This window comes from Vombatus ursinus, unplaced genomic scaffold (assembly GCF_900497805.2).
Source record: "Vombatus ursinus unplaced genomic scaffold, bare-nosed wombat genome assembly UNPS02014852.1, whole genome shotgun sequence".
NCBI classification, from domain to species: domain Eukaryota; kingdom Metazoa; phylum Chordata; class Mammalia; order Diprotodontia; family Vombatidae; genus Vombatus; species Vombatus ursinus.
The window spans coordinates 8,448,951-8,593,129 of record NW_020954630.1 but is presented as its reverse complement, the minus strand read 5'-3'; the positions used below and the strand labels follow the sequence as shown (position 1 = coordinate 8,593,129).

At 39.9% G+C, this 144,179-nt stretch overlaps 3 protein-coding genes and 2 pseudogenes across 15 annotated transcripts; 2 read left to right on the top strand and 3 right to left on the bottom strand.

The window, feature by feature from the left end:
- Window positions 1–10,974: 10,974 nt before the first annotated feature.
- MNX1 (motor neuron and pancreas homeobox 1) lies at window positions 10,975–16,368 on the top strand. Of its 2 annotated transcripts, none has more exons than XM_027840910.1 (3): window positions 10,975–11,629; window positions 14,816–14,976; window positions 15,708–16,368. In XM_027840910.1, exons 1-3 carry the CDS (start codon window positions 10,975–10,977, stop codon window positions 16,053–16,055), a joined length of 1,164 nt encoding a protein of 387 aa, XP_027696711.1. In that variant the 3' UTR covers window positions 16,056–16,368. The 2 variants fall into 2 exon arrangements, with proteins under 2 accessions (XP_027696711.1, XP_027696712.1); XM_027840911.1 differs by having other exon boundaries at window positions 10,975–11,643; window positions 14,821–14,976.
- A 33,696-nt stretch (window positions 16,369–50,064) lies between these two features.
- On the bottom strand, window positions 50,065–75,490 carry NOM1 (nucleolar protein with MIF4G domain 1). 2 transcript variants are annotated; one of them, XR_003567212.1, is made up of 11 exons: window positions 74,559–75,490; window positions 72,290–72,411; window positions 70,034–70,229; window positions 64,914–65,237; window positions 64,334–64,444; window positions 59,437–59,601; window positions 58,132–58,253; window positions 54,494–54,626; window positions 53,741–53,872; window positions 52,926–53,139; window positions 50,928–51,014 (listed from the first exon to the last, which is right to left on the bottom strand). XR_003567212.1 is itself a non-coding variant. In XM_027840998.1 (10 exons), exons 1-10 carry the CDS (start codon window positions 75,462–75,464, stop codon window positions 50,370–50,372), a joined length of 2,385 nt encoding a protein of 794 aa, XP_027696799.1. In that variant the 5' UTR covers window positions 75,465–75,490; the 3' UTR covers window positions 50,065–50,369. The 2 variants fall into 2 exon arrangements, 1 of the variants encoding a protein (XP_027696799.1); XM_027840998.1 differs by lacking the exons at window positions 52,926–53,139; window positions 64,334–64,444 and adding an exon at window positions 50,065–50,544 and having other exon boundaries at window positions 50,905–51,014.
- Window positions 75,491–75,519: 29 nt separating this feature from the next.
- On the top strand, window positions 75,520–107,582 carry LOC114027130 (U3 small nucleolar RNA-associated protein 14 homolog A-like). Of its 11 annotated transcripts, none has more exons than XM_027841006.1 (4): window positions 75,672–75,698; window positions 78,319–78,361; window positions 99,729–99,757; window positions 104,946–107,582. In XM_027841006.1, exon 4 carries the CDS (start codon window positions 105,023–105,025, stop codon window positions 107,252–107,254), a length of 2,232 nt encoding a protein of 743 aa, XP_027696807.1. In that variant the 5' UTR covers window positions 75,672–75,698; window positions 78,319–78,361; window positions 99,729–99,757; window positions 104,946–105,022; the 3' UTR covers window positions 107,255–107,582. The 11 variants fall into 11 exon arrangements, with proteins under 11 accessions (XP_027696812.1, XP_027696809.1, XP_027696801.1 ...); XM_027841004.1 differs by lacking the exon at window positions 75,672–75,698 and adding an exon at window positions 75,705–75,845; XM_027841003.1 differs by lacking the exons at window positions 75,672–75,698; window positions 99,729–99,757 and adding exons at window positions 75,705–75,845; window positions 91,666–91,741.
- On the bottom strand, window positions 75,532–87,919 carry LOC114027111 (annotated as a pseudogene).
- A 20,466-nt stretch (window positions 107,583–128,048) lies between the features above and the next one.
- On the bottom strand, window positions 128,049–129,722 carry LOC114027110 (annotated as a pseudogene).
- Window positions 129,723–144,179: the final 14,457 nt, after the last annotated feature.

Below are 144,179 nucleotides of genomic sequence, written 5' to 3'. Positions count from 1 at the left end.
AGTCAATCTGGGAGTGGGTTTCTGACACGGGACCCGTCCTCGGCAGGAGCGGCTCCTTAATGGATCTGATCTGTGACTTGTTGATTTCCCCTGAGCAAATAAGGCTTTGATGCAGTTCCAGGGAGAGTGGTTAGCTGATGAATTGACAAAAACTAATCAGCTTTATTGGGAAACAGGTTAAGGGCACCGGTGTGTCAATAATTCTCAGCCTGACCCCCTCATCCATTAACCGAGGCAGGCTGATTAGAGTAAGAAGACCCTCCTGCTTTCTGCACCGAAATTGCTTTCATAAACTCACCATTATTAGCAGTCGATGTGAGCAGCTAATTTAGAGAAGACATCCCGGGGATGTCACATCTATCATCCGGGTTTATGTATCATTATCTCATTTACAGAATGTCGCAGTGTAATATCTGTGTTTGGCAATAGGCTTGGACCGCCGCCTGGTGCTCTCGCTGCCTTCTTTTGCCCAAGTGCCACTCCAACCTACTTGACCCCCAAAGCAGAAGGGAAGAAATGGGTCGAAGTGTCCGTGGGAAGGGGAAGCTGTGCTGGGTTGGGGGTAGGACGGGGAGATAGAAGGAGGTGTAGGAATCTTAGAAGGGGGAGGAGAGAAGACAACTGCCCTCCTCTCCTGCGAGCGATGCCTCAGGTTCCCTCACCTACAGCCCTCTTACCTGTGAGATTCACCTAAAGCCCTGGAAATGCTGGCAGGCACCATTGTCAGCATTAAGTCAGGTATCTGGGAATCTTCCTCTTCCCTTCTAGACACGGGGTCGATAATGGGGGCATAGAGTTGCTCAGACCGGGAGAGGAGAGAGCAGGAGTGTTGTTTTTTTACCCCTTAACGACTGGGTAGAATTGAGTTCCGGGGTGATGGACACAGGGCGAGGGGCCTGAGTTAAGGCCCAGCTCCTCTGATCCCCCTCGAAATTCACTGACTGCTTTTGTTCAAAGGCTATTATATACCTACTAATTACACGATTTAGGATCAGATGAAGGCTTTTGAATACAGTATCATGTTATCAAAGGATGCTACATCTAGATCCTACTATAAATATATAATTGCTATCTCTGTCCAGTGGGTCCCTTACGTGGACACCTTGAGTTCCGAGTGATATCGTCAAACTAGCAAAACCAAACGGGAGCTGCAGTAAAAGAAAGTCATTCTCAGAGTCCCGTTATGCCCCAAGCCCCCCGAGAGACCCTCTTTCCTCCTTCCCACCCCGTAACATAACCAAGAGTAGGCCTCACCGTCTGTGCATGGGGCCCTGACTCTAGTCTTGACCCCTTTCTTGTGCCAGGGGGTGGGGGGCGGAGCTGGGGGCCGATCGGACACCTGTTCCGAGGGGGTAATTATTTTAATGCAAGAGCCCTAAGAGTCACCCGGGCCTGCCCCCTCCTCCCCTCAGTGACAGACGGCTGAGGCTCCGGCAGAAGCCAGCTCTGAGGCCTTTCAAGGGAATTTCCCAGATGGGCTGAGCCCAGGCCGAGCCGAGTGTCACCAGGGGCGCTTTAACGAGTTCATTAGCCAAATTATCTGAGCCCGCAGGATAGGGAGGGGGAGCCAAGGGGTGGGAGGGGTGAAGACAGGGTGAGCCGCCTGGCGCTCTAGTGATCAGGTGTCTGTCCTTTCGGTGCCTTCGCCATTTGCTTTAGGGTGTCTCCGTACCCACCACCGTGGTGCTGCCATCGTAGGGAAGCCAGCACAAACACAACACAAACTCCAGAAGTAACTGGAGTAGTAGGAATGACTGCGCACCATGGCGGGGGGGCGCCGCTATCAGCCGAGAGATAGATTTATTTTTTTATGTAAATAGTATTTAATTTTTTCCAATTACATGTAAAGATAGTTTTCAACATTCGTTTTTTTTTTTACAAGATTTTAATTTCCAAATTTTTCTCCCTCCCTCCTTCCCCTCCCCAAGACAGCAAGCAATATGATATAGGTTATACATATGCATAGATTTTTTTTAAATCATGGAATAAGAATATTATAATAGGATGAATATTGGCCAGTAGGGCCAATAGGACAGCTATGCCCTCTAACTAGTTAAGAGCAATCACAACGCAGCTATAAAAATGTTTTATGTCTGTATACATATATATATATATATTGAGAGAGAGAGAGAGAGAGAGAGAGAGAGAGAGAGAGCGCACACAGATGATAAGGTTTGAAGCATTTAGATCCTGGGGGCAAAATAATTCAGAACAAATTCCAGTTTAACTCATTTATTCCTTCATAAGTTTATGTGTCTGAGGTAATTTACTTGGGGCTCTCAGAGATACAAACAAAAATATATTTATGATCTATCCCTGAAAAAAGTTTAAAAAATTTTTAAAAAGATCTATCTCTGTCTCCAAGGGGTTTACCACCTAATCAGGAAAGATAATATCTATCAGAATTATCCCACAAAAACCAGATTAGACTTTTATGTTTGGGGTGCCTGGTGTGGGACCTGTTTAATCCTCTCTAAATCTACGTGTGTAGACTTGTACATCTATGTGTACAAATGTAGGTTTGTACCTCCCCATAAATATAGTAAGCATGAACATTTTTGCCTACCCATGAAGAAAAGGCATGGCTAGATGTTGAAGAATAAGCCTACAGAAAGACAAAAACTATTTTGGCAGTTATAACATCATCTTTCCCTGCAAGAGAATGAATTCTCTTGGATAGAATCATTCAGTATTTAAAAGGAAGAAAAAAGGTAAGGTGTTCCCTTATTCTGCACTCCTTTTGGGGTTCTGGGAAATTTCAACTATTGGAGTTGAACCTTAGGATTAAGTGGCACAGAGCTCTCCAACCTCCCAAGCACTAGCGCCTTGGGCCCCTCCTTCTCTCCCTCATCTACCACTTCTGCAGCATCAGCACCTACTAAATAGACCAATTAACTAAGACTTCCTGCCATTATCTAACATGGATTCGAACATTACAGCGCTACTATTCATCCATAATTTTGACTCAGAATGCACTTTAAAGTTCATGAACTGAAGCCTTAAAAGGTGAAAGCTTATGTCCAGGAGCAAGGGGTGTATTTATACCTACAGGTACAGGGATGTGTACTTACCTGTGTATTTTATAGCTATCTTTCCCCATCTATATCTTCTCTGTTACCCTCATCTATAAATACAGATATAATAGAAAATACATCCTTTTGGCAATAGTCATGTACTCAGATTTTTTGACACTTACTAACTCTGTAACCATATAGAAGTCACTGGGCATTCTCCTCCGTAAAGTGGGGAATAATAAAGTCTGTAGGACCTGCCTCACAAGGTGATTGTAAGGTTCAAGTGAGATAATGTATGTAAAGTTGCTTACTGAACTCTAAGAGTAGTATAAATGTCAGGTGTGATGGTGATGATTAAAGATGATAATGGTCTGGGATTTCTGATTGTAAATTGTGTCCTGCCTGCCTGTACCCTAAATTCTTTGCCTGAATCCCAAGTGGCTGGACATACAGGCACAAGCTAGATATAAAATAACAGGGATTCATTGGAAGTCTTCTCTCATTCCTGGGTGTCTTACTTATGTGGCCCTGTAATATGCAGGCTTATTTTAAAGGCACAATTGTACTGGAGGTCATTTTCACATGGAAAACATGAATGTTTCTCTATCTCTAGATGTAGTTAACCTTGTATTTGAAGATGTGTAGCACAACTCCAATGCATTCTAGCTGTATCTAATTTGTGTCATCACATATCAGAATACAATGAAATAGCTGTAATGGAAAACAGGAATATACATAAACATGTCCCATGGGCTGAGATATTACACAGAAATCTGCATCTCTATTCAGGTGCCATTTCCCCATATAAGTGAACTGCTCACATCTGCTGTCCCCTCCTCATTTCCCCTGTGAGGGGAAGCATTTATACAAATCAGGTGGGCTTTACTCTGCATACCTGAAAACAAATCCAGCTACTGTGCTGTGCTCCAGGGGAGGCTGGAAGTTCTGAGGTGTAGGAGACAAAGAACTTGTTCTAGGTTTAAATTCTACCTCTGCCTTTGTCACCTTGGACAAGTCACTTATCTCTCCAGACTTCAGTTTCCTCATCTTTGGGATGGAGGCATTGAATTAGATGGCCTCTTAGGATTCTCTGAGCTCTATGTCTATGTTCCTATGAACTGGTCTAGGATCCTGGGAATGGAAGGAAGTTTCCATTGGGCTGCTAAATACCTAACCAAGAGTGAGGAACCTGCCGCCTCGAGGCCACATGTGGCCAAAGGTTCCCCACCCCTGGTAACTTATTACCCACTCTCTCAATAAACTTCAAGGCAAGTCATCAGAAATTTAGTTTCCTGCCTCCAAGGCCAAGACCAACTTTGGCTTGGTCCAGATGCTGATGTGGACAGGATTATCAAACTTTTTTTTCTTTTTCCCACTTAGAAAAAAAACAATCTGGTGCAGATTCTGGATTCATACTGGGACTTGAAATTTGTTCATATTTACAACTTCGAAAGTTATCTTCCCTCTTAAATTCCAGCAGTCCCTCTAGGAAAAGTCTCGTAGTTCTGGGGATCTGCTGGTTCTTGGTGGAAGCTGGTTCATACCTAGCTTTCAGGTGGGAAGATTGTAAAGTGCACAGGGGTAGGATGGACTCACAAGGTCAAACCACTCAGCCACAGGCCAAGAAATTTTATGTTCAGCTATGCTTTCTGATTCTGTAGCCCAGATGGACCAAATCAGACTTCAAGTAAACAATTCAGGCTGGCCAGGGTACTAGGACCAGAAGCTCTGGTTTTATTTCAAAGTGACTTTTCCTCCACCTGAGAGCAAATGAAATTTCTGAAGGAAAGGGGAGAAAAAACATAGAAGGAAATGTGTCAGGGTCAGGTCCCCTTTACCCACTACTTAGTCCTCTTGTCTTAACTCAGAAAAATCCAGATAGAGATATTCACCCACTGGAGTTCTATTGCCCCATTTTGGCTATAGGGCTGTAGTCTCTGAGTTTCTTTTCCTGGAACCAACAGAACTTTCCACTCTGACCCACCTGTATTAAGGCATCTTTCAAAGAGCTACTGAGAGCATAGAACACTGGACTTGGAGTTAGGAAGAGCCGAGTTCCAATCCTGCTTCACATGCTTATTAGCTCTGTGACCTTTTCCGAGTCACTTAACTTCTCTCAGTTTCAGTTTCCTGATCTGTAAAATGGGGATAATAATGACACCTAATTCACAGGGTTGTTGTGAGGATCAAATAATATAACATTTTGCTCTTTTCAAACTTTAAGACACTGGATACATGCTACCTATTCAAAGATATGAATAAATGTGGCTGGAACTTCCTTTTTTTCCCCTCTGGGTCTTCTGGTCTACCCTTTTCCATTTCTTTTCTTCTTATAAGGAGTCAAATCACCACATCTGATGCTCAATGTAGGACCTGGATGGAATTGAAAAAGGGAAAGAACTAGTGTCTGGGTATAACACTGTCAGAAGTATTTGCTTTCTAATAATATTAGCTAGCATTTATACAACACTTCAAAGTTTGCAAGGCATTTTACAAATTTTATCTCACATTATCCTCACAATAGGTGGGGGAAGAGAATAAGCATTTTTATAGTGCCTACTTTGTGCCAGGCACTATGCTAAGAGATTTACAAATAATATCTCATTTGATTCTCCCAACACCTATGGGAGGTAGGTTCTATTATTATCCTCATTTTACAGATGAGGAAACTGAGGCAGAAATCGATTAAGTGACTGACCCAGGGTCACATGGCTAAAAAGTATCTGAGGTTGGATTTGAATTCAGGTCTTCTTGACTGCAGGTCCAGTGTGCTAAATGTTTGGATGCATAGCTACCTTTCTGTTGTCTAATAAACTCTGAAGAGTATTTCATATTGACTGGAGGTTGCATTTCCCTTTTTGGTCCTGCCTGGGAACCAAGATTATGGAAAGGACTAATACTTGGTGTCCTCAGCCTGAGTTTGTTTCCTTGATGTGAGATTTGATCTTTTCTGACAATCCTACCTGAGTATTTACCTGGGGGAGAAGGCCTTCTCCACCTCCAGCTTTGGAAAGGTTTAAATGTACAAAGAGCTTTCTCCCCCTCCAATCTCCAGGTTTACACAATCAGACATGCACATGAAGATGTGTACCTCCTACACTACTACATACTATATAGAATAACCCTACAGTATGTAAATTCTATCATGCAACCCCTCACTCTTCTTATTCACATAAAATCACAGAATTATATTTAGAACTGAGAGGGGGAATATTTTAGAGAGAGATCATCTAATCCAATGCCACAAGTTTACAGTTGAAGAAAATGAGGCCTGGAGCAATGAAATGACTTATCCAATGTCCCACAGCTCTAGTCCAGTGACATAGATGGAAATGGAACCCAAGTCTTCTGGCTACAGGTTTAGTGCTCTGTCCACAATACCACTGCCTCACATGTGCAAAGGAGCAGGTCTAGATTTGTACGCACATCCATACAACTAGATATACCTACACTTGGGATCCCACACACATCTGAAGACACTAATACTCATATCCGCTGCTGTCTAGTTGTAATGCTGAGCCAGTTAAAGCTGGAATAAGACAATTGGGAAAACACAGAACTTTTAGGACATCTTGATGCAAGTCATGCCTGTGGCCATTTTGTTGAGGAGAAAACAGAATGTTTCCCAGAGATGACTCAAATGGGACTCTCCTTCTCAGCCAATACAGCTCTCCCAACTCCCATGTACCCTGAAAAGTATGGACAATTGAACTCACAACTGGCCAAATCTCTGTTTCACAACTCAAAAAAATCAACCTGTGGCCAAGACACAGTGGAAGCAGGAAGAAACACAGTTTCTAGTTACTTCATTGATCTCCTGCCCAGAAAAGTACCTGGTGATTACAGGCCTTCCCTGAACATAATCTCATTGCAAAGTGGGCAATAAAAAGAAGAAATAAAGCTAGAAGCATAACTATAACTATATAAAAGAGTAAGGCAATAGGGGGAAAAATCAGCTTCACAGATATAAAACGGAGGATGGCTAGTTAGATGGCGAACAGTTCATCTGAAAAAGAGCTGGGGACTTCAGGGGACCACAGGTTCAACATGAATCAACAATGTGGATATGGCAGGCAAAAGAGCTGATCTTGTGCTGCATTAAAAGAAACATAGCTGCTAGGAATAAGGAGGTGAAAGGCTTAACAATTAGAATGATGCAAAAATGGCATGGTCTTGTAAGAGGATAGTGAGTGATTCTTCACTCCCTAGAGGTCTTCAAGAAAAGACTGGACAGCTCCTTTTTGGATATGTCTCTCCTGGATTCTTATTCTGTCTTGAGTTGGGCTTTATGGCATCTGAGTGCCCCTCCAACCCTGAGATTCTGTGTGATCTCAGGGCTCATCTGAGCTCAGAATATTAGACCTAGAAAGAGATCATCCAATCAGAAGGCTCTCAAAGTGTGGTTTGAGGACCTGGAGGAGTCCCTGAGACTCTTTCAGGGGGCCTGAGAAGTCAAAAAGATTTTCATAATAAATACTAAGATATCATTTACCCATTAAAGTACTCCTCCCTTTTCCAACTATGTATCTGCTTGAAGCCAGATTTTTCTTCCTCTACTTTAACCAAAATGACACATTGCAACTGGTTGAATGTGGAAGCAGATATGAGAATTCAGCTGGTTTCCATTAAGTCAAATATTAAAAAGCATTTGCAAAAATTTGTGAAACAATGTCACTCTTCTCCCTTGATTTTTTAGTTTTATAACATGTTTATTTTTCATAGTTATGTTATATATATTAACATGTAATGGGTTTGTTATTGTTATTTTAAAATATAAGTTTTAATTTCTAATATGGTAAATATTGAGAGATATAGCCTACATAAACAAAAGCTCTTTCATCTCCTCAGTCTTCAAGAGTAAAAGGAGTCCTTAGACCATTTTATAGATGAGGAAAGTGAGGCCCAGATAGTTGAAGTGTTGAGCCCAATTCCATACAGGGAGTTAAGGGTCAAAGCCTAAACTTATTCAAGGGCTTCTCTAAGGGACAGAATGCAGAGATAGAGAATCTAGGTTCAGCCACATAATATACATACATATATGTATATTAACATAAGTTTTCTCATCTTTAAAATGGGAGGGATAATACTTGTACTGCCTACCAAGTGCTATTGTAGGGATCAAATGAGATCATATATGTGAGTGCTATATAAGTGTTAAACAGGAGATTAACAAACTATTAGAATTAGGATTCAGGCCTTTAAATCCAGGATTCTTCTCACTACACCAAGCTACCTAGCCTTCTCTTCCTCCGGGTGGGATGGTACTTTGATCATGATCCCTGGAGAAATTTAAACACTATGCAAAATCTAGGTCATCTTGTTATTTAGATGATCACAACCCCACCCTCCTCAAAAAAACAAAACAAAACAAAACAAAACAAAACAAAACCCACAGTATTTTGCCCTAAGAAATAATTTGTCTGATATTAAGAGAAATCTATCTCACATAGGGACAGAGAAACGCTCTAATCAAATGTGATCCAGGTGAAGTCTTCTGAAGAGAGACGGTGCAGTCCCTATCTTCACTTAAAAACAAACAGCTGTCATGCTGTGATATACCTATAGATCCTCTTCTGTTCATTAAAAAATTTCCTCCCCACCCATTTTCCCCTCAACATTCCCTTTCCTTCCCCCACCCACTCCATGCTTCTACATGCCCTCCTTGCACCTACACAGGAAACTGTGACTTTGTAAAACCTGGACCTCTTTCTCTCAGTTCTCTGTGTGTGCCTGTTTGGGTAAGATAAGTGAATCTAATAACACTCTTGACTACGCCTTATTTTTGGTGGCAGACTTGACTCTTTGACCTACAGGTGTTGATTCTTTCGTGCTCCTTAAAAAGTGCTTGGAAGTGCATTTACTGTAAATATTTGAAGTGCCGAGGCATGGTTGAAAACTGGAATCTAACCCAATTACTTGTACAGTTCTAACCCAAACCCTGCAGGCAGCCGAGGCAGAAAGGGAACTTTTTTCTCGAGCACCAAATATGGGGGGTGGGGAGGTGAGGAGAGACGTGGGAAGAGCCCCTAACAGTGATAGGTTAGCTTATTCTAGAGCGAAGTCTCCCAAGCCACTCACCTCACCCTTCTCACCTTCTAGAGCTTCTAGAGAATGGCTCTTTTAACATCAGCATCCACTATCCCTGCAACTCCCAAACCCGCCCTTGCAGAACTATAGGTATATGATTAGATGTGGGAACCTTCTCCCTTAACCCCTCCTCCCCCAACATCTTTCATGCAAAGAGGAAGAGTTCGGGCTCCATAGAAAACAGAATTCTGTCTTCCCATCTGTTTCTACGTATTCTGCACTGGGGAAGTGAAAAACCACAGGGCAGTGTTGTTGAAAGCCTTTCAATTGAGGTTAGCTTTTCCAGGCACCGCAAAAATGGGGATCGGCGGGTGGCGAAGTCGCTTGTGAAAAAATGGGGGGGGGAACGCCGCATCACGAAACTACTGGGGTGAAGGAAGTAAGATGCTAAAGATAAAATAATTCTTATTATTTATAAAACTCCCAAGAGGAAATTATTTAATCCGCAAAGGGGCTGGATCCATGAACGAAGAAGACATTCTGCTCCCACCCCTTGCCCCTAAAATTAATTAACAGGGCTTTATGCTTTAGCAATATAATTTCTTAACAGAACGGTGTGATTTCGAGTTTGAAGAAAAATTGCATGCCCTAGTCTTTGACTAGGAACAAGGGCGAAGGTGGGGGTGGGTGAGAAGAGGGGCCGAGAGAGAAAACACCGAACTAACCTACCTTATGGCCACCAAAAAGAGGTCCAGTTTTTCTGTCTCTTTAAGGAAACACCTTATCTGGGTGGCCACTGTGTGTGTGTTCACATAGTACATGCGTTGGGTGTATATACGCATAATAATAATTTTCAATCTGCTCACTGTTTAAACCAACCTCCTGCAGGACCCTAATATTAAAAAGACCCGACTAACTTGGGGCACCCTGCTGGGTTTGATGCTCCGAGATTTGATTACTAAACTTTTGGCTCACCACACCTTCAGAGAACTCAGGTCCGAATCTCGACTCTGCTACTTATTAGCTGTGTGACCTTGGACAAGTGACTTCATCTCTCTGGGCCTCAGTTTCCTCGGGTGAAAAATGAAGGATTTGGACTTTATGATTTCCAAAGTCCTTCCAACTTCAGATCTATGAACGGAGTCCAAACATGCACAACCGTCACTTCCAAAACCTTCTCACCGCAAAGGCTGGAGTGGAAACCAGTCGGCTGCATTCGGAAGCTTTTCTGCTCATTTTCTTTTCTTTCTGTTATTAACTCTCTCCCTCTACCCCCTTCCCAGCATTCGATTAAGGAAATCTCTTAGGACGGATCAGAGAGAGCCTTTCCCTTTAACCTGGCCGGGGGGTGGGGCAGAGAGTGAGTCGGAGGAAAGGGCCAAAGGAGAGGGAGGAGATGAGGGTGGGACCTGGCCACTAGAGACATTGACAGGTGTTTTGCCTGGCCAATCCCGGGGGCAGGACCACAGCACCACCACCCCCAAGGGTTTCGTCTCTTCCTGGGCTGCCAATGAGCGACCGAGCTGAGCCTACAAGTGGGAAGAGTTGGGAGCCTGGGTTCTTACTATCGCGGGAGCGACATTTTGCGGTGGTTACTTGAGGGGGTTGATCGAAAAGACTCTTGGCTCTCTCGGACGGACCAGGTGCAGAAGAATTTGTGTCCTCGGGGGTTGGGCAAGTTGTGTGTCTGGGCGTGCAGCGTCCTGGAGTGGGAGGGAGGCAGGGGTGTCCTGGACGATGGTCACTTCGGTCTGATTTTCCAATAGTTTATTTTCTTATTAGAAAAATCGAGAGATTTTCACTATCACCGTAAGAATAAGGTTATCCCAGCGCCGTCACCACCACTTAAAAAAAAAAAAGAGGCAAAACAAAACAAAGAAAAAAACCCAAACGCTTCGAAAGATTGCAAAACATATATATCCAAAAAGAACTGATGGAAAAATCCAAAAATTTCCGGATCGATGCTCTTCTAGCAGTCGACCCACCGAAAGCTGCCTCGGCGCAGACTTCTCCTCTGGCTCTGGTCACGTCTCTTTCCGCCTCGGCGGCCACATCTGGCAACAGCAGCAGCAGCGGGGGGAGCAGCAGCGGCGGCGGCAGCAGTAGCAGCAGCAGCAGCTGCAGCCCCCCTTCCTCGGAGCACCACACTGGCGGCTCGGACTGCCTGAGGACGGAGAGCCCGTCCCCGCCTCGGATCCTCGCAGCCCACTGCGGGCTGGTGCCCAAGCCAGGTTTCCTGAGCAGCGGCAGCGGCGCCGCTGGCCATCACCACCACCACCCTGGTGCGGCCGCTGCAGCGGCTGCAGCGGCCGCAGCCGGAGGGATGGCCCTAGGGTTGCACCCAGCGCAGGGTGGAGCGGGGATCCCCACCCAAGCGGCTCTGTACGGTCATCCCATGTACAGCTACTCGGCGGCAGCGCTGGCCGGCCAGCACCCGGCTCTGTCTTATTCCTACTCCCAGGTGCAAGGGGCCCACCCCACCCACCCTGCAGACCCCATCAAACTCAGCGCCGGCACCTTCCAGCTCGACCAATGGCTCAGGGCGTCCACCGCGGGCATGATCTTGCCCAAAATGCCCGATTTTAACTGTGAGTATCCGAGAGTGAACGGTACAATGGCACAGGCCGGGTAGGGAGGGGGAGGACTAGAGATGGGAAGCAGGTGGGGAAAAAAAAAAACAAAACAGAGCTTGGGGGTGAGGGGAGAAATTGAGGTTTGACTATGAGCGTATTTACCCTTTACGCGATTCCAGAGAGACAGAGAATGAAAGAATCTGGGGTTCGTGGGGCCTATGATAATTCGTACCCAGGTTATAGATACTCAGTGAGTATTCAAAACCAAATTATTAAAATGGCAACCTTTTCTTTTTCTTGTCCTCTTTCTTGTTGGTTGGTTGGTTTTTTTCCGTGGAAAGTGAAAAAAGGAGGTGAGACTCAAGTCTGTAATGATTAACTATGAGGAGTAGGGAAGCAACCCGAAACACGTTAAGAATCATATCCCGCTGTGTGGACTGGTATCCATTAATAAGAATGTTTCCTTGGGGAAGTGGGCCCCTATGGTGCAAACGGGCTTTTATGGAGGAAGCCCCTCAGCCGTGGGATCTCAGGCCCTGAAGGACCAACAGGGCCTACACGTTTTCCAGGTACTGCAGGGACTCTTAGCTTTGAATTAATTCTGCAGATGCCAGTCTAGTTCTTAGGTGTTTTGGAGGGGAGGGAGATGGTTGAAGGCGAGAGTTACTTTTGTCTGACTGGACCGGAAATAATTTCTCGAGTGGAGACCATACTTTCCCTGCCTCACCGAGATCCGATACGAAAACAATTCGAGCAGCCTATACCAGCTTCGAGTGAGAACCCCAGGGTGTGAGCGAACTGACCAGAGTTAGATATTGAGAGACTTGGGCAATAGTGAAGGTCCCAGTCCTAGACACCAACCTGCTCGAACCTCGAGCCGCCAGGCGCCGGCGTCTCCCCCTTCTAGGCCGAGAAGCTGGGCTGGATAGATTCTTAAATCACCCTGCAGATCCCTAGGCCAGATGCTAGTTTTCTGGTGGAGATGGCAAAGCCTTCAATCCACTAGGGTGTAGGTTTACTTAGCCCCCTGCCAGAAGGATAGGAAGGTGTATACGTATTTACTTTTTTTTTTCCTGCGGTCGTACGCCTAAACAAAAAGGACCCATTGTTTTCGTCTGTATGGGTTTGTTTAGGCTAGGGAGATGCAGACCTGAGGAAAAGAGAAAAAAAAAAAAAAACCTAGAAAAGAAAAACGTGCCAGAATTCTGCCTCCTTTTCAGGGAAGCTTGATTGTAACTGAACTGAGAAGGGTAGTGATAATGGAGACTGGGGGAAAAATCACAGGACAGTGAGAAAATCCCAACTGGGTTACTATTTGTCCACCGGACACTAGTCCCTTTTCCCCTTGGCCCTTTTAACAGGTTAGCTCCAAATGAGGTAATAAAACCGCTTTCTCTCTCCTACCACTTTTTCCTGCATAATTCGAAGATTTTTGTTCTTTTGAGGTGGCGGCGGCTGTTTTTTGTTTGCAAAAGCAAAAGAAGAGACAGTGCATTCCAAGAAATGGAAGAGAAAAGTCAGTTATGTTGGGGGCAGCAACCTTCAGATATCTCTGAGTTTTGCCCAAATTCTTGGCACAAAACCTTTTTTATTTGTACATCATTAAAAAAAAAAAAACAACAAACCCACCATGTTGCCCTTTTCCCTACATACGTTTCCCATTTATACCTGCGTTTTCCTACATTGGAGATACTTAATTATTGTGGTTGGGGTGATGGTGGTCGTGGTGAGGATTGATATCTTTCTTACAGAACCACTAAGGTCAGAAACTTTCGACCCTGAGGAAGCCCTGGAATTTTCATTAAAATCTATATAATGAGAGGTAAATCTACTAACCAGGTAGTTTCTCCCCAAATTGGTTAGGGTACAACTATCTCCCCCAAACCTGTCTGGAGTTTTTTTCTTTCCAGAGTGGATTCTCCAACACTCCTTCGCTTCCTGCATCCTTGATCCCTAATGATCTAAATTAAATCTAAAAACAAAAGCGCCCTCCCACTTTATGGTCAGAAAACACAATTCAGATACAATCATGAAAGCTAGTAAAGGGATTGAAACTGATTCCAAAAGACATCTCCCTCTTCGGCTGTTGGAAACTTGTTTCGTTTACCCTAAGTAGCTTTTCTCATCCCCCCCACTCCATTGCAATTTCTCAAGTGGTCCCCTCGGAGCCTCCGTTTTAATTAAAGTTCTAATGTATTGTCAAGTTGGGAATTCGGAGCCTTGTGTAACTAAAGCGGGGGGCGTGGACCTTTTTTAAATAAAGCAAATTGTCACTCCCAAGGGAGACTGAGCTCATCCCACCCCGATCCCCAGTCCTTTTTCTTTTCTTTCCTTTCTTTTCCCCCCTTTCTTTTATTGTCTACCACTTGTCGGGCTCCTGGGAAATCAAGGGGAGTCTCATTTTGAGGTCATAAAATTCCCTGTGATGTAACCGTGCGAAATTATGTAAATAAAACCGCTGTTTCAAATAGCCAGTTAAGCCCTGCCAGCACAGACAGGTTGGGTCTTTAATTTGCGTAATGAGAGCTCAACAGAAAAGGCCTTTCTTTGCACCTCCTCCCTTCCCGGGCCCATACACCCCTTTAATACTCAGAGCGGGAAGTGGATTTTATTTTCGCTGGGGAAAAGACCACGAATGTAACCTGGTAGTATAGAGCCCAGGGGTAGATTTGGGAAGGAGGCAGAGTTGTGTCCCCCAACTGGCTGAATTTTCCACCTTCTGGGTTTTTGCCCAATGGAGTAAGAAAGGATGTATATATGTGTGAGTAGACGAGAGGGAAAATCAGGGAGGGACTTGTTTCTGTATCTCCCTTCTGGCCCTTCTCGGGGTATTCTTCTCCCAAAGCCACCTGCAAGATGTCAGAACTCTAGGCACAGAGAAATATGACTAAAGATTTGGCACAATTAAAAAAAACAATCCTGGTTCCACTTTTTTTTTTTAAGTCTCGGCCTTAAATCCCGATGGCTTCGAGCTGCTAGCAGGAAATAACTTCAGGTCCTTGGAGAATAGGTAAAGAGTGAGAGCAAGGAGTGGAAATTGAGAAGAGGGTCTAGGCAGCTTTGTGGTCTGAAGCCTCCATTGGAAGGCACTGGACTTATCTGAATATTTATTGCGGGGAAAGGAAGGAATCTAGAAGACCCCTTATCAATTCCCTCTTTTATTGATTCTCCCCCTGCCTCTCTATACCTTGTTCTTTATAGCCCAGGCCCAGTCCAACCTTCTGGGGAAATGCCGGCGGCCCCGAACTGCCTTCACCAGCCAGCAGCTGCTGGAACTGGAACACCAATTCAAGCTCAACAAATACCTCTCCCGTCCCAAGCGCTTCGAGGTGGCCACGTCGCTGATGCTCACCGAGACCCAGGTAGCCACTTGGGATTTTCTCTCTTCGATGACCCTCATTCTACCTCACCGCGGAGGTCCCTGGGTCCCCTCCCCCCCTCCCACTGCAGACCATCCTCCACTGCAGGGATCCCTAGCATGTTGAAAAGCCCTTGCTTTTGCTTTCTCAGAGAGAAGGCGCTTCCTTTCCGGCTGTCGCCTTGAACTACAGGTATACTCATCTCAGCACATCTGGCTCCGTTACTCTCCCACTCCCTTGTGTGTAGGTCCCTTCCTCCTAAACTACTTAGTTATCTGGCCTCTCTCTAGTTGTGCTGCTCTGGAATTTGCTTTCTCCTTTGGGGACAGGTGGGAGTGAAGAAAAGAAAGAAGCTCTCCAAGACTTGAGATGTTCTAACACAACGGCTGATGATGGGGAGGTGGGGAGGAAAGTAATGAAGGGAAAGGGAAAGCTTGAGGGCCAAAGTCGTCACAATGCAGGTGGCAGGTGGAAGGAAGGTAGTTAGTTTGTCCAGGGTCAAGTTTTCAGTGAAACGGGGTGGGGGGGTGGGGTGAAAGAAAGAGAGTACCTGGATCTGGTTCTAGCTATTAGCAAGGGAGCCCTGAGAATGCACATTCGCTGTTGGTAAGAAAGTTAAAGCTACAGCTGCAAACCCTCAATTGCCTGGGAAGGAAGCTTTCCAAGAAAGGAAGGGGTAGGAAGAGCCCAAAGTGGCCCTGCTAACCTCGCGACCTTCTGTTTCCATGCTTCAGGTGAAAATCTGGTTCCAGAACCGGAGGATGAAATGGAAACGGAGCAAAAAAGCTAAGGAACAGGCGGCACAGGAGGCAGAGAAGCAGAAGGGAGGGGCGGGGAAAGGTGGAGGAGGGGAGGAAAAGGGAGAGGAGGACCTGCTGCTTCCTTCAGACAAGAGCAGCAGCCGCCGCCTGCGGGACTTGAGGGACAGTGACCCAGAGGAGGAAGAGGACGAGGAGGAGGAGGAGGAAGGGCATTTCTCCTACAAGAACAATAACGCTGCCCACTCCTCCGATTGCTCCTCTGAGGATGACTCTCCGCACACAAGACCCTCGGGACCCGGGCATCAGCCTCCGTCCCAATGAAGAGCCCATGAAGCCTGCTGCGGTGGGGAGGCAGGAGATGGGGTGTGACCTCACCCTCCCAACTCCCCTGTCCAACAGAGCGTCCTCCACGTTCAGTTGGACCTGGTCACATCCAGGACTTGGGAAGCCGACACAGATCCTCGAATTCAGCAACCTGCAACCCCGATTTCTCTGACCAGGAGAAGACAGTGGAGTGTGTGTGTTTGTGGGGGAGGGGGGAGATCATTCTTTCCTGGACTGCCTCATCCCTTCTCCCCAGTTCTCATCTCTGTTTTCTATCTCCTTGCCTCCCCCGAGGTTTCCCAGGGGATTGCAGCCCAGAGTTGGCTTGCAGGGGGATTGGTAAATCCAGCTGCTGTCATTGATGAATGGATGAAAATCTGGGGACTCCACCCCATTATGCCCCCCCAGGACCTAAAATCCTGGGAATTTTGGTCGTTTTTGGCTACAGAGCTTCGGCTGCTGTTGAACGAAAGGAGGAAATCCAGGGGAATGTTCAAACTTGAATCTTTTTTTCTTTGGTTTATATTTAATTTTGTTGTGGTGGTTCAGTAAGTGGGGGGTGGGAGTGAGATGTTGTAAGGGATCCCCTAATACATGGGAGACCTTCCCATCTCCCCACCAAGTAGAGAAAACTTGCCACACAGTGTTAAGTGACATTTAAAACTTGAACCGCAGAACGCTGTTCTTTTGCTGAGTATTGAAAAAATGTTCTGTGCTTATTATGTGTCATGAAAAAAAACTTTATGTCATGAACGTTCAAACTGCTGGAAATCTCAAGACTGTACTGTCTTTATTTTTGTATATTGTATTTATAAAAAAAGATACCTCTACTTATGCATGCTAAATTATTATTTAGCTTCTCCCATCATCCGTGATGGAATGTAAAATAAATTGGTTTTATACTAGATTTGAGTGTAAACCTGTATTAAAAAAAAAAAAGAATGTGATCCAATTCAGTTTAACAAACACTTATTAAGCACTTCTTATCTTCCCAGCCCAGTGTTAGACGATAGGCCAGGGGCTCAGCTTTTTTGTGTCATGGATCCCTCTGGCCATCCGTTGTGCCATAGGACCCCCTCTCAGAATAACATTTTAAATAAAATCATAAAATTTAATAAATAATCAATAGTTTAATAAATACAATTTAAATTTTACAAAATGAGCATTAAAATACATATTATTACAAAGGAAACCAAATATTCAGGAAGTCATCAAGATATTTTTTAAAAACTCTGTGACCCAGGTTACAAACCTTCCCTAGAGAAAAAAAGATAAAACCACAACAAAAGTTTTGCTATTTTATCTGGGCTTGAAATGAACATAAGAAGAAGGGTCACAACTTTGGCCTCTATTGTGTTCTTTTGTGTATTGAACTGGTGAGTGAGGGTGAGAAAAGGGTGGGTGAAATCAGAATTGCAAACTAAGACGAGTGCTTAGCGATACATCCCAGAGCTAAATTCTGCATCAGAGGAAATCCTTCGGCACTGGCTTAGGTACCCACCTACCTTGGTTACCTTTCCTAAAGGGAAGTGAGCAATTTAGTGCTGTGCAGCTAGATGATACTTAACTGATCTGGAGAAGCCAGCATGGACCAGAATGACCATCCCCTCCTCACACTTTAGTAATCTTTATCTTTTTTTAAATTATATTTATGTGAGTGTTTCTCTAGTCCTCTGAGTTTTTCAAAATTATTTTAAAGTCACTTAAAATAGATGTTGGTGTTATTTTAGATGGATTTTTTTATCCCTTTCCTGTTTTTCTGAATTCAATTATCCTCTATTAAGTTTTTAATGTTTAAAAGATTCTTCCTACCCCTTTGCACCTTTTCCTCTCTTCCCTTTGCCTAGCTGGTAATAGCTCACTCTCAGATCTGTGCAAATTTGCAGGCGAACAAATGTGAGGAGAGCCAGTCAAACTGCAGAAACGTTTCACACTGGAACTGCAATGGCTTTGGATTAATAAACCTCTGCAATGTGTCTCATCAATCACACAGGGGCTGCAGAAGGGCGGTTGGCCATGTGCTATGCACATGGAGGACAGAGACCCTGGATCAAAAAGCCTGTGGTTGCTGCTGCAGCGGTTCCCCATCCAACCTACTGCCACAAACCAGTGCCAGACTGGGATCCCCACCTAGTGCTGGGAGTAGGACCAGAGCACTGAACTGAGACGGGTGAAAGGGGTCCTTCCAGCTTTCTCCACTCTACATGGGAGAAAGAGGCCTAATGGAAAGATCTCAGAACTCTTGAGTCAGATCTGCTGTTTACTGGCCCTGGGTCCCTGGACAAGTCTCTGACCCAATCTGGGGCTCTGTTTCCTCAGCTGGTTGTTTTTTTAAATAAGTGGATTGGACCTTAGGTGAACTTTTGAGTTCTCTTCCAGCTTTAACATTCTGTGGTTCTGCTCTTTTTTTGGCAGTATGAAAATGTCTGCCTCTTCAACAATCTCTAGGAGAAGGGAGAGGAGAAAATAGAGGTGCCTTTTCTTCTTTTTTCTTTATAAGCACTTGGGTGTCCACCAGCTGCCACCGCCCTGCCTCCTCCCAGTTGATAAATGAGTTCAGAAGGGTCTGGTATTTCATCTGGGTGATTACAGCCTAGGCCAGCCCAACGGCTCGTCTACCTATAGGGTTGGGGCGAGATTAATATCCTCTGTGGCAGCTCATTATCACCCCGAGCTCCTTCCAGAAAACCAATCGCAACCAAATCTAGGGAGGATAGAGGAGGGGAGAGGTTTGGGGAGAGAGATGGGAGAAAAGGTGGGGGAAGAAAGAACTATTACATTGGCCTCAGGGTCCAAAGGTGATTTGAGGTAATAAGGGCTCCAGCAGGTGATTTGAGGTAATAAGGGCTCCAGCAGTTGCACTGATCTCAAGCTGGCAGCTAGCTACAAGGCTGCTGGAGGACTTACTCAGCGCAGCAATTCCTAGGAGAGAAAGAAGTGCCACAACAAACGCTCAGAGAGAGGACTTCCTAAGTTTTTAGCTGGAGTTCCCCAGTCACCTCCACTCACTCCCCGGGAAAAAAATAAACAAACAAACAAACCCACAGCCCAACGATATACTGTTCGTGTGTGCACTCAAACCCACATATAATTTTAAATTTTCTAGTACTGGATGAAGGTAAGCCTGAAGGAAAATCACATCTGGAGGCTGACTATTTTTCACCCAGGCCTATCCCGTCAGGGCTTCTCCCCCTGTGGAAGTGGTCACATGGCAAGTGGCCAGGCCTCGGGAGGAGAGCAATAGGGTGGGGCGAGAGGTCAGGATCAGGAAAAGAAACTATTAATTATATCCTGCCTGGGGCCTGGACGACCTTTCAGTTCTGGTCTTCTTTGAGATCCACTCCCCCGCTGAAGCCACGACCTCCCCCCCCCATTTGCTATCCCCCTTGCACCTCAATCTCCTAGCCAAACACGACCATAGCGACATATTGCGATATCATCCTTAGGGATTTTCTAGCGGCCCTTAGTGTTACCAATTTCTCTTGAGGTGAAAGGCGGCAAGCCGACATTTCTTTTTCAAGAGAGTCACCTCTAGACTCAGGTCCCAGATCCGATTCTCAGACCGCAAACCCCAAACTGAACGCCCAAACCAGTGATTAGGGACGAGCACTGGGGCTGAGAGTTCTCGGGTTTGGGCTGTCTTGGGAAAGGCGTGGGGCTAGGCCGGGCAGCTCCAGTATCTCCAGCCAGCTGCTTAATCGCAGCGGAATTTATCTCGCTAATAAATTTAATGATCAATTCGTTCTTGTCACTGCAGCTCTTCCCCAAATCAATTATAGCAAATTTAAATATAATCACTGGCTCATCCTCACCCACTCGGGGCCACAACGAACAATTCATTCCGGCTAATGAATGACTGCGTGTCCCTGCTCTCCTCTGCCTCCCTCGCCGCCCTCCCCGGCTTCGTGCCCAGTAGAGGCTGCCTCGGCTGCAGCTCCCGGGAGTATGGAACCGAGCTGAGCGACGCCAGCATGTGGGAACAGAGAAAAACAGTGTGGCCCCCCACCAACCCATAGGGAAGCACAGCTTTTTCCTACCCAAGGGCCTGATTCCCAATACACCAAAGGCCGACTCTCCTAGGCAAAGCCCCGACCCCCCCCCCATTAATGTAATTTTTAGGATAATTGAGTTTCTATCTTCCTCCCCCAAAGACAGATATTACAAAACCTATGTAGGCCATTCCTTTTCTCCCACCACAATAAAGATATTGTTGACCTGGTCTAAGCCTTAGACCTTAGACTCTAAGGAAAGGGAGACCTTAAGGTGAGTTCTGAGCGAAAACATGCAACAATCTGCAAGCTTTCTCGAAGTCCGGCAATCCAAGGAACCCGAGTCGAATTGCTCCCCATCTTTCTTTTGTTTGTTTGTTTGTTTTTAACATCTGCATCAGTTACTTGATGGAGAAGGGATGTGGATTCTATTTGTCATTTCCTTGTCAAAAAGGTGACGTCGCGAGGCTGTCATCCTAGTAGCCTGGGATCAGATCAAATCCAATAGACAATGATTCAGTCCCCGCCTACTCCGGTTCTCCCGGACGTTTCTAAGAACTGAGATCTTTGGTGTTGTCTATCTGTTCTTTTCAGGAATGAACATTTCTCTACTGCCCTTCTTGGAAAGCTAGTCTCTCTCTCTCTCTCTCTCTCTCTCTCTCTCTCTCTCTCTCTCTCTCTCTCTCTCTCTCTCTCTCTCTCTCTCTCTCCCTCTCTCCCTCTGTCCTCCCTCTCTCCTCCATGGTGCATCTTCCACGTATGCGCTGAAACAAAGTCTTTAATGTCAAGTAGAGACCAACCTATGCTCTCCTTTAGAATGCAAACATTACTTTTTTTTTTTTAAACAAAGACTTGGATATTCGTAGCTTGTGGAACCGTGTCCCAGGTCGGAAAAAAGGAGAATTATTGCTTATAATAGAGAAAACACACATAGCTCTTCTGGTTGCTTCAGGTGTCGCTAATCCAAAATGTAAACTGTGAAGTTTAAAAATGTTTACAAGAAGAGAACTTACATATTACTTCAGTCTTGGCCCTTCCCTGCACCCTGTACCAGGGAATATCCCAACTTGAAGCCATCGGTTTAAATTTCTTATTTGAAGACAAGCAAGATTCTGATAAGAACGAGAAGGGTGGGTCAGTACTTAACCTTTTGTGGGGTGGGGAAGTGAAGAAGGGTCGGTGAAAAGCCAAATAAATCGCATTTCGCGCGTGGCAGAGCTTTATCTCGACTTCAAGGAAGGGTCTCTTTGGACTCCAATAGAGGGATCCTCTTCACTTCCTCCTTTTCCGAGGTGCCTAGAAAACATCTGACGGGACAGGGCCAGATTGGCGAACAAAATCTGGAGGTTCGAATCCTAGTCGGAGACTGGAATCAGTAGACCGGGAAGAAATCAGGACCCCAGCAAGGCTGAGGAAAGGAAATAAACAAGGTTCTCAGCAGAGTATTTATTACTGAGTTCTTCCAAGCGGACAGCTCACTGGAATTGAAGATCTGTAATTTCAGGATTATGATATTCATTTGTAGAGGGAAAAGAATGTGTGTATGTATGTGTGTGTGTGTGTGTGTGTGTTCTATCAACGACCAGGGGGAAATCACCTAGCAAGACATAGGCTCTCTACTCCTGGGTTCTGTATCAAAGTCCTACTAGTGTATCGTGTCTCCCTCAATAAAACTAATCTCTTTAAAGGTGTAACCTCTAACAAGAATGCTGTAGTGTTCCAGACTACAAGGGCAAATATGTTTTTCAGATTCCGTTTTTATGGTCGGATTAAAGTTTATTTTCCATAATAGGGCACCTAATAAAACTCATAAAGCTCTGTCAGTTCTCCAGCTGGTGGCCTCATTTAACACTTTCACTTCATAAATCATTTTACAACTTGCCAGGTGTTTCCAAAACTGGAAGCAACCAAAAAAAAAAAAACCATCAAAAACCCACCCCCACAAAACCTTAAACCTATTGAAAATCTGTCTATAGCTCCTCAAAACTAACAAGAGACAACACCTCTGGTGTCCTACCCCCTTTGGGGTTGGGTGTCGCGGAAGAAGGGTGGAGCCCTAATGTGGGGGTGATATTGGGAACGACACCTTGCTAGGCGAGATAACTGCTCTCAGAGTCCAATCCTCCCTCCTGGCGGCTGTGTAATAAAAGGCTTTGAGGTGATTACTGAGGAATCCATTACCGAAAGGAGAAGTAATCGGTTCCCCCTGGCCTAAAAAACCTGTCAGGTCCCTCCTCATGAGAGGAAAAGCGAATGGGGGAGGGTGAAAAGTGGCCGGAAAATTAGCCCAGATTTCTCCTCTTTATCTCTCCTGGCGCGAGAAGGCGGAACTGGAGAGGGGCAGGTCCACACAGTCAGAAGGCCCCGGGGTTGGGACTGGTCTACAGCTGGATCTCCAAAAGGGAGAAGTTGGGGAGAGAAGGAAGGACGGCTTGGCTGGAGAGGAAGGGACCTTGGGGAGGCTGGGGATGGGGATGTCCTCTCTCCTCCTGTTCCTTGGCAGTTATCTGCCTAGCTCCAGCCTGCACCCTTTCCTTCTTGGCCTCAGGCTTCAGCTCTCTACGCTTCCCCGCCCCCATCCCCACCCACATCCCCATCCCCATCGCGACCTTAGCTAGGTCCCTCATTCTGCAGCCTCCAGCACCTGGTTACTCCCCTCTTTCCCTGACTAAAATGGATACAAGGTGCGAGACAATGCCTCTGTCCTTCTGAGCAAATGTCCCGTCCTGAGGCCGGGGGAGGACAAAGGGTGCCCTCTCCTAGGTTGCTTCAGCTGGGGATTGGGGGAGGGCGAGGAAAGGGATAACTGGAGAGGCGTAGGAGGGGGCGCTGGGAACCGGGGGACAGAATTTATGTGTATGCTGGGGGGAGGGAGGGCGGCAAAGGTGGCAATAACTGAGGCCGCTGCCGGTTTACCCAGCTGGGAGCTGGAACAAAGGCTTCTAGGAGGCTTATCTCTCCCGAAGCCGGCCCGGAACAGAGGAGGGGTGGCCAAACCCCGGGCCTCTGGAACGAATCTATGTCAATGGGGGCGATCCACCTGGGCCGCTGGGGTCAGACGGAGGGCGCGCCCGGAGCACCGCAGGGACCCAGAGGTCACTCCCTGTAGGACGGTGAGTGGGGAGCATGCTGCAGCCACTGTTTGAGAGACAGGACCGTAGCTAGGTCTTCCTCCAGGGAAGTGAAGTGAGGTGAAGAATGAGGGACAAATAGCCTGGGAGAATAGGTCATAGTTACCCTTGCGTCTGAAAAAGTTAAATAGTGGAGATTATAATTATGTATTATTCAGTATTACTGTATGCGACACACTCTCTCTACTAGACCATAAACTCCAAGAAGGCAGGGCCCTTGAAAATCTTAACTTTCGATTTTGCCCAGACCCTAGCATCCTAGTGTGTGTGTATGTGTGTGTTTTAATTTGTTTTTGTTTTGTTTTGTTTTGTCCAGACTAGTGATTTCATAAATATTTGTCCAGACTGGTGATTTCATAAGTGTAGGAATTCTCTCCACTGCTGGAAATCTTCAGACTTCAGCAATTTATAATCTTAGAGAATTTCCTAGGCCACTGTTTTAAGTGGTTAAGCGACTTGACCACAGTAATTCAGCTAGGGTGAATCAAAAGGACTTGAACGCTTTCTGACTATAAGAGGAGCCGTCTGGTTCTCAAAAAGGTGGTCCAAGGATCCCTAAGGGGTCCACAGACTCTTCCAAGGGATCTGTGAGATAACTTTTCATAATAATAAAAAGATGTTTTAATTTGTAAACCTGTAAATATGGATGCATATAACCCACATAAACAAAAGCTCTTGGGGAGGGGAGGTTCTGAATAATTCTTAAGAGTGCAAAGGGCGTCCTGAGTCCCAAACGTTTGAGAACCACAGAACAAGCTTTCTTCATCATTAGACCCTTAATAAGTGTTTCTGATGAGTCCAAAATAGGTAGGAAGTTGTCTTACTTTTGTGCCTCTCCTGCCCTCCCTCGTTCCTTGAATTATTTTTTTTAATTTAATTTTTAATTAAATTTTAAAATTTAAGATCCTCATTCTTCCCTTTCCCAATTTCTCTGAGCTCCTCAAAATTCAATGTGTTTCCAGTCAAAGATGTTCTTTTTCCCTTGGCCCTGGGAGGGCACAGTGATTTTTCTCAGCAGCCCCAATTGTCAAGGTTCAGGATCTAGAGGTAGGCTTACTTATTTGAGGACACTTGGAGGCAGTTAGGCCTAGAGTCTGGTAGACTCCAGTTCAAATCCAATATCAGGGGGCAGTTAGGTGGTGCAGTGAATAGAGCACTGGCCCTGAAGTCAGGAGGGCCTGAGTTCAAATTCGGCCTCAGACCAAACACTTGACACTTACTAGCTGTGCGACCCTGGGCAAGTCACTTAACCCCAATTGCCTTAAAAACAAGTCCAACATCAGACATTTACTAGCTGTGTGACATTGGGCAAGTCATTTCATGTCTGTTTGCCTTAGTTTCCTCATCTGTAAAATAATAAAATAATACAAAATATAAAATGACAGCACCTACCTCCCAGGGTTGTTGTGAGAATCAAATGAGATAATATTTGTAGTGTGTGTACACACACACATACACTAGCTATTATCATTATTAGCTCATGCCCAACTAGATTTCCTAAGTTATCAAACATTTATTAAATGTTTACTATGTGCCAAGGTTACATAGAAAAGCAGAAACAGTTCCTTCCCTAAAGGAGCTCACAGTCTAACGATGAAGACAACATGAAATTAACTGGGCACATTCAAAACATGAGTAAAGTGGCAGGTGACCTCAGTGGGGAAGCCACTAGTACCTCTGCCTTTCTCTAATTGGAAAAGACATCTGAAACATGGCAATGAACCAACTTGGAGAGGAGGACAGATATCAAAGGCTTGGTGTGAAGGAGGAAATGTTTGTAGAAGGAATATGGGGTGGGGGTGGGGTGGGGACTGAACTCTGGTTTCATTACTCTAGGGAACTGAAGATGAGGAGACTTCCCCAGGTGCAGGTGGACATCTTCTCTGAAACATCAATTAGAATGACGATAATAAGCTGTAAATTAAGAAGATCAGTCAGACATAGATTTTGCGCTTTGTGATGGAAGAACTTGACTAGAGGTATAAAACATTTCCCCTAGAATAAGTGTAAACTGTTTTTCTGTCTTTTTTTTTTTTTTCAGGTAGGGCATCTGCTATAATTGTGTATTTGAGCAGTAGTTTCTTCTTTCTTCATTTGCTCCTCTACAAACTGTGGGAATTCAGTCCAAAGATCTGCTCTGTGTGAAAGTGTGGACTGTCCCTGAGTCTCTTTGTTGTTTTATACCTTGAACCTCCTAAAATTCCTCCAAGTGTAGGGTACAAACCATGAAATTCTTGTGGCTCTAGTACTTTCTAACTGAAAGGACCATTGATTGATTATTTCTGGTGATTTACATTTTCTATAGATAAACTTGCAAATTTATTATAAACCGAAGGCAAATTACATCTCCCCCAAAACACACACACACACACACACACACACACACACACACAACTGAATATAAATGATCTTTTATTGTAATCATACTCTCCACTGGATTGGCTAAGGACAGTTAATACTAGGTTGTAGCAATGAGCAGGACTCTTGGGGGGGAACATACCAAGGTCATACTAAAGAGTTGAGTGGGGGTGGTCTTTGAGGTATATTTAAAGATTTATTCTGAGCATTCCATATTCAATTAAAAACGTTTTTTAAATGACCTTAACCCTTTGGGTGGAGCTAATTTCCAGGGTAGGGAAACCATATGCTTTCCCTCCACTAGATACAGATTTTATGAACAACTTAAGAAAGTTTCAAAAATACTCCATGTTAAGTATGTCATATTAAACTTCTCTGCAAAGAAAACCAGCTAAAATTAACTGTTTAAAAACAGTACCAGACCTTTCACCTTTTTTCACAGAGGTAGAAGACTATGGGTATGTAACATTAAATGTGCTGTCAGATTCAGTTGATTTATTGCTTAGTTTGGCTGAATTACTAAAAAAATTTCTTTTTTATTCTATGTGACAAAGGCATGGATGGGGATGATACATGTTATATTCAGAAAGAAAGGTGATATAAAAACAAAAGACAGATATAAAAATATATTTGGAGTCAGAAGATCTGGTTCAAATACTAGCTCTGCTACTCGTTATCAATGAGAAGAGAGGCAAATCACTTCTGCTTTCTGGGCCTCAGTTAAGTCTGTAATATGAAAGAGTTCAGTTTTCAAAGGCCCTTCTCAATAAGTCACTTTGGTAGGAATTTTGCAGAATGATAGAAATGATGTTTTTATTGTTGGGTTGTGTTTGACTCTTCATGACTCTGTGGACCATAGTGTACACGGGGTTTTCTTGGAAAAAATACTGGAATTGTTTGTCATTTCTTTCTCCAGCTCATTTTACAGATGAAGAAACTGAGGCAAACAGGGTTAAGTGACTTGCCTAGGGTTACACAGCGACTAAGTGTCTGAGGCTGAATTTGAACTCAAGTCTTCCTGACTCCAGGCCCAGCATTCTATCCACTGCAACACCTATATGCCTCAGTTTCCTCCTCTGTAAAATGGGCTGGAGAAGGAAATAGCAAACTACTCCAGTATCTTTGCCAAGAAAAACCCCAACTGGGGTCCCAAAGAGTCGGACACAATGAATGAACTCAACTGAACTGAGTACTGCTTAGAGTGTACTTTACGTGCCCCTCTAGAGAATTTGTTAACAGAACAGAACAGAAGCCAGGTGGGAGCAGTGTACACAGTTCCACCAAGGCCCATCTTAAAGGATCTGAGATTTGTAACTGGCAGGAACCTCAAAGGTAATTTAGTCCTTATTTTACAGATGAAGAAACTAAGGCTAGGAGAGGTTAACTGATTTGCTCAGGAGTCGGGTAATGGGAAGTGGAGCTGGGATTTGAACCCAATTACTCAGACTACAAATCCAATACACTCCCCACCATAAGCTTACAAACATTTCAAATGCATTCATACTTGCCCAAAGCCTTTTTTTTTTTTTGCCCCAGATATTTGCCCTCCCTGGAATGTTCCCTTCATCTCTCTCCTCCCCAACCTTATTCTTATTTTTTTTCCTTCTTATTTTCTAGATTCTATTCACCTTTCAAGGCCCAGCTAGAATCCCACCTCCTCCAGGAAGCCCTCCCCCATAACTCTAGTACAAGTAAAGTTGTATTTATTGCCTCTGCTACACATTTTGGCTCTTGTTCCATTCTCTTTTGTTCCTCTCTAATTGCTTCATGCGCATAATAGACTTCAAGGATCTTCAAGGTGCCTAGGCACATGTCAGGCATTCAACAAATGCTTGTTGAACTGAATCGAAATCAGTTTGCTTCTGCTAAATAAAAAGTCTCAAATCCTGCAGGATGGATGGAAGACACTAGCTGATCCTGAGGGACTATGCTATGAGCAAAGATGCTACTGGGGAAGAAAGAGCAGCTGGTACAAGGGGGAAGGAAGATCTAATCAACTCTTTTTCCATTCAATCTCTTGGTAAGATTCCATTTGAAAGTAAAAATGATATGGCCCTGCCCTTCCTGTGTCCCCAGGAAAATCGAATTATATTCTCTGCACTCCATCAGACACGGTATAATTTCAGCAGGCTGGGATCAAATACTTTATTTGCCCCACCCCAGTGGACTGACCTTTACGCTAATGAAAAAGGCAAGGTATGGAGAAATTGCAGGCACAGTCAGAGGACTGGGGTTTGATTCCATGCTCTTTTTTGTAATGTCTGTGTAACCCTGGACAAGTAATTTCAGTCCTTTGAATGTAAGGGGGATAATCTGTAAAATGGGGATAATATTTATACTGTTTTCTTCACAGAGTAGTATGATTTGCTAATCATTTTGCAAAACCTAAAGCAATACAAAAATCACCTATAATTATACTTAAATAAAAAATTTATTCATAATTAATCATAGTTAACATGTCTAGCATCAAGGTGAGGCCTAGGCAAAACTGTGAAGGAAAAAAAAAGTTTAATTCTTATCCATTACTTTTTTCAGTCTCCTTTTTCTCCCGAGTGTTGGCATCCTCTCCCTCCAACACACTGACTAGCTACCTGGTATTTTCATGCTGTTCCTGGCTACTTCCCTTCCCATCCCACCCTTCCAACTTTATTTAGACTTATTGTCCAGAGCTGTGACAGGGACACTGCCCCCCCTCCCTGCCCTGCCCTCCATCAAACTTGCTCTTAGCTCAAACACTGGAAAATATCCAATAAATTATTTCCTGATGAGGAACTAAAACATTCAACTCTGTCTAGGGGTACTTCTGTTTTTATAAGGGGTAGTCCCTTGATTCAGAGGAATGAAGCTCTAAAGGTAAAATTTCAGACATTGGTAATAGGTTGAGGAGGGGTGATGGGGAGGATACCTTCTAAGCACTTTCCAAATTTCACCATGAAGGAGGGCTGGTTAAAGGGATGGCTCTTCTTGTCCAGCAGTGTAATTTTCTTCTTGTTAAAAAAATTTAAATTTGTTTTTTCAATGAACAAAAATCTCTTTTCTCTTCCTTCCACCTCATCCTTCCCATCTTCCAAAAAGGAAAAACAAAAGCTTTACAATAAATACCAATAGTCAAACAAAACAACACAAAAAAGATCTCAATCTGTATCAGTAGAGTACATTTCCCAAAATCCTTAATCTTCATATTTATGTAATGTTCATCACAATGTAGTAACATATGGATTGTTGTTGGTATTTTTTCTCACCAAAGGAAAGGTCAAGATGTTCCTTTAGCCCTAAACTCCCAGGGTCTATTTAGGACCTTTTGCCACATTGGGGATCTTAGGGTGTTTTCTAACTCAATGTTGTTGGGAGCTGGGAGTCCTTAGTACTTGTATATGACCAGAGCACTAAACTTGGAGACAGAAAATTTAAGTTGGATTCTTAGCCCTGCCACTTAACTACCTCTATGGCTTTTGGTGAGACACTTCATCTCTCTGGACCTCAGTTTCCTCATATGTAAAATGAGTGTATTGGAATCATTGACCTCAAAGGACCTCTAAGGTCCTTTCTATTTCTACAGGTCTAGGAGGTTAGATGAACTCTTAATTTCCTTTCATTGTTAATATTCTTGGATTCTGGTGTTTTTGTTTTGTTTTGTTTTTTCAAATTGGGACAATATGGGTGATATACTTGGGGTTAATTCCAGTTTATTCCAGTTTGGTGTGTGATTTGGGTTCCAAACTCAAAGCAACAATTTGAGAATTTTAACCCTCATTAAGGCAGTTTAGGGGCTTTAGAGATAGGTAACACCTTCCCTACTCTGGAAATTTGATCAGGTGTGAGGATGCTAAATTATACTGAGGCTCATCAGAAAGGTGCATTCCACACGTGTGGAATCCAGTCTGATGGAGGCCATTAATCAGATATCTTAGTCACTTTGCTATGCATGTTGTAAACTTCTCAACAGGGTACATTGCAGGCATTGTAGTTAATCGGTTTCCTTTGAAGGATCCTATATTAAGTAAACTCTATTTAAGCTGGTGTTCTTTTTCATAAAATCCCATGCCTATTGAGAGACTGAAAATTACAGGGAACAGGAGACATGCTTTATGTGGAAAAATGACTAAGTAATATTCACAATTATTATAAAATCATAGGAGTTGAAGGAACCTCATAAGGTCAATACATCAGTTTTCCTGCCTTAAGAAAGAACACCACCTAAACTCTCCTGAGAATGTTTCTAATGCCTTTCTTTAAAAACCTCCAAAGGATATTTTATAAAAGGACCAGTGTCCCATTATAAGTTAATATAAATCCTATGAAAAGTCACAGAAATGAGTTTTTTGATCCATTGCATTTTGTTTACCAAACCACTGTGGATTGAGAAGGCTAAGATAGGCTGAGGAGGAGGGAGAAAATAATGGTAGTATATGTGGGAACGGATGTAAAGGGAAACGGCTTCTGTGGCTAAAGATTTTAAATATTTCCCCTTAAAAAAAGTTTCTGTCAAATTTAAAGTGAGAGATCTGGGCTATTTTTGTTCGTGGCTTTCAGAAATCTTTCTCTAATTAGTTTTAAAAAGAGTTTATTGGGGCATCTAGGTGACGCAATGGATAGAGCACTGGCCCTGGAGTCAGGAGGACCTGAGTTCAAATCTGGCCTCAGACACAAATACTTACTTGCTGTGTGACCCTGGGCAAGTCACTTAACCCCACTGCTTAACTAAATTTTAAAAAAAAGTGTATTGATAACTTTTTTTAAACAAGAGGCAAACTTAATAAGATTATTAAAATCTATTTTGTAAGTTCTTACAAAGGATTAGTCCAGGGGTGGGGAACCTGCCACTTTGAGGCCACATGTGGCCCTCTAGGTCCTCAAGTGCAGTCCTTTGACTGAATCCAAACTTCACAGAACACACAGAACAAATCTGGACTCAGTCAAAGGGCCACACTTGAGGACCTAGAGGGCCACATGTGGCCTCAAGGTGGCAGGTTCCCCACCCCTGGACTAGTATTTTAATACATAAGAATATAATGGCCAAAGTAAGCATTTCTCATTGACATAAATGAAATTATTTTTAATTTCTTAAGCAAGTCACTTTAACCTTTATTGATGACTTTTGCTCCCTGATTAGTTTTAAAAGAAAATTATAACCTGTAGTCACCTCCTATGCCTTAACATTGGCAATTTTCGAAAGTCTGAATGTCATTCAGACCTTAATAAATAAAGGAAAAGAGATTTACTAAGCTTTTCCAAACAAATATGAAGGGAACTGTTCACTAGTCAGAATCTGCAGTGAACACACAGCTTCCTGGAGCCTCTCTCAAAAAACTGAAAAAAAAAAAAAATACCATTTCTTGTCAGTCAATATCACTTTCTCCCTCACGCCTTAGCCCACTATCCGTTGGTATTTACTTCATGAAAGCTAAAGTCACATCCCAGGGCCCACACTGACTAAGCTGAAACAGAAAGGCTTTAGAGGTCTTTTCAATTCTATCTTCATAAAACAAAATAATTCTCTTTTAATGACTGTCCTTGTTTTCTTTCCCAGTTCTATTTAACCAGATAAAACGTCTGGGGCCTTTTCAACTGGGTTAAACCACTGTGACCTTCATAATCAGGGAACAGAAATAAATTATATTTTCTCATAAATGTTAATATATCTCCATTACCCAGCTGCTTCCTAATCACTGATGGTAGTGATAATATTTAGCCTTTATCAGGCCTCTCATTCAGGGATAACAAAGTACTTCATTATTTGTAGTAAGCAGTTAAGGAGCCTTTTAGATTTGCAAGGTGTTTCACACACAAGTATTATATGACTGTGAGTGTTATTAGGCACTGGAAAGAATTTCCAAAGGAGGCTGGCACAGGGCTTCGTCGTAGAGTGAGGGGAAAAAAAAAACAAACCCTTCAACTGTCTCTGAGTCTGATGATCTTAGTTCTAAACCTTTTTCTCCCATTTACCTACCTGTGTGACTGTGGGTTTATTGGGGATAGAAGGGGGAGAGGGGAGGAGGGGTAAGTCTTAAGGAGATGAAATAATGAAAAATGACATATGGTGAAATAATGATGATTCCATCACTCACAATTTCCTGATATCATACCAATAAAGAAATTATGAGTTCCAGAGAAGGCTAGACTCATTTAAAAAATCAACTGTAGAAAGATAGCCCTCTACCCTGTGCAGGGCTGATGAACTCTTAACACAACACAGACCAGTGACGAGGAGGCAGAGATGCTTAAAACTATAAAAATACATATTCATACACATATGCAGAAACCTTCCATTAATGCTGTTTGTTTTGGGACTTGCAATTTTTTTTTTCTGGAGGCAATCAGGGTTAAGTGACAGCTAGCTGTCCCTAACTCTCAATTTTCTCAAAGAATATTAATAATAACAGCTAGCATTTACACAGCCCCTACTACAAGCCAGGCACTGCTAAGTGCTTTACAAATATCTCATTGGATTCTCTCAACAACCTCCTGAGAGGTAGGTGCTATTATTATCCCTACTTTACATTTGAGGAAACTGAGACAAACAGAAGTTGTGCCCAAGGTCATATCTATTAAGTGTCTGAAGCTGGATGTCAATTCAGGTCTTCCTGACTCCAAGCACTCTAGCCACTGTGATACCTACCTGCCTCACCTCTGTGCTGAGTAGTGCTAAATAACATTTAAAAAAAAAACCCAGGGGCATCTAGGTGGTGCAATGGATAGAGCACTGGCCCTGGAGTCAGGAAGACCTGAGTTCAAACAGGGCCTCAGACACATAACACTTACTGGCTGTGCGACTCTGGGCAAGTCACTTAACTCCAATTGCCTCATCAAAAAACAAAAACCAAACAAACAAAAAATAAACCCAGACTGGGACAAAACAAGGCAATCAGGGATATATCTGTTCCTTTCTACTCCCATTATAACTATCCATCTTTTATATTCAAGCTGAGGAAGCACAGAGGCCTGAGAAGCCTGGCAGAAATTTGGGTTTGCTGAGACTCAGGGTTAACATATTGCCAAAGGTATTTGCAATTTGATTTATCTGTCTACATAGTCCACAAAGTTGAAAACCAGACTCTGGGCCTTGGTCATTTTGATTTAGAAAACAGAAAGCGGCTCTGAAAATCTGATTGTCCATTTGAGCAAAAAAAGAAAAAAAAAACAACCGAAAACAATGTCCCCTCTCCCAAAAAAACCCCAACACAGAGTGGGGTTAATTTTTTCAGTCATGTCCAACCTTTTGTGACCCCATTTGAGGTTTTCTTGGCAAAGATACTGTAGTTGTTTGCCATTTCCTTCTCCAGCTCTTTTTTGCAGATGAGAAAATGGAGGCAAATAGTAAAGTGACTCACCCAGGGTCACACTGCTAAGTATATGTCTGAGACCAGATTGGAACTCACAAAGATAAGTCTTCCTGACTCCAGTTTTGGTGCTCGATCTACTGCACCACTGAGCTGCTGGTTAATAATTACTGTGTGGATTTTATTAGCTAGCTTGAGTTCAGACTGAAATATATTTTCTTTTCTGTTCAAATATGGTCCTAGTGGGGATAGTGCTGGAATGAAATTGGGAAGACCTGAATTCATATCCTGCTTCAGACACTTACTTAGTTGTACCCTCTTGTCAGCCATCTGTAAAATGGGGATAATAATAGTGTCTACTTCGTAGGATTGTTGTGAGGATCAAATGAGGTAATACACGTACAGAGTTTTTCAAACTTTAAAGTGCGTTATAAATGCTAATGTTATTACATAAAGGTATAGACCAAATAAATTTCAAATGATAATATTATTTTAGTTAACTAAATGGTAACCATTTTCTGCTCTTATTCCTTCACTAAAGTCCTCTTTTATATATTTCCTCATTATATAATATTTTATATAACATTATTATATAATATTTCATTAATAATACTAACATAATATATTTTATTGTGGCAGGTGACCCTGGGTTCGCTACCATAACTCCAATAAAGCACATTCTTTGGATAAATCCTTCTAAGACTTCTGGCAAAGGGCTCAGGCACTAACTTTATATCTATATCTGAGAACCAATCTAGAGAGAGGCTCATCACTAGATTAGGCTCAGTATGATGAATTTTTCCAACGTAGCAACTCTCAAACACTCTATCTGTTGTAGAGGGGTCAGCTATCTGAATAAGTAGAGGGAATATCTTTCTTACCCATCCCTTTCCTTCTCTGCTCAAAACAATATGGCCTTGGGGCTCCTACTTCAGAGCTGGAAGGGATCCTAGTTCATCCCCACGATTTGGTAGATGAAAAAACTGAGGCTTAGGAAACTGAAATGACTTTGGACCTTGTCCAAGGTCACACATGGCAGTGAGTGAGTGCAGAGCTAGGGTTGACCAATTGGAGTTTGTCCCTATGACTTCAGTTTGTTGAGGGCCATGGTGCTTTCTTCTCTCTCTCTACATAGATTAAGTACTCAACAATACTTGTTAAGTACCAAGGCTCTATCTATGGGGCACAATTTCTGCTGTTAATGATGCCATTTGGCAGAGCCAAACTCCTAAATATACACCTATTTTTTGGAGATCAGAGGTTTGAAAATATGCAAGGTAACAAATGGAGTAGTTGGCATTAAAAAAAAAATTGAGACATTTAAGACTAGACAGGACAAGATATGGAACAACTTGCCTGCATTATTGGGAGAGCTTTTAGTCTTGCAGGATAGAATACCCTCATTGAAATACATTTGACTTGTGTATTCTGAATTTATCCTTCATTGGAATAAATATTCACAATGACAGGGAAAACTATCCTGGAGCATTTGTCAGAGGTTAAATATCACAAAAGGCGGGATAAGGTGGAGAAAGTAATTAGTAAGATTCTCCAGAATGACACTTCAATGAGATGTATTGAGATTTTTCTGCTAATCTAGTGACAAGTTTTTTTTTTTGAAAGCCTACTGTATTCCCAACACCCTATAGGGGAAAGGATCCAAAAAAATAATCACAATAAATAGAAAAGAAAATAGATTAATGGGAAAAACTAACAGGAGTCAGGGAAGACTTGGTAGAGCTACACCTTGAAAGAGGGCTAGGATTTGGCTCCTTCCTTCCTTCCCTTCTTTCTTCATAGCACTTCTAGTGTCATTGAAAACAGGATGAAATGAGCCATAGAACAGTGTTGCCAAAATCAAACAGGATCAGATCCCTGCAGTCTGCTTTTTGACTTAGAAAACCAAAAATTAACATTATCTGTGTTGCATTGTATTATTTATTTTGTTAAATATTTCCCAATTACATTTTATTTTGGTTCAGGTAGCATTTGGGAGACACCAGTGTAAAACATAAATGGGGCATCTTCTTTGGCTTTTCCTCTCTTCTAGGCAAAGCTTGGTATTTTAGTTAGTTGTTTTTTCAGTCGTGTCCAACTCTTCATGACCCTATTTGGGTTCTTCTTGGCAAAGATACTGGACTGGTTTGCCATTTCCTTCTCTAGCTCATTTTACAGATGAGGAAACTGAGGCAAACAGGGTTAAATGACTTGCTCAGGGTCACACAGCTAGTGAGTGTATGAGGCTGGATTTGAACTCAGGAAGCTAAGTCTTTCTGACACCATGCCTGGCACTTTACCCACTGCACCACCAAGTAGCCCAAACTTGGTACTACAGGGCAAAAATCTAATCCTGCTTTTATTTTTTACCTCTCTACCATGTGAAGGGAAGGGACTAACTAACTCCAATATCTTATTTGTTCCCGCCCACCCAGGTGAGGTCACTGGTGCCTATCTTTGGAGAAGGGATCTAACTGGCATTTACAAGGGGAGTTCAGGGGGCTGCTGCCACAGTGAACTATCTATCACCTATCATAGCCCAGAGCAGAAGGTTTAGTAAAGGATGAGAGGGAGATTGAGAGTTCCCCAGAACAGAAATTTTTTTAACTTTTAAATTTTTATTCCATATTGAGAAGGTGGGAGAGCTGTGACTAAATAGCCCGAGGAGGACAGGCAGTGTTGGGGCATGCTTGGCTCAAAGCAGCTCCAGTCTGGCAGCCTCTGCCTGTCTGGGATATGTATGAGAAATTGTTTGTCAAAGTGAACATAGCAACCAGTGTTCCAAAAAGCACTCCTACATCTTTAGAACATTTAAAACTGACCCTATTTTTATTTTTTCAGGAGCAGTTACGTGCTGCAGTGGATAGAGCGCCGGCCCGAGAATCAGGAGTACCTGAGTTCAAATCTGGCCTCAGACTTACTAGCTGTGTGAAGTGAGCCTGCGCAAATCACTTAATACAGTTTGCCTCAGTTTCCTCATCAGTAAAATGAGCTGGAGAAGAAGTGACGAACCACTCCAGTATCTTTGCCAAGAAAACCCTAAATGAGGTCAGGAAGTGTCAGACAGGACTGAAAAATGACTGAACAACAACAACAAAAATTTTTCCCCTCATCTACCAGTTTGTCATGTAGACATCACCAATTACACTGGGGCCAACACGAATGGCCTCAACCTCTTGGAATAGTCAAGTTTTGTCTTGTCTCAATTCCTGCCTCAGCAAATGTGGCATATGATTTAAATCTTTAAAACAAAGAAAGAGAAAGTAAGCCAGGGTGAAGAGTAACCCTGGTTCAAATTCTGGTTTTGCTTATTACTATCAGTTTTTCATCTATAAAATGAGGGAGCTAGATTATCAATTAATCAATAAGCATTTATTGAATATGTACTACTATGTACCAGGCACCGTGCTAGGTGCTAGGGAATGAAATATATGAAATGAAAAAAAAATCCCTACCCTCAAGGAACTTGCATTCTAATGGGGAAGAGAAACAAACATAAAAGTATGCATGTAATAAATATCAAGACAATAAATACAAAGTATTGAAATACCTCTTGGATTACTGCTTTGTCATGGCAGAGGGGATTGCATAGCTCAATGAAAACAGGCAGGGTTACCCAAGATGGCCAGGTCATAGTGGAGGGTTCTGACAAAAGCTACTCCCCTGATGAAGGAATTGCCAAACCATTCTAGTATCTTTGCCAAGAACACCCCACAAACAGAGGTCCATGCTGTTCATGAAAAGTCGGACACAACAGCACAACAATAGAAATACAAGGAAATTTGGAAGGCAAGGGACTAGCAGCTGGCAGGATTAGAGAAAAGGTTTCATAGAGAAGACGGTGCTATGTCTTATAGGAAGAGATTCTATGAGAAAGAAGCGAGAAGCAAGCATATGTAAGGCATGGGAGATATGCAGGCCAAAGGAATAGAGATGAAATGTCATATGTGCAGCACAGAGAGGCCAGGCTGACTGATATGAGGAATGAAGAGGGGTAGAAATGTTCAGTAAGGCTGGAAAGATAGGTTGGGGCCATGTTGTGAAGGGCTTTAAAAACTAAGCAGCTTATATTTTATTCTAGAAATAAAAGGGAGCTCAGATTCTTTAAGATCCTAGCCAAGGGTTTAGATTCTTAAAATCTGGCTCCCTTGCATTAGCAATACAAATCCTTAAAAATCTGGCCAATATGACAAATTCTTTAAATCTCACCCATCCCCAATCGATGTTCTAATAAACCTTGTCTTTGGATGAAAGAAAGAAAATGAAGGACAGACAACAGTGTGTACATCTGGGAATCATGTCGAGATTGACAATTGGAGCAAGTGAGATGGTATAGAGCAAACAGAAAAGAAGTCCCATGACAGAACCCTGGGGAATACCTGCAATTAGTGGGAACAGGATGGATGAAGTACCAACAAAAGAAACTGAGAAGGAAGCATTGGATAGATAGGAAGAGAACCAAGAGAAATCAGTGTCATGAAAACCCAGAGAGGAAAATTGTATCCAGGTGGAGAAGCTGCACACTTTTGAATTGAACTCCATCATGGCCCCGGGAAACCTTACCATCAAGAAACTCCTCGTCCTTCAAGTCTGCATCAGTTTTGATATTCATAACTCATCAGCACCCTCTTCTCCTCTGATTGGAGGACTGGAGGGTGGAGCAAAGAAATTCTCCCAAAGCCTCTAGTTAAAGAGGGCTTCCAGGCTAACCATCTCTTTATTTTCCACCTGCTGCACACCTTTGGATTGAACTCCTATCACACACTTGAGACAACCCACCAAAGGAAACTGAAAAGGGGATGATTTTATCATACCCTTAATCCAGTACCTTTTCTCTTTTCAGCTTCTTTTGCTGAGCTGTGTTCTCCCATTGCATTTTAAGCTCCTGGAAGGTGGGGACCATTTTTCTTTTTGTATTTATATCCCCAGGTTATTTGTATTTCCCAGTGCCTAGCACAGTACCTGGCACATATGATGTGCTTAATAAATGTTTATTAACAGAAAAAAAATAATGAGTCACTGGAGTTGACAGAGCAGAGAAGTGACTCGGCCAGATATATGTTTAAGGAAAATCACTCTGGCAGGAGTATGTGCAATGGCCTGGAGTGGTGTAAGTCTTAAGGATGTCAGGCAGCTGGTGAATGATGATCACTGCCTGAACTACGGTGGTAGCTGTGTGAATAGACAGAAAGGATAGGATGTTGTGGAATTAGAAACAGCAAGATTTTACAGCTGATTAGAAGTCATCAAGGATAATGTCAAGATTATGGTCCTAGGAGATTGAAAGGATGTTAGTGCCTTTCACAGAAATAGGCAAGTTTGTAAGAGAAAAGTTTTTTTATGGGGTAGAAAGATAAGGAGTTCAGTTTTGGAAATGTTGAATTTGAGATATTTCCAGGATTTGAAATTTGAAATGTTCACTAGGTAATTGGTAATGCAAGACTAAATCCCAGGGAAAGATTGGGACTAGATATCTAGGTTTGGAAGTCACCTACATAGAAATGGTAGTTAAACCCAAGGGAGCTGATGAGGCTACTGAGAATATAGAGAGAAAAGGGCTTAAGAAAGAACCTTGGGGGAGTGGCATCCAGAATTAAGTGCTGATAAGGATGATGAGCTAGCAAATGAGGTATACAAAGAACATTTAGGTAGAAGAACCAGGAGAGAATAGTATCACAAAACCCAGAGAGGAAAGAGTATCTAGGAGAGGCAGCAGTTCAAATATGGCAGACAGGTATGAGGACTGAGAACAGATCACCAGATTTGGCATGCACAAAGGAGCACAGTTTAGCGTAGGCTGTGCCACTGGGCCCAGGAAACCTGGAGCAGTCCGCAGGGGACTGAATCATGGGGAGCTGTGGCGGTTTCCAGACTTTTCAACCCACAAACACCAAAGACAACTTAGAAGGTCAGTGGGAAAGGTCTGTCGGACTTGGGTGAGAGAGGAGTGCAGTCTGGCCCTAGCGAAGCCCTGGGGCGGCGGCCACAATGGCAGTGTCTGTTTCTGGAGCTCTCAGCCCACAGATGGTGGGGGAAAACAAGCGGCTGATCAGAGGGGGATTGCAGGAATCTCTACTGGCACCCGTGCTTTAATCTGGGTCCCAGTCCTGAGTGGAAGTCCTGGGGTGAGGAGGAGCATTGGCATAGCAGAACTTGGGGCAGCAGTGGAGAGAGAACCCTCCTCTCATTTCCAGAGCAGAAAAGAGTACTTGTGGCCACTCATGGACCAGAGGACAGGCCAGGAGAGGAGTAAATACCTCTTCTTTGTTCATGCCACCTTGGAAGAACTGAAAACTTATAGGTCCCTAGAATTATCTCTGAAAACAGCCACACAAAACCCCTGAAGCTTGGGACAGTCCACCCTCCACACTGGAAGCAGAGCCTACCTTAACAAAGAGTTAAACAGTCAAGTGACTGGCTGGGAAGATGAGCAAACTAAGGAAAAAAGCTCAGACTATAGAATCTTACTTTGGTGACAAGGAAGATCAAGGCATACAACCAGAAGAAGACAATAAAGTCAGGGCTCCTGCATCCAAAGCCTCCAAGAGAAATATGAATTGGTCTCAGGCCATGGAGGAGCTCAAAAAGGATTTTGAAAACCAAGTAAGAGAAGTAGAGGAAAAATTAGGAAGAGAAATGAGAGTGATGCAACAAAATCATGAAAAATGAGTCAACAGCTTGCTAAAGGAGACCCAAAAAATGCTGAAGAAAATAACACCCTAAAAAATAGATTAGACCAAGTGGCAAAAGAGGTCCAAAATCCCAATGAGGAGAAGAATGCCTTAAAAAGCAGAATTGGCCAAATGGAAAAGGAAGTCCAAAAGCTCACTGAGGAAAATAATTCCTTAAAAATTAAAATGGAGCAAATGGAAACTAATGACTCCATGAGAAATCAAGAAATTATAAAACAAAACCAAAAGAATGAAAAAACAGAAGACAATGTGAAACATCTCACTGGAAAAACAACTGACCTGGAAAATATATCCAGGGGAGATAACTTAAAAATTATTGGACTACCTGAAAGTCATGATCAAAAATAGAGCTTAGACATCATCTTTCAAAAAATTATCAAGGAAAACTTCCCTGATATTCTAGATCCAGAGGGTAAAATAGAAATTGAAAGAATCCATTAATCACCTACTGAAAGAGATCCCAAAAGGAAAACTCCCAGGAATATTATAGCCAAATTGCAGAGTTCCCAGGTTAAGGAGAAAATATTGCAAGCAGCCAGAAAGAAACAATTCAACTATTGTGGAAACACAATCAGGATAACACAAGATTTAGCAGCTTCTACATTAAGGGGTTGGAGGGCTTGGAATATGATATTCAGGAGATCAAAGGAGCTAGGATTAAAACCAAGAATCACCTACCCATCAAAACTGAGTGTAATCAATGATGGGAAAAAATTGATATTAATGACATAGAGGAATTTAATGCATTCTTGAGAAGCTGGAGCTTCTCACTGACTTTCAAATACAAGACTCAAGAGAAGCAGGAAAAGGTAAACAGGAAAGAGAAATCATAAGGGACTTATTAAAGTTGAACTGTTTACATTCCTACATGGAAAGATGATATTTGTAACTCATAAGACCTTTCTCATTATTAGGGTAGTTGGAGGGAATATACATAGACAGAGGACAGAGGGCGAGTTGAATATAGGATGGTATCTAAAAAAAGAAAATTAAGGAATGAGAGAGGAATGTACTGGGAGAAGGAGAAAGGGAGAGGTAGAATGGGGTAAATTATCTCACATAAAAGAGGCAAGAAAAAGCTTTTACAGTGGAGGGGAAGAGGGGGAAGGTGAGAAGGAATGAATGAATTTTACTCTCATCAGATTTGGCTTAAGGAGGAAATAACATACACACACAATTGGGTATGGAAATCTATTTTACCCTACAGGAAAGTAGGGGGGAAGGGGATAAGAGAGGGAGGGGTAATAGAAGGGAGGGCAGATTGAGGGAGGTGGTAATCAGAAGTAAACATTTTTGGGGGGAACAGGGACAAAGGAGAGAATAGAATAAATCGGGGCTGGGATAGGATGGAGGGAAATATAGTTAGTCTCTAAGAACATGACTATTACGGAAGTGTTTTGTATGACTGCACATGTATAGCCTATGTCAAACTGCTTGCCTTCTCAATGAGGGTGGGTGGAGAGGGAGGAGGGGAAAGAATTTGGAACTCAGAGTTTTAGAAACGATTGTTAGAAATTGTTTTTACATACAACTGGGAAATAAGATACACAGGCAAAGGGGTATAGAAATCTATCATACCCTACAGGAAAATAGAAGAAGGGGTAAGAGAAGAATAGGGGGTAATAGAAGGGACAGCAGATTGGGTGAAGTGGGAATCAGAATGAAGGTCATCATGGGGTGGGGAGGAGGGGAGGGATGGAACTCAAAATCTTGTGGAATGTTGAAAACTAAAAAATAAATGAATTTAAAAATATAAAAAAAAGAAAAAGAAGGGTTGAGGTCAGAAGTCAGATTGCAAAGGGCTGAAGAGTGAGCAGTGGAGACAGCGAGTGGAGATAGTTTTCTTTTGGTTATCCACAAAAAAAGGAGAGGTATAGAACAATAGCTGGCAGGAATATTAGGGACTAGAGAAGTGGTTTGTTTTTTCAAGTTTGTAAGAAAGGAGTAGGGAAGGAACTGGTAAATAGGGAGAATTGGAAAATTCTAGAGAAAGAGGGGACAATTGAGATTGCAATCTCCTGGAGAAGATGGGAGATAGGCTCAAGTACACAGGGAGAAGGATTTCCCTTGGCAAGGAGAAGGGTTGCCCCTTTAATCAGAGATTGGGGGGAAGGAGCAAAGAGCTGGGGATGATGTCAAGGTGTCTGAGAAAAAGAAAAAGGAAGAAGAGGTAGCTCAAGTAAAAGAGCCTCAAATTTCTCCAAGTAGGAAGAGGCAAGGTCCTCAGTTTAGGGAGGAGAGAAGAAGAGAGGCAGAAGTGCGGGAGCCTTGAGGAGGGAAGTGGGGTAGGACGGTTTCTGTGGCTGATGAGACCGGGAGTCAATGAGGGAGGATTAAAAGGACTGGCTTGCTGCCGTGAGTACCTAGCTGAAGTGAGCCAACATGGTTTTATGAGGACCCTATCAACACAGCCGTCACTTCCTCCATCTCCAAGAAGGAAGTGGATGGGGGGAACATTCTAGTGATAGTAGCCAATAAACAGCACAAGCAGGTGAGGGATAGTGCAGAGTCAAAATGGTTTATAATAGGAAAGAGGAATATAATAGAAACAGGAGGCAGATTGGAAAGAGAAATGTAAAGAAAGATTGATGGTCTGAGAAAACTACCAAGGGACGGAAGTATTAGAGAATTCACTAAAGGTAAAGAAGAGTAAGTTTGGGAGGGCTGAGGCATAGGGAGATGTGGCATTCCACATGGTTGGTTATGGTCAGATAGAAGAGCATCAGAGTTTCTAATTAAAGGAGTGGAACACTGACAGGTAATGGTGAGATTCAATGTAGGAACATCTTTATGTGTGACTTACACGGAGTATGGGTCAAGGAGGCTGAGGGAATGTTAGGGAGTTTGAGGACCATCATCTGAGCCTGAGCAGAGATTGTGGAACTGAATTGATTTTCACCCCCACCACCTCTACTGAGAACGTACAAGGACTTCTTGATGAACACACTAATTCAATCTTCAATCTCTTGGGCCTCTCTGCAGCAGCAGACAACGCTGACATTCCTTCCTCTCGATTCCCTTTCCTGCCTCAGCACTAGTGGCATCCCACCTCTCATTTTTCCTCCTGTCTTTTCTGATTCTCTATGTGCTCTCCCTCGGTCATCTCTCACTCCATTTTAATGATCAATTCTATAGGATGATCTAGCTAGCTAATCTGTATCTTTTCCCCATTTTAACCTCATTCCTGAACTTCTGAACTTTCAAACTACTTATGACTCCACCTGGGTAGATCTTTCCACCAGGAATACCAAACCTCTGGACTGGACTTCCAGAGGACATGCTCCTCCCAACACTGGGGCATTAATCCACTTAACACTGGGATTCTGCCAAGTAGTTGAGCTGTCCTGATTGGAGGTTGAGTGAGATGTCGCTGTCCCTCAACCATGCATCTCATCCCATTTAGCTCTCCACTAAGACACCAGGGCCTAAGCAGTGAGGATATCTTACCATGTGCACTGTTGATGCCTAAACACAACCTTCCCTCCCCCTTCCTTTTCATTTCTTACTCTGGGGAAAAAGTCCCACATAAATACCACCACTCAGTGTTATTAGAAAGGGTTTGATAACGTCCTCTCCTACGGCTCCACTCACAATCCCTTTGTCTACATCACAACTCCTTTCCTTGCCTACCATTCCCTTTATGTACTGTATGCCTCTAAAAGAATGTTAGCCTTTTGAGGGCAGGGGCTGTCTCACTTTTATATCTCAGTACCTACTCCAGTGCCTGGCACATAGTGGTCACTTTAAATAAAGACTTAATTAATTGAAATCTGCTCCTTTTCATTTCCTAGTTTCTGTTAATGGTACCACTATTCATAGGCTCAGGTTCTCAGTCATTTTCGATTCGACCACTTCCCATAATCAATTAGCTGAAGTTCTTTTCCATTATTATTGCCAACATGCTAGTTCAAACTATCACCTAAACTATTCCAAGAACCTCCTGATGTTTCCCTGATTCCAATCTCTTCTCTCTACTTTATCCAGCATTGCCAGGTTAATCTCCATAAAGCATGCTTCCCTATTCAAAAATCTTTAATGGTGCCTCATTGCCTACCAAATAAAGTCATAGATTTCATTGTTTCAAGAGTTAGAGATTATACAGTCCAACTCCTTCATTTCCCAGATGGATTTAAAACCAGATTTTCTGTTTTCATACTTGCCACTCTATCTACCATCACATCTTCTTAGCTTGGCATTTAAAGTCCTCTACAATCTGACTCCAAATTACCTTTCCAGTCCTGTACCCCAAAACTTTCCTACCATATGATATAGATAAAGTAGAATAAGCAGTTTTCTGAAGATATACCATTATTTTCCTTCTCTGTACCATTGCTCGTGTGATTAGTTCTTTTACCTGGAATTTCTTCTCCATCTCTCCCACTTTCAAGTCTTTCCTGATTCCCCAAAAATGATCTTTTCCTTCTGTGAACTCGAGTACTTTTCCTTCTCTTATGTTATTTATTAAATTCTGCTTTGTATTATTATAGTTTTATGCATATCTTATCTCCCCAATTAGATGATAAACTTCTTGAGGAAGAATTCTTTCTTATTTATTGTATCCCCCAACTGCCTAGCACAGTACATAGCAGGTATTCAATAAATGACTGTTAAATGCTTTAAATGAAATAAAAAAGGTATTTATTTATTTATTAATCCTCTACTATGTGATAAACCACTGGCTTAGGAGCTAAAAGGGCATGTGAAAAAACATAAATTAAGGTCTTTTCCCTCAAGTCATAAAGACTGACTTTTAATCCCTCCAAAAGGTGCCTAGTAAAAACAGTCTTGTGCAGAATAGCCAATACCTTACATTTTGTAAAGCACAATATGGTTTTCAAAGTGCTTTCTCAAACATTGGCTCGTTTACTCCAACAACCTTGGGAGGCAGAGAAACATGGCAGGCATATCTACAATGGCGTCTGAATGCCAGCCTCCTGGGGTGAGTCACTATGTTTGCTTTGATTGGCATCACCTGAAACACCATGCCTCAAACTGTTACTCTTAATGTAATTAAAACCATAAAAAAAGCATGAAGCTATTTCCACAGGTAATAAACAATATTCCTCTAAGGCGGTGGTAAAGGATATATTATTTTGTTTACTGTTGGATGTGGAAGATGGCATTTTTTAAGTGTGTTAAATCTTTCTAATTCACACCAGATGGAGCCAAACCCATTTCAACACACCCCAGAAAGCCAATAATGGTTATTACTGCAAAACACTGTATGATTTAAAACAACTGCTAGCTCTTTGATGACTAAGATACTCTTTTTCTTTAATAAAAGATATTGGCTAATTGGTAAACTGAATCCATTTTTCTGAGTCTTTGCCATTCAAACTATCATGGGTTAGCGGATAAAGAGTTGGCCTTGGAGCCAGGAATACCTGGGCTCAAGTTCAGCCTTTGACACATACTGGATGTGTGATCTTGGGAAAGTAAGTCCCTTACCTTCTTAGTGCAGTAGGCAAGTTTCTTTTTTTTTAAACTTTTCTTCCTTAAAAATTTTTTTTTGAAATTTATGGAATAAAACAAGCATTTCCATAACACAGTACAACAAAAAGATGACTGCCCATGAAACTGCAAATCTACTATAGACAACTTGCTATTCCTTTCAAATATATAACAAAATTATCATGTAAATTTTTTCCTTCCCTTCCCCCCCTCAAGATGACTACCATTAGACCCAAATTGGCATACACACACACACACACACACACACACACACACACACACACATCCTGTAGGCAATTCTATAAGACTATAAACTGCAGACCTTCATTGAAAGTTTCCTCTTTCTTGAATTTCTTCTAACAATGAAATGTGGACATTTTCAGTCCCAATCCACTAGTTGTTTATTATGGAACCATTGACCACTTACATTTGAAACAAATAAAGCATTTAACTAGTTTAAAAAAAAAAAGTTCTACTAACATTTAAGTGCTAGGCCTAGAGTCAAGAAGACCTGAGTTTAAGACACTTACTAGTTGTGTGACCCTGGGCAATTCACTTAATCCCTTTTGCCTCAGTCTCCTCATCTGAAAAATGAGCTGGAGAAGGAAATGGCAAACCATTACAGTTATCTCTGCCAAGAAAACCCTAAAATGGGTCAACGGAAAAATGACTTAACAATAACATTAAGATAATGAGCCTGACTGTAATTCTGGCTTAACTATCTAATCGTAGTTTCAGGTTAAGATCTAAGATAAGTTAGGCAGTTATAAAGGGATCTACCTGCTTTCATTATTTCTAGACAGAAAATGTGAAGGACCTGTGATTTCAACAGTGTAGGGAACTCTCTTTACCACTTAGGAAGATGCTTAGGGGTTGTGACTTGCCTACAGTCAGTGTTGTAGGGCATAATTTGAACCAGGCTTTCCTGACAAGCCCAGCACTACACCCTGGGCTTTAGTTAGATTTTTTCTTTAACAGGCCCTTTTCTGGTCAAAGGATATGAACAGTTTTCAGAAGAAATCAAAGCTATCAGTAGTCACATAAGAAATGCTCTAAATCAGTATTGATTAGAGAAATGCAAATAAAAATAACTCTACCAGATTGGCTAACATGACGGAAAAGAAAAATGATAAATGCTGGAGGAGATGTGGAAAAATAGGTACAATATTGCATTGCTGGTGGAGTTGTGAACTGGTCCAACTAGTCTGGAGAATGGTTTGGAACTATACCCAAAGGGCTATAAAACTGCGCCCACCCTTTGACCCAACAACACCACTACAAGATCTGCATTCCAAAGAGATAGAAGGACCTGTATGTACAAAAAGCATTTACATCTGCTTTTTTCTTTTTTTAAGCAGTTCTTTTTGTTATGGCAAAGAACTGGTAGAAGTTGGCTGTCCATCAAGCGGGGAATGGATGAACAAGTTGTATATGATTGTGATGAAATCCTATTGTGCCTTAAGAAATGCAGGATGGTTTCAGAAAAACCTGTAAGGTCTTATATGAACTCATGCAAAATAAAGTGAGCACAATCAGATCATTGTAGACAGTAACAGCAAATATTGTATGATGATACAACTGTGAAGAACTGAGCTAATCTGATCAATACAATGATCCAATGATTCCAAAGAACTCAACGATGAAAAATGTCATCCACCTCCAGAGAGAATTGATCAATCACTTTGTTTCCTGCTTTTTATTTTTTGCAACATGGCTAATACTGGAAATGTTTTACATGACTTCACCATGTATAATTGAAATTATATTGTTTGTTTTCTTAGTGGGTGGGGAAGGGGTAGGAGGGAGGGAGAGAATTTGGAACTCAAAATTTTAAAAAAAGCAATGTTAAATAGAAAGGGTTTTTTTTTTTTTTTTTCCCAAAAGGCCCTTTACCTGTGGTCTGTCTCTTTGGCCTTTACTCACAACTCTGGCCCTTGGTATTGAGGGATCCTAGTTGAAACTAGGATCTATTAATCAACAAGCATTTATTAAGAGACTATTATGTTAGGCACTAGGGATACAAAGAATGAGGTCTCTTTTAACTTGGTCAACAACCCGGCTCTCACCATTTTGCTTTTAATGCTAGAGCTCCTGCTTTCCTGGCATTGCTCAGTGTCACTTCCATGCCGTTATTAGGCAGGACAGCGTCTTCTGTGAAAGCTGATATTTCTTTATTTCTGAGAAATAAAGAAAAATTGAAGTTGCGTGATCACCCTCATTTTCCTTTCCACTCCCCGAAAATATGAGACTACTACAATAAAAGCTTTATCCCAAGAGGACAAAACATCAGCCAACTAACATTTCTTTTTTTTTTTTGGAATGAGTCACCTTTGATGCTTGGTGTGATGTACAGGGGGGGTCTGACACTCCAGTGGCTCACTATTACCTCCAGAATCAAATATAAAATCTGCCCACTTTTAAAGCCTGTTGTGTTGGACAAGGGATACAAAGGAAGGCAAAAACAAAACAAAACACAAAAAAACAAAAAACAGGCAAATATGAGGAATTCAGAGAAATGTGGGAAGGTTTCTATGAACTGCCTTGACCGAAAGGAAGGACCAGGCACTTGCCAACTGCTCTGCCCATCCTTTACCCTCCACAATGGCCACTAATCCAGAGTCAAAGACCCTACTACCCTCCCTCACCCCATTATCTTTTCTACCTTGGAATGTGCCTTGGGGCACAGCTAATGCAGTCACTTTACCCCACTATAACTAGCCAGGCCTCAGGTCTTCAGACTCCTCCCTGGACCATCAGAGGCAGGACTAAGGACCTGAAATCTGTCTTGCTATCCCAAGCTCTCTACTGCCCCTTCCATTCCTTGTTCAGGGACTGATAATCAAATTGACCTTATTGCTACCGTGAAGAGGCCCCACTCAGAATCCCTAGCTTCTTTCCCTGGCCACTATCATTCCCTCCTTTCTTTTATTCATCAGTCCAACACCTCCTGTGTCTCAATCCCACTCTACTCTACCCTTCCACTGTAGGTCTGGAACCTATTCTATCATTCACAAACTATCAGACCTATGCCTTCCTGCTCATATATACTTCGTGTTTCAATCTCTATGTAAGTGTTTCCTTTCAAAAGAGCATAAACTCCTTGAGGGAAGTTTCCTGTTCGTCTCTTGACACCCGGCATAATTCCTGGCATGTAGGGGCAGCTTAATTCACATTTATTGAACTGAGGTCAAAACAAGCAAAACCAAGAAACAACAAATAAAATGAGAAAATCACTAAAAGGAAGTTGAACTGAGAAATGGAAAATACAAGTCCTAGAGAGGATAATGAAATACTGTCCTTCCTCATGTTGGGCTCCATGGACAAACTGTCAGTCTCTGAACCTGATGTTTTTACTTAATTGTTTTTATCACAAATGAGGGCTTGGTCTGAAGAGATTGGTGGAAAATGACTGATGTAAAGATAAAAGGTCTTTTTTAATGTCAGAAAAGCCAAACATCTTTACCTTTTTAATTGGCTTGAAAACTCACCCCCCTCCTTTTAGTATTTCTTAATTAAAGTGAAATTGAGTAAAGATGACCAGATATCCACCTAACCTTGTTTACTAACAAAATATTCCTTGAAGAAAAAAGTACAAAAATATGAACTAAATATATAGATTTTCCTTATTTTCAAAATAGAAGACATATACATCAAACAAAATATGCCCTTTTAAGTCAGTCTTTTGAGCAATCTTCTGTTACTTAGTATACCATGTAAACATGAGCTTAATGTAGGTATCCTCTCACTTAGTAAAAAATCTATTCTTAAGGAATTTCAGGACAAATTAAAACTTCATTCTAAAGAACAGTGCAATGCCTTTTCAAATGTGTAATGGAAGTCAACATGAAAATGGGATTCATTAAGTGAAATTTAACAGTATTTTTGTGGAACTCATCTATTCTGTTAAGTGCGGGAAACTCATACATATTACATGATGATGAAATTGGACAGTATTATTCCAGTCATGTGCTGGTTTATTTCTGCTTCTGACAGCTGTGACTGTGATTCATTTCTTTCAGTCTGTGTTTTACCACTAAAACCACCTAGGAGCTTGGCTAGAGAAGCTTGTAATAAAAGCCTACTTGTGACTGGTGGGATTTCACTTAATTCACTTCTTTCTAACACCTGCAGCCTCCACTCTTTGTTGTCTAAACCCAGAGCCTGATAGAGGGGCATACATAGGGTTTTAATTTGGCACAGAGTGGAGTGCTTTCTGAGGCTGCCACTGAAGAGAGACAATCAGCATGTAATGGGCACTGGAGAGGTCTTGTGTTGCTTATGTAATCTGGGATCTGACAGTTTTACATACTCCAATTTGAACAATCCCCCCCCCCCCCAAAAAAAGAAATAAAGGTGATAAAAACTGACTTTGTATCCTGAATATAAAATGTTTCTTCTAGTTTAGAAAAATAGAAGCTAGAGATGTCTAAAAATAGCTGGAGTGGGTAACATATCTCATGTCAAAGCTTATTAATAAAACTGACATTTAACATCAGCTATTTATTATGCTGGATGCTTGCGTTACCCAATTTATTTACTACAAAATAAAATTCATTATAAAATGGATCTTTTTTGGATTTTACTCAAAGGATTGTTTACCAAAAGAGACTCATCATAAAGTGATTTTACAGTAAAATTTGGATTCAGTCAAAAGGCCACACTTAAGGATTTAGAAGGTCATATGGGGCCTTAAGGCCAAAGGTTCCCCACTCCTGATCTAGTTGGTCAAGTCAGAAAAGTTCTAAGGCTACTAATACAACTGCAGCTGTTCTGAGTCCTTTGTGTATATTCTTTTATTAACTAGAAAACATTTGGAAGCCAACAACATATATACTTATTCCCCCCCAGTGGAAGTAGTTTGATCTTGTTGCCTTTTCCAAGGTTAAGGTTTACTACTCAATTAAGAATTTGAGCTTTTTACATCTTTTTCATTTCCTCTTTTGGAGACTTTATCCTCATATCCTGGGAGGGCAAAGGGTTATTTAGACAAACGCAGTAAATTCAGAAAAAGAAATAAAAGAAAAAAAAAACCTATACATGGACTATCTAATAGTATGCTTTAAAAAAAAATACAATAGAAATTACATTTAAATAATTTTATTGTGGGAATTCTTTTTTATAAAAAACATTCAGTCACTAATGACATTGAATTTTTTTCATGATTATTGCACCATCTAGTGGTCTACTCTTAATTTCTATCAAGGTCTCATTACATTCAGCGATAGAAAACCATTTTCAATATAAAAATTGTATAAATTATACCCAATATACTTTATACACATACAACAAAGACACATAAAAACAAATAGATTCTTGTAAAGTCTTATTCTCATGTCTAGAAATATTGGCTCTGTCAGCCTAGAAATTTTCTGGTTTTACCAACTCAGTCCAATCATGACCCTTTCCCACAACACTACATTTTTAAGGATGATTTTCCTTGCAAAGATTTTGTTGCAAGATCGGCTCTTTCTTTAAGTGCATTGGCTTCTTCAGCACTCTGGAGGGCCTGTGCATTCCTCAGTAAGAAATGGCTAATAAAAAGCTTCAAACCTTCCCGCAACATTCCCAGCTTTGGGTTGTCAGACACTCTGGGGAAAAAAGTGTAAAAATATGAGAATCAACAAAACTAGTTTCTTTTATATATCTCCTTATACCAAAAATATGTATAAAATGAAAAAAATCAAGGATTAAATATGGCAACAAAATCATTTTCTAATAATAATACTAAATTTAGAACAACTTATGTACTGACAGTATTAGGTTGTTTTGTTTTCCACATCAAACACTTTGTGGCAAAATAATTATAATACCTATTTAAAATGAAACTTCAAAAATTCCCTCCATAAAATTTGCCATTATAGATGGAATCAATTGAATGGAAGAAAAACCAAGGAACATTGCACTCTTCAAGTCATATTCTCTCCACATGTCATAATCTTATTACATACCTGCCAAAAATTGTGGCAAGTTCTTCAACTTCTGTTTCCATTAATAGCATATGTAATATTTTCCGTAAAAAGTGGACTCTGGGTTTGTTCAGTTCACTGAATTCAATTACCTAAGATAATATTAATTCATAATAATTAAAAAGAACTTTAAATACAATTACATTTTTTCCTAGTGACTTCCAGATATATGCCATTGGAAAAAGAAAAATAATGCTATTCTGAAAGAGGTTCTTATTTTGTTTTATAAAATTATGAAGCAGACAACAATACATTACTTTACCGACACATTTCTAATGAACCACTACTTCTAGTCATGAAATGAGAGGCCAAATCTCCACGTGCTTCTTTACCAAAGAAGAGGGCCAAGTGCATTACTGTATCACTATAGACTAGATGCTTGCACGCATTACCTTTGTTTCAATTTCCCTCTCCATTATAAAATTTAATGTAGGGGCAGCTAGGATAGAGCACTGCACCTGGAGTCAGGAGGACCTGAGTTCAAATTCAGCCTCAGACACCTGACACTTACTAGCTGTGTGACCCTGGGCAAATCACTTAACCCCACTGCCTAGCAAAAAAGACAAAATAAAAAAAAAAAAGAAGAAGAAGAAGAAATGGGCTTTGTTCTTGGGGCAACTAGGTGGCGCAGTGGATAGAGCAGTGGCCCTGGAGTCAGGAGGACCTGAGTTCAAACCTGGCCTCAGACCAAATACTTGACACTTACTAGCTGTGTGAGCCTGGGCAAGTCACTTAACCCCAACTGCCTTAAAAAGAAAGAAAAATTTAATGTGTAAACTTACAGAAAATTATAAATTATGAATTACAAAAATATGTATAATTAGCAAATCAGCAAGTTTATGGGGACACTAGAGATAACTGTACAGAAAAGCAAACTGAGGCCAGAGAGACTAAATAACTTGCCCGAAGTCACATAAGTGTGACAAATCCAAGAAGCAGGATTTAGAAACAACTCCAAAATACTCTCCAGTAGTAGTAGTAGTAGTAGTAGTAGTAGTTGTAGGTACTACTACTACTACTACAACATCTTACTGTATCCACCACAAGTCCCATAAAATTCTTAATACGTTATGCCAATATCTTAAAGTCAGAAAAATTAACAAACTAAACAACACAGCTGAGGTACGTATCTGAATGTCAAAATTTAATGTCCAAACTGAAATAAATAACTTTAAGGGCCCACACGTAGAGTAGAAATAGGAGTTAAAGTTTCCTTGAGCAGACATAATACTTTAAGGAAAAACTGTAGCCTCGAAGCGCACACAGACTATGCACTTCATTGATATTTGATCACATTCTTTTGGTACAGAGATTGACAATCTAAGTCAGAGTGATTCTGGATTCTAGTTGAACTAACAGCACAAAAAAGTGTGGAAACACCCACGCTGTTAGGTCAGGAGCTGCAGGCCTGTATTTCACAGCAGCCAGGAAAGGGATAAGTCCTGAGCACACGCTGGCTGCCCATGATGTGTCTGCTTCTGTGATGTGTCTGTACGAGACAAAAAGCTAGGAGGACGGCTCAGTTCCCCTCTTTGTGGTGGCTCTGCCTCTGGAGTCAGCTCTCCCTCATGGGTTTTCTCTTTCACAGATCCCTCAGCCTACAGACGCTCTCTAAAAAGTTAAGTATTTCCACCTTTACAAGGCTCCACAATCCTTCTTGCCCTGAAAAATAACAAGACTCTAGGATGGTTGTAGATTAGGTTCAGCCTTTTCACTTGGTGGATGAAGAACAGAAGTCACTTAAGTAACTCATTATTAGCAGAGATGCCAAGGAAGGGAATGCTTCTCAGACACTCTGGGTAGACTGTCAAGCCCATTAGATACCCAGCAGCTCAGGGTATCTGTTGGAAAACTTCAACTGGCTTCAAGGGATAAGATTATGTCCTATTCTCAGTCAGGTACCCCGAAACACAAAACTGACTTGGTGTCCTTCCAAGACTGCCCTCCTCTCCCCAGGAGGAAGCATGACCGACATGGGGACAGAGCTGTGCTCCAAATCCTACCTTGGCACTTCCTGTGTCTGTGACCTGGGGAGGGAGCCACCCAACCTCACACTCCTGGAGGCAACTCCCAAGAAGCTGCCAACCTTCACTGAAAGAGGGAGCTTCCTCCCTTGGAGTCACCTAGATCAGCAATGTCCCAGGGCCAGTTCTCTATGCCTCTCTCAACAGCCCAGATTTCCCAATTCTCCAGCTTAGTCTCAGGAAGTCAGTGCCACTGAAAAGAAGCTAAAGGTTATTTCTAGCAATGAAGACAGATAATCCAGATGATAAGCAAGCCATAACCTCTCTCCCATTTCAGTCAATTATTATCTACTTAGATTCAGAAAAGTCCCAGTCTGAATGCTGTGGGTGGTTTGTTATTGGGATTCACACAAAAATGGGAGAGAGAAAAGTAGTCATCTCTGATGATGAACATCAGGGACTCTGATCCACTATCTCATTTCCAGACCAAATGACAGAATTCCCTAGACATTAACCTACCTCTATAAATGTGGGCACACCCACACTTCTAAGTTTCCTTATTTTCTCTGAACATTGGCATATGTGTATTTCCAAGAATTAAAAGTACAACTTGCACGTTAACACTAAATTCAGTAATATAAACACTCACCTAGGCTAGTAATATACCTCTGAACATGCTTATTGAGTGTACTGGTGCAGGGAATAAATAAACTGACTACAGGTTCATTGGACACACATATGATGTTTGATTATTATAAAGAGCTATAACAAAACAGCAGAAGTCATTTAAAAAGATTTATGTTTAACCAAGAGTATTTTAAAGGCTAATATTAATTCATTCATTAATTACAAACCTTAAAGATAGAAAGTGGAAGTGACTTTTTCTTCAGCAAGTGGGCCACCAACTGCACAAAATTAGAAAATGTAGTAGCTGACAAATTTTCTAAATCCCGAAATTTGTCCCATATGCTGAACTGGAATGTCATCTACTCCAAAAGAAAAAAAAATAAAATCACAATGCAACAAATACACAGGTAGAAGTGGGATGTAACATCATAATACAATGCCATTCTATTCCTTTCTCATTAAAAGAATGCTATCATAAAACATAATTTATGATTAAATATAATATTTGTTGATACTTCAATGAATAGAGATATGAAAAGCATGACCCTTATTAAAACATTGTTACTATAAAATGAAATCTTTTGGTTAATAGCAAGTTAAAATGTATTTAATCTTATTAAATATATAAAGGCTTCTGAAAGCAAATATACCAGTTTCTTAGTAGCTAAGGATTCTTATAATGATTTCTTTCAAAACCTAGTTTCCTAATTTAAAGTGGACAATAATACACTGAACTGAAATATGTAAAGTACTGCTTAAAGAAACTCTTTAGCAGAAGACATAGAACTAGGTGACGAGAACTCAAGTTGTAAATCTGGCTCTGAAACTCACCTCATCTGTGATATAAATTATGTCACATCTGGAGCTGGGGGGTGTGGTGCAGAGGAGGAAGAAAGAATTGTTGAGGGAAAGGAGAACAAAAATACATCTGGCCAATGAGTAAACTTCAGTACTTATCTATTATAAAACATTCAACTTACCTGAAATCTCCTTTCATATTCACAAAATTTGCTAGCCAAATATGCATAAAAAGGATTATATGTTTTCTCTTGTAGGCAGCAATCTATGAGGACATGAACTATCTCTCTTTCTTGCTGATCCTTGAGTCCAAGTCTGCAAGTAAGAAACAGCAATAAATCAGAAATCATTTAACTTCCAAAATTTTAACTCTTTTAAGACAGGAACTACATAAGTAAAAGAGAACGAAATCTCTTTGAAATAAATTTTGAAAGACAGAATCTGAAGAAAAAAAATCTCTTAGTAGAGGGCAACATTAGAAGAGAAAGAACACTGGATTGGGAGTCACAGATTGTAGCCCTGCATCTGTTGCTATCTATCTGTATGACCACAGACAAAATCTTTTATTTTTCTCAGCCTCAGCTGAGCTTAGAGCAGATATTTAAGGTCTCTCCTAGCTCTAAAATAAGGCCAGATCAATGCTGATATAAAATCATATGTGAGCTTAAGAGTTAGATCTATTTTAAGGCAATCGTTTGGCCATCTAATACTTTTCACCTCAAGAGGTGAAAATTGAGGTAGGGTTTCCAGAAATCTGGAAGCCATGGGGAAGAAACTTTTTTCTTGTTTCTTCTTAGCTAAAAAAAAAAAAACATTAAAGTTTTTCTACCCAACCACTTATAACTAATATTTTTTTTCCTTTTTCTATCTCTACTTGAATATTACAACTAGATCATTTGACATCAATACAAATTGCTGATAAATTAACACTAATTATTTTGTGTCAATAGTTTAATTTTTAATATGTTAGACAACCAAAGCCAGTGGTGCAAAAGCCCAGCAGGAAAGTAATTTTTCTAATATTTAAATGAAACCAGAAGACATAAGGAAGTTGTGGCTAATGGAAAGATTAATCGTGGAGGTATTCTACTTGGAGAGGCAAATAAGGAATTGGAAGAATTGGTTTCATATGCTCAGAGGCAATAAGAAACATCATTTTATGGGACACTTGGTTATCTTGTCTTGTCGTATTTATGAACTTGGGATCATTACAGATATACAGTTGGAAGGGACCCCAGATGCCATCAAGTCCAAGGGAAGTTCAAGGTCACCCAGGTATTAAGCATCAGAGGTGAGATTTGAATCCAGATCTTCTGACTCCAGAACCAGTACTTATTCCACCATGATGCCTCCTACAAGCATAAAGATCACCATGAAAATAACTTCTGTTTATATGCTAACATCAATGGACTGAGGATAAAGATAAACCCTATGAAGAATCTGACAAGATTTTGTAAACCAAGCCAACACATACCTCGATACCTGGTAATTTCAATGCAAAGGGGGTATAGAATAAGACAGAAAGAAATATGGGAGAAAAAGTAATTCGGAATTAAGAAACTTTAAAAGAGGCTCAAGTATTATAGACTAATCAGAAGCTTCATGCTTGTATAGCATGTAATACTTCAGAAGAGAATAGGAAGGCACTAGAAATGGCAAGCACTAAACATCTCAAGAAAATGAAATAAACTATGGTTCAATAGATGGAAAATGTATTGTCATTAGTGTTGGAGTAGTTTTAAAATCAGCTGTCTACATGCAGTGAAACCATCCATTAGTTAAAGCAAAAGTAAAAATGAACACCAAACCAGAAGAGAGGATAATGAGCAGATATTGTCATCAATTACAACAGCTTTAGCCTGAATTATTCAAACCTTGAAAAACAAGAAACAGAAAAAAGAAAGGATACTTTTTACACCATTTCTAACAGAAGTTTAACTGATGTAAAGAAGTTACCACAAGGAATAGGAAAGAGTTCAGAAATAGCTTCCACAAACAAAACACCTAATCTCTCTTTGCCAAGACAAGAGAAAGACAAGGCAGCCAAGGGCAGCACTAGCTTAAGGGTACAGAACCACTGTTAAAATGTGGAAGGTTAGAAAGTTTTGCCTCAGGAAACAGGTAAAGAGAGTGGAGATGAAAGCAAGTCTTTGGATAGTTTGGCTTTGTGCTGACTGCATTAAGCACTAGAATATTACAGGGCCACTTAAGAGCCTGGCTTAACAATGCACAAAGGAAAAAAACCAGAGAAACATCTCCTGCCAGATCATGATGTACAGCTGGCAAGGCAGTCAGTCCACTGAATTATTAGTCTGCCAGTACATATATTGTGGACAGAAGTGGACAATAAGCTAAAAACTGTGCAGCCTCCACAATCATAACAAGCTGCTTCCACATAGATGCGCGCGTGCGCACACACACACACACAAGCACAAACATATACTTCAAACATGAATACTGTCTTGGTAATGCTATGTGGCTGAGAGGCAGCTCACTATATTAGATAAAGAGCTGTTTGGTCTAAGACCTGGGCTCCAATTCCGCCTTGGACATTTGCTAGCCATGTGACTCAAACAGACACATTGGTCATGTGGCAGAGCAAGAGGTGACCAACCAGTAAATGGCTTGTGTGCAGCACTGGTGTGCTTCTGATGCACAGGGAAATTGAGGAAGGCCTGTGGCCTACTAGTAGAACCCTTGTAGTGAATATATGGGACAATATAAGCAAGACAGGATGGGCGTGCAAGAATGGGTTATAAGCTGCATTGTTTGATGACATCCCAGATCCATCTGAGTGAGAGCTGTGTGACCATGGGTATACCACTTGACCTTTCTAAGCCTCCGTAAAATAAGGATAGAACCCATGGCATCTACCTCACAGCATTCTTGGAAGGCTCAATGAGACAACGTACATAAAATGTTTTGCCAACTTTCAAGGGCTATGTACTAGTCATTATCGTGATGGCTCTAAATCAGGCAACATCCTCCGATTTACCAGTACTGTACTGGTACCCTAGAAATGTTAGAAGACCTAAGAGGGTGGCACATTTGATGATAATGATGATACTGATAATAGGTAGCATTTCGATATCACTCTAAGGTTTGCAAAGTGTTTTGCAATTATTATCTCATTTGAACTTCACAACAGTCCTGGGAGGTAGGTACTATAATTCTTATTCTCATTTTACAGTTGAAGAAATTGAAGCAAACCGATGTAAAGCGAATGCTTTCTGTTTTACATAACAGAAAGCACCACAGTTGGTGAAGTAAATGTTCTAAGTCGAAATAAAAAACTTAAACAGCAGACTCCTCATTAACTTAAAAGTTTTCTTCTGTACTTCACTGGGAGAAGAAAGACAATTGCTAGAAAGTAAACTGAACCGAGGTATTTAGTTTTTATAAAAAGCAACATTTCCAAAGTAATGGGTCTGTTCAACTCATTAAACCATCTAGATCAAAGTACTACATAATATAATTCATGTTCACAATAAATGTAAGGTTTTTACTACAAGCTCATCCTTAATAAAAAATTCAAATATGTTTGGTATATACAGTACCTCTTAAGGCAGTAAAGAGGACTAACACACTTCAAAAAATATTTGTTCTTTTTCCTCATATTCTCCTCAATTAAAAAAAAGGAAAAGAAAACCCACATAATAAATATTATGGTCAAGTAAAGCAAATATCCTCAGCCAATGAACTTAAGAAATGTTTTCAGTTTGAAGATCAGAAAGGACCAATAATTCTTTGATTTAGCTCTAGTCAGAGACAAAAATAGTCAAATTACAAAAGAAACTTGAAAATTCCTATATGTACTTACTTCAGAAGCTTTTCAAAAGCATCCAAAAAGTCTTCACTAATCATCAATGTACAGAAAATATTTCTTCTGATATCAGTGTTCATTCTCTGCTTTCGGGCAAGCTCTAGTATCTTTGAACTAACCTTGAAAGAATCAAATATAAGCCATGGCTAATAAGCACATTATGGAAGCTTCTAAAATTTAAGTCTCTAGCAAAAAACTTCTGTAATTTTTTTTTTTTTTGCATCCTGACCCCAAAATAAAGTATAAGGAGAAATTAGGTGCTAAGTAATAAAATCAAAAGCTACTAGTGAAAGCCTATAGCATTAAAAACAAATCAAACACCACCCCTGTCCTGTACAAAGTTTAAAAGTTACAAATTGTGGGTTACATAGACATAACTAATGCAGCTAGAAAAAAAAATGTGGTACTAGCAGGTACTCAAAACTTTGCTGAACTGAATTGCTTGGACATAAATGATTTAGTCTTATAAATGAAACCTTTCAATGAGGAAAGAGACAATCATTTAAACTGCTGGTGCCTTACAAATGAGAGGGAAAGACAGAAACAGGAAAAGACTTAGAGAAAGCAGTAGGAATAGATGGGTAACATGCTTAACTGAGAAAAGCTTACATGCTAACAGTACAGTTTATGTGACTCATGAAAATAATGAACTAAAATAAAGATTTTAAAAATGTTTGCATTAATAAAAGACCTTTCAAGACTCAAAACTGCTTGCTCTAATCAGTATTGCATTTCTCTCTCTGTCACCTACTCTAACTTCTTTAACTATAATCATTAAGGTCCCTTCCAACAGTAAAGTTCTAGTACAATGAAAGCTTGCATATTTATAGGAAGCATATTTCATAACAAAAAGAAAAATTGATCAAACTGTGTGGCTTCTACTTTGGAATGAGAAAATTAGAGATTATTCTTTTAGTTTTCAAAGATGTGTGTGTTGGGGCAGCTAGGTGGCACAGTGGATAGAGCACCGGCCCTGAAGTCAGGAGGACCTGAGTTCAAAGCCGGCCTCAGACCAAACACTTGACACTTACTAGCTGCGTGACCCTGGGCAAGTCACTTAACCCCAATTGCCTAAAAACAAAAACAAAAAACAAACAACAAAAAAACCCCAACATAGATATGTGTGTGTATTTGCATAAACTTATTAATTCAAGAATTATTAAGGGCCTACTATGTGCAAGAGATAAAAGCTATACATGTCAGTCATTCTTCTAAAAAGCTTACATTTTAGAGGAAATATAAACAGAATAGCATAATAAGAATGAAATTCAAATAAAAACCCTTATTATTAGTTCAGTTTACCGTTCCTTTAAGTTGTTTCTGCTGGCTATGACTGTTGCTGTCGATCATTGGGGCTCCACTCCATGATGATCCCACAATCCACCACCTGCCAATCTGCTCTGCATTCAAAAGGCTTTCCCAGGAGACTCGAAGTTGAGTTTCTTTACCAGAACCACTGTTTCGAATCTATTTTAAAAATGAAACAATTTTCATTGTAGATTTTTTAAGTTGGTTTATACTTTATACTAACATATTCTTACAGCTAGTTCACGGACATTTAAAAATGACAGCTTTTGGGGAACCAATTAACTACATTTAAAACATCAAAATAATAATTTAATCATGGCAGTGAACATAATGTATGTGTAGAGACTATATTCTAACCCTACACATTTTATCCTACTTGGAATATCTACTTTAATTTCATGGCTTTAGTCTATTTTGCTAGAACTTTTCAGTACTGAGTTTACTTATATATTTTTCATTTAATTCTCATAGAATTCAAGAACATACTGTTAACTAAAACACAGAAGTTAATCTTATGAAGGAACCTACCCTCCCCACTAGTAATCAGATTTCTATTTCCAACTTCTCTAGTTATTGCCAGAGTTCATATTCCATAACCGTGTTTCTTCTTCCCTTTAAGGGGTTAAACCTCTCTGAGGTCTCCCTATCACCACAAGGGGAAATCTCAAATCCACATGAATGTGAATGTGGTTGTGTATATTCACTCAGGGTTGATTTATAGCACGGGTTCTAAAACAGTTTTTGTGTTATGTACAATTTTGGCAGCCTACTGAAGCTTATGGAACCCTTCTCAGAATACTGTTTTTGAATACATTTTAAAAAAACCCCACATAAGATTACAAAGGAAACCAATTATACTAAAATACAGTTATCAAAATATTAAAATAACAAGTTCATAAACACCAGGGTAAGAAAAGTCAGTGTTAAATTTCAGTACAGACATTCTCTGCCTTTCCAGTCTCTGCTTTTGAAAACTTTTTCTGCATTCAGGGGATCATACTAAGTAAGGCTTCGAAGTTTGGCCTCAAGGTCCCCTTTGGAGCTACTATTAAGAGGAGTCAAATTCCCAGATCACTGGAAGATCAGCATGGTATAGTGGTAAGGGTATTAGCCTTAGAGCCAAAGAATCTGGGTTCAAATCTGGGCTTTGTTACTTACTGCTTGTGTGACCTTGAAAAAGTCACTTTTATTTTTTTTGGGCTTCAGTTTCCTTATTTGTAAAAGGAAAAGTTTGGACTCTATGACCTCTCAGGTCCTTTTCAGGCCTTTTTCTGTAATCCTATTACTGTCTAGTGTTCATGCTCTAGAGAAAATTAGTTATAGTAAATCATTTGAGGATACTGGTTATTAGCAAAACAGTACAGTTTGCACCCCCCACCCCCAATTCTGTCTATAATTTGTAATTTGATGCAGAGATGGAATAGAAATGGAAACTGTTTATCTTACACAAAGGGATGTTGGATTCATTTTTCTATGGAAAGGCAAATATTAAGAAAGCAGAACAATTATCCAACTCTTGCAAAGCTTATCATTAGCTATTTTGAGACTATGCCTCCATAGATGGTAAGGGAACAAAAGTGAAATATTTTCTTTTAACCCGTAACAGTCTTATTCAAAGATGACCTTACTTAAAACCAAAAAATAAATTGCCTGAAAATCAGAATAAGTAAGACCCAAAATTATGAATGTACCAATTTGTCTACAGATATTAAACATATCATAGAAGGTAGTTTTCTCCAGTAGTATGCCTGATTATGTCAGCTTATTCTTTGTGTTTAAAAAAGCTTAACTAGTGTATGATAACGCATGGTAACATCCCTACCTCTATAATCCATTGAAAGTGATATTCCTGAACACTTTGAGACAGAACAAGCAAATGTACACTTCCCCAAGAAGACAACAGGTCCTCAGAAGGGATGAGATGCTAGTTGTTTTAAGACAGAGATAAAACACTGATTGTTGGGTTCTTGGTTGTTAGGTGAAAAGATATGAGGGAGAAGGGGTTCAAATATTGCTACTGTCAACAAGTGAATAACTGGGTATGAGTTTACCCTGACTGGTGGCTAGGTTGCCTAATTAATCAGTACACAAACAACACATTTGATATACCAAGTACAGATCACATATATTCAATAAAGGCTCATTATATAAAAAAAATGTCAAAACAAGAGCTTCTATTAAGATTTAAGTTTTAGAGGCTTTCTTGCCTAAATATACATATGTATGCTCCTTTAATTAGACCTGAGAGCTATATTAACAATAGTAGGAACTATTTTATAATAGTCAATTTATATCGTTCAGTGTTGTCTGATGTCCTGAATAATGGACTATTAACCAAGAATCTATGAACTTATTTTGTGAACAATTTGATAACTATTTCAATATAGTTGGTTTCCTTTATATAATCCTACGTAATTTATTTTATGCATTTAAAGACATTATTTGGAGAAGAGATTCCCCAGGCTTTACCAGACTGCCAAGGGGGGATATATCACAAAAAAAGGTTAAGAACCCATACTGTAAATAACGTACAGAGTTCTGAAATGATTAAAAACTATGTAATCCTAGGATGACATCAATTCTTGGTGAATTTAATATTTTGGAGGTGTTTGGTTAGAGTTTGACTACCCTATGTTTGACTCAACTGTTAGTCCACTGGTATTTGTGTTAACTGTGTATTAGTAATATTATAGCAGTAAAAATACATAATATTTGAAGGATCTGTAGGGAATTTTCTTGTAATAGTTCTCTCTTATCAACGAACATTACAGCTTGTCAATAACTTAGCAGATTAAGACCTAGTGAGGTGCCTGAGGCACAGAAATATTAAGTAATCTGCTATGGTCACAAAGCTAGTAAGTGTCAATGGCAGGATTGGAAGCTTCTTGATTTGAAGTCTTCTTTACTTAAAGTCTAGAGCTCTCATGCCTATGCCATACTTTTCCTATAAATAGTTTTTCTTAATGTGCAAAAAGGCTTCTGTCATTATTAAGGGTACAAGAAACAGTATGGCATGGTGGAGAACTAGCCTCTTGAGTTAGGAAGACACACTGAAACTCTGCCTCTGACACCGACCCTGATTAAGTCACTCAACCTTTTAGTACCCCCAGGGAATACTTCAAGACTGTAAGATTTGTTCTGGTAGAAAAAACTGCCTCTCTTGGAGTTCCCTGTACCAATTAAATCATAGGTTTGGTTAAAAATATGCATCCTTAAATTATGGAAAACTCTTTAACGAGCTAGTTTCTTCTTTTGAAGTGAAATGAAAAACTCCTGTAATATATATTACATATATTATGCATGCCTAAGAAATGTAGTGCTTTCAGACATCAATTAAATTATTTAGTAAAAGTCTTTTTAGACTTAAAAGCAGAATAAAATCTAGAAGGAGGGAAGCATAATTTAAGAGTTTTCTGGTCTTTCATCAGATTAAAAATGCCATCATTCCAAAAATTAGTAAAATTATAGTCTCTGCTAAATAGAGAACAAAAATAGAAAAAGCAAGGATATAGATAATAAGTTTAGAGTTTTGTTTTTGCTTAATATCTGTCACCACCATTCCAAAGGACTTTGACAATAATACCAGCAGACGATTCATGAGGCTCACACACATTTCAGAATAAGGAAAAACGTGAAAAAGACAAAAGAAGTTGTCAATGCAGCTCTAAGAGCTGTCATTATCTTGTATTTCACAAATTGTACAGTAGAGCTCAGGGATAAAATTTTCCAAGTCTTTTTGTTTTCCTTTTGCTGTTCTCCCCAACGTATGAAAACAGTCTCAAAACGGGGAGTTGACTTGTCTGTTGCCCAATTACCTTCCTAATTAAAAAATAAGGTTGTAAAAAGGAAGTTTTCTAACAAGCAGTAATATTATATATCTGTTAACCCCTATAATCTCAATAATCACATTAAAGGTGGCCAATAAAAACAAGCAGCACCATTTTCTTGAAGTTTAATTAGACTTTACTTAAAAAAATTACAAATAACCAAACTTGCCAAAGAGAGGTATTAGGGAATAATGATTTATACCACAAAAGAACCTTTTATAATGAGAATTCCTCTACTGCAATTAAAATGTACTTATAAATATGTATTAATATTGAATTACTTATAAAATTCAATTAAAATCAGAAATGTCATTTAAGTGATATTAACCTAAATGATTACAAGGGATTAGCTTGTTTAAAGTGGTAGACCAAAACTGGCTCTTCTCACTTAGACCACACTGTAAAATGACAGACAAGGTCTGCCATTAGTCTCCAATATCAGTCAACTCAAGATTTTCTTAATATATGATTTTTAGATTGATTATTGCTGTAAACAATATCAAAACAGATTAAATAGATGATTAGACTAGTCACTATGACGAGAGATCTGCAGTAGTCATAATTATGATTTCAACAATTCTTACTTGTACCCTGTGAAATTTGGGTCAGATTTTGATCTTTACTAAAATTATTACTTTCCTATACCCTGACTTCTGAGACTATAATCAAGGGTATATATTAGCCAACATACTTCAATATTTTAAACATATCTAAATTTCCTCACTGAGAATTACCTTGTCCAATGCAGAAAACTTCTGCAACTTAACAGACTTGTCTTTTACTTTCACTAAAACAACAACAACAACAACAAAATACATCACAGGGAACCATCTAATCTGGTGGAAATTATTCCTCACATTAAAGAGGCTGGCTCTCAGACCACAGACACACCCATAACTGGAGCCTTTCTGGTTTAATAGGACCCACAATGGAATAGCCTCAAAGACATGAGGTCACCTCCATGCCTAAATGAGGCATCAAGAGTAGGACTTTAGTATGGAGTTAACTGGCAAAGTAATCTAAAATGTAAATTAACATTAAACTACTTTTTTTTTTTTTTTTACCAATGTTCTCTGCAGTTTTCTTAGTTTCTCTACAGGTTCAGGGTCATAGCCTGGAATTTTGCGCATGTCATTATTCTTTAGTGCCAACATAGTCTCAAGCATGAATCGAATCTTTAAAAAAGAGAGAGAGAAACACTTAAAACTATAGTGAATAGTGCATTACTTAAATGGGTAGAAAACATATCCCTGTATATATGTATAGTGATTCATTATATTAATTCTTTTCTTTAGGGTAGGATATAAGGAATTTGCATTAACATAACCATTTATAATTGTTCTGAACTAGACTTCAAAATTCAAGTCAACATCATTAAATGTAGTAACATTTATGTAAACAAAGAAGGCAGTTGATCATGTTCCTTTATAGTCAGATTTAAAACTTCAGATTCACATTTATCTGCAGTCTGACAATTTTAAGGAGTTGGATCGTCCACATGTTAAAACTAATTTATAAAATTAGCTGAAGTAAAGAGCTAGGCATGAATTATCTATAGAAAATTAAATCTAATAGTTTACCAAGTTGTTTTTTGCTAATTCTCATCAAGTGTATTTCTTATGCTGTTCAATTATGCAATCATACCCTAGTTTGATCTTGGAACTTCTTGCCTACTCCACCGGCTTTAGTCTGGGCTTCAGTGATCAGGTCCTTCAGGGACAAAGCATCATCTTTTCTCAAGGAAAAACCTACATTTTTCAGCATTAGGAGAATCAATTCAATGTCCTTTTCTGTGAAAGTTCCAATAAGTCTTTTTAGAATGTCAAAGATGAGTAGAGATTGTACCACATGGAAGTTATATAGATGGGCAATTATGGCAAAAAGGTTGTCACACTCTTTTCCCTCACTACCAGTTTTATGTATTTCATCAAATTTCTTCACCACAGCTTCCAAAAAGTGAGCACCAACCTGAAAATAGATAGTTAAGAAGAAAAAAGTACATTAAAAAAAAAAGTAAAATTTTCTTTGGTTCCCCTTTTGTTAACCAAATTTAAAATACTTCTCATGAACACATACAAAATATACAGCATAAAAGGTGAGCTTCAATAGAGCACCTTAATCTCTAGTGTTAAGTACATCTGTACAATGCCCTGTATAACAGATATTTAATAACAAAAAATAATTTTCAGCATCTGAAACAGTAAAAATATATGCAGAATATTTCTCTGAGATTCAGTTTTCTTTTAAAAGATTGTACCACTTCCTAAAAACTAGTACTAAGAAAAAAAGGAAAAAATGGCTAAGGACATTGAGGCCATTTGATGTGAACTCAATCTTTTAGCAAACACAACATATAAAAGGAAAAGCAGAATTATGCAGACACAAAGAAACATTCATATGTGTACTTTCTGGTTTTGAATGGATTTAAATACAAAACAAAATTTTAAAGTTTAATTTTAAGCCTGCATTTTAAAATTATGCACTAGAAATAAAACCTGACAAGGAAATTTAATATAGTCTAACATTACAAATACAAATATATGAATTACAGCAACATTGCTACATGAATAATAAGAAGAATTAAAAGTTTATTCAACATCACACATTATTTAATATGGGAAATTTAAGAAAGTTTACATCCATCCGGAATTTAATTTTGATTCAGAAAAGACCAATAAAAAATATTTCATCAAACGACACCACGGTCTTTAATATATTTTTGTACAGGTTCCTGTGAGGATGTTTCTGCCATTATAGAATTAAAAGAAAGTTTAATGGAACTAGCATCCTGAAATAGCTCATTATACCTTGGCAAGAGCTTCAGTGGATATCATTAGCCAAGCTGCAGTAATGACTTCCCCTTTGGAACAAGTAATTTCAACTGTCTTTCATGCTATTAGCTAAGGTACAGACGATAAGTATGACTAATAATCTCATGTTTGCAGATAAAGTAAATCCTTGACATGCTGTGAATGGTCATTGTCCACTGTTATCATAACTCACTGAAATGCTAAGCTATCAGTGCTAAAACCTGATAGTAACTTTGCTCAAAAGTGTAACAATATGATTTAGGAAGACCTAAGCAAGTCCAGAAATGGCCATATAATGGCACTGTATGACTGCAATCAAAAGTTACTAAGAATGGCATTCAGGTGTTTCATTACATTTCATAATGGACAGGAAGAACTGGCTTACAACATTAAAGTACTGAAGAAAAGAGTACACCTCCTGGAAATAAAAGATAATGTAAAACATAGAATTAATTACCAACCATTTATGTGCAGATTATTCACAACAGAAATTACTTATACACTTTGACTTGTTTTTCTCTCTCTTATTCACTCACTAACCATTTGTTTAAGCATTTAACACACAGGAAATACTGTGTTAGGTGCTGAGGAGAAACAAAGATAACAAAACATGGCTCCAACTTCATGGTGTTCAGACTACAACAGAGGAGATATGAAACATCCACAGTATGAAATATTATATAATAAAAATACAACTACTGTGTAGAAGAGAATATGAGATTGGTACAAACTGCTACAGGAAGTCAAAGGAAAAATATTTCTGAGGAGGGAGCTCACAGAGAGCTTCGTGTAAAAGACAAAATTTCAGGAGCATTTTGAAGAATGAGTAGGATTTCAAACAGGTGGCAAAGGAGTGAAAGACATTCTAGTTGTACCAACTATTCTTAATATATACTACCTTAATGTAAACTAAGTCTGGCTGGCTAATTGATAAAATGATAATCAGTAGGGGTACACACCAGTGGGGGCTTTTGAGCTATTGTACTAGAAAGCCATTTCCCAAACTTTCAGAGTTTTACCCTAGAACCTAGTAGTTAGCTACTTCTTGAGTAGTTAGGTTAGAAGACTGAGCCAAGAGCAATGTGGAACAGCAAGTAGTACAATTTGGCCAGAGCAAAGAGTATGTGGCAGGGAGAATAACAAAATAAGGCTTGACTCCTTATTGCCTATAAAATAAGCCATCTCCCATGCTTGGAATGCATCCCATCTTCATCTCTACCTTGGTCCTTAAACACTCAGTTTAGATGCCACCTACTCCATGCAGCATTCCTAGATTCCCCCAGGTGTTAATACTGTCACACTAATATTTTATATTATATTTACTTTTTGTACATGCTGTATTCCCTCTAATAGAATCTCAGCTCCCTGAAGACAGAATTGCTTTGTTTTTAATCTTTGCATCTTTAGTGCACAGTGTCAATAATTGTCTGTGGAGCTGAACTGAAAGCACTGGGTGCTTACAGATTGTATAGAACCTTGAATGCCAACCTAGAGGTTAAGATTTTATTTAGTAAGTAATAGAAAACCACTAAAAAGTACTGAGTAGATGAGGAACATTAGATGTATGCATAAGGAAGATTAATATCTATTTGCCTGGGGGTAAAGGAAGGATTAGAGAGGCGCAAGCATGAAGGTGGAAAAGCTGGTTATCAAGGAGGCTTCTTAAATATAGTCTAGGTGGGAAGCACTGATGACTTGTAGTACAGAGTAGGAAAGAAATGAAGATAAAGATGCGAGATGGTATGAAAGAACACAGCAACTCATTGGACTTAATAAGAAAGAGAAGAAGCAAAGATAACATTAAGGTTTTGAGAATGGGTGACTAGGTAAATGGTAACAGCAAAATTATACAGATGCCTACAAGAACACTTAAAACAAATCGACTAAAACACTAAAGTAATATGAACCTAAACAGAATGGACAAAATACAGGAAAGTCAAGGCAATTACAAGTTAAGGAGTCAGTAGGAAGGGAAGCTGTTAGGAGAGTGACTGAAAACTCTGTCCTTTGCCACTGTGCTAAAAATTGTTATCAATACGTATCAAATTTAGAGATGACACAAAGCTATGAGGGATGCCACACACTTGATGGGAAAATCTAGAATCCAAAAAGGTCATGATGAGCTGTAGAAATGGGCTAAACTCAAGAAGATCTTACTTGTATTGGGGATCTGCTGATCTGACTTAATGTCCTATTTCCTTCCAATACGCTGTCAATTCCTTGAGGATTTTCATTCTTGCTTTGTATTCCAAATGCTCAGTACAGAGTCTGCCACAAAGCAAACACTTAATAAAAGCCTGTTTAAGATTAAACATAATAGGGATAGCTATGTCTTATACTTGGGTTAAAAAAAAAATCAACTGTCCAAATACAGGAGGGGAAGAGACAGTTGTTGAGGAAAGGAAAAAAAAAAGCAAACCACTGTACCTTTGGGTTTAGGTTAATTAAAATATTAAATGAGTGTAAAAATGCCTGTCAGAAAAACTGAAGTGATTTTTATGCTGTATTAACAGAAACACAGTATCTAGAATGAAGGAAGTGATATTCCCATTATAAGGTCCTAGTCAGAGCATGTCTAGAATTCAGTTTGGGGTTACACATTTAGGAAGGACCTTAATAAGCTTGAGGATAATTCTAGTAAGAATCACTATGATGGTTGAGGGAACTTGAAACCATACCATATGAAATTCAAATGAAGGAATGGAAGATGTCTAACTTGTATAAAAGCAGCCTTATCAAGGGATAACTGTCTTCAGACATCTGAAGGGTTGTTCTATGGAAGAGGGATTGGACTTGTTCTAGCTGAACTCAGAGGGCTGAACTAAGACCAAAGTATGGAAGTTACAGGTAGGCAGATTTCAGTTTGACATAAACAAAAATTTCCCGTTCAGTTGTTTTTCAGTCATGTCCGACTCTTCATAAACCCATTTGGGGTTTTCTTGGCAAAGATACTGGAGAGGTTTGCCACAATTAGGACTGTCCAAAAGTAGAACAGCAATCTCAGAATATTAAGAGAAATGTCCAAGCAAAAGCTAGATGACCACTCTGTTTAGAAAAGGTTCTCATTTCAGTTAAGGATTTGGATTAGACAAGCTTTGAGGTCTCTTTCAACTAAGGAAATCTATGAAATCTCAGAGTAATATATGAAGAACAACTAGAAAAGATAGAATGGAAAACTGGGAACAGTTGATCAATAAGCATTATTTGAGCAATTGATTTGAACATCTACTTTTGGACTGTTTTTGTTGTGATCGAGTCATTTGTCATATCTGACTCTTTGTGACCCCCATTGGGGTTTTCTTGGCAAAGATACTGGAGTGCTTTGCCATTTCTTTCTCCAGCTCGTTTTACAGATGAATAAACTGAGGCAAACAGGATTAAGTGACTTGCCCAGCATCACACAGGTAGTAAGCATTGGAGGCTGTATTTGAACTCAGGCCTTCCTGATTCTAGGCCTGGCACTCTTATCCACTACATCACCCAGCTGTCCTGTTTTTGGACTATAGGAGACAATTATCAAATATGGTTCCTCCTTCAAATACTTTACAGGTTAGTTACAAAGATAAGCTCAAATAAGACTCTACACCTGAATCCACCCTTGACACATACTGGGTCCTCTGGCAAGTCATTTAAACCTCCAGAGGCCTGGGAAATTCTTGAAGCCTTTAACACTTTGTTGTAGAGAAATTATCAATTTGCACTGATAAAGGAAGGCTCCTTACCAGGAGCTCCCTATACCTAAATTGACTGGCCTAATACAAAACAAAAGGATCAACTGTGAAGTATATAAGGCAGAATAAGGTGCTAAATTGGGTATTATGAATTTTAAGTACTAGAATTAAAATAATAATGAAATTTAAAATATTCTCAAGAAAGAATATAAACAATGGGCTGATATAACTTTAATGCAGTGAAGACATATGAAGAAAACTGAGAAAAGGAAAAACTTCTTACCTCAATTCCTACGGTGTGGTGAAGAATGCTAACCAAAAGGACATGTTCCATCATCAGTCTGGCAGGCAACACAGCTTCAGTTACACAAGCATTCATAAGAACATCTGTCAAAGTATCATTCATATCCTTTCTACTGTTTGCCATGTATAGCTCTTCCAGTTGTCCACTTATAGAAGCCATGTTAGGTTCACTCAACCTATAATAAAAATTGTGTTTCTTTTCAAAAATTTATTTCATGTTAACTTATAAAATTTTAGATCCTCTCAAGACTATTAATCTTAATTTTTGTACTTAAGAGCTTCAAATTTTATTTTCTATTTGAAAAGTTCTTGGATGCAAGTTAAAAAACTCAACAAAACAAAATACCATATCCTTTTAATTCTAAGTATTTTTTCCATTTAGAACACTTTTATCTTACTCTGAAAAGGGTTACTACAAACAGATACTAAACATTTAATTAAACTAACTTTTATTTTTATTTAAGAAATATTTATTAAACTCTTACTCACTGGAAGGTACTGAGGATAGAGAAATAAAATTCCCTCCCTCAAGAAACTTGTATTCTACTGGGAGAATTTTTAAGGTATTGAATATATTATTCAAAGATAATAAATATATTATTCAAAATAGTGTACTCTTTACAGTACATGTTACAGATATCATTACAGAAAGAATGCTACACTGAGGCGAGCATAACGGAATCATTCACAGTCACTTTCCCATTCATCCTTCTGCTGAACATAACGCCTTGAGATTCTCCTCTTGGAATAACAAAGGTCTATATATAGTCCTCTTTTAAAATTCTGTCTTGAGTGCTGCAAAGGAGAATCCTAGGATAGTGTACACTTAATTTTGTCTTTCAGCCTTTTACCTTTGGGATGCAGAGAGACCTCCATTAAGTCCAGAGTTAACTTTTTTTAGTGTCATGGATCTCTCTGACAGCCTGAAGAACCCTATGGACCTTTTCTCAGAATGTTTTTAAATGAATAAATAAAATATATATGATTACAAAAGGATCCAATCATACTGAAATACAGTTATCAATTTTTTTTTTTAAAACAAGGTCACGGACACCAGGTTAACAATCCTTGCTCTAGAACTTTAACTGAGGAGAGAGATTAAGCTGATTTATTTTTAAAAAACAGGAGGCCAACAAGGACCTTGTGCCAAGATTTTATTGATCACACTGAGCTCTAGAATAGTAATATATAGAAGAAAACCTTATAGTTTTTAAGTTACCCACAAAAACCCCCCATAAACAATGTTCCAACTATTTCTCCCCAACCAGTGTGCTACCCTGTCAGTAAGATATACAATAGTCTTTTCTTAACATGTAACCATATAGAGCAGAATTGCTTCTTTTTCATTGACCTATGGATAGCCTGGATTCCAGAGACACCATATCTTTTTTGCCCAGGTCTCCTCATATAAATTATATTTCTTAAAATCTTTGTGGGTTAGGGAGTCTAAAGTAGAAATCGACCTAATTAATATTATTCCATTCTTGTTCTTTCAATGATGTCATCAATAACAACAAAGGAAAACAAGAGGAGTTACAAACATCTTAGGATGCATGTACACGACATGTAAAAACAACCTAAAACCAGAAAAGAATAGCAAAAGCTATGGTGGAGAGTTGAGGAAGAGTGATGTTCCCAGGCAGAGGTGAGAATGCTGGTGCTCTCTGAATCTGACTCAAAGCTACTATTTTAGAGGGTATACTTAGTTCCTCTACTTCTTCACAGAAAGGAGACTTTGTAGAGTGGAAAGACATGGATTTATTCTTGCCTCTGACCCTAGCTTTGAGATCATAGACAATTCCCTGAACTTCTCAGGAAACTCTTTAACAACGCTTACTTAATAAGAGATGATTTAAAACCACACATTTTCTGACTTCCTCCTAGAAGGGGGCAAGGCCAATTTCTATCTATCCTTCCCAAAGTAGGTAGAGGGTGATTCGTAATATGTGATCTACTCTAGGCTTTTTTTAGCTAGGACAGAGGGAGAGAGTACAGAAGGGGGCCTTAGAGAGGAGGAGGATTCATAGGATGAACAAAACTTGAAAACTCATGGTTTGGAATGTGCTGCTTTCCCTGTAGAAAAAGTAGAAAGTATTCAATAATAATCTAATCGTTTTTCCTGCCTGCTGTTTAAAATTTAATTCACTTAAAAATAATGTTCTATATCTCCATGGAGAATGATCAATTTGGCTAATTTCAAGACACAATAGAGTCCTCAAGAATTGAGATATATTACCTGTTAATTAGACCTTTCACATTTTTCTTTAACCTTTCTAGTTCTTCCTTCTTTTTGGCATCCACTGTTTCCTCAGATCTTCTCACATGAGGTGGGATATACTTTGCACTTTTACAAAGAACCTAATTAAAAGGATAGAAATAAATTAGTGAGATAAATTTTCTATTAGAAAAAAATCCAAAATTCATTTGCAAATTGCCTTTTTGTCATAATCCCATTAAAGTATTAAAAAGCTAAAAATTAATGGGGAAGGTAATAAGGATTCACGTTTATGTAATGCCTTAAGTTTTATAGAGGGCATCCCCCACAAAAACTCTGTGAGGTAGGCAGTACAAGTACTATTGTTTCCATTTTACTAAGGAAATTGAAGCTTAGAGAGATGAAATGATTTCTTCAGGGTCACAGAGTTAAAATGTCAAAGCTGAGATTCAAACCAAATTTTGACCTTTCCTCACTGCAAGTTCTGATCTATCTACAACACAGAGGCATAACAGCAAATATTCACGTAGGGCATTAAAGTTTATGAATCATTTTCCTATAAACTAAATATTGATAATTATTAGTGACAATTAACAAAACATAAAGAATTTATAGAGTGGAGATCTAGTTCTCGACAGTGGCCTGTTTCATACCAACGCACATGTTAATATCCTCTATTGTACCAGTTTGTGCTCACTGAGTTTATCTGAGTATCACAGCACACATGAATACAATGTTAAACCAGATTAAAAGGTACATAGGAGAGATTCTTCCATATTAAGAACACGTTAAATTTACTGCATGCATAGCACTGTTCTTGAGAGCACCTTCAATTCATAAACATAGTTCTAGAGCAAAAATAGCATGAAATAATTCAATATTTGTCCAAAACACCATGACACAGGAAACAAAAATCTGTCTCTTGCACAATAAATTCCCAGATTGATAAATTAGGTCAATTCCTTGTAGAAATACAACCTGGCAACTACTTCCAGTAGGTGCACAGGCCCCACCCCATCTGAAGTCCCACTTACCAAAAATCCAGAAGACAAAATTGTCCTTGGTACTATCTAATGGTTCAACATCAGAAAATGGTATTATTTTGTTAATAAAAATGACACTCATGAAGATGCACCTACCTTGCTGCTCTACATGACTTATAGCAGAAACCTCCTATATTGGTGCATCTAGGTGGCTCAGTGTATAGGGCACCGGGGCTGGAGTTAGGAAGACCCCAGTTCAAATCCAGCTTCAGACACTTAGTAGATATATGCCTCTGGGCAAGTTACTGTCTCAGTTTCCTCATCTGTAAAATGAGGACAACAATAGCACCTACCTCCCAGGTTGTTGAATGAGGGTCAAATGAAATTGAAACATGGCACACAGTTAAGTGTTATATAATTTTTATGATGATGATTTGATCTTTGCATCTATCAGAATGTGAGCTTCTTGAAAGTAAAGACTGCCTTACTTTCCACTTCCCCAGGAAGGGGCACAGTGCTTTTCACATTTAATAGATTTTTTTTTCATTAATCATCATAGATAAAAAGTGTACTTTCTAGGAGGACCCGCACCTGTAGAAAACATGATCCTCGACTCCTCGGGTCTGCAAGGTAGGTAGGTAGGATCAAATAGATACATCTCCAGCTCCTTTCAAAGCACTGCTCAACTGTGAACTCCTCCCCCCTAGTTTTCAGTCCTCTCTTGACGTTAAATTATACCTACTTACTTGGTTGGACACAAGTTGTACCACCTAGACCCACTGGAAAGTAAGCTTCCAGGGGCACCTAGGTGGCGCAGTGGGTAGAGCTCCCGTCTTGGGGTCAGGAGGACCTGAGTTCAAATCCCAACTCAGACACTTAACACTAACTAGCTGCGTGACTCTGGGAAAGTCACTTAACCCCAATTGCCTCACCAAAACAAAACAAACAAACGAACAAAAAAAAAAAAGTAAGCTTCCAGTTGGCTGGGAATGTTTGGGTTTCATCCTGGCTTCATCCACGGGGATTTTCCATTCACTTTTAGTTCTTTAATAGTTTAATGGGAATATGACAAAAGGCAAGGTACAAATTAATTTGGAATTTTTTTCTCGTAGAAAATTTATCTCACTTATTTCTACCCTTTTAATTAAGGTCTATATAAATAGCCAATACATAGAGACCCTTAAAAAATGCTAGTTGGATTGAATACCTTAAAAGACAGACCACCACCCAAAAGGGTGCTTTAAGACCAAAAAAAAAAAAAAAGGCAAAGTTTTCACGGACAAGAAGGTGATGTTTTTGCACTTTACCTCCTTGGTGGTGCTCTCATCCTCAGAAGAGGCATCTTCGCTATCCTCATCTGCAAAACGCACCCTCTTCCTGCCCTTTCTCTTTTCCTTCTCGGCCTCTACCTGCGTGTCTGCGCTGTCTTGTTCCTCCTCGTCTTCCTCGTCCTCTTCTCCTTCTTGGAGACCCTCTTCCATTATTGCCTCCTCCTCCCCGTCCTCGTCGTCCTCGTCACTGTCTGCTCCCGAGTCGCCCTCGTCACCGTTCCCGTCCAGGCCGCCCCCTCGGGGCGCCGGCGCCCCCTCCCCGTCCTCGGCGTCCTCCTCCCCGTACAAGGCGGAACCGCCGCCGGCCTCCAGCGCCCCGAGGATGTAGTCCAGGCCGTCGCGGACAAAGCTGGACGGCAAAGCCGCGGTGGCGCAGCCGCCGTCGCCCTTCTTCTTCTGGCGGCGCTTGCTCAGCCCCAGGCGGCGCTCCAACTTGCGGATCTCGCGGTCCTCTTCCTCGTTGGCCGCCAGAAGCGCCCGTTTCCGAGCCGCTACGGCGGCGGCACCGGGTCCCCGGGCCTGGGCCTGAGGGGGCCCGCGGAGGGGCCTGTTCTCGGCCGGCGGCTGCTGCGGCCTCTGCTGCTGCTGCTTTGGCTTCTGCGGCTTTCCGGGGGCCGAGGCCGGAGCCGAAGTCGGAGCCGCCTGCTTCTGGTTCTCCCCGGCGGCTCCCGGGCCCCCGCCCTGCCCCCCGGTCCGCTGCAGCCGGCGGGCTTTCCTCAGGTGCCTCTTCTCCTTCCTCAGCTCCTGGCGGCGCTTCTTCCCGCCGGGACGCGGGGCCGCCCGTGGTCTGCTGCCGTGGCCCGTACCCTCCGCGCCGCCGGGGGTCTTGTCTCCTGCGGCCGCGTGTACGAACTCCTGCACCGCCAGCCGCAGCCGCTTCATCGCGCCGCCGTGGCGGCCCGGGCCGGCCTTGCGCTTCATGGCTGCTTCCCTTCGGGGCAACCGGCCGCTACCACATGTAGGTGGGCGCCGCCATCTTCCTGGGGTCGCTAGGCTCCCGTCGGGCGGAAGAAGAGCGGCAGGCAGCCGTCCATCCGGCTTGGGAGGTCGGGAGGGCGTGCGTCACGGCGCCACTTCCTGGCGGGAGGGCGAGTGGCCAGAAGGGAAGAAGCTGAGGTGAGCCCCTGCAAGGGTTGGATGGTGAGGCTGGAGCCCGCCCAGCTTCACTGATAGAGGCGTCTCCTGGGCACTCCGGGCCCAGCCCATGGTGAAGTGCGATGTGGGGGACCGGCAATAGGGGAAGCCACTGACCATCTGGACACAGTAATTATCGCGGGGCGGGGAGAAGGAAAGCTAGGGACGCCGATTATCAGTTACTGGGCTTGTGGAAGGAGCTGCGGCCTCCGCGCCTCGAGAGGGAGTGGGCCCTGCCCTCCAGGGGCGTATAGTCTGCTGGCCTAGGGGGGATACACCCTTTACCTGCGCCTACTGCAATTTATTATTGAGGAAGAAGGGAAGAAAAGAAAGAAGGAGGGGAGGGAGGAAAGGAGGAAAAGAAGAAAAAAGAGAGAGGAAGGAACAGAGGGAAGGAAGGGAGAGAAGAAAAGAAGGGAAGAAAGGGAGAGAAGAGAAAAGGAAAAGGAAGGGAAGAAGGAAGGAAGGAGAAGAGAGAAGGAAGGAAGGGAGAAAAACAAGAAGGAAGGGAGGGAGAGAGGAAGGAGAGAAGGAAAAGGAAGAAGGGAGGGAAAGAAAGAAGGAAGGAAACTACCATTTATGAAATGACTACGGTGTACCAGCCATTATGCTGAGCCCTTTACAAATACTATCTCGTGTAATTCTTAAAATAACTATGATGATGATGCTATCATTATCCCCATTTTGCAGGTAAGGAAACTGAGGCAGGGTGAAGTGTCTTGTCCAGCTAGTAAGTGTCTGCATGTGGTTCTGAACTCAAGTCTTCCTCTTAAAGCAGGGGTTCTTCACCTTTTTGGTGTGTGTCATAGACCTCTTTGACATTCTGGTGAAGCCTGTAGCCTGTTTCAGAGTAATGTTTTTAAGAACATAAAATGCATAGGATTAAAAAGAAAACAACAATATAACAAACCAATTATATTGAAATAGTTATCAAAATATTGTAAAACCAAGACATTTACAGATGCCAGGTTAAGAACCCCTGTCTTAGGGAGCTCTTTAGAACACCCAGGAATTAAATGAATGGCAAGGATTACATAAACAGTATTGAACCCCAGTACTCTTGGCTCCAAGAAAGATTGCAGACCTCCCCTTCCTGCTTCACCCTACGTAAATTAATGTCATCAAATGATCACTTGTATGCTAACAGCTAATAGCAGGTAACAGAGAGCATTTATTAAGGACCTGCTATGTGCATGGCACTATGCTAAGTGATGGGACAAGACAGTCTCTGACCTAAAGGAGCTTACATTCTAATAGGTAAAGACAGATAATGAGGAGGTAGTAAAAGATGGAGACGGGGAATGGCTATGCAGGATGAGGTGGCCAGGCCAAAACTCAGCTTGCATAACCCAGGGTTTCAGTCAGTGGATAGAACACCAGACTAGGAGGCAGGAAGACCTGAGTTAAATCCTTCCCCTGGCCTGTAGCTCTATAACCCTGGGCAAATCACTTAATCTCTCTCGCCTTCAGTTTTCCCATCTATAAAATGGGAATAATAATAGCTCCTACCTCAGCAGTTGTTCTTAGGATCAAATGAGATTACTAAGTGCTTTGCAAGCTTTAGCTTGCTACTTAAATGCTAGATTATCATTAAATTTATTTATTCAGTGCCATAACAAATAAAATTCCAAAGGCTTGCCTATACCTCTGGAAGAGTAATAACAAAATTCTTCTGGGTGAACAAAAGGTCCAAAATCTCAAGGAAAATAATTTCTTAAAAAGTGGGAAAGAAGGGGACCTAGCAATAGCAGACTATCACTATAGTATACTATACTAATATACTACGAAATATATAGTAGAGTATAGTATACTACATAGTAGTAATCATCAAACCTATTTGGTACTGGCCAAAAAAATAGAGAAACCAGTCATTGGAAGAGAGTAGGTACACAACATGCAAGTGAGCATAGTTGTATAGTATTTCTGATAAACCTAAAGATCCTGCCTACTTGGGTAAAGGTTTACTATTAAAAAAAACAAACTTCTAGGAAAACTGGAAAGTAATATGGAAGAAATTAAGTTTAGACTAATATCTCACAGCTTGTATCACAATAAACTTCACATGGATACATGATCTAAATATAAAAGGTTTCATCACAATTGAATTAGAGGAACAGGGAGGGAGACACTTCACAACCATGGATAGGAGAATACTTGAGGGACAGGATCACAGAAGGTGAAATAGACAAGTTTGATTGAATGAAATTGAAATACTTCTGCAAAAAAAAAAATAACGTGCTCAGAAATTAATTGGGAAAAATCTTTGCAACCAGTTCTTCTCATAAAGGTTTGATATCCAACTATATGGAAAACTGACTCAAATATATAATTCAATAATAAGGGCCATTCCCCAACAAATAAATGGTCAAAGGCTAGGAACAGTTCTCAAGGGAAGAAATCCAAGTTATCAACTAACACAGCCGCATGAAAATAAATTCTCCAAATCACTATTAATAAGAGAAATACAAATTAAAACAGCTCTGAGATTTTACCTCACATCCCCCAAATTGGCAAAGACAACAAAAAGAAAAGTGATAGTCGTTGGCAGTCAGGTGCACATAGCTAGCTAGTGCCTTAACCAGTAGTTTTTTTTCTCCACTAGGTTCTGTGTAATCAGAGAAGCCCTTTGAAGACAAAAAGACCAGGTAAATGCATTATCAGAAGTCTCAATGCTGATCTGGCAGTAAATCAATTCAGTGAACATTTATTAAGCACCCACTGTGTGCCAGGCACTGGCAGCTAGGTGGGGCAGTGAATAGAGCTCTGGACTTGGAGTCAAGAAGACTGGAGTTAGAGCCATGTGACCCTAGATGTGTCACTTAACCCTTGTTTGCTTCTGTTTTTTCATCTGTAAAATGGGGATACTAATAGCACCTACCTTCCAGAGTTGTTGTGAAGCACTTAGAACAGTCTCTAGCACATAGTAAGCTCTGTGTGTTAGTTATTGTTATTATTATTATTATTATTATGCTAAATACTGAGGATATAAATAAGAAAAAGAAATTCCCTGCTCTCATGAGCTTACATTCTAATGCGGGAAGACAGCACATAAAAGGAAGCCATTTTTGCAGTTGAAATGAAGGTAAACTGAAACAACAAAGTTGAGTATGTTTGATTTATTGGTAAGGCTAGCCATTATCAATAAAAGGGGTCTTTAGCTCCTCAACAAGCCAAAAGACCCCCAGGTGGGGTTTACAAGGCTTCTTATAGTTGAGGGAAAGTGGATAGAAATAGAGCAGCACAGGGCAGCTAGGTGGCACAGTGGATAGAGCTCCTGCCTTGAAGTTAGGAGGACCTGAGTTCAAATTTGACCTTAGACACGACACTTAATAGTTATATGACCCTGCGTAAGTCACTTAACCCCAAATGCCTCACCAAAAAGCAAAAAAGAAAAAGAATAGCGCTTGGACAGGACAGTAGGTAGGATTAAGTCATCTGGTTTCTGTTGGTGGAAGGGAAGAGATTTTTTTTTTTTCTTTATCATTAGGGAAAGCTGATAGGTTGTGTCCACTTGCATACATGCAAGGACAGATAGCGGTACAGAGAAACCACATCTCTGACTACTGAATTTACGGATTTAGGGACTTCTGAACTTAACTCAGAGACAAAAGTGACTTGAACAGTTATATAAAATGTCAGTGGTTGGTATGAAATAGAACCAATTACAAATGGAATCAATTTGATTTTCTCAGTTCCTCCTTTGATCCATGGAAGACACAGCTGTAATCTAATTCTATAAGATTTTTAATGTGGTCGTTATCAGCAGTGCCATAAGCTTTTCTGGGGCTAGTCTAGAGCAGGCTTTAACATGTTAACTAAGGCAAGGTCTAAAAAGAGTAAGACAACAGAGGGCAATAAAGGCCCATTTATCAAGGGTAGCTAACAGGCCAATTCCTTGTGACCAAGTGAACCAAGAAGAAGGATTCTCCTCGGGGTCACCTAGTGATGGTAGTTGTGTTTCTGCTATAACTCATTGGATCTTATGTAGGCTTGTCATAATTTCTCCTGACCAGTTAATGTAAGAACTGTAAGATCAATGAGTTATAGCACAAGCCCTTCCCTGTGTTGCTTTAAGAATATCTAAAATGATGTGATTTTGCAAAAACCATTTGAGTTATAGAGCCTGCCTCAATTTAGGGGGAGGAGATGGATTCTCCTGTGGCCCACGCCAGTGTCTCAATTTCCAGTGAGAGATTCAGGCTTGGAGGACTCACAAAGGACTAATTTCAGAGGAGAGATTTGCGTGTCACCAAGGTAACTGGGAAAACTCAGCAAACAAACCCCAAAAAGCCACAGTAATACAATGATGATCGTTAGTATTAACTAACATCATGTCTCCTTGTATCCTAGTAACCCACTCTTAATGTCCGTTTAATCAGCTCATTTTATCTTGGATCCCAGATGTCTCATGTAGTTGTCTGATGTCTGCAAACATCTCTTGGTCATTCTGGAATAGGCTTCATTCTCAGGGCAGGTCTGAAGGAGGCTCCTCTTAAATGGGTTTGCTTCTTTGGGTTCCAAGTTACTTTCAAAAGAATCCTAGGTAATTTTACTAAAATCTGCCAGTAACAAGACTCAGTACAGGCATACCTTGTTTTATTGTGCTGTGCTTTATTGCATTTCACAGGTATTGCATTTTAAAATATATTTTTACATTATAATGTTCTATTTTTTTCCCAATTACATGTAAAAATACATTTTAACATTTGTTTTTAAAATTTTGAGTTCCAAATTCTCTCCCTTCCTCTCTCTCCTTTCCACTCCCTAAGAAGGCAAGCAATTGATAATAGGTTATACATGTGCAGTCATGCAAAACAATTCCATATTAGTCATGTTATAAAAGAAAAGACAGACCAAAAAAGAGTCAAGGAAAATAAAGTAAAAAAAGTATTCTTTGATCTGCAGTTCTTACTCTGGAGAGCGATAGCATTTTTTATCATAAGTTCTTTGGAATCGTCTTGGATCATTATATGCTGAGAATAGCTAAGTCGTTCACAGTTGATCATCAAACAGTATTGCTGTTACTGTGTACAATGTTTTCCTGGTTCTGCTCACTTCACTTTGCATCAGTTCATGTAAGTTTTTCCAGGTTTTCCTGCTTGTCATTTCTTATGACACAATTATATTCCATTACAATCATATACCACAACTTGTTCAACCATTCCACAATTGATGGTTATCCCCTCAATTTCCAGATTTTTTATCACCACAAAAAGAGCTGCTATAAATGTTTTTGTACATGTAGGTCCTTTTTCTTTTTCTTTGATCTCTTTGGGATACAGACCTACTAGTGGTATTGCTGGGTCAGACAAGAGGCGTGGTTTTATAGCCCTTTGGGCATAGTTCCAAATTATTCTTCAGAATGGTTGAATCAATTAATAATTCCGCCAACAGTGCTTTAGTATCTCAATTTTCCCACATCCACACCAACATTTGTCATTTTCCTTTTTCTGTCATATTAGCCAATGTGATAGGTGTAAGGTGGTATTTCAGAGTAGTCTTAATTTGCGTTTCTCTGTAATCAACAATAATTCAGGGTATTTTTTTTCATATGATTATAGATAGCTTTGATTGCTTCATCTGAAAACTGCCTGTTCATATCCTTTGATCATTTATCAGTTGGGAAATGGCTTTTATTTTTATAAATTTGACTCAGTTCTCTATATATTTGAGAAATGAGGCCTTTATAAAAAAAATTGCTGTGTGTAAAAATTTTTTCACAGTTATGATTTCTATGTATTTCCCTTCATCCTATTTCCCCCCATTTATCCTACTTTGTAATTGTTTTAGAGCATCATGAATTGTGCTAATATAAGATGGCAAACTTTATATATGTTGTGTATGTTCTGACTGTTACACCCACCAGCCATTTCCCCCATCTCTCTCCCTCTCCTGAGGCCTTGCTATTCCCTGAGACACAACAATATTGAAGATATTAAATAAACTTAGTTGATAAGGCAGCAGCAGGTTTTGAGAGGGCAGACTCCAATTTTGAAAGAAGTTTTACTCTGGGTAAAATGCTATCAAATGGCATTTTATGTTACAGGGAAATCTTTCATGAAAGGAAGAGTAAGTCAATGTGGCAGACTTCATTATTGTCTTATTTTAAGAAATTGCTGTAACTACCTCACCCTTTACTAACCACCTGATCAGTCAGCAGCCATCAATTGAGATAAGACCCTCCACAAGCAAAAAGATTGCAACTTGCTGAAGGTTCAGATAAGGGTTAGCATTTTTTTTTTGGCAATAAAGTATTTTTAATTAAGGTATATACATTTTTTTTAGACATAATGCTATTGCATACTTAATAGACTACAGTGTCATGTAAACATAACTTTTATATGCACTAGGAAACCACAAAATTCATGTGACTTACTTTATTGCACTCATCTGGAACTGAACCCACAATATCTCCACAATATTGCCTGTACAATTTAGTACAAACTCCTAAATTTGCTTTTCTAATAACTAGCTCATGTGGTGAAAACCAGCTTAAGCCTTATAGTTCTAATCCTATTAACAGTAGGACTATAAGAGGGACATCAAATTAAGAACCCACAATTAACCTGAAACTTAAAGAGTTTCAGTTGTTACATACCACTTGCCATTTCTATCCTTACATCAACCCTTTACCTGATATGGAAATTGCTATTAACAGGCTGAAGAAAGAATTTTAAAAAGAATTTATGGAGGCCTGACTTGTAAAATGGGCCTTCCTGTCTCTCAAAATTATCAAGCAGATACTTCAAATGGAAAAATAATTTTACCTTAATAATTATCAATGCAATTTTACATGTAAAGTCTTTACATTCAATTTTTGAAATTTATTATCCCATTAGAACCGTTTGGAAGCCAATTATATACATTTTAATATTCTAGTTCTTAGAGAAAACAGTCTGATCCTGTTGTTTTCTCAAAGTTTACTACTCTAATTGAAAAAAAAAAACCTTTTACATCTTTGTCTTACTAGGAAATTTTTACCCCTTTATAATTCTTCCCTTCGGAGGATGTTATTCCCATGTCATAACTACTAGTAAGGGGGTGGCAAACACAGGAACTCACTTACTTAGTTGCTTAGGGTATAAAATTGCTTAGCAATTAATATTGAGAACAGTGAGATCTTTCATACTTACATCCTATTATAGTAGTGCAGAGGTGCTGGAGTATTGCAGCAACAAGATTCATTATATTTAAAAAATTTACCTCCCATACTTAGAGAAATTTGCTATGAAAGGAAGAAGTAGGGACGTGGTTGTAACAGACTGGACCTGCAGGCTTAAGCCTAAGGGCACAGAATGAGTCAACATAGGTAAAATGGGATAAAGCATCTTTAGTTCTGTTTGATTTCAGGTAGGAGTGGTAGTTACTATTGCAGGCCTATACAACTTGTGGCCTATGGGTTGCTTGCAGCCCATCACAGGATTTCATTTACATACAAAAGATGTTTTCGTAAGTGGCCCATGGGCCACAAGTTGTGCAGGCCTGTACTATTGAACAGTCAGTCACACAATAAAGTTCCACTTTGTTCACAGGTGTCATAGCCAGGCTCAGGATTAACTAAGTAGGAACCAATCCTATTCAAAAAGGAAATAGCACCATGGGGAAACTGAGCCCAGAGGATCCTGCCTTCAGCTATGCCAAGGTTGTCTCCTCAACTTTTCCCAGACATAGACATCCACCTGTAGCATTTTCTGGATCATATTCCTTTTGAGCAGCTTGTGGCATTTCCCTAAAATGGTAGATTTCTGACTTAAGGATCATTCAGACATTTATACCTGAATTCAAAACTCAGAATATTATCAAATTACAGTCACAAGAGATTTTTATCTCAAGTAGCAAGTTTCACTAATAGTTTAGGGCTAGACCTAGTTATCATTTCTCTCATCTAATTGCAATAACAGCAATAAAAAAGTTTACCAGGCCTTTTTTAAAAAAATCACTTTTCTTTTTCTTCTCCAATGTAAACTCAATTTAAAAGTCAATATAAAAATTGTATAAAAATCAATCATTTTCTTCCCAGAGTTGCTGATGGTCTCTTAGTTGCCAAATCCAATGACCTTTTCTCAGTTCTCATTCTCCTTGTCCTCTCTGCACTATTAATCACTCTCTCCTCCTTGATCTTCTCTTCTCTCTAGGTTTTTGGGGCACCACTCTCTCCTGGTTCCTCCTATCTGACCACTCCTCTATCTCCTTTGATGGATCCACTGCTCCAGATCACTCCCTCTTATTAGGTGTCCTAGGGGTTCAGTCTTGGGTCCTCTTCTCTTCTCACTCTATACTACTTTACTTGGTGAGCTCATCAGCTCCCATGGATTTAAGTGCCATCTTTATATAGCTGATTCTCAAACCATCCTTTCCTGCACCAATCTCTTTGCTGATCTCTACTCTCTCATCTCCAATTGCCTTTCAGATATCAGGAACGGGATGTCTAATAAACATCTTAAACTCAACATGACCAAAACCAAACTCCCATTCTAATTTTCCTATTATTGTAGAGGGTAACACCATCCTCCCAGTCTCTCAGGCTCACAACCGAGGTGGCCTCCTCAACTCCTCACTATCTATTGTTCAACCTCCTTATTCAGTCTGTTGCCTACGCCTCCTTTGGAACATCTCTCAAATACACCTCTTCTTCGCTGACCTTGCTACCACTCTGGTGTAGGCCCTCATCACCTCAGATCTAGATTATTCTGGATTATTTCAATAGCCTGCTAGTGGGTCTGCCTGTCTCACTTTCTCCCAACTTCAATCCACCCTCCATTCAGCCACTAAAGTGATTTTTCTAAAGTGTAAGTCTGATCATGTCACCACTCTATTCAATAAACTTTAGTGGCTCCCTATCACCTCTAGCATCAAATAATTTGGCATGAAATGCCTTTCGTAATCTAGCCCCATCCTACCTTCCCTGTCCTCTTAATACCTTATTCCTCAATTTGTACTCTTCAATTCAGTGACACTGGCCTCCTGGCCACAAACAAGACACTTTCTTTCTTGGCTCTGAGCATTCTCTCTGGGTATTTCCCATGTCTGAAATGTCCTCCTTCCTCATCTCCACCTGCTGACTTCTTTTAAATCCCAACTAAAATCCTATCTTCTACAGAAGCCTTTCACAACCCTTATAATGCCTTCCCACTTTGAATTATTTCCTATTTTTCTTGCATATAGCTTATTTGTATATATTTGTGTATTTGTTGCCTCTACCATTAGCTCCTTAAGGGCAGGGACTGTCTTTTGACTCTTTTCTTATCCCTAGTGCCTGGTATATAGTAGGTGACTAACTACTCATTAAAAAAAATTAATAGGGTTGGAGAGATGAGACCTCATCCCTCATCAAGTGGGAAAATGTGGGAGGAGGCAAAAAGTAAGTACCATTGGCTGAAGCTTCCTTGGAGTTGAGAACCTCAGACCATTCAGCAAAGCCTTTCTATTCATCCCAGGCTCCACAACGAGGAATCTCAACTTTGAGCAATCATCAAATAAGAGCAGATATGTAGAGTGCTTCCCAAGCCTAGAGGTACTAATTAAATGTCTGTTATTGCTATTGCACCGTGGAAGCAAATTCATATATACTGTGGGCCATAGGCCTTTAAAACTATTTTTGAAAACCGAAGGGAGCTGATTCCAGAGAGCTATGTACCCATTCTTCTTAGTCTAGACATTTAGAATTCTTCCTCTCTTATTGCTGAGGTTTTTTCTCTTTTTAAGTCTTATAATCTCCATTAAATCTTATAATAAATTAAATCTTATAATCTCCATTAAATCAGATGGAAAGATCCAATAGATTGTATCATGACATCTTCCCCATTTAAATTCCTTGAGGGTTTGAACCTTACATAATACTAAATATAATAATATAATACTATTGTAATATAATAAAATTATTGTTGTAATATAATAATAAAATACACAAAACCTTCCATCATCTTACTCTCTCTTCCAGTAAACTTGTATATCCAAACACACCTGAAAACCAGAAAAAAGGGAGGAAAACTCCTTTGAAGAAATGCTAATCAAAGCAACTCTCAGATTCCATCTCACACCCATTGGAAAAGATGACAAAAGATGAAAATACCTGATGCTGGGAAGGCTGTGAGAAGATGGTACACTAATGCACCATTAGTAGACCAGCAAAATGGTCTAATCCTTCAGCAAAACAACTCAGACTTACAGTAGTCACTAAATGATACATTCTCTTTAACTTAGCAATATCACTAGGAAATCAAAATGCCAGGGAAAGGTCCCCTAATTCCATAAATATTTATACTGCTCCCTTTTGTAGTAGCAAAGAACTGGAAGAAGAGTGAATGCCCAGTAACTATTAAGTGGCAGAGCAAATTGTGGTATATGAATATAATGGAATATTACTGCACCATAAGAAAAGACAAATATAAAGTATTCAGAGAAACTTGGAAAGACATAAATTGGTGCTGAGTGAAGTTAAGAAGAATGGGGGGAACAACATACACACTGACAACAATAGTGTGATGGGAAAAAAATGGAAAAAAACCTTGGGAATTCTAATCAATGCAGTGACCAATTTTGACTTGAGAGAGCTGAAAGTAAAGCAGCTCAATCTAACAGCTCTACAGGCCAAGGATTCTTTACCTGTTTTGAGTCATGAACCTCTTTAGCCATCAGGTGAAGCCTAGGGAGGCCTTCTCCAAATAATATTTTTAAATATATAAAATTCAATACATAGAATTACAAAGGAAACCAATTCTGTTGAAACACGATGATCAAAATGTTTTTTAAAAGTTCAAGGACTCCAGGTTAGAACCCTTGCAATCTAAACAGAGAGTGACAATATATGGGTTTGGAATGAAGTGTGCATTTTCAGACGTGGCCGACATTGTGATTTGTTTTATTTAACTGAACTTAGGTGACATGAGATGGTGAGGAGGAATGATTTTTTAAAAAGGATCAGCAAAACATTTTAAAAAATAATTCAGAATAGCAATTAGCTGCAGTGTCCTACCATAGTACCTCCAACAATTATCATTTTCTTTTCTTTTTCTTTTTTTTAATCATCTTTGGTTTTTTGAGGATACTTTCCATATTTTATTTACATTTTAATACTAACTTGAATTTCAGAGTAACATCCACACATCAATTTCTTTGTTTTTTCATTAAACTTAAAATTCTTAGATTATCAGAACAAAGACTGTGAATAAATATTTACTATGTCTGTTACATGTACCACAAAAGGAGCTGCCTTAAAGTAGAAATCCATTCCACCCCATTCACTCCATTTTTATAAATATAAGTATAGAAACAATCTCAAACATGCTTTTTTTTGTTACTACTAGTAATGCCCACATCTTCAAAAATTGAACAAAATTAGCAACATTATTTATTATACCTGCTATTTTAAACAATTTAAATCAAAGCTCTTCCACTAAGCAAGATGGATAAAGCAAGCCATTTATAATTTTTCATCTTGAGAAATTAGATTTCTGAAGCATACTACTTCACAGCAATCTGACATTTCTTGTCATGCTTTCATCTTATAAAACCTGAATTCCATTTGGAGTACTCTGAGTTTATGCTTAAATGATAGTGCCTTGATAAGAGGGAAAAATGTGTTTCATTTTTCTTCCCATTGGGCATGAAAACATAATGGGTATACCTATATTAAACATATTCTTACAAATGTCCAAGTCAGATATACCAGCTAAGATTCTTAATGTGTAGGCTTTGCATTATGAGAATTAGTCGTTAAGACATTAACATGAGTAGAAGGTTGTTGGTTCCAATAAGGTTGAGATTGTTAAAATTACTTGCTATGTGTTTGGCCTTCTGAAGGATGTAGCAACTTCATATTGTCTTTGGACATCATTAGACTGCATTAATTCTTGAAGTCTAACTTAAGTAGTATAAGAATTTTTCCATTTTGCCATCACTGATTTTCTCTGTGCATCCCTCATTCCATTGGAATTATTTGTCCCATTCATATTATTTTTTGTTGTAAGTCTAGCTATTGTAGGTGCTTAGGAGGGACACATTCTACTTACAGATTGTATATTCTATTTTCATAATTTATCCTTGGTGGTCCAATAATCATGCCTCTCTCTCTACTGAGTATTATGTCTTCATCATCTTCAAGTTCCCAGTCCAGCCTTACCTTGACCTACTTCTTTATGGCCTTCAGGTTCTTCTAATAAGTGAAAATTACATGGAACTTAAACTCCCTCAGAGATTGCCATTTTCTGTAGTCCTGAACTTTCCTTTTTGTCATCTCTACCAATCTTTGGGAAATGAGGTGAAATGTGAGCATTGTTTTAATTTGCATTTGTTCTATTTTTAGTGAGTTGGAGCATTTTTTCATATGGCTCTTGGTGACTGTTTTCCTTTGAGAACTGCGTGTTCTTATTCTTTGACCATGTTTCTATTGGGACATGTCTCTTGTTCTTATATATTTGAGTCAGTTCCCTATATGACTTGTATATCAGACCTTTCTCCAAGAAACTTGCTGCAAAGATTTTCCCCAATTAATTTTTAATTGTAATTATAATTAATTTATAAATTATGATTTGTAATATTATTATACTGGCATTACCTAACCATGAGCAATTAATATTAGGTCTATATTTCTATAAGGAGTGTTTTATAGTTATGGTCCTATGGTCCTATAGTTCTATGTGAATCTTGGTAGGTAGATTCCCAGATATTTTACACATTCTGTAGCTATTTCAGATGGAATTTTGACTTTGACATTTAGTTGGAGGTTTTTGATTTGCTATTTTTCAAGATTTTTTTTATTTGCGTGCCTAATTTATTGATCTGTTCTTTACTTTTTTTTTTGTTGATGAAATCAGTTAAAGATGCTAACTTTACCCTAAGTATTTGCTTTGTCTGTATCTTAGTAGTCTTGGTATGTTGTCTCATTGTTGTCAGTATCTTTGAAGAAATTCCATTGTTTCTGTGATTTGTCCTTTGAATGAGTTTAGAATTAAATTATTTAGTTTCCATTTAAATTTCAATTCTTTCTTCAGAGGACCTTTAATATTATAATTTTCATTGTCAATAAAGGATATGTTTAATATTTCTACTTTTCTGCATTTGTTTATGAAGCTTTTATGTCCTAGCAGATGTTCAATTTTTGTAAAGATGTCATGCGCAGATGAGTAATATGCATTCTACTTTCTGTTCCTATTTGTTGTTCTTTAGATATATTGTCTATCTAACTTTTCCATAATTCCATTAATTTCTTTAACTTATTTCTTGCTTACCTTTTTATTAGTTGTAAAGTTATGAAAGTTGTACATTGGAGTCCCCAACTATTTCACTTCTCTGTAATTTGATGAACTTTTTCCTTTACGTAATGAGATGCTATGCCACATGGTATGTATGTATTAAAGACTGATATTAATTAATTGTCTATGGTACCCATAATCATAATCTTATTTCCCTGTTAATCTCTCTTAATCAAATATATTTCTTGTAAAAACATATTGTTGGATTCTGCTTTCTAATTCAGTCTGCTATCCTTTTCTGTTTTTTGAGTGATTTCGTACCATTCACGTTCAGTTATGATTCTTAATTGTATATATCCCTTTATCATATCCCCTTATACTTTTTCCTTTCTTTGTTTTCTTCCTATCTCATTACAAAGAGGAAGAAAGAGGTAGAAGAGAAGCAGTCTGCCTCTTCTCCAAAACACCTCTTTCCTTCCCCTTGCCCAGATCTGGATCATAGGTCCTTACCTCTCTTTCTTTCCTTTGCACTTCCTTTTCATGATTCATTCTTTGAAGATGAAGTTTGTTTTGCTTTAGACTATTCCTTCTATAAGTCTGTCTTTTTATTTATTTATTTATTTAGGCAATTAGGGTTAAGTGACTTGCCCAGGGTCACACAGCTAGTAAGTGTTATGTATCTGAGGCTGGATTTGAACTCAGGTCCTCCTGACTTCAGGGCTGGTGTTCTATCCACTGCACCACCTAGCTGCCCCTTGCCATCCTTCTTAACTCCTTTTTTCCTGATTTCATGGATGTTTCCTTGTTGAGTTTAATGTATTTTTATACCAAACATCGTGTGTGTGTGTGTGTGTGTGTGTGTGTGTGTGTGTGTGTGTGTGTGTGTAAAACCTTCCTTTGTCCAGTTCAGATAAGAGTGGGCTTTACTCGATGCTTGCTTCCCCCTACTTTTTCCACCTGGGTAGACCCGTCTTCTTGTATGCCTTCATCATGAGGGTTGTAAATTCCACTACCTTCTTCTTCCTTAGTGTATTTCCCCCCTCCTCTTATGACCATCAAAACTGAACAAAACCACCTCAGACTCTCTGTCTTATTTAATTCCTTCTATCACCCTTGAAGACATTAGAATTCTGAAGGGACCCTCCTTTCTTCTTCCCCAGTAGAATACAAGCATTTTGTCATCAGCTTGTGGTGCAGTGGATAGAGTGCTGGATCTGAAGTCAAGAAGAACTGAGTTCAAATTCAACCTCAAACATTTATTAGCTGTGTGACCCTGGCCAAGTCACTTAATCACAGTTTGCCTCAGTTTCCTCAACTGTAAAGTAACAGAACCTACCTCCTATTGCTGTTGTGAAGATCAAATGAGGAAGTATTTGTAAACTGCTTAGCATAGTGACAGTCCATAGCAGGTGCTGTGTAAATGCTTATTCCCTTCCCTTCCCTCATATAAATCCTTCTAGTTGCTCTCATTTGTTTACTTTTCCCAGTTTCTCTTGACTTTTTACTTCAAAGTTTCTGCTCAGTTGTGGATTTTTCATCAGGACTGCTTGAAAGCATTCTATTCCATCAGAGGTCTTTTTTTTTTCCCCTGTAGGATTATATTCAGTCTTGCGAAGTGAGTTATTCTTGATTTCAAGCCATTATCTTTTTGCCTTTTGGAATAGCAGCTTTTAAGATCTCTTCTTTATAGTAGTAGATGCCCAGTCTTCAGTGGACCTTACTGTATGTAGTTCCTTGGAATTTGAACTCTTTCTTTTTGGCTGCCTACGATATTTTTTCTTTGACCTGGAAGCCCAGTATTTTGGTTCTGACATTCCTTAGAGTTCTTATTTTAGGGTTTCTTTCAGGAAATGTCTAGTTAGATTTTCTTTTTGCTTTCTGGTTTTGATTGATGTGGGAAGTGTTTAGTTTTGATTTTTTAAATTAAATATTCAGGTGGGTTTTTTTGCTTTGTTTTGTTCTTATTAATGGTTTTCAGGAAGTCTGATTGATGATTCTTAAATTATATATCCTCAATTTGTTTTCCAGGTTAACAGATATTGATATTAGATGGAATGAGGTTTGGAATGAGGTTCTCTTCACAGAAGTAGGTTAGCAGTAAGTAGCAGTGTGTTACTCAATTCTTACATCAGAAAAACATTTTCATGAATAGTGTATATAATAAAACCTTGGCCTGTCAGAACTTGCTGAGAAGGGTCTTAGCTCCTCTGCTTAATAGAAGTAGAAGGGTCTTAGTTCTGCTGCTTAATAGAAGTTGAATGGAGGGACTACTCATCATTTCACACCATCCATCATTTGGGAAAAGACACGTCTCTTGACCACAGATCTATGTTTACAACCCTTGTACGAGAGAGAAAGGGAAATATGATAACTAATTGCACATTGTGATAGTCAGCATTTTCTTTCTAAAAGCCAATTAATTGTATTTCATACCAACAAGCACCCTAACTTGTACATAATTTTTTTTTTAAAAACAGCAGTTAACATTTGGGTTTCCTTAAGCCTCCAACTGAGGCTATGATCTTTAAATTAGATTTGTCTGTGTCATTGATCCCATCATTATTAATGTCATGGCTGCCTTTATGGGTTATCCATCTCAGTCAGTATTACCAAAGTCCAAGCAAAGTCTTTGTCCCCTGGCTCAGATCCCACTTCTTTCAGCTCTTGTCCAGTTGAGTATGGTGGAGTTATATCTGGTTTTGGCTGAAACTCAGATGTATCATTAATTTTCACTAAATATTTCATGTTCCATCTAGACACTTTTCCATTTGCATGATGACACTCTCTGATCTAGATGCCAGGGGTTACAGGATTCTGATGTTCTTGTTTCAGGTACAGTTCACCTTTTTAATCTAAATCATGCCTTTTTCTTAGTCATACAAGAAGTCTCACTGATTTGACTTTGCATTTCTTGGGTTGCATTTTTAACTGTCTGTCTTAATGCCATGTATGATTGTGGGCCTGCTTTTTATTCATGCCGGGCTGTTTATTCATATGTATGTATTTCTATCTATGCAGTTTATTTCCCATGAGCAGTTTTTCTGACGTACATTCTATTCATCCTAATATGTACTATAAGCTAATTTAGCATGCTCTAGAATCAAAGGATTATAATATTTTAGAGCTGAAAGGGATCTTGGAGATTATCTACTCCAGTTGTAGAGAATGAGACTTAGAGAGGTCAAGTGACTTACTAGTTACTGCTAGTTAGATAGGTAGTTGGTGCAGATGCTCTAAGTCAACAACCCCAACACTTATATTTTTGCCTACCTTATCTGGACAGGAGCTAGAAAAAAACACATGAGTTCAGGGCAATCTTTTGTTTTTTTTTAATAATATTTAATTTTTTCCCCAGTTACATATAAAGATAATTTTTAACATTCATTTTTTAAAAATTTGAGGTCCAAATTCTTTCTTCCTCCTTCCTTATTCCTGCGAACACCCCAATAAGCAGTTTGATATAGGTTATACATGTGCAGTCATGCAAAACATTTTCCCATATTAGTCATGTTGTGAAAGAAGACACAAACCAAAAAAAAAAAAAACAAAACCCACCATGAAAAAAATAAAGTGAGAAATAGTATGCTTCAATTTGCATTCAGACTCCATCAGTTCTTTCTCTGGATATGGAGAGCATTTTTCATCATGAGTCCTTTGAAATTTTCTTAGATCATTGTATTTCTGAGAATATCACAATTGATCATTGCACAGTTTTGCTGCTGTGTGTAGTGTTTTCCTGATTCTGCTCACTTTGCATTAGTTCGTATAAGTCTTTCCAGGTTTTTTCTGAAATCAGCCTGCTCATCATTTCTTATACCCCAATAATATTCCATTAAAATCATATTCCACAGCTTGTTCTGCCATTCCCCAATTGATGAGCATCCCTTCTATTTCTAATTCTTTGCCACTACAAAAAGAGCTGTGATAAATATTTTTGTACATGTTGTTCCTTTTCCTTTTTGTTTTTTATCTCTTTAGGATACAGACTTAGTAGTGGTATTACTCGATCAAAGGGTATATACAGTTTGTTCTTTGGGCATAGTTCCAAATTGCACCAATGCATTAGCGTTTCAATTTTCCTATATCCCCTTCAATATTTATCATTTTTCTTTTCTGTCATATTAGCCAATCTGATAGGTATGAGGTAGTACCCCAGAGTTGTTTTAATTTGCATTTCTCTAATCAGTAATGTTTTAGAGCAGTTTTTCATATGACTATAGATAGCTTTGATTACTTTGTCTGAAAACGGCCTGTTCATATCCTTTGACCATTTATCAGTTGGGGAATGACTTGTATTCTTAGAAATTAGCCCCACTTCTCTATATATTAGAGAAATGAGGCCTTCATCAGAGATACTTGCTGTAAAAATTGTCTCCCAGCTTTTCATTCAGGGCATTATTGAGCACAATTTATGCTAGAGGAACTGAGGGTCCATCAGATTACTTATTACTTCATAGATGTTTGCTATTCACAACCTGTGATATACTTTGTGAATCATATAGATTGTGTATATGCTACATTTTGCTACTTATTACAAGCATTTGTCTCCTCTGGACTGCCTATTAATGGCAGGTGAAATACTGTGGCCCTTTTCTATCTGTGGGAGATCCCATGCTTTTGAGTTACATACATTGTTTAATGATTCACATAGATATAGTTTAAATGTTTAGGGGGAATTTTAGCAAGCCCTTATTTTATATGTATACAGAAGAGGAATTTTGCTTAATATTTGAAAATTAAGATCTATTTGTGGTATAATGGATAGAGTGCTGGGTTTGATGCCAGGAAGACCTGAGTTCAGATTTTACCTTTGACACTTAATAGCTGTGTGATTCTGGGTAAGTCAATGAATCTCTATGTCTCTGGCAGTTCTTTAAGATTTGTTTATTAATTCATAGACAGTTGTGATTTGCCTCATAATTGAGATCTTCTGAGGAAGAGACGGAGTTCCCTAGACAGATGAAAACACATTTGCATAAGTAAATAGCATTTGTTAATAAATGAAGTACATGGTTCTAGTGAATGAGACTTCCAGAACATCCTCAAGAATAATGGAAAGTAATTAAAGAGACAAAGAAACGGATACATAAAAAACAACCTCTGAGTACTTACCACCTGACCAGTCACTTTATTAGTTGTTCAGCCTTTGACTTTGACGCTGGAAAAACGTAGTCAGAATAATTTTCTTGTTGGCATTAGAGTAAATCTTCAGCAATAATCAAGTGTTGCCTAAATACTAGCTTTTAAATTAGTTCTGTTTTAAATAGCCTTGGTTTAAAAATACGCAACAATAAATCAGGAGAGCATCATTAATCAATGTCTTGCATTATGGAACTTTGCATTTCCTTTGTGTAATTTATACAATTAATCTATCTGTTGCCAAGGAAAGTAATTCTTCCTGTTTGGTGAGATTCTGCATGGAGATGAAAGTTGCCCTCACCTTGGGAACACTTACTGGTATTGGGTCTGATCCTGCTGTCCATTTGCCTTCTTATGGACTGCAGAAGCTGGCCCATTACTTTGTCATTTATAGTGCAATTTGCATTAGTGCTCAAGTGGTAAGAATTTAACAAGGTGAATTTACTTTGCTTTCTGTCCTCTCTTCATTTGACTGATAATAATTGCTGGATTATGCCATGCCTAAGTTACTCCCTTACTTATAAATGCAGGGATATAACTTAACTTTCCTGATGGTTTTACCCTGACAATTCAAGAATGAGGATCTTTATAGTATGCATTTGGGATGACTGGAAAAAAACACACCTTGGTTAAAATGGGATAGGGTCAGAGATCACTATCAAGATCGGAATTCTGGAAAATAAGCCAAGTCAGAAGTCATAGGATTTGGAGCTAGAAGGGACTTTGCATTTTTGAATTTAAATATCTATTTCAGTAATTCATTTAAGGCACAATTCCATCATTTACGTGTATCAGATCTCTTTATGCTAGCTTGTCCTAGTGCCTAGCAGAGTGTATGACACATAGTAGGTACTTCATAAATACTTGTTTGGATTGAATGTAAATTACAGGCTTAAAAATTATGAAGTCAGTTGTGTAATAATTTTAATTACCTTAAAATAATCCAGTGTAAAACAACCTTATTTTTCAGGAAATAGTGGCAAAAAAAAAAAAAGATAAAGGATCTGGAACCACTGAGACCAAAAGACTAAGATAGGACATGTAAGAGATTATTAGTCTAAGCATGGTAGCCAATTGTTCTCTATCTCTGCTAGGTAAATAGCAAGAGGAAATAGACTTACATGGCAATGAGAGGGATTTAGGGAAGACTTAAGAAAAAATTCCTGATAGTAAGGGTTGTAATGTAGTACTAAAGGAGAGTTGGGAATCTTCTTTTATGTGAGAATCTAAAGATAGCATAGAGTCTCCTCCATGTGGGATGTATTTGGAGTAGTGCTGTGGAAAGCAAGGGGGTTGAATAAGTGTGTTTTCTTACAACTCTGTTCTAGTTGTAGGATTCCTTGATTCTAATAGGATTGTGAAACTTGCTTTGATTCAGAAGAATAAACCAGATAACCACTTCAGGTTAGCCAGTTAACTAACGAATATTTATTTATTAGTTAGCCCTTCATTTGGTACTGTTTGAGAGGCAGCATAGTTTATTGGACAGAATGTTTGACTTGGAGTAAGGAAGACCTGAGTCCAAATCCCTCTTCTGACCCTCAGTTTGTGACCCAGACAAATGACCACCTCTGATGGTCAAGTTGTCTTAATTATAAAAGGGAAATAGTGATGTCCTCAGAACCTGCCTCGCAAGATTCTTGTAAGCTTCAGATGAGATAGTTCTATATAAGGTATATAAATGTTGATTGTTATTTATTGGGCATAGTAAAGGGAGTGCCTGCCTTTGCAGAGTTTATTATCTAGTTAATATGATTAACTGTAGACTCTACAATTTCATGATTTCCTACTACTTGCCTAGGATGCCGAAGTTTATAAAAAAAAAAGAAAAAGAAAACAGTAACACTTAACCAGAAAATCTAGGTTTTGTAACTTACAAGTCTCTCTATACTTGCTACCCAGCCTACCAGAATTGGCACTTAACAGCTTTATTCCAAAGGAAAATGTTTAAGATTAATAAGAATTCTGTGCCAGGTGTTACCAAGTACCACTACCTCCACATAACACACTGCCAGTATATTGAAGCTAGAGAATGCCACCAGAAAGCCCTCTCCACTTCCACTAATGAAGAGATGGAATGTGTCAAGGACACATCTGTTGGGAGGTGTTCTCATGCCATTTACTACAAAACCTTCTTAGGCCATAGGTTAATATATTAATGAGGACTGTGATTGTTCTCTTATATTAAGTAATGCCTATGAGTGATTGGCTGAGAAATATCTCTGCCTTATTTTCTTCCATAGAGTTAAGATTGATGAGAATGGATTACTTTGCCAAGAGGACTCCAAAATATTACAAGCTCTTATTCGTCTGCAACTTGGATGAGTGCACATCCATTTCTGTGCTTCTGTAGAGAACCTCTTAAAATGATTCTGAGCTAAAAAACACATTAAATCATCAATTTAATTACATTGAAACTGCACACTAGGCTTCTGTCACTAAGCTAGTTTAGTTTAATCTTGGCATCTCAGTCTTATCCATTATTTTACTTATACACAGGCTGTTTTAGTCAGTTGGATATAATCTGCAATATTTAAGGCATATGTATATTTTTCTGTAGAGCCCCTAAGACCATGACCAAATAGAAAGAATTATGATGATGCCTCAGTTAATGTACATTTCACCATTACGTACAAATGTAATTTTTTCATATTGAATGATTTGATTTCACTTCCTTGGTACATTTAGGTCCTTTCACTGTAACTGAAGTGTTTGAATGAGACCATTATTTTGGATTTTATTATGAATAATCTTAAATCCCTTTGTTTAGATTTTTCTATGCTGCATACAGGCCTCTGAAACAAATCATTTGGAAAAAAGGCAGAGATGCCCCTGGGAGTATGGCACAAGCCTTAAAGGAATAAACATGGGATTCCCAGTGCTAACCCAGGATACATTCACTGGTGTCAACTCAGGGAAGATGATTGATCGAGGTGTATGGTAGGTAGGCAAGAGAGCATATCAAAAAAAGCAGAAGTCAGATCATTCATTTGCTTTGAGTTGTTAAATTTATTCCTCCTCCTCCTTCTCCTCTCTTCACACTAAACAAAAAATTATTCCTGATATAAAGATGAAACACTATGGCAACTTGCCTTGGATAATACTGCTATAAAAAAAATTCATAAATTTAGAATTGTATAGATACAGGACCCTGGGAATAACTCCTAGCTCTTCCCATTTATCCTTTCATTCATTCCATAAATATTTACTGAGTACTCCCTATATCTAGAACACTACATGACAGGAGACAAAGAGGAAGCAGCACATCGTATGAACATAACCACCAGGCTTGGGAGTTGTTCTGAGGTTCCTTTCAGCTCTAAAGTCTGTGATCCTATGATCCCTAAGACTTGAGTTCAAATGCTGTTTCTGATATATGTCTGTGTATACAACTGGGAGTCAATCTCTTAACTTCTCAGTTCCTTAGGGTAGTTTCTTCATCTATAAAATGGGGGTAGCATTGTTTGTATTACTTATTTTATGGGGCCATTGTGAGGAAAGCCCAATGTGGTTTGATAGCAAGAGTGCTACACTCAGAGTTAGGGGATCTAGGTTCAAATCCAGGTCTGTTGTTTCTTAGCTCTGTGATTAGCAAGTCTGGGCCACTCTGAGCCTCAGTTTCCTTTTCTGCAAAATGAGGACACATTACAGGGTCGTTGTAAGGAAAGCCTGTTTTTAAGCCTTAACATATCAATATCTGTTAGTAGTGTAACAATGAATGCTTCAGAAATAAGAGCTATTATGCAAAGATGAATAATATAATCCTTGCTGTCCAGGAGCTTACGCAGGGCAAGACAAGCACAGTCAACTCTACTACAGTTTATAATGTGAGAAACATCATGAGAGAAGCATGAACAATGTTCTGCGAGACTCTCCAGAGCCTTGCTCTATCCTCTAACTTCCCAGGCTTGTTTACATTGTTCCTCTCATGCACTCTACATTCTAGCCAAACCGGACTAATAGCTATTCCTTATATTCAACCTTCCATCTCATGCCCCTGTGTCAGTCAGTCAGTAAGCATTTATTAAACACCTGCTGTGTGCCAGGCACTGTGCTAAGCATTGGGGATACAAAGAAAGGCAAAAGACAGTTCCTGCCCTCAAAGGACTCATAGTCTTGTGACAGACGAAAGAGGAAGGGAAAGCAAGGGGTGGGAGGAAGGCACTGGCCCAGGGACACGATGGAGAAGTCCAGAGGAGGGCAGTCTGGTGGGATGTGCTCTGTGTAAAGAAGGCCATCCACTCCTGTGATTGGAATGCACATGTTCCTCACTTCCTCCTTGCAGAATCTTTATCTTCATTGAAAAAGTGAAGCTCTTGTGCCGCTTCCTCCATGAAGTCTTCCATGATTCCCCTCAGGTTAGTTCTTCTTTCCTGCTTAGATTACATTGTATTGTATTTATTTATCATTTGTGTTTTAGATCCCTCCAATAGAATATTGGTTTCTTGAGGGCAGGCACTGTTTGAGGTTGATATATATGCTTCTTTAGTGTTTCACATAGTGCCTTCCACTTGGTAGGAACTTAATAAATGCTTGTTGAACTGAATTAAATTCATATCTGCCAGAGCTTGGTCATCACAACTTCCAAAATGCTAATACTGCCATGTAACAGTGATCTCCCATTCCATCCTGGAGATCCCCACACTGCATTTGAATTTAGTGTTTCTGGGACATATATTCAGCTCAAGCTCCCACATGGTACAGACTATACTCACAGACCAGACAAATCACCAGAAATTAAATAAGAAAGCTTTCAATTGAACCCATTTGTTGTTCATTCTCTCAGTCATGCCCAACTCTTCATGATCCCATGGACCATAGCATGCCAGGCCCTTCTATCTTCCACTGTCCTCTGAAGTCCGTCCAAGCTCTTGTTCATGCTTCCATGACATTATCCATTTCATCCTCTGACCTCTCCTTTTCCTTTTGCCTTCAGTAATTCCTAGCATCAGGGTCTTTTCCTTTAAGTCCTGTCTTCTCATTTATGTGGCCAAGTATTTAAGCTTCAGCTTCAGTATTTGTCCTTCCAATGCGTAGTGTGAATTAATTTGAGTATTGACTGATTTGATCTCCTTGCTGTCCAAGAGACTATCAAAAATCTTTTTCAGCACCGTGGTTCAAAAGCATCAATTCTGTGATACTTAGCTTTCTTTATAGTCCAACTCTCACATAAATTACTACTGGAAAAACTGTAGCATTGACTATATGGACCTTCGTCTGCAAGGTGATGTCTCTGCTTTTTAGTATGCTATTCACATTTGCCATAGCTTTCTTTCCAAGGAGTGTCTTTTAATTTCATGGCTTCAGTCACCATCTTCAGTGATCTTTGAGCCCAAGGATATAAAATCTGACCTTGTTTTCATTTCTTCTCCCTCTGTTTGCCAGGAAGTGATGGGACCTGTTGCCATTTCTTTCACCCTCATCAAGAGGTTTCTTAATTCGTCTTCACTTTCTGCTATCAGAGTGGTATCATCTGCATATCTGAGATTGTTGATATTTCTCCTAGCAACTTTAATTCTGCTTTTGATTCATCCAACCTGGCATTTCACATGGCATATTGTGCATTTAAGTTAAATAAATAAGATGACAATACATAGCCTTGTCATATGCCTTTCCCAATCTTAAACCAATCAGTTGTTCCATGTTTAGTTCTAATTGTTGCTTCTTGATCTGCATACAGGTTCCTCAGGAGACAAGCAAGATGATCCGGTACTCCCATCTCTTTGAAGACTTGCTACATTTTGTTGTGATCTGCATGGTCAAAGGCTTTAGTGCAGTCAATGAAGCAGAAGTCGATATTTTTCTGGAACTCCTTTGTTTTCTCCATAATCCAGTAAATTTTTGCAATTTGGTCAATAGTTCTTCTGCCTCTTCAAAAACCAGACTGCTCTTCTGGTAATTCTCAGTTCATATGTTACTGAAGCCTAGCTTGCAGAATCTCAAGTACAACTTTTTTGGTGTATGAAATGAGTGCAATTGCTTAGTAAATTTGAGCATTCTTTGACCTTGTCCTTCTTTAGGATTAGGATGCGAACTAATCTTTTCCAATCCATCGGCCACTGTTGAGTTTTCCAAATTTGCTGGCATATGGAGTACATCACTTTAAAAGCATCATCTTTTAGGATTTTAAATAGCTCAGCTGGATTTCTATCTCTTCCACTAGCCTTATTGTTAGCAGTGCTTCCAAATGCCCACTTGACTTCATTCCCCAGGATGAATGGCTCAAGATCAGTAACCATATCATTGGAGTTCTTGGTGATGTTAAGATTTTTCTTGTATAGTTCTTATGTATATTCTTGCCAACTTTTCTTAATTTCTTCCACTTCTCTTAAGTCCTTACCATTTTAGTCTTTTATCATTCCCATTTTTGTGTGAAATTTTCCCTTGATATCTCTAATTTTCTTGAAGAGGTATCTTGTCTTTCCCATTCTATTGTTTTCTTCTATTTCTTTGCATTGCTCATTTAAGAAAACTTTCTTATCTCTTCTTGCTGTTCTCTGGAATTCTGCATTTAGTTTCCCATTCTACTTCACCTTTTGCTTTCCTTCTTTCCTCAGCTATTTGTAAAACAGCCTCATCAGACAACCATTTTATTTTCATGATTCTTTTTTTCCTTTGGGATGTTTTTTGTTGCTGCCTCCTGTACAATATTGTGAACCTCTGTCCATAGTTCTTCAGGCTATCTATCTACCAGCCACAGTCAGATCCAGGTCTTGTTTTAACTGACTGTATAGAGCTTCTCCATTTTTGACTGAAAAGTATATAATCAATTTGATTTCGATGTTGACCATCTGGTGATGTCCATGTGTAGAGTCATCTTTGGGTTGTTAAAAAAGAGTTTGTTATGACCAGTGAGCTATTTTGACAAAAATCTATTAGTCTCTGCTTTGCTTCATTTTGTACTCCAATGCCAAATTTGCTTGTTATTCTAACCTACTTTAGCATTCCAATCCCCTTATGATAAGTGTGATGTCTTTTTTTGATGTTATTTATAGAAGATGTTGTAGGTCTTCATAGAACTGATCAACTTTGGCCTCTTCAGCATCAGTGGTTGAAGCATAGACTTGTATTACTGTGATGTTGAATGGTTTGCCTTGGATTGAAACATGTAATTCTGCCATTTTTTTGAGATTACATCCTAGTATTGCTTTTCACACCCTTTTATTAACTATGAGGGCTACTCTATTTCTTTTAAGGGATTCTTGCCCACAGTAGGATATGTAGTGATCACCTGAATTAAATCTGCCCATTTCCATCCATTTAAGTTCACTGACACCCAAAATGTTGATGTTTAATCTTTCCATCTCCTGTTTGACCACATTCAGCTTACCTTAGGTCATAGATGTCACATTCTAGGTTCCTGTGCAGCATCGGACTTTCCTTTCATCACCAGACACGTCTGCAGCTGAGCTTCCTTTCAGCTTTGGCCCAGCCATTTCATCAGTTCTGGGGCTACTTGTAATTGTTCTCCACTCTTCCTCTGTAGTGTGTTTGACATCTTCTGACCTGAGGGACTCATCTTCGGGTGTCATCTCTTTTATCATTTTAATACTGTATATAACTTTTTTTGGCAAAGATACTGGAGTAATTTGACATTTCCTTCTCCAATGGATCACCTTTTATCAAAACTCTCCGCTATGACCTGTCCGTCTTAGGTAAGCCTTTGTGACATAGTTCATGGTTTCATTTAGCTACACAACCTTCTCTGCCACAACAAGGCAGAGATCCAGGAAAGGCCTGACATGTAGTAGGTGCTTAATAAATGTTTATTGATTAGTTGATTCTAGGCCATGTCAAACCTTAGCAAAAAGGGACTTATACTCAATTTGACATATCCTAGCAACTATCTCCCATAATCTAATTATAATTTATTATGCCATCTTTGCATATCATCTTTTTGATAGATTTTTTTAAGAAAAACACATACTAGATAAACAACATACATTATGACTAAAATCCATATTTCAGTAGGAAAGCAGATGCCAAGAGGGTTGTTCCAACAGCATCACAAGACAGCCCTTCTCTCTAATATCTTGAAGTATAAATTTCCCTTTGGGGATTTGTGCTCTTTTCCCCAATGTCATGAGAGTCTAGGGGGGGTTTATGAGGGGTTAAGAAAGACTTGATTATTTGAGTTTTCCTGTCAGTAATATTTTGTTAATATGGTTCAAGTCCCCTCCTGGATCATTGCCTTGTTGTGGCAGAGGGGCTTGTATAGCTTAATGAAACTATGAGCTATGCCATGCAGGATTACCCAAGATGGACACGTCGTAGAGGAGAGTTCTGACAAAAGGTGATCCACTGAAGAAGGAAGTGGCAAACCACTCTCATATCCTTGCTAAGAAGACCCCATGGACAGTATTAAAATGATAAAAGATATGATACCAAAAGATGAGCCTTTCAGGTAGGAGGATGTCCCACACACTAATGGGCAAGAGTAGAGGGCAACTTCAGGTAGCTCCAGAAGGAATGAAGGAGCTGGACTAAAGCCAAAAGGAAGCTCAGTTGCAGATGGGTCTGGTGATGACAGGAAAGTATGATGCTGTAATGATCAGTATTGCATAGGAACCTGGAATGTAAGATCTATGAACAAAAGTAAGCTGGACGTGGTCAGACAAGAGATGGACAGATTGAATGTCAACATGTTGAGTGTCAGTGAACTTAAATGGAAAGGAATGGGCAGATTAATTCAGGTGATTTTTACATATAGTACTGTGGGCAAGAATCCCTTTGAAGAAATAGAGTAGCCCTCACAGTCAATAAAAGGGTGAGAAAAGCAGTAATGAAATATAACCTCAAAAATGACATTTGTCATTGCTCAGATCATATGGAACAGATTTTAAGAAGACGTTTAAGGCTTAGAATACAGCTTAGAGTTTATGGAGGAATAAAAGGTGCCCATATTGATAAGAAAATAAGCATAAAATACATGGATGTTGTTTGGCCTTCATGGAGTGTTCTGATTGTATTTTCAAGTAGGCATCCTACATGTCAGGGGCTCTGCAGAGTGAGCATTTCAAAGATACTTAACAGTTAAGCAGAAACTTAGCATTGGAATCAACTGGGTGATACATTGGGAAGTACTACTTCTTTTGAAATCCATCTTGTGTGACCTTCCTTCTCCTCCATCCCATCTGTCCTTACTCTTTTCATTTCTCTTCTCCACTTGACTTTATACCTCCTTCTTTAGTTTAAGGCTTAAAAAGTTTTCTGTCCTTAGGAGTCAAGCCACCCCCTTCTTCTTTTTCCTTTGGGCCATGCTTTTTTCCACACACCCTTCTTCCACTAATTTTCTTGCTGATTAGTGCAGTCTCTAGGGGTCCCTATCTGTGTCCTCCTATGATACTTACTTGAGATAAATTCTAAGAACAGTCTTTCTTAGGACAGTGATTTATTTTTATTTTAGAAGTATCATTTGGTAATATAGACATTCATGACAGTATCCAAGGTGCCACTGGTAAAACAGCATGTAAAATTGACATGCTTCTCAGGATAATGTGGATGAAATCACTTCTGCCAAAAGTATAATTCTTCCCACTGTACTCACTAAATAAGCAACGATTTGATAGTCTGTGAGCGCATGTGGGGAGGTGGGAGACGAATTCATTCAGACAACTGACTAAAAGTTCTGTATCTTTTTGCCAATGGTTGACCTGAGTTATATATCACAAAGTGAGTATTTTCCTATTTGCCTGATACCATCTTCTCTGGCTAATGCTAGAATGGCATTCGCTTACCAGCAAGACATTGCATAGGCTCCTTGGGAAATGGTAATGTGTCTGTGATCCATCAGTGTCTAGGCTCTCTGTGTCATTATAAAAGTGTGAAGAAGTTATGTGCCAGTTGAGCTAGTCCAAGACAAAATTTAATGTACTGAGAGAAATTAATATTATACTATTTTATTAATAACTAATTATTAAGGATGACCCATCCTTTTCCCCTTCTAACTCCTGTTAAGGTCAGTCAGTCTCTGAAGGACATGGCTGATTGATGAGATTCCTTCTATCCCTCAGGGAATATGTTTGTCAGCTTTTTGAGGGACCCCACCCAACTAGGAGACCTAATTTCTGTTTAGAGCACAAACAGAATCCACTCTAGGCAAGACCTTGCCCTGGGGAAAGGAACCCCTGCCCTTGATCTCCTCCCTTAGAGTTTAGAGTGACCCAACTCATGAAGGAGAAAACCAGCTAGAGAGATCCAGACGGAGATGGCTTCCTCTTGCTCAGATATCTTGAGGCTGCTGAGTCTTACGATCAAGCCATGTTCTCAGTAGGAGGAATAGAAGATTTTAGCCCACCTCCTCATTAAATGTCCACCAATCTGGGTTGATTTTCACTTGTCAGGGGAGTTCCCTTTCAGAAGAGATTTAAGGCATTTCAGGGTCTCCCTTGGTATCTTTGGTTACTGAGAGAAACCACTCACCATCAATTTATTGATTGTCAGCTAGTGTAATTAATAAATTGATAATTAATTACCCAGAAACTCTGTCTTTCAGGTTTTTCATTTGACTCAGCACTAAACTAGAGGTGTCAAATACATAGCCCACAGGCTGCTTACAGCCCACAATACTCCTGAGTGCAGCCCAAACCAGATTAAAATGTACTTTGGAAATATTTAACAAAATAAATAAAAATGCAGTAAAAACAGTCAATTTGTAGCCCACAGGATCCTTGTATGTGATTTTAGTGGCTCCTGTTTCTATTTGATACCATTGGACTAAACTATCCAGCTTTCCTGCAGTTCTTCCATTTGAAACTTTGCTAGCCAAGTACCTCCCTGCTCTCTGCCACTTTGTTTAAAAAAAAAAAAATTATAAGGGTTCGCATTGGGGCTACATGCTGTTTTTTCCTTCAGAATACTTATATAACATTAATTGTTTCATTTTTGTTCTCTGTAGGGCTCAGAGGAAACGTGGTATTGTGAAAAGAGCACTGGACAGTGGCCTGCATAAGGAATGACCAGCTGCCTACCAACATGAACAGGATATTGGCTGTGCAGAGCAGCCTTCTGGCATTGAGCCAAGGGGAAGAAGTAGTGGATTTTCTGAACAGCTATCCTGTAAGTGCCAGTGAGGATGAGGAAGACAGTGATGGAGAGAGAAAACATCTACAGCTCCTAGAGGCAATCAGTGGCTTGGATGGAAAGAGCAGGCAGAGATGGGCTGAGCGATCTGAGGCCAGTCTGCAGGTGTCCGAGTTCAGTGTCAGCACTGAAGGTATGGAGGAAAAACTCGCCCTTTCAGAACTGCTTAAACATACCAAGCCTTCTTCCTCATTGGCCAAAGTGAAAAGACAGCTGAAGAAAGTCAAAAGTAAGAAGCCTGTGGAGTTACCTCTCAGCAAAGAGGACACTGAGCAGATCTGTAGGGAAGCTGCATGCAGTAAAACCTCCCAAGCCTTGGCCAAGTGGGATGCAGTGGTTCTGAAGAACAGGAGAGCAGAACAGCTAGTTTTTCCCCTGGAAGAGAAACAAATACAAGTTGCCTGTATTGAGGAGGTACTCCTGGGTGACTGGAAGGCAAGAACTCCCCTGGAACAGGAAATTTTTAACCTCCTCCATAAGAACCAGCAGCCACTGAGCGATCCTTTACTGACCCCAGTAGAGAAGGCCTCCCTCAAAGCCATGAGCCTGGAGGTGGCCAAGCAGCGCCGAGCAGAGCTTCAGAAAGCCCGGGCACTCCAGTCCTACTTTGAAGCCAAGGCTCGAAGACAGAAGAAAATCAAAAGCAAAAAGTTTCATCAGGTGATAAGGAAGAAGAAGGCCAAAGAAGCCCTCAGGCAATTCAAAGGGACAGTCAGTCCTCCTGCCTTATTAGAAGAGCTGGAAAAGAGAGAAATGGCCAGAATGGTGGAGCGGATGAGCCTCCGTCACCAGAGCAAGGGGAAGTGGGCTAGGGCAAGGGCTGACATGGCCAAGCATGACCAGAAGACCCATAAAGAAATCCAGGAGCAGCTGGCCAGGAACACAGAACTGACCCAGAAACCTCACATGCCATCTGATAGCGAGCAAGAGGAATATGATGCACAAGAGGAATGTGAACTCATCCCTCATGTTGTGAACGAAGTGAAGAGGGGGCCAGACAGTCTGAGTCCCTGGATGCAGAGAAATCAGGGCCCTCATGAAGAGGTGTCCAAGACCCTGAAAGGCCCTCAGAAACCTTCCAAGGCTGTCGCCGGTGAAGAACCTGAGAGTGAGAAAGAAGAGAAGGTCATAGCAGAGGAGGAGTCTCTGCTGCAAGAACTTGAAAAGATGAGGTTCCTTAGGAGAAAGGGGGGCGTCCAACTGGAGTCACAGACACAGAGGACAAAAAAACCTAGAAGGCAAGACGATGAGGGCATATTAGCTGAACTAAGGGTTCTCTCTGCGAAAATCAAAAAGAAGGCAAGGCAAGACCGAAAGCAAAGTGAGAGGTCGGCTACCACAGCCCCCAAGGAGCCTGTCCAGGGAGTGAGCCTTGCCCAGGATGAGGAGGAACCCTTGACCAGAAAAAAGCCAGAGAGAGTACAGACACTGGAGGAGGTAGAGACTCTAGGAATGGGAGAAGGTGCCCAAGAACAGGAACTTCTCAAATCTCTAGCAGGAGGGCGGCCACAGCAGTCTCTGGGGAGTCCAGCTGAGCAGAGGCGTTCCCCAAAGATAGAAAAAGAGGTGGTGACTGATCTGCAGGCCAACCTCACTGTGAAATCCCACAAGGCAAGTGCTTTATCTCTTCCCACAGTGGTAGAAGAGGAGGACTTTGGGGAGGAGGTGGCCGCCCAAAAGCAGATAATAAAGGAGGCCTTTGCTGGGGATGACGTTGTTGCTGACTTCCTGAAGGAGAGGCAGGAAGCTGAGGAAGTAAGCAAGTCCAAGGCCGTGGCCCTGAGCCTGCCTGGCTGGGGGCAGTGGGGGGTTCCAGGCCTTGATGTGAGGATTAGGAAGAGACGCAGGTATCTCACTGGAGCCCCTGATGGTCCCCCAAGGAAAGGCAAGAGCTTGCCAAATGTGATCATCAGTGAGAAACGTAACATCCAGGCCGCTGCCCATAAGGTGAATGGGCTTCCATTCCCCTTCAGCCACCACTATCAGTTTGAAAGGACTCTTCAGACCCCTGTGGGTTCTACTTGGAACACGCCGAGGGCTTTCCAAGAAATGACTGCTCCTCGAGTTGTGGTCAAGCAGGGTCACATCATTGAACCCATAAAGGTGGTGGATGTGAGCTTCTAGCTGCTGTATTCAAGCCATTCTATCCTGCAGAAGAAACCACAGCAGTCTGTTCGTGCATGTCCCAGAAGACTGTTAAAGAAAGCACCCTAGGTCCTGTTGCTTGAGTGACCACCTTTTGTTGCCCCAGGGCAGGGAGAACTCACATTTCTCCCTTGTCTCTGCTTTGCCTTCAGCTGCTAAAATATGAAGCTAACTCAGTGTGTGGCCAGCGATATCACCTAATGGAAATAAAGCATACTTTCCAATTAAATAAAAGAGGGGCAGCTAGGTGGCGCAGTGGATAGAGCACCAGCCCTGATGTCAGGAGAATCTGAGTTCAAATCCAGCCTCAGACCAAACACTTGACACTAGCTGTGTGACCCTGGGCAAGTCACTTAACCCCCATTGCCTTAAAAAAATAAAAAATAAAAAATAAAAAGAAAGATATAAGAACACTGATGTTAATAAAAAAAAAAGATAGGTTCAATTAAATAAAAGAAAAAGTACTGGGCTTAAAGCAAAAGCAAGGAAGTTCCAATCTTTTTCAGTCCCTATGTTCCGTGGCTTTCAGTAAACTCTCCTAGACCCTCTATTAAGTATGAAAGGAAATAAATTCTAGAGTGTATCTTGCATATTTGCATAAGAAATAACATAAAGAAATTAATTTTTCATAAAGAAAACTTTATTTGACATATAACTTTTTAAACTATAAAAACATTAAATATTTACCAGAACATAGTAAAATAAATTAGCAAGAACCTTAAGTCTATTTTTTTGTTAACCAAAAGTTTTTATTCATGGTGTAGTTTTTGAAAGAGGTACCCACATATCATATTCAGCCTCCACTTTGTGCCTTGCTTTGGATTTTATTAGGATCATGAGTGAGAATCCTCATTCGTAGAGATAAGTTGTTATAAAGGGAATTAAAGCCTTGTAAGTATGTTTTAAGGTTGAAATATGCTTCTCTACAGATGTACGAAAAGTTTTGTAACTTCATTTATTAGAAATCAATTTGGAGTTAATGGTTACTGCCGTGATTGATTAGCTCATTTTTCACTGAGTTGTTCCCAATTTTTTTCTGGCTCAGTGTGAAAAACCTCATTTCATTTGGTTTTGACCAATAGGAAGTATTCTTTTTTATTGTTTTTCATCTTTTTCAGAATCACTAGAAAACTCCCCCCTTTTTCCACCTTTCCCCCACTTCCTCACCAGTTCTTTCTCTAATTCACAGATTTTTTTTCACAACTCTACTACTTTTGGAATATTTTTATTTGATAATATAATTATTTACTACATATTTCTCATGCCCCTCTGATAAACTCATACTAAATGGGAGTACCAGATTGGGAATCCCTGACAAGAGTCTGAAGGTCTGGATTAAACTTTCAGTTCTGTCACTTACTAGCTGGATGATTTAGGATAAGTCACTTCTGTATCTGCAAAATGGGGTCATATTGCTTCAAGGACTATGTTCTAAATCTTTTTTTTTGAGTCATGGACTGCTTTGGCAGCCTGGCAAAGCTTAGGGACCCCTCTCAGGGTAATAGTTTCCAAATTGAAGGAAATGCTAAATTGCAGTTAGAGACTAGCTAAAATAAAGATGTAATTTTTCTCATTCAAGTTCATAGATCCTCTGAAATCCATCCCCAGGCCCCATTTGAGTTATTATAAGGATCAAATGGAGTAATGTTTCTCAGTAAAGCACTTTGTTATATAAAGAGCTATATGAGTATGAGTCATCTTCCTGAGTTCAAATCTGGCCTCAGACACTTACTAGCTGTATGACCCTAGGCAAGTCACCTAACCCTGTTTGCCTCAGTTTCCTTATCTGTAAAATGAGCTGGAGAAAGAAATGGCAAACCATTCTAGTATCTTTGCCAAGAAAACCTAAATGGGGTCATGAAGAATTGGACATGACTGAAAAACAACCAAACAAGAACAAAAATATAAGTATGAACTGGAAGTCAGTGTGGCATAGTACAGAGGGTTAACCTTTGTTCTAGGAAGACCTGGGTTCAAGTCCTGTTTCTGATACACACTGACTGTATGACTTTGGAAAAGTCCTAACCTCTTGGTGTCCTAGACAGCTCATTGAGGCTCTGAGTTACCATTGAGTTGCCTTATCTGCATCAGATTATGAAATCAGGCATGAGGGTATAAAGTATGAGCTATTATTATAGCTAACTCCTGTGCCCTTTTATCCTCTATTTTTTCAGGTGGGGAGGCTGGAAGGGGAAGTAGGCCTAGCGGGGTAAGTGAATTCTCAGCCTCAGAAGAGAGAAAAAAGGCAGACAATCCTAGAGGTCTTGACCTTTCTCAAATAAGGAATTTGGGGTGGTACCTTATTTAGCATCGTAAAGATAGCATGGTTTATTAATATAGAAAAGCAAGGATGTGGTTTCTCCAAGTAGTTTGTTATCCTGATGGGATTCTAGGAAACACGAGCAGGATTTGTCCCTTTACATGAGATGAAGAGTATCAGATTCAGCGAGGGGTATTGGAGCCAAGTGAAGGTGGCCCCCATGAGCATAAGCGTGCTTTCAGCACTGCTCTGTTTGGAAGCTCTGCTCCTGCTAGGAAGCCAGCCAGGTGTGATCAGGGCTTTCAAACCTTTCTTGCTGATGAGCATTTGGCAGAATTGTCCTTACTTTGTTTGGGGGAGCAGAAGAAAGAGCCCCTCTTTGCAAAGGGCTGTGTAGGCAGCTAGCAGCAGGGAGCTCATTTTTCCTTTGATTAACCACAAGCTTAGCCAAAGAGATCACTCTGGGATTGAAGAATGGAAGGTTTTCTCTCCTCCCACAGTTTTGGAGGCGAATCAAGCTGATGCAAGAATTCAGGATGAACAAAATCCTTGAACCTTCTTGGAAGTGCCTTTGAACAACACTGAATTCTCAAAATTAGAACATGTACAAAAGACAAGCTTGTTCATTTTTTTGTAATGAAACCGAAGATGAAGATCTGAGTATTTCAGATGCTTACCATCAGGCTTTTATAAGTCACCCAGTATAACTGTTGACAAGGCTCAAGGATATTAAGGTTTCCCAAAAGTTCATTTATCTTCTTAATGTGTCTGGGAGGCATTAAACACATTTGATTTTAATTTTAACAGAACATCCATGATTTCAGAATAAATTCTGCCCTTGTTAATTGTGAAAATTAATCTGATTTATTTCCTTTAGATTTTCTAATGCTTCTGGAAAAAGTCTCAGAAAATATATAGCCTATGACTTATCAATACTTTAATTGAACAAAGTGATTATGTAAACTCCAGTAGAGAAAAATAATTCCTAATTTAATTTTGGATCTCTGTGAAATTAGAACATTTCATTGTGTGTTGGTTGACATGATAATCATCTATCTAATGAACTGAGTTCTTTCCTCCAGTAACTAATATGAGCTGAGCTCCCAGGATATCACTACTGGCAAAGGTGAAATCACATGGAATCACAAAATCTCAAGAGTTGAAAGTGATCTTAGAGGCCATTGAGCCCAAGCCACCCTTGAACAAGAATCCTCTCTATAACATTCCCAACAAATTTTCATCTACTGGTTTAACATGGAGTACAATTGGAGTGTTTGCAAGTTTTCACGGTGGGGGATTAGGAACATTGATCACTGTCAGAGATATATAACCCTGGGACTAGAGCTGGGAGAGAGAAACTTATAGGCCATTGAGTCCAACTCCCTTATTTTACAGATGAGGATACAGAGGTTGGGAGCAGGGAAAGGACTTGTCCAGGGTAATACAGCTGGTAACTGGACAAGGCATAATTCCATTTCAGGTCCAGTGTGCTATCCTTTGTTGACCTCCCTGCTGCCATCTGTTGAGATCTTCAGGAAAAGAATAAGTTATATCCTGATCCAGATGGAGTGTGAAGACAGGGGACTGGATAATTTTTAGACATGTCTTTTAGCTCTGTGATTCTGTGATCCTAGAACTAGGCAGCAAGCAAGCCCAGGTATGCCCTACAAGGTACAATAAACCGTCTCCTTTTTGTGTCCCTTTGATAGGTGTGAACTCCCCTTGTCACCCTGTCATTGCCCTACTGAGGACACCTTTATGCTGACGGACTAAAGTTTACTGCTAGTTGCGTACATGGGCTAGTCCTTGGGGTTGGCCTCTCAAAGGGAGGTCATATGCTATGGTAGCCCAGAAAAAAACTCTAGCCTCCTGGGCTAGGTGATCTTGGTACAGGCTGTTTCTGCTCTACACAGATGCCCCTTTTTTAGAGGCAGCGAGATGGCACAGGGAATAGAGCACTGGGCCTGGAGACAGGAAAACCAGAGTTCAGATACAACCTCAGACACTTAGTAGCTGTTCCCCTAGGCAGTCACTTAATCTCTTTTCCTCAGCTGTAAAGTGGGGATAATAATAGGTTTGTTTTAAGAATCAAATGAGAGAGTATCTAAATGCTATTCCTTTCCTCCTGTACAGGGTGGCAATACCAAGCAGGAGTGTTTTCTCTGGATCACTTTACTCACCCCCCAATACCTTCCTTGCTGGAAAGTAAGGACAGGCTTTAATGAGTGGGAAGTTTTTTCATAAACATCAAATCTCTCTCTTTTTGAAACTTCTACTTATTGCTCCTGGTTTTATCCTCTAGGTAAGAAATCCCAGCCTTGCTTAGGATCAGAGTCCTAACTCTTCGCTTTACAAATGAGGAAGCCAAAGCCTAGAGGTAAGTGGCTGGCTCCAAAGCAGTAAGAGGTACTCCAGCTCCGGTGTTCTTTTTGCTCTGTGTCCTTTGACAACCCTTGGGATGTTGAAAGACAGCTAACCCATCTGCCCTTGGCCTGGTCTTCTCCAGACTAACTAGCCCTGGGTCCTTCACCTTATCCTTATAGGGCATGATCTTGAAGTCCCTTACCATCCTGTTCCCCCTCCTTCAGACACTTTTCTAGCTCATCCATGTCCCCTCAAGAGAGAACTTTGAAGGAGACAAGTCCTAGCCCTTTTGGCATTGCCATTTTCATGGGTGAGATTACCAGAGCCATTTTATCAGACTTCTACTTCCAAGGCAAAGTCTTTAAAGATCAAAAGCTTATTTACTTAAGGAAAATTATTTTTCATTCTTTTTATTTTAGTAATCTAGTCTCTTCAGAGCATATATGAAAACTACTGCATACTTTCCCCATCAAGTACCCATCCCACAAATTCCACAGGGTAAATAGAAGCTTTCTTCTATGCCCCATGGGCAGTCCTCTCAATAAATCCCTGAACAATTTTATCTACTGGAAACCAGGGTCCAGGATTTGACCATCCACTTAGCCAGTGCTCTCTTTCTTTTATTAACACCTTTTCCTCACTTAAAAAAGCAATCTAACCACAAGGCCATAACAGAAGAGCCCCTATGGTCTTGCCAAATCCAAGTTTAAAAGGCAATAAGGTACTCATAAACAGAAGAAGGGAGTGAACAGACTTTCCTAAGGAGGGATTAAAAGAAAACTAGGAAATTAAAAAGATATAAAAGGTCATTCACTTTAGCCTCCATAGTCTCCAGGTCAGGACCTCTAGAAGGAAACCTGTAGGCAATTGAAGTTTAGGAATGCTCTCAGGCACAATTCTGCACCCACCCCTCATCTTTTTATATTTCAATAGGCAATATCCCCTCCACCCCCTAAAAGGAATGAAGGAGAGCTATCAGCAGAGAGTAAAAGGGAAATGAGGGAGAAGAGGCTTTGGGCTTCCCACCCCGACATGACCCTGCCCATCAGCATAGGGAGAGTAGGCTTAGTTCCTAGTACCCCACTCACTGCCCCCACAAAACCAACACAGCTCCTGTCACGTGTGGCTAATGAAATGATGGGTTAACCAAGATGTTTACCGGGTTCTATAATGAAAGGAATTACATTTCAAATTATTTATTAAATACTGACGGTGTACAAGAAATTGTTCTAAGCATCCCAGGGAATATAGAGAAATATAACAAAAACAGCAAAAACAATCTATTAAATAACTACCGTATGTATGGTACTCTGTTAGGCACTGGGTATACAAAGATGAAATAATAGTCCTGACCTTAAGAAGCTTACTATCTAATATGAGAGCAAAGACAGGGGGAAAGGGAAGGGAATAAGCATTTATTAAGTACCTACTAATGTGCTAAACACTTACAGATATCTCATTCTAAATACACAAATAACTCATACAAGTAGGATATGATTTGTACATCAGCAACTACCCACCCATGTGCCTATCTATTTGTCATATATATGAAATTCATATGAGAATGGTGGAGGCACATGTTGAGAATTATCCTTGACAAAAATATGACAAGGGAACAGGCAGGCTTTCAGGGACGCCTTTCCTTGGCAAACCATATCTTCTCAGTCACACAAATGACTCAAAGTAATAGAGACCACAAGATACAACTATGTTAATGGTTTGTTGATTACCAAAAAGGGTAGGATGTGGTAGATTAACATGTACTTTTAAAGGCCCTCTACTTTGTTCCTTTTAAATAAGAAATACCCTTCCATAGTCATGAATCCCAAGTAGCAGTGACATTGCATCGCTTTTACTGGACCTGTGATTTCATTGGTATAGGGAACTCTTCGTGAGAAATTTCCTCTACTAATGCTGACCCACATCTGCTGGCAAATGATTGTCTTGGGAAGTTGCCTGGGGGCACTGAGAAATTCTGGGTGATGTAGCCAGTATGTGGGAGGGTCATCTTGATTGCAAGGGCAGGTCTCTATCCATTAGGCCACATTATCATGAGGAAAAGTTTTTCCCCTTGTGTTGGGATCTCTCATTTCTCTACGGGTTTCATGGCTGATTCCCTTCTTTGCTTTGAATTACTGGGCCTCGTCGCTATAAGAATGATGGCAACATTAACAGGAACTAGTTATATATGAATTATCATATAACAGTTCCTGACACATAGTAGGCAGTTAACAAATGTTTGCCACCTGTACCTTTACTCCTACCTCACTTCTGCCAGAGGTGTGCTCAAATGTTAAATTTTCAGTGTGAGCATTTAAACCTTAGAAATCAGCAAACCCTACGAATAAGGGCTTGATTTATTGTTTTGTTGATTGTGTAGAATTAAGGAAGTGATGAGAAGAATGTTAATAATGCAGTTAAAACTTTTAAGTGTGTCAGGCATCCCTCACTCCTCAAAAGTTGGTTGTTGAATATATACAAATACACCCCTACCTCTGCCTCATAGAATCCTTAGATGGAATCCATAGAATCCATTAGAATCTATCCTTCAAGGACTCAGTACAAGAGCTCCTGACTGATTAAGGAAGCTTTAACTGATTCTTCCCTCCTCTTTCCCCAGTTCTCTGATACATGTATTTTATGTTTACTTATTTCTGTAAATATGTTGTTTTCCTAAAATAGAATGTAAGCTTCTTGAAGGTAGGTACTGTTTTGTTTTTGTATTCCCAATAAGTACTTATTGTTGAATTTAACTATATTGCATTGAATTAAATCAGTAGTTCTCAAACATTTTGGTCTCAGGACCCCTTTACACTCTTAAAAATTATTGAAGACCCCCCAATATGTTTTTGTTTATATAGTTTATATCTGTCATGATTTAACATTTTAGATATTTAAAGTAATACATTAAAAATCTATTCATTTAAAATAACAACAATAAATGCATTATATGTTATAACATATTTTGTGAAAAAATTTTTTCTATGTTTTGTATGACTACATATGTACAATCAGTGTATAATTGCTTGCTGTTTCAGGGAGGGGGAGAGGAAAAAAGGGAGGAAGGGAATTTGGAACATAAAATTTTTAAAAATGAAAGTTAAAAATTGTTTTTACATGTAATTTGAAAAAAATAAGATATGGACTGCCAGGGGAAAAAAAGAAAAATATGTTTTCCAAAACAAAAAATAATTAATGAGAACAGTAGCATTGTTTTACATATTTTTTTCAGATTTCTTTAATATCTGACTAAATAGAAGACAGCTGAATTCTTGTATCTGCTTCTGCTTTCAATGTATTATGATATGTTGTTTTGGTTGAAGTATATAAAGAAGACCTAACCTTACACAGATGTGTAGATGGAAAAGGGAGGAGTATTTTAATAAGCAAATAACCTTAGTATCATTACAAAAATAATTTTGATCTCATGTACTCCCTGAAAGAGTTTCAGGGACCTCTAGGGGTCTGAGATCACACTTTGAGAACTGCTGAATTAAATAAAGAGAGCTAAATTGGGTGACTATTGCAGGTAGATATGTAAATATAGTCCCATGAGTAATAAACATTGAACACAGGTTTAAAAGGAGAATTGCAGAAAAGATTATCTAGATGTCAGCATCATTTGTAGGGAACATTCACCTAAATAGCCAACTAATATAAAAACACCAAAATTTATTTGGTGCACTGAAACACGTCCTGGAAATGTCCTGAATCTATAAATTATGAGACAGATGTTTTTCCACATACTGGCCTAATATAATTCACATAGATATTATTCTTTGCCCTAAGAGCACTCTTTGCACTGTACATTATAGAAAATGTCATGCTGGATTTATATGAAGCTAGATTTCTGCAGGTGGCATTATTGATGGTGAAGAGAAGATTCCCCAGACACTGGAAATCGGAAGCACCTCTGAAAAACACTTTTTCACTTGAAAGGGCTATAAATCTAAAAACAACCTTGAATTCACATGAAATCCTTTTATGCAATATGTTCATAGTAAGTGTATTACTGAGGAGAAGAGGCAAATAATTACCTTGGGACAACCACTATAAAAAATGAGCGTTGAATTTTAAAAGTAGGCTCAATGCTAGGACAAAAGCAAGTTTTGGTTTTTTTTTTAGAAAAAATATATCTTAAAAATTTTCCTGAATATTTTATTGTGAATTTCACTGTATAGTATATGCCATCTAGTGTTATATTTTTATGCTTCAACTATATCTTAGTTCCAAATTACCCTAAGTGTATATATAGAAACCTCAACTCTCTCTGATCTCCCACTTCATCCTCCCTTATCTTCTCTTTTGGTGTAGTTTCTGAGAACAGGAGACTTTTCTTGCCAAGGTTAACTCATCCACTTTTGTCCTTGATCCTATGCCTTCCTCTTTCTTCAAGAAGTTTTCCCCTTTCTTTGGTTATTCCCTCCCTTTCTATCATTTTCAATCTCTCCTTGCCTATTGACTCACCTGCTGCCTCTAAATATGTTCAGATATGCTTAAAAATTCTCATTTGACCTTTCCAATTGCATTCATCTAATATCTCTTTTCTCTCTATCAGAGCCAAACTCCTAAAAAAAATCTTCCATTTGCCTCCATTTCCTTATATCTCATTCACAGGCTTCTGATCCCATCACTTGACTGAAACTGGTGTCTCAGTGGTATGGAGGAGGCTTTGAGTCTCTCCAGGACTCTCTTCCAAGTTACCAATCATCTCAAATCATTTAAAAAAATATAATGGTTTCTCAGTCTTTATCCTTCTTGACTTCTCTCCAGCTTTTGGCCCTGTTGATCGCTTCTTCCTTCTGGATACACCTGCCTTGGCTTTCATGACCCTGTTCTCTCCTGATTCTTTTCTTGTTTAATTGCTCCTCAGTCTCCTTTGTTAGATCATCATCCAGGTCCCACCCTCTGTCATGGGTCCTCTCCAATCCAATAAACATTTATTAAGTGCCTACTATGTGACAGGCACAGTGCTAAGCACTGAAGATACAGTTAATAAAAAAAGAGTCCCTGCCCTCAAGTAGATAATAATCGAAAAGGGAAGACAACACACAAAAATAGTCAGGGGACAGGGCACAGGACACTGGACACTCTGTGGTATCTTGTTCTGTGGAGTTGAAACCAGGTGGGACGGTATATGTAAATTGGAGTGATTTGAGTCCGATTTCTGCTCTCAGTAAAGGAAGATATTGGGAGGAGTTTGGTACTCTGCCCTCTGGCTCTCCAATTAGAGGGGAAATGAGGCTGAGAGATGTTAATCTAGACTTGAATTAGCAGCATGGTGGTGAGTTTGGAAGTGATGAGTTTTACCAGACACAAGAGTAACCTCTGAAGAGCCTCTCACAGTGATCTTATTAGCTCCCGTTGATCAATTAAAACCGCAATACAAATAACTCCCAAATCTACACAGTCAAATACTCAAATGGATCTGTGATCTCATCCTCCAACAATGAAAATCACCCATCCATGCCTGCCCATCCTGTGTGAGTCTCTGTCCATGTCCTTCCATGTCGAAAATCCGCCCGGTATCCTGGAAGTCTTCTTTACTTTCTCCCATCCTCTTGGGGATTCCAGAGGAGCATTCTGGCTGCCCACCTCTCATCCCTCAATACAACCATTCCATCTTCTCTTCCTGTCATATGTTCCCTTGATGACCTCTTTTACTCCTGTTCTTTATAGTTCTCACTGGCTAAAAGTTGCAGCCTGGTTGTGCCCACCATGTGCCTCTCTATTGCCCTTTGTGTGATAATCATTTTTAATTTTTCAGAGATTGTTGTGTTCTATGTCTTACTTGCCAAGCAGTAACAATGGTAGAATGCTGGTGTTAAAAACATGGGCCTTTGTTTCCATGGGAAGCATGGGGTCATTAAAGGATCTTTGCAATTTAACCCTCTCTCCTTCTCCTCTTCAACTCTGGCCCAATTAATTGTTCATGTATAATGACTTTTCTAACTATATGTACTGAAAGACAAGATGCATAGAGCCATCTACTCAAGTATGCCCTAATCAGGTGTTCTTCATCCACTTCGTCTTCGTTTCAGGCCAAATTCTTTTGAATGGTTATAGATCTCTTCCATGAAGCTCTGCAGTGTTCAGAGAACTGATACAATCAGTACAATGTCTTCTATAAACAGTAGGATCTGTAGGATATCATGGCTTCAACTTGAGCCCAGCCCTAGGCTATGTCAGTACCTGGCACATAGCAAGAACTTAATAGATGTTTACTGACTGACTGACGGTGCTGGATCTCCCCCATCACAGTGGCAAACACCTTTGACAAGTATACATCTCCCCATTTTATGCCTTGCCTCATGTTTATTATCAGAGGGTCCTCAATCAGGATTATTTCTGTTATTTTTATCTTTCAAGAAATCTTGAATGCTTTTGATATATAGATAGGGGACACCTTATTGGAAAATAGCCTTTAAGGTGATGATTTGCTCTATTTAAGTCTCTGTTTCCTGCCCTAATTTCTCCTGAGTTCTATTCCTGTATCAGTTAGTCAGTCAACAAGCATTTGTTAAGTGCTGACTACGTGCCAAGCATTGTGCTATGCAGTCATTATACAAAGAAAGGCAAAAACAATCTCTGCCCTCAAAGAGCGTACATTCTAATAGATGTAGATGTAACATGTGGGTATAACATGACAGGAGCAATGGGAGCCTCTTTCTCAAAGAATGTGAAGTAGGTTCTGCCTGGTACAATTCCTCATGTGGAAGAGGGCCAGTGATGACAGTCCATTTGTTGTGGACTGACTGAGCAGTTTTGTAATTTTCTCTACCTCTGTTCAGCTGAGCTCCATTCAGAGGGTATAGTGGAAGGACTCGGCAAATCTGGAATGGCACATGGGATAAGGATAGGGTTGCCTTAGGGAGTGACGAGTTGGGATGGCGAATAAGGTCTGTACATCAACAGTCAGGGGTTCAGAAGCAATGGCATGGGATGAGTAAAAGGGGATGGGAGTATGCTAATCATTCAGGAGTAGATCCAGGGAGATTACTGATGGTTGGAGAGAAATCTATTGAGGGAGGCATGTGATTAGAGAGTTTGATTTCCTCCCTTGAGATTCAGACTTTCCATACCCTCTGGAATGCATGCTCCATAATTAGCAAATTTCTTTCATCTTAAACATCTTCCTTTCTTACTCCTTCCATCTTCTGACACTGAGACCTGGCTCCCTTCTGATGACATTACCCATTCGTCATTCTTTCCACTACTAGCTTTCTCTGGCCGGTAGTGACATTGTGTCCTTTGAAACCCTTCTCAGAGGAGAAAAGAGGATCTTTAAAATAGGGATCTTTTGATAGCATTTGACACTTGCCTCTCCTTTTACTCTTTACTCCCTTGATGTTCCAAACACTACACTTTCTTAGTTCTCCTACAACTTCTTTAATAATTTCTTCAATTTTTTCTTATGCCGGCTTCTCTTCTTTAAATTTAAGCATTTTAAAAGCTGTATCTTCAACCCTTTTTTTTTATCCTTTCTCTATACTCTCTTCTTGGCTACCTCATCCAATCTCCTGACTTCAGAGATCATCTTTGGATGGCATGGATGGCTGCCAAATCTATTTTTTCAGTTCTGACATCTCTTCTGAGGTCCTGACCTGCTTTTCCAACTGGAGGTGTGATGTAATGGGAATAGAATAAGCATTTATATAATGGGTACTATTTGCCAGGCACTATGCAGAGCCTAGATATCAGAAATATCTGATCTAAAGTACTTACTGGATGGGGTGTAAGGTGTGTTCAGAGAAGACTAGTACCTCTGGTGTAAGGGCTGCTTTCCGCCTTTGGTGTCCACCTGATTCACCCAACTCTCACCTATGGCTCCAAGAAGCTATAGCATGTGCAGTGGCCACATCCCAGTAAACCATTTCGGCAGATGGACTAAACCAGGTTGAGAGTAACCAAGTGGTCTCAAATCCATTGGTGAGTTAGGAGGGTGTCTACCCCAAGCATGTGAAGATTTCCCTTGTCAGAATCAGTGGATGGGAATGATTTGTTCCAACAGCCATGAAGGCGGCTGAAGTAGGCATTATGGAGGGCTTAGAGCTTGATTAGATATCAAAGATATCAATGTCATCCACTGCTCCCCAAGCCATCACCAGTTGTCTTGCCTTTGTCTTGCCGGTAGACTCTGAAGGCTCTGGAAGAGAGAGTGAGGCCAATGACTTTATGCAACTCTGCCTTACAAATTCCATTTATGTGCAAATCAAAAGACATCACCCTTATCATCTTACCATTTTTACCTATCTCAAAGTCCTGTGGCAATATGCAAGTGATGAAGCAGCAGGTGCAGATACACTGGAATCTGTGGTCAAAGCCCTGCACACAGGCAGCCTAGACCATAGAGTCATCTCACTGGACTAAAGCAGCAATGGGATTTGGCAGCTCCCTGGGTGGCTGAGCAGCTTTTTTTTAAAGGACCACACTGCTCACTTGCCGGTGTAATGAAGGGGCTAGAAAAGATGCCCTAAACATTGTCTGCTTCACCCAACCCTGGCCAATTTGCTATGGCAGGTGGGGGTCCCACCCTATAGTTGAAACACAAAAAGATGTACAAAAACTTTTATGAAGATGATTCCGCTTACCATCAGCACATGGAATGTGTGCATGCTTATGGAAACATGAAATCCAGTAGACCTGAAAGATGAACAGCTCTTGTTGCAAGAGAACTCGGCAGATATCACATCCAAATAGTAGCCCTGAATGAAACAAGGCTGGTGAAGGAAGGCCAGCTTACTGAAGTTGGAGCTGGATACACATTATTCTGGAATGTCTGCAGTGAAGGAGAGTGCCATGAAACTGATGTAGGTTTTGCAATCAAAACTACCAAAAGTCTACCAAAAAGGAGTAAACGACAGACTCATGACAATGCAATTACCACTTGCATGAAAGCACGAGCCACCATCATCAGTGGGTATGCTCCTATCATGGTGAACCCTGATGAGGTCAAAGAAAAATTTTATGAAGACCTGGAGACCCTTATCATCAATGTGCTGAAAAAGAACAAGCTTATAATTCTGGGTGACTTCAATGCAAAGACTATGTACAGACTACCAGACGTGGCAGAGAGTCCTTAGGAGAAATGGAGTTAGAAACAGCAACAGCAATGGTCACTTACTACTGAACACTTGTGCATCTCATGACCTTCTCACCACCAGCACTGTCTTCTGTTTACCTAAATGCAATAAAACTTCATGGATGCACCCTTGCAGCAAACATTGATGTTTAATAGACTATATCATTGTAAGCAGAAGAGACAGAGAGGATGTGAGAGTGAAGAAGGCAATGTGTGGCACAGAGTGCTGGACTGATTATAGACTTATCCTTGCCAAGCTAAATATTTGCATTCAACAAAAGCAGCAGCCCTAAGGCAAGATGACTACCAGAAGAATTAATGCCAACAGATTAGAGCCTTATCTGAAAAGGAACAGTTCCTTGCTAACGTGGAAGGAAATCTGAGCCAACACATGGCTGGCAACAGTGGAGCAGAAAAGGAGTGGGCAGCTTTCAGAGATTTGGTATATAGGATCACATTTACTCATCTGGCCCTTGTGAACATCAAGATTGGGTTGACAAAAATGATGGGGAAATTCAGAAGCTGCTAAACCAAGAAACAGAACTTCCCAGGGTTTACCAGCAGGATAGTTCATCTGTCTCTAAGAAGGAAGCATTTAACTCCATCAAAAGTAAAGTGCAAGTGAAGCTTAGAGATGCAGGAACCTTGGCTTAGTAAGAAGGAAGATGAATTCAGTTTTACATTGATAGTAACAACCCAAAGCATTTTAAGATATCCTGAAAGCTATTTATGGGCCAAAGATCTATGGTGAATCTCAACTACTCAGTGCAGATAGAGTCACATTGATTAGTGATAGGGACATGATCCTGGAGAGATGGGCTACACATTTCCATAGTGTTCTCAACAGATTATCATCAATCAATGCTGAAGCCATTGGTCATATACCTCAGGTTGAAGTCGGTATCTCTCTAGCTTTCAGCTGAAGAAGAGGTTTTGAATTCCATTAGGCTCCTCTGGTGTGGCAAAGTGCCTGGTGCTGATTCTATTCCAGCTGAGATTTACAAGGTAGGGGGTCCACTGCTCATACAAAAGCTGACTGAAATTTTCCAGGTTATAGGGCAAAGAGGAGGTTATCCCCCAGGAGTTAAAGTATTCCTCCATTGCCCATCTCTATAAAGGTAAAGGAAATTGATTGTCCTGTGACAATCACAGGGTGGATCTCTCTCTTAGTCTTTGCTGGCAAAATTCTTTCCAGAGTCCTGGCTTCCGGGAACCAAGATTGTGGAGTAAAAAGGTAGTTGCTCTCACCCTCCCCCATCAACCTCCGAAAACCCAGGAAATATCACCCCAGAAAAAACCCTGGAACAGCTGAACCAAAAGAAAGATGGGGGGCAGCAGTGCAGCAGCCCAGGTAGCTAGAGGGATTAACGGGAAAGGCCCCTCTTACCCTGGGGGAAGGGGAGCAGTACAGAACTGGGAGTCGCCCAGCCAGCTACTGGAAAGACCCACTTTAGCACACCAGGTGGAGATTCTGGTGCCTCGGCATTCTACAGCAAATGAGTCTCCCAGTGCCTCAGCAAAAATAAGGGAAGCAGCACTAGAAAGGGCCCCAGGCGCATAAGGACCCGGCAGCATTTGTTTAAAAGGAGCTGAAGAAAGCAACCTAGAGTTGTCCAAAAGTTCCAGCCTTGTTGATTCCAGCCCAACACCAGGTAAGCTGTCAGAACCCTACAGCCTCCAACTGCCAACCAGGAGGAGATCCTGAAGCCCAGGTGGTCGAGCAGGCAAACACCAACAGCTGGACCTCTGAGTGCCTCAGTGAGGGCAGGGGAACCAGTGGAAACCAGCTCAGAAAACCACCAGGTGCCTTGGCATTCTACAGCAAAGGAGTCTCCCAGTGCCTCAACAGAACTAAGAGAGGCAGCACTGCAAGGGGCCCCAGGCAGATAAACACCTGGCAGCATCCATCTAAAAGGAGTTGAACAAAGCTAAAGGAAAGGAAAAGCAGGCAACCTAGATTTGCCTGAAAGTCCCAGCCTTGCAGATTCTAGCTCAACACCAGGTAAGCTGCCAGAACCCTACAGCCTCCAATTGCCAACATAAGAGACCCCAGCACACAAAACCAGTGACCAAGACCTAGGCTCCCAATACAAGAAGCTTGGGTCAGTGCCCTCTGCTCCCCAGCAGGATAGCAGAATCTCTAAAGGCCAGGGAATAAAGAAACACCACGAGTAAAAAGAAACATACAATAGATTCATATTATGAGAAGAGTGAAGATCAAGACAGAAATTCTGAAGAGGACAACATTGTCATCAAACCCACATCTGCAACATCAAAAGGGAATATGAACTGGTCTGAAGCCCAAAAAGCCTTCTTAGAAGAGCTCAAGAAGGATTTTAAAAGTCAAATGAGAGAGGTAGAGGAGAACTTACAAAGTAGAATTGGCCAATTGGAAAAAAAGTACACTGAAGAAAACAAATCCCTTGAAAATACAATTGACCAATTGGAGAAGAAAGTACAAAATCTAACAGAAGAAAACAATATGTTAAAAATTAGAATTGAACAAATAGAAACTAATGACTCTATGAGAGAGCAAGAATCAGTCAATCAGAAACAAAAAAATGAAAAAATAGATGAAAACGTAAAATACCTCATGGGTAAAACAACTGACCTGGAAAATAGATCCAGGAGAGACAATTTAAAAATTATTGGCCTACCTGAAAATCAGGAAGAAAAAAAGAGCCTGAACAATATCCTTCAGGAAAACTGCTCTGAAGTCCTAGAATCAGAAGGTAAAATAACTATAGAAAGAATACACTGCTCCCTGCCTGAAAGAGATCCCAAATTGAAAACGCCAAGGAATATAATAGCTAAATTCCAAAATTACCAGATTAAAGAGAAAATACTGAAAGCAGCCAGAAAGAAACAATTTAAATATCATGGAAACATGGTCAGGATTACACAGGACCTTGCAGCCTCTACATTAAAAGATGTAGGGCATGGAACATGATATTCCATAAGGCAAAGGAGCTTGGAATGCAGCCAAGGATTAACTACCCAGCGAAAATGAGTGTGATTTTTCAGGAAAGGAGATGGATATTCAACGAAATAGGGGACTTCCAAACCTTCCTGATAAAAACACCAGAGCTTAACAAAAAATTTGATCTTCAAGTACAAGATTCAAGAGAGACATAAAAAGGTAAATGGGACAGAAAGATACAATATGTTGTTAATAAGGACAAAATGTTTACATCCCTACAAGGGAAGATGACACTTGCAACTCTTGAGAACTGTATTGTTACTATACCATGTTAAAGGAGTATACATAAAGGGGGTGGATATAAGTTGACTTTGATGTAATGATAAAAAAAATCTAATCAAGTGGGTTAAATGGATCCAAGTAAGTGGATTAGTCTGAGCTAAGAAAATGTACTGAGAAAGGAGGAGGCAGACAAGGGTAAATTACATTACAGGAAAAGACACAAAAACCTATTAGAACAGAGGGAAAGAAGGGAGGGGGATGAGCATTATTTGAACTTTACTCTCATCACATTTGGCTTAAGAAGGGAATAACAATCAGGTCATATATCAGATTGTGTGCCATCTTGGGGAGGGTGGTGGGGAGGAAGGGGGAGAAAAAATTTTAAACTCAAAAGCATGTGGAAGTGATTACTGATAAATCAAAATAAATTAATAAAAAAAATAGATAAATAAAAATAGGCTGATACTTCACGTGGATGATGGTTATCTGCCTGTGAGCCAATGTGGCTTCAGAAAGGACCAAGGAATGGTCAACATGGTGTTTGCTGCCTGACAACTCCAGGAGAAATGTCAGAAGCAAAATAGGGGCCTGTATACAATGTTCATGAACCTGACCAAGGCCTTTAATACTCTCAGTTGTGAGGGCTTGTGGAAGATCATGGCAAAATTTGGTTGCCTGGAGAAGTTCATTAGGATTGTACACCAGTTTAATGTGAACCTGTGTGAACACAGGTTCTGGATAAAGGATGATTCTCTCACACTTTTCCAGTCACCAGTGGAGTGAAGCAAGCTATATGCTTGCTCCCATGCTTTTTAGCATGATGTTTTCTACAATATTGTCAGAAGCCTTCAACAAAGATGAAAATGTGTACTGGCTGCGCCGACCTTGTGCCGGCAGCGCCGTGCACCCTCCTCCTATAAGGAGCAGGCTGCCAGAGTCATACTACTTACCAGTCTTCGGAGCCTACCCGGATACACACACAGAGACGAACCCATCAGGAGGTGCCAACATCCGAGCTTTATTCAGAGGCCATCACAGCAAGGCCAAGCAGGAAGGCCGGAGCAAAAAGAGCGCGTGACCCGACCACGATCCCGTTCCTTAAGTACCTACGTAGCCCCTCCTCCTCAGCCCACCTACTAGTCAATGATTGTAGGGTCAGATACCGGAAGGGGCTGTCTGAGTTTAGCGCACCAAGGGAGAGGGAGTGACGCAGGAGGCTAGGACCGGATACAGGAAGGAGGCGTCTGGGATTAGTGCATAGACAAAGAGTATGTGACCTAGGAAGTCAGGCCCAGATACCGGGAGGAGGCGTCTGGGGTCAGTGCTACACAAAGGGAAGGTACGTGACCCAGGAAGTCAGGAAGGACACAGGAAGGAGGTGTCTGGGGTTGATGTTGCATTTAGGGAGGGGACTAAGCAAAGGGAACTTGTCCTCTGCCATCCCACTCCCACGTGGCACAGCCCCCTGCCTCAGGAGCACATGTTCCGGCTACTTCCTTGTATCCTGATCCTTCCCCAGCTTATCTCAAATAGCACTGCCCACTGCCTCAGGGCTTCTCCATATCCAGCCCATCCCAGTTCACCACAACTCCACCTACCACAGCCCCTGCCTTGACTTCCAAATACCCAGATCTTACCCCAATCTTGCCACAACATCCACCTGGCAGCAGTCAACATCAGACAGTCCCTCACAAAAATGACATCATGATCAGCTACCACAGTGAGAGTAGATCATTTAACTTGAAAAGGCTGCAAGCCAAGACTAAATTAGAGGAAGAGTTGGTGTGCAACTTTCTGTTCCCAGATGATTATGTACTCGATGCAGCCCCTAAAGCTGAGATGGAACAAAGTATGGATTGATTCTCTGCTGGTTGTGCTATTTTGGCCTAACAATCAACACCAAGAAAACAGTGCTCTACCAGCTAGTACCGCACCTTCCATACATGGAACCATTGGTTATGGCAAATGGAGAAATTTTGAATGCTGTGGATAAATTCACTTATTTTGGCAGTATATTTTCCAGGGATGTACACAGATGATGATGTTGACACACTCATTGGCAGAGCTAACTCAGTGTTTGGGAGGCTAAAGGAAAGTATGAGAGAGAAGAGGTATTAGGTTGCCTACCAAACTGAAGGTCTACAGAGCCCTTGTGCTGATCTCATTGTTATATGCATGTGAAACCTGGACAGTATACCAGTGCTATGCCAGGAAACTGAATTGCTTCCATTTAAAGTGTCTTAGGAAGATTCTGAAAATCACCGAGCAAGATAAGGTACCAGACACTGAGATCCTTTCTGGTGCTAAACTGCCAAGCATTCAAACTCTACTGCAGAGTGCAACTCCAATGGGCTGGCCATGTTGTTTGAATGCCAAACATATGTTTGCCTAATACTGTTTTACAGAGAACTCACACAAGGCAAATACACAGAGTTCAGAAGAATCGATAAAAGAATACTCTCAAGGTCTCTCTGAAAAACTTTGGAATTGATTGTGAGACATTGGAGACACTGCCACAGGACTAACCAGCATGGCGGATCCTCATCAGAGAAGGTACTATGGTCTATGAGCAAAGCAGAACTGCAGTAGCTCAAAGGAAATGTGAGATGTGCAAATTTAGACATCTCCATTCCAAATGTTCATATGCGTTATTTGTGCCCAACCTGCGGTAAAGCATTCTGAGCTCACATTGGTCTGATTAGCCATAGTTGGACAGACTATCCCTTGACTCCAATATAGTGATGTCATTTTGGTTTTCTTCGAGAATGAAGGACAACCACCAACTTTTTGGATAGCTAAGTTTGGATATCTGACTGGGGTGTCAAACACCAAACATCCAAGTCTGAATTAATCACAACAACCTGTTCCTCTTTCTGATTCATCTGTTTTTGTTGATGATACCATTATGTACTCATACTCAAAACTTTGGTGTTGTCTTTCACTCCTTTACTCTCCCTCCCTTGTTATTTCCAGTCATTTATCAAATCCCGTTGATTCCATATTTGGAATATCTCTCTTCTCTGTCTCCACAGTTCTACCGTCACTTCCTAGTTCAGGCCTTCATATCTGGACTGTTGTCCATGATCTCCTAACCAGTCTTCCCACTTTCAATCTCCACCCCTCTACCCGCAATGTCTTGGTGTCAGTTAGGTGGTACACTGGATAGAGTGATGTGCCTGGAATCAGGAAAATCTGAGTTCAAATACAGTTTCAGATACTTACTAGTTGTGTGACTTTGGGCAAGTCACTTAACCTCTGTTTGCCTCAATTTCCTCAACTGTAAAATGGGGATAATAACAGCACCTTCCTCCCAGGATTATTATGAGGATCAAATGAGATAATATTTATAAAGGGCTTAGCACAGTGCCTGGCAAATTGTAGGCTCTATATAAATGCTTATTCCCTTTCTCCTTTTTCCAATATAGCCTACAAATAACTGACAGACATAACACCTTGATGCTATAACACCTTAATGACCTGATCTGATCCCACAGTTCCATTGCTGAGGAACCCTCAATGGGTTTCCTCATCCCACTTAATAAAGCCTAAGAACTCAGCCCAGTCCATTATCTCCACAATTTGTCTCCTACTTACCTTTCCAGCTTTATGTCTCACTATTCCCCCTCACATACTCTTGTTTTCAGTCAAATTAGGCTGCCTACAATCTTTTTTTTTAATTGCAAAGTAAAACATTTATTTACAACTGTTTATAGGCAAAGAAGGTAAAAAACAAGTTAATCTCCATCTTGATGTGTGTGTCTGTGTTTTAGTTACAGTTTAGCATGCAGCAGTACATGTCCTCCCAAAAGTCTCTTAAGATTTGGTGAGTTCTAAGTATTCATTATCTAATGAGCTTCCCTTAAGTTTAATACATGTAGTATTTAATTCCTGGATAAATTAAAGGAAATATGACATAGCAAGCTGTGTAAAAGACAGCACCACAGCTGGAAAAGGCTTGTGGCTTTGTGATCCAGGGTTATGACTTAAAATAAAAGTAAACAGCATATAATACAATAGTAGAGAAATGTTTAAGTAGAGTTATGGAATTAGGTGACAGTATAGAGAGCAACTCAATTGAACTAGCAATACATTCTCCACCAAGCTTGAAGTAAAGGAAACATGCTTTTTTTAACTGATGCAGGCACTCATCTGTGCCACAAAATAATTCATAGAGTCTGAGCAAGAACATTAACAACAAATGTGTGGGACTTTCTTCTTGACCGATAGAATGAATTTTTGGCCTGGAGAACCAGTCTCTCATCATAAAGGCGGAGAGACTCTTTAGCAGGCTTCAGCATATTTTTATAGCATTGAAAACAACACTCATTCCCTAACCAATAAGAAGGTGCCAAATATTATAGGTATCTCAGATAAGAAGAAAGCCTCTTTGTTTACTGGTGAAGGAGGAAAGAAACTTTCAGGCATCGATCTCCAAGGATCATTCTGAATTCTCTGTAGAAATGGTTCTTTTATGTGATCAGGTAACTGTGGATTAATTTTCTTTACCACATCATCTCTTAAGGTTCTTGGCACTTCTCCATAATATCAACAAGAACTCAAGTCTCACTGGATAAAATCTGGTAGATGAGAATTGGGCGAGGATCGGCTAAAATGAGCTCAGTATGACTTGCTTTAATCACATCCTTTATAAGGAAGCCAACAAAATGGAATGTGATAAACACTTTACTGGAAACCAGATTTTTCCTGAACTTGGAAAAAAGCCCATCTGTAACAACTGTCAATGGTGCACAGAGTTCCTTTATTTCTCCAGTTTGTTTATCTTTGTACAAACTCCCATCACAACATCATCTTCCTCTAGTTATTTCAACACAACCCCTTCAATGTACTTTGTATTGGGTTCTGCCATAGCTGCCTTTTGGAGACTCATGATGAAACTTCCACGATGAAATGTTCAGGCACTCTGCACCTGACTGTTTGCTGAACCTGGGTGCTAACTTCAATATCCACAGTGCACCCTTGGTCATGAATTACATAACCATTTACAATGTGGGTATCAAGGCCATCCGGACTTTCAAGATCCAGATCTTTAAAAGCACAACCCCCACCCAACCCCCCACTCCTAGCAGTTCTCCAAGTATCCTGTCAGGTTCTTTTAAATCTCTCTCAATTAGTGTCATCTTTCTTTCATGTCTGACAGCCAAAGTAGACCCAAGTACACCTGATCCCCCAATAACAACTTCTGGGTCATACTCAGAAGTCACTGATGTAGATGCAACTCTTTCCAGTAGGGTTGTCTTTGGAACATCCATTCCCTTTTTGTCCTTCCTGAATTTTAGTTGCTCCGTGGTGCTAACTGGGATGGCGATTGTGTGCAGAAAAGGCCAACAAATGGCAAAGATGAAAGAATGTCAAAGAAAATCCCAAACTGAGACTTTTTTTTTTTTTTTTTTTTTGCTGTTGCCTGTGGAATCCTCCATTCCGATAATGGTATCTGTAAGACTGCACCACACCCAAAGAAAAACACAAGCACACACACGAACAGCTCCTAGGTGGCATGTTACAAATGTTCGGCCCCCATTTCTTATAAAAATGGGTGAAAGTGGCAACCTCCTGTTGTTTGGGGGTCGTCCTGTTGAACTTCTTTCTCCCTACCAGTAGCGTTGTCTGCCCATTCAATTGCCTCTAGAAAAACAATGGGGGCTTCCAAAGGAGCCCCGGCCGAGTGTCCCCAAACTCACCCCCGCCCCAACCCCCTTCACAACGTTACCGTTTGGAGAAAAGATAAAGGCGTTAAAACACACAGAGTTAATGAAAGTTTCTCCCGAGAAGCTGGGGGAGGGGGCGGCGAGGGGTGGGGGGAGTTCGGGGCTCTTGGGTTCAGCAGCGTCTCCTGTGGACCCTGCCCCTGGGCTACAGGTGAGGTGTGTGTGTTGGGGGCGCGGCTGGGGGAGGTGGAGCAGCCTGGGAGCACTAGACTGGTAGCGCTCTTCGCAGCAGCCTCTGCTCAGCATTTTGGCCGCACACCTGGAGGTGGTGAGGGGTGGGGCGCCGAAGAATCCTCACAGAGCGGTTTGGGACCCGCCCACTCTGAACCTTTCGGGTCCTTTTACTCTCTTCTGTGAACCTGCAATACTGGCCTCCTTGCTGTTCCTTACAGGTAACACTTCACCTCCTGACTCTGCCTTTGCACTGGCTGGCCCTCAAACGTGGAATCCTTTCTTCCATTTCACTTCTGCTTCTTGGTTTCTCTGGCTTCTTTCAAGACAGCTCAAATCCCACTTTCTTTACGTCTTTACCAGTCCAGCCCCTACTCTTAATTATGTCGAGTTCATCTGTCCTTTAAAGCCTGTTCTCCCACATAGTAATCATATACATACATATATCCTACACAAGGCAATAATTAGTTTTAAATAAAAGTTTGTTGTGTATAAAAAAGGGTAGGGTGAAGGGGTAGCCAACAAAGACTGTAATGGAAAGAGAACCACACCCGGAGTCTGGAGACCTTGGCAATTACCTTAATCTCTATGCCCCAGTTCCACCCTTCTTAAAATGGAGGGTAAGGTGAAGTAGAATCAGGGGTTCTTAACCTGCGGACTATAAACTTTAAAAATATTTTTATAACTATTTCAATATATTTGGTTTCCTTTATAATCCTGTGTATTTTATTTTATGCATTTAAAAATGTTATTCAGAGAGCAGGTCCATAGATTTCACCAGACTTTCAAAGAAGTCCATAACACAGAAAAGGTTAAGAACCCCTGGACTAGGTAATCTACCTGTTCTAAACACACACACCTGGAAAAACCTGGAACAAAGGCTGAAATTCTGATCTGGTGTCCAAGGGGAGGACTGACGGAATCCAGACTGTCTGTGGCTCTGAATGTAGCACTGCTGCCCTCTAGCCTTGGTCGGGGCTCACAGTGCTGTTCTTGATGATTGCTAGAAACAACAACAATAAAAAAAAAAAAATGGATTGCTTAACCTCTTCGGCAATGAGAAGTGGAGGATACTGACTTTAGATACACTGAATTTAGAGCGCAAAGATAGTGGGAACTTGAGGCATCAGCAGTGAAGCCAGGCTTGGTACTGATGTGAGCTTCAGGAGAAAAAAAAACCCTTAATTTTCTGTGAAACGTTTCTTAACATGCATGCTTGTGCTCCCAACACATATCAGTTGTGCATTTTTAGGGAGGCCATTGAAATCATCAAAGTATTTTTCATTAGCTAAATGTCCTGATAACTGTGTGAAAGGCACTGGGACTATGTCAAAACTTCAGTTGTTTGGGTTTTTTTTTTGGTGTGGATATATAATTTGTTTGGTGCAGACTTGCAACTCTTTTGTAACTTAGATGCATAAGGCACAGTATGTATATCAGAGGCCGAACCTGAATTGTCTTTCTGACCCCGATGTCAGCCCCTTTATCTGCTGTGCTTTGTTCTCACTTGTTAAGTGTATACTTAAGGAGACAGTTTATCCTTTCCGAAGCTTTGTCGAGTAGGTGAACAGCCTGTTTTCATCCATACTAAGTCCCTGCAGTATTTGTACTCTGCAGAGTGCTAGGGATAGAAAGGACTCCCTCACGGAGCCAGATAGCTAATCAAGGAGATGAGATGTGCTTATCAAAATTTTTAAAAAATTTAAAAATGTTTATTTTGGATTCTGGGATCCAAAAAAGAGACTGACCCTAACTCTTTTTTTTTCTAAGCGAGTGTGAAGGGCCATTGGAAACTCCTTCTAAATTGAGTTTCCTATCTATCAGTATCACTAATTATTTAAAAAGCCCAGGACACCATCAAGTTCTCAGGGATAAATAGACAGTTTTGTGTAGGCGGGAGAACCCTCCCCAAAAGATAAACTCTTTGTAGGCTATATGACGTGTACTGCATATGTTTTGTATGTACTTATACATGTTTGCCTCCTGATGGAATGTAAGCTCCATAGGGAAGGGGCTTATTTTTTTTTGTCTTTGTATCTTCCGTGTCAAGCACAGTGCCTGACACCTTGTAGCTGCTTAATAAATGCTTATTGATTGATTGGTTCATTAATAGGCTAGTGAGCCCTTCATTAACTGAAACCTTTCCTCAGGATCGGATGTAGCAGATGGTACAAAATCCCAAAGATGAGCTCCAGCTCCATCTAGCAAGTAAGCACCATTTCCTTCCAGTCCTGGGTCCCAACACGAATACCCTAGTGATCTCTTAAACATTTCAATTGAGCACAAAGTCAAAAAGAGTTGGAATATCCTCACACCCCCTTGAATCTCTTTTAAGCCCTATGTCATAGAGTTTCCTAGGTCTCTGATTTCCTGTATTTGAGTGATTTTTATGAAACTCAATTGAAAATTGGCTTTAAAATGCTGTAAAAGAGGAGAATTAGCAGCAGGAGGTTTGGGAACACAACAGTCCAAGGTCAGGTAAAGGTACCCATATAATGCTTTTTATTAGTTACCGAAGTGAGCCTTTCCAATTTCCTAAGCAGTACTTGGCAGTGAGACTTGCTTCATGCCTGTTAGGTTTACAGGCAACAGATGGGAATAGCTTCTGCTGCTGAGGCTTGCTGATGTCATAGTAAACCTGCTTGCTATAAATATACAAGCCCGCATAAAATTAAAAGGTGCTAGGATAGCCTGAGTCTGCCCTCTGTCTAAGAGAACAGAGATGCAATCCAATTCAATTCAACAAACATTTATCAGGAATGTGCTCTGGCACTATGTTAAATGTTGGGTATTCAAAGACAAAAATTAAAAGAGTCTCTGTCCTCAGGGAACTTACATCTTCTGAGAGTGGGGAGAAATACAACCCATAGATATGTATGTACAAAGTAATTTTAGGAAAGAGGACATTAAAACTAGAGAAGATCAAGAAAGCATTCAGGTTGGAGGTGGAACCTGGGTTAAGCCTTAAATGAAGCTAGGGATTTTTAAAAAGCAGAGAGGAGGAAGGAGTTCATTTTAGGCATGGGGAACAGGGTGCAAAAGTGCAGAGAAAGGAGATGTGTCAGACTTGGGGATCATCATGAGTCCTTCCGCCTCAAAGAAGTTTTATGAAGGATTTCTGCCTGGGTTGCATAAGAGCTTGGCTTCTCACCTGGGGTTAGAAAATTAGACTGAATAAAACCAATAACCCAAGAAAGAAACTGGCTATATTTCCCCTTAGCCATTCTAAGGAGTAGTCCTAAGGGGTTGGGGTATCTTTCTCTAATGATATCTGTCTGAGCCCTCATCCCAATGTATTCTTACCACTGTCAGCAACCAGTAATTAATATCCCAGTTCCGTTTAACCAATTAACAGCTTTTACAAAGGGATATTAATACAGATATAGCAAGAACAGCAATATAAACATTTCCCCCCAAAGCTGGGGACACTCTCTCACATACACTATCTTAATCTCTGGGGTGAGTAGGATTGGACTTAATGTGTTTCTCACATGGCATTTGCCCCACCAAGATCACTTCCAAATTCAGTATGATTGATGAATGGAAGGATCTACATCTCTACTTCTGAACAGTACTAGGCAGGTCACTTAGGACTTTGTTCCTTACTGTCTCACTTCTCTCAAATTCTGACATGAATTTCAGCTCCAGATTCTGGTGGCTCTCTCTCCTGACCTTTCAAAGGTCATAGACTTCTTCAATATCCTTCACCCAAAACAGGAAAGAATAAGTGAGAAGAAGTAGAGAACAGAAACCGAAAGTCAGCCTTTCCTGGAGAGGCCTCTTCCCTTAGAGCATTGCCTCTCACTGGAATGTGGCCCAGCAGGTAGGAAAGAGATTGGCCAGGCCCTGACTGACAAGTGTATTTTGAATGAATCCCAGTTCCAGCCACGTGTCAGTCAATATTAAAGCTCTTCAGTATGTAGTTAGTAGACCAGAACCATGTACCAGAAGCCACTTCCATTCGATGTCATCATGCCTTTTCAGAAGCAGGCTCCCCAGGATTGCTTTAGACCCTCCCTTTGTTATAGTTAAAAATGGAGACCTTCGATTGTCGTTGAGTCGTTTCTGTTGTGCTTGACTCTTTGTGACCCCATTTTGGGGTTTTCTTGGCAAATGTAATGGAATGGCTTGCCATTTCCTTCTCCAGTTCATTTTACAGATGAGGAAACTGAGGGAAATGGGGTTAAGTGACTTGCCCATAGTCACATAGCTACTAAACATCTGAGGCCAGATTTGAACTCAGGAAGATGAGTCTTCCTGAGTCCAAATTCAGTGCTCTAACCACTGTGCAACCCAGCTGCCCTGGAGACCTTCTGTATGCATATAAAAATATTTTTTTCTTAAGCTAAGTCCTTAGACAGTTGTTTTTCTCCTTTGGGCCTCAGCTTTCTCATGTTTAAAATGGAGACTTTCTAATTCTAAGTTAGAGGCTTAGGGAAGGTAGCAAAAGGAAGTCATTTCAAAAGGCAGACTAAATGCGTGCTGGTTCTAACTAGCTGGCAGCTGAGGACTTACTCATAGGCATAATGATGTCCACAAGCAGACAAACTCTGACTTAATACTTAGGTGCTTTATTTATGGCATTTGGTTTGGTCTGGGTGATAAATCCATAAGCAAGAAGTGCTGATATATTGATGGTAGCTCAATATTCATTTTAAAAATCTTTTGTTGTCCTGTATGACTATAATGTCCTTGGCTAGAAGGATCCTGAAAGACCAGGGTTTAATTCACAATATTTTTTTAATTAGTTACATTTGTACAACAGCGCAAACACCAAAGACTAAAAGCACTTTGACTGAAGAAAAATTGTTCCTATTGAAATATCTTTCAAAGACCTAGATCAGTATTGTCTTGGGAAGAGGTTTATAAAATCTTCCCTTCCTTAGGATTTGAGTAGAGTTTGGTTTTCCAGCAGCTATGATTTGTTACAGAGCAAAAAAGTTATGGGAACCTATAATTATTAAAATAATCTGAAAGCACTCTGTAGAAATTCAAATCACGATTATACAGGGACAGACTGATTGTCCTTGCCCATCTGTTTTCTTCTGTTAGCATCAAATTTTTGGTGACCTAATTCTTTGAACATTCACTACAGCCTGGTGTTCAGGGACAGAAGATAAAAACTTCTGCTTTTTTCATCATTAATACTCTGGTTAAATGTTTAGTGCAATCACAGATCAAAACTAAGATAGGTGGCATTCTTAGCTTAGCACTTACCACAGTGGTAAGGTATTTAATATGGTAGCACATGGTAGGTATTTAATAAATGTTTATTGATTGATTCTTTTATTTAATTTTGTTTTATTTAATAATGTTTTAATTCCATACTTACACATACACAGAAGAATTTATATGAAAATGTGAATATCTATTTCATGATACTTCCTTTTAAAAAACACATCATAAATTCCAGTATTATTTTCAAAATTATCTTTTCTTTGATTCTTTGTGAACTTTCTTCTGCTCTCTTCTGTGCATTTTAAAAAATGTTTCAATGGCTCACTTTTTGGGATGACACTATAGCTAACTTGCTCTCTCCTCCATAAGCCCTCCAATTAAAAGAAAGGGGGAAAAAACAAAAACAAAAAACCTCTTTTAACAAATAATCATAATTAAGTAAAATGAATCCACCCAATGGCTATGTCCAGAACACACACACATATCTATATCTATATCTATCTATCTCTATCTTTCTATCTATCTATCTATCTACTTTTTTTTTGCACTTTTAATCCATCACCTTGCTGTCAGGAGGTGAATAACATAGGTCTTCTGGAGATAAGAGTTGGTTCATCATTTGATTGGAGTTCTTTCACAAGTTGGTTTTCTTTGCAGTGTTGTCCTGATACAAATTGTTCTAACTCTGCTCATTTCACTCTGCATTAGTTGATATTACCTAGGATTTTTCTGTAATTGTCTCCTTTCGTCAGTTCTTAAGGTACAATGATACTGCATTCCATCTGTATATCACAATTTGCTAAGCTATTACTGAAATGATTTGCATACCCTTGGCTTCAAATTTTTTTAATCTTCTTTTTTTAGGATTAAGAAGTTTATTTTTCTTAGAATTTCTTAGGATTATTTCCTCCTTAGTATTACTCCCACTCTTAACCTCCCTCTACAGATGTCCTGCTTGTTTTCCCTCTGAATTTGACATATTTTTATCCCAAACTTTTTGTGTATGTGTGTGTATATATATTCAACTATTGTTTGTCCAGTTCAGATAAGAGGTTAGGTTCATTTGATACCTATTCATCTGATTCCTTTGTTCCTGTTTGTTACTTTTGTTATCATATACTTCAGCTATGGTAATTTGGAGGTTACACTGCCTTCTTCCTCCTTTCTCTAAGTATATTCTTTTTACTCATCCTTATCTTTCCTCTCTTGCTTCTTTTTGTATCTCCAGCAGTTAACACAGTACCTGGTACGTAGTAGATGCTTAATAAATATTGATTGATTAATTTTAATTCCCTTGGAACAGAACCAATCAATCCCTACGACATGCTTTTCTTATCTAACTCCGTTTGAAAGGAGAGATGGCTAGGGAGAGCAGTGGAAAGAATATTGGGTCTGGAGTCAAGAAATTCTGAATTCAAATTCATCCTCAGATACTGACTAGCTGGGTGACCCTGGGCAAGTCATTTAACTTCTGTCTGCTTCAGTTTCCTCTATTGTAAACTGGGGATAATAACAGAACCTACTTTAAAGTGTTTTGAGGATTAAATCAGAAAATATTTGTAAAAAGCATGGTGCCTGGCATATAGTAGGTGCTATCTAAATACTTATTCTCTTATTAAGGACACTTGTTCCTTTTTCCTCATTAGAATGCTAAGACTACATCATCATATAGTCCCTTTCAATCACTTATAAAAAACCAAAACTTTTCTAGGTTAATCTTTCCTCTTCTGCTTACATTGCAAAGGTAGAACTCAGCTCTGAGTTTTTTTTTTAAATCTGGAATGCTTGAAAGTCCTCTTTTTAATAAAAGACCTACTTTTTCTCCTGCAGAATTATATTCAGTTTTGCAGGATAAGTTATGCTTGGTGGTAAGCCTATCTTTTTTGTCTTTTGGAATATTGTATTCCAAGATCTTCTCTCATTTTAAGTAGGAAGCTGTCAGGTCTTGTGCAATCCTGATTATAGTTCCATGGTATTTGAACTGATTCTTTTTGGTCAGTTGAAGCATTTTTTATTTGATATGAGAGCTCAGGATTTTGGCCATGATATTGCTGGGACTTTTCCTTTTGGAATTCCTTTCAGAGAGTGATCAGTGAATTCTTTTTATCTTCACTTTGCCCTCTGGTAGGTATTGTCCTTTGTTTCTTCATCTCTCCAGCTTTATTTCCTAAATTGGGTCTTTGTTCCTAGGCTAGGCTATGCCCCCTTCTGTGCTTTTTGGATGGGCTGGTCACCCCTGCTTGGTGTCCATCTAGATTGTGCCCATTGCTGCCCTGACCTCTACTTCCCAAGGTTAGGCCCCACTGGATCTTTGAGGTTTGGAACACTTGATCGTTAGGATCCTCTATGGGACTCAGAACAAAGTGCTAGGGACCTCAGAACCCCTGGGCACCTAGACTGTCCTGGTTTGAGCACTGCTGTACCACACTGGTCACTGTCATTCCCTGGGTCACATAACTTACATTATATAATGTCTTAAGCTTTGCAAATTGAGAAAAATTCCAAACTTTTGTAACAAATATGCATAGCGAAGCAAAACAAATCTTCATGGTTATGGTATCCAAAAAGGTACATCTCATTCTGTACCATGAGTAGGTGGATAGCATGCTCCATTCATCATCAGTGTCTCTGAATTGTGGCTGGTCATTACATTCATTGATCCAAGATCTTAAGTCTTTCAAAGGTGTTTGTCTTTGCAGTGTTGTTATTCTACAAAATTTTCAGGTTCTGTTTACTATGCATCACTTTATACAAGTCTTTCCAGGTTTCTCAATAAAATCCTTTTGTTATTTCTTATGAGGAAATAATATTTCATTATATCCATAAACTATAGTTTGTTTAGCCTTCCTTAATTTATAGACACCCTTTCCAGAGTTATTTGATTAATTCATATCTCCACTAAAGTACATTAGTGTGCCTGTTTTCCCACTGCCCCATCTGACAATTGTAAATATCCTTTTTGTGTGATAGAATCTCAGATTAACTTGCATTTTTCTATTAGTAATTTGGAGATTTTTCCCACATGGCTGTTGATAGCTTGTATTCTTCCTTTTGACAACACTGTCAAAGTGTTAGTCAATTGTCTAAATTGAAGAATGGACACTCTCCCCCGCATTAGGTAACGGAAATGGGTAGAATCCAGATTGCAACCACTTCCAATAACAGGGTTCTTAGGAAAGCCGCTTAGCTTCTGGGCCACATAGGTCAAAATATCCACTGTATTGGAAACAATAAGCAGCTTGCAATTAGGGCTGTATTTAACAATATTGGGAATGATGAATTTAAAGATATTCACATTGTGCTGGACCAAATTAAGACAACTTTCTCCTTCCTGTTGATGTGCCCCTGCTGTAACAACAACCAACTTTGAGTTTGCAGTCACACTGTAGTCTTTGCCAGAAACGATCTTTGGTGTTTTGAGGAAAAGACTGCCATAAATAGTTGATCTGTCCTTTGATCTTTAATATATTGGGGAATGGCTCTTGTTTTTATATATTTAAATCAGTTCCTTAGGTATCTTGGGTATCAGACCTTTATCAGAGATATTAGTTTGGTTTTGAAGAGGATACATAGAATATGGATAGGTAGAGAGAAGTGGAATGGCTATTGTTGCTGGATAAATGATATTAAAAATAGTAAAGAAACTGGAAAAATGATTTGTGAAAATTTAATTCAGCTTTTTTCTATGGACAAAAATCTATTTTTTCTTCTTTGCATGTTCCCACCCCCAATGGAAAACAAACAAACAAACTCTCATAAGAAATACATATCATCAGGCAAAACAAAATCCCCCATTAGCCATGTCTAAAAATATATATATGTCTTATTCTGTACCTTGAGTCTCTGTCAGAAAAAATGCTTCATCATTGATGATGAAACGTGCTTCATCATTGGTTTTCTGGAATCATGGTTGGTCATTGCATTGATTAGCGTTCTTAAATCGTTCAAAATTGTTTGTCTTTACAATGTTGTTATAGTATAAATTATTCTCCTACTTCTGTTTACTTCATTCTGCATCAGTTCATACCAGTTTTCCCATTTTACTCTCCTAGAAGACATGTTCAGAAGAGTTACTGAATAAACTAGCTTGGCTAGAGCAGAGTTTTTTGTAGTAGAGCAATAGGAAATGAATAGAAAGGGATATTGGGCTCAAATTGTGTAGGGTCTTCAATGGCATGCTTCCTTTTGTAGGTGACATTAGAAAACAATTCAATTATTTTTTTTCCAAGTAAAATGACATACCAAATCTACCGATCAATTGTTGCCAAATTAATCTGCCTAAATACGATTTTTCTTTTTTTTTTTCTTCTTAAAACACTCTACTGCCCTCCTATTATGTACTGAACAAAGCCTTAGCTTTTTAGCTTTGTATTTAAAACCCTCCACATCTGGTGCCATCTTGCCTTTTTGCCCTTAACTCACCCTAAGCTTCACCATATTTTCTAAGCACCAATTTCTAAGCCAAATTGAATTATTCATCACCCCCTATAACACTCCACATTTCTGCTTTAGTGCTTTAGGTTATACCATTCTGTATGTTTGAAATATCTTCTTAGGGAGGCAGCACAGTGCAGTGGAATTTGGAGTCAGAGGACCTGTGTTCAAATTCTGATTTTGCCACTTCCTACCTGTGTGACCTCAGGCATGTCATTTGACTTTTCTGGGCCTTGGTGCCCTCAACTATAAAATGAAGAGATTGAACTAGATGGCTTCTGAGGTCCCTTCCATCTCCAAACCTCTCATCCTCTGGTCCTTCATCTTTGCTTGTAAAAATCCTATCTATCCTTGACTACCTAGATCGTCCATATTATTTTCAACTCCTGACTCTATCTGAGTCCCTAACAATCTTTGACTCCTGACTCAGCTCTGGTTCTGGTTTCTTTCTGACTTGGATTGTGGTCTGCGTACAGTCCTCTTCCCCTTCTTCCTGTCCCCTCACCCCATTTCTTCAGGAGGGATCTTCCCTCAGGCTAAGTGACTGGCATAATTTAATTACCAGCAGGATGAAGGCTGAAACCAAATTGCAGGAATTTGAGGAGTAAGTGATTACTGAAGAAATGGAAGCAGCAGATTTTCTCAATGTGAATTCATTTTGATACGGCAAGCAGAAAAGCTAAAGTTGTCTTAATCTGCATTAATGGAAGTATATTGTCCAGGAAAAGGTATTGTGTCATTGTTTCCTACTCTTATCAGACAACATCTTAGAATACCTTGTTCAGTTCTCGGCGACTCAATTTAAGAAAGCAGATATTACATACTCTACTTCTCCCTCAACTTCCCACATCTCTTCTTCCTAGGCCACATATCCCTAGTTCCTTCTACTAATTCTTGTATACCAAAGTGTCTAATATTCTCATCAACCTGATTTCACTCCTTGACAAGCACACCATCTTATCAATGTTCTTAAACTAATTGGGCAAATCCATACCAACTAGAGTCTTTAGACTAACAAACACACAGAGACATGTGGAACTGAGCCATAGTTGTGAACTCTCTGAGAATGGTAAAGATTGTTGCATGCCCCTATCACTCTTCCTTCACTCCTTCTAGAGGGGTAGAAGGTATAACGGGGAAGGTAAGTGTGGGTCTAACTTAGACTGGTCTTTCCTATTGAACAGGATCAGTTTAATGGCTACCAGTACCACCTGGTGGTTAAATATATACAAAGTAATTTGGGGAGGGGTGAACCTTAACAACTGGGAGGATTTGGAAAAGTTTCCTATAAAAAATGAGGAGTTATGCCTTGAAAAGAGACAAAGATTCCAAGAGGTAGAGGTGAGATCATTCCAGCCATGGGGTACGGTATTGCCAAAGTTCAGAGTTGGAAGATGGAATATTATGTATGGAGAACAGCAAATGCCAATCATGAGTAAGGCAGACAACAATGCACACCTGGGTTGGCACAACTTTTGGGGGTCTTGTGGCTACATTTCATGAAATCTACCAGTCATTTCTGGCTTTCCTGTCAGTATGTCTCTGTTCTCTTTTTCTGATTGGGAAGGGAAAAGTCTGACTAGCCTGTCAACTGCTTACTCTAGGAAACTGAGATTTCTCTGGATATGATTATTATTTCATCTGTCCAGTATTGTGAAACTGTTTTTTTTTTTTTTTGCAAAGCACATCTGTTACTACTATTATAATCATAAAATTAACAAAGAAGTTTCTCCTCTGTTTAGGCTGTTCTACTTTCCATGAAAAGAAGTGAAATTCAGATAAAAGCAAATGAGTCTAGTATGAACTACCATGTATATTTGGTGGGTATATAGACAACTGTCCTACATTGAAGAATAATACAAGATATTAAAGTATTAATTCAATTGACCCTAGAAAAAGGAGGTTAAGGGACAGCTAGGTGGTGCAGTAGATAGAGTACTGGTCCTACAGTGAGGAGGACTTGAGTTCAAATGTGACCTCAGATACTTACTAGCTGTGTGACCCTGGGCAAGTTACTTAACCCCAATTGCCTCAAAAAAAAAAAAAAAGAAAAAGAAAAAATGAAAAGAAAAGAAATAGGAGGTTAGTACAAGATAACAAAAGTTAATTACTGCTGAGGAAGGTTGAGTGGGTTTAAAGTACATACATAAGGTCTTAGGGAAGCACTTCTATCAGCTCTGTCCCTATGTGAGTATATGACTGGGGGTTCATTCATTATTCATTCATTCATTCATTCACTGGGGGTTTATGGGAAGGGTGAAGTTATGACTTCTCACTGTTCTCTATGTACAGAAATGCTGACACCCCAAGGAATATGAAAACCTAGTGACTGTTACTGATTCATTTGAGTTGGAGGATAATCCTTAAAGGAGCATAGTTTGAGAGGGAGGGCTTTTTCAAGAAGGGCACTGTGTTAGAGCAAAAAGAGCATGGCCTTGAGGCACTTTGGCTTTTACTCCCGGTTCTGCCACTGTTGAGTTGTATGAATTCAGACAAGTCATTCAGACTTTTTGGGCCTCAGTTTTGTCATATGTAAAATGAGAGAGTTGGGCAGGATCTTTAAGGTTATTTCTGGCTCTATAATTCAATGATAACTCTAGCTGCATAATGTTTCCTTCCTCTTTTCCTCACTCCCTTCCTCCCTCCTACCTTCTTTCCCTCCTTCCCTCCCTTCCCTCCTTCCTCCCTCTCTCCCTTTTCCCTCCTTTTCTTCCTTCCTTCTTTCCTTCCTTCCTTTTACCTGTCTTCCTGCCATCCTTTCCCCTTCCTTCCTTTGCTCCCTCTGTGGTACTGGAATAGGTGAATTAGAATGATTATTCCTTTTTATGCTTTTACTCCCCCCCATCTCCCAATTTATGTTGGGATTGGGTGGGGGGCGACATAAAGTGGACAGTTATAGCTTAGAATTTGACATACGACTGAATCACTACCAGACAATAAAAAAACTGATAGGGATCAACCTGCAGTAAATTTAATGTCTACTTATGCTATTGCCTCCAGAAATAGTGCTAAATTGTCTCTTAGTTTACTTAAGACCAAACAGTACCTTGTTTAATTGCATAGAAAGCAAAATACAATGTAGTACTGTGATGATGAGCAGGTATTAGCTATCCAAAGCAATGGCTGTTAGGGTAAAATTATTAGATGCTCCATTTTCTAAGAGCCTGCAGAGGAGTGGGATGTATTTAGATTATCAAGTCTTTAGTCACTCATAAAGGAGGAGAAAAGAGAGAGGGAATGATACAGTTGCTATGTGATACAGTTTGCTATGTGTGGCAGAAACTAAAAGTCTCTCTAGAGCTGGTGGGATCCCCCATTTCTTCTAGATGTTCTGGGAAGCAGCTTTACCCTGTGGGAAGATGGATGATGGAGAAACAATTAGGAAGGGAGTGGGGTGCTCCCCCAAACCCCAAGACTCAGTGGAAGGCATAGATGTGAACAGGAGACAGTATGCTGGGGGAGAAAGGGGGCAGGTAGCAGATTTATCACAAGCCTATATGTGATTGGAGACAGAGACTTTTTGGTTGGTACAAGGTGGGTTTCCCACAGACTCTTTCCCTCTCCTGCCAAGATGTAGGGTTATAGCCAATAGTACAATGAAGGCTTAAGGATAATAGAAATGTTGTGGAGTTTTTCTTTTTGTTTTAAGCTGAAAAAATACTGTGGAAGACATGTCCCTCCACGGGCCAGCTTAAAGGGATGGTCATTATCTGCTGGAGCAGTGATTTTCAAAGTGGGAGCTATTGATTGACTCCAAAGGGGTGAGTGATTAACCAAAGGTTAGGAAGATGGGTTGCACCTAGTTTTCCTTCATAGCCAACTAAGAGCTTATCTCCCAAACTACTATACCATCCCTTTTGACACTCTCCCTCCTTCTTGCCCCTCCCTTCCCTACAGCTGGCGTTCGGTGGCTATAACTGGGCAGTGGCCCCTCAGGGAGGCAACAAAATGCTTAAATCTGATACCCTCTCCCAGCCTCTTTCCCCAAATCTCATCCTCCATAACCACAGTGGCAAGTTCTGTGCTGTGGAGTTGGAGCTGGTGAATAAGCCCTGCCCCTTTTTAATTTTTCCATGACAATGAACAGTCCAGGATGAGCAGGCATAATAGAGTATAATTAGATTATATCCCTCCCCTGGTAAACCCACTCTTCTTTTGAATATCCCCATTTCTTTGGAGTCCTTCTTCATCCCTGACTCCTCACGCAGTTCAAACTCCTATCTTCAAAGTAATAATTAATCTCTTAATTACAATTTTGATGTTCTTTTAAAAATTGTTATTCTAAACTTAACAAACATGGAATAAAATGAACATTTCTATTTACAATGTAGAACAGATAATGAGGATTGCACATGAATCTGTGACTTTCTATTATATATAGCTTGCTTTTGCTTTTCAGTATATAACAAATTCAGTGTTACTTTCAAAGCTGTCCTGCTCATTTGTGTTTCTTTTTAAACTTCTGCTTGCTCTTATGCATCTAAAAA

Bases quoted from the DNA above. Each gene is read 5' to 3' on its own strand.
- MNX1 (XM_027840911.1), top strand. From the start codon at position 10,975: ATGGAAAAATCCAAAAATTTCCGGATCGATGCTCTTCTAGCAGTCGAC. The intron at 11,644-14,820 runs GTGAACGGTACA...TTTATAGCCCAG, and splicing joins TTAACTGTGAGTATCCGAGA to GCCCAGTCCAACCTTCTGGG. The intron at 14,977-15,707 runs GTAGCCACTTGG...TCCATGCTTCAG, and splicing joins TGATGCTCACCGAGACCCAG to GTGAAAATCTGGTTCCAGAA.
- NOM1 (XM_027840998.1), bottom strand. From the start codon at position 75,464: ATGAAGCGGCTGCGGCTGGCGGTGCAGGAGTTCGTACACGCGGCCGCA. The intron at 51,015-53,740 runs GTTTGTAATTAA...ATATTATCTTAG, and splicing joins TTCCACTTTCTATCTTTAAG to GTAATTGAATTCAGTGAACT. The intron at 50,545-50,904 runs GTATGTAATAAG...TTTTTTCCCCAG, and splicing joins CTTGCCACAATTTTTGGCAG to AGTGTCTGACAACCCAAAGC.
- LOC114027130 (XM_027841011.1), top strand. From the start codon at position 105,023: ATGAACAGGATATTGGCTGTGCAGAGCAGCCTTCTGGCATTGAGCCAA.